Source organism: Lepidothrix coronata, unplaced genomic scaffold (assembly GCF_001604755.1).
Source record: "Lepidothrix coronata isolate B3197 unplaced genomic scaffold, Lepidothrix_coronata-1.0 Scaffold7, whole genome shotgun sequence".
Classification (NCBI taxonomy): domain Eukaryota; kingdom Metazoa; phylum Chordata; class Aves; order Passeriformes; family Pipridae; genus Lepidothrix; species Lepidothrix coronata.
In genome coordinates, this window is record NW_016690187.1 from 1,068,040 (window position 1) to 1,189,935 (window position 121,896).

The 121,896-nt window shown below is 37.7% G+C and overlaps 2 protein-coding genes and 1 long non-coding RNA gene across 7 annotated transcripts; 2 read left to right on the forward strand and 1 right to left on the reverse strand.

Moving 5' to 3' along the window:
* The first annotated feature begins 41,961 nt into the window (after positions 1-41,961).
* SLC39A10 (solute carrier family 39 member 10) lies at positions 41,962-96,214 on the forward strand. Of its 5 annotated transcripts, none has more exons than XM_017837465.1 (11): positions 51,143-51,257; positions 68,942-69,991; positions 71,079-71,280; positions 75,265-75,434; positions 76,466-76,684; positions 77,987-78,107; positions 80,054-80,422; positions 82,237-82,317; positions 84,801-84,991; positions 86,363-86,531; positions 89,719-90,860. In XM_017837465.1, the coding sequence occupies exons 2-10, from the start codon at positions 68,951-68,953 to the stop codon at positions 86,519-86,521; spliced, it is 2,553 nt and encodes an 850-aa protein (XP_017692954.1). In that variant the 5' UTR covers positions 51,143-51,257; positions 68,942-68,950; the 3' UTR covers positions 86,522-86,531; positions 89,719-90,860. The 5 variants fall into 5 exon arrangements, with proteins under 5 accessions (XP_017692931.1, XP_017692954.1, XP_017692944.1 ...); XM_017837455.1 differs by lacking the exon at positions 89,719-90,860 and adding an exon at positions 96,120-96,214 and having other exon boundaries at positions 51,144-51,257; XM_017837449.1 differs by lacking the exon at positions 89,719-90,860 and adding an exon at positions 87,429-88,417 and having other exon boundaries at positions 51,144-51,257.
* Positions 94,958-98,568, forward strand: LOC108508594 (baculoviral IAP repeat-containing protein 5.1-like). The gene is made up of 3 exons (XM_017837478.1): positions 94,958-96,229; positions 96,547-96,661; positions 98,084-98,568. The coding sequence occupies exons 1-3, from the start codon at positions 96,120-96,122 to the stop codon at positions 98,255-98,257; spliced, it is 399 nt and encodes a 132-aa protein (XP_017692967.1). The 5' UTR covers positions 94,958-96,119; the 3' UTR covers positions 98,258-98,568.
* Positions 98,569-108,239: 9,671 nt separating this feature from the next.
* On the reverse strand, positions 108,240-118,896 carry LOC108508598. The gene is made up of 6 exons (XR_001878435.1): positions 118,348-118,896; positions 115,962-116,200; positions 113,624-113,799; positions 112,214-112,314; positions 111,608-111,775; positions 108,240-108,308 (listed from the first exon to the last, which is right to left on the reverse strand). It is a non-coding gene; the product is annotated as an uncharacterized LOC108508598 (long non-coding RNA).
* Positions 118,897-121,896: the final 3,000 nt, after the last annotated feature.

Here is a 121,896-nt window from a genome sequence, read left to right on the forward strand (position 1 = left end):
GGTACATGGCTGCAAATCCCAAGCAGGCCCTCCCCCGCTCCATTTGGAGGAGGCACAGAACAGATGAGACCGAGGCTGTGTTTTCCTTGGCTGTGACAGATTTGCACACTATCCTAAACTTGCTGTGTTTGGTTGTTTTCCTTCTATCAAAAGAAAGATGTTACAAAACAGTTTAGAGTACAAATGAACCCATACTCCATATGTTGCTATTTGTATTTGTATATACTTAGGACACCCAGCAGACCTGGTTATGGAGCAGGTCCTTGCTGTTTTCAGTTACTATTCTGCTCATAAACATTTAAATGTGAACAACTAGGTATTGCCATGTCTGCACTTAAATTGCTCATTGTAATTTCACATCAGCTTCTATTCCATACCAATTTTCTATGCAACATATTACAGTACCTGCTCATGTATTTTGTGCAGACTGTGTAGGAAGAAGCTTAATCTAAAACATCTGCGGCAAGTCGAGATGATCACATAAACATTATTTCTTTCAGAGGTTCTGTCTATAAACTACACTGAAGTATGTTTCAACTGCATCAGCACAATCCTACTTTTGCATTTACCTTTTATCATCAAAATGGAGAACAGAAGGAAATAAAATACAAGAGGAAAAGTCAAATTACCAGGCACATAAACAGTGTGTTCAGATAGAAACTGACAAAGTTCTGAAAATTATGTCCCTAATCCGAAACCTGTTCAATAAACTGCATTAAATATCACTGCTGAGTATCTGTTTATGTGCCTAAATTCCCAGTAAGCCATATGGAAAATTACTTTCTAATGTGGAATCGCCAGAGCTTTTTTGATAGGAAAAACTCCACACACACGCTAAACTGTTCCAGAGTAAGTCAGTAGTCAGTGATTTGCAATTTTTAGAGCCTAATGGATACAATAGACACCTAAGGGATATCTCAACTTCAGCAGCAGCACTGTGCTTCATCACATTACCCTGCAATAGAAGCAGTGGCACACCACACAATCTCATAAAAGAGGGTATAAACTATCCTTGTAGTTGAGATTTAACCTTGGAGGTTGGTATCCACACCCAAGCAATTTCTCTTCAATCATGCCTTTCAGGCATTTTACAAAAAGATAGCAAATTTGCTTGTTATCAGATATGTTTCAGCTCTAAAGTTACTTAAATGCAGTCTTATCTGCATATAAAATAAAATACAGGAGCAGCTTGCCATCAACACACAAATAGCTTTTGTCAGCAAACATGCTAATTAACAAAATTCGTGTTCCAAGACTTTCCATGTTAGTTCCTTAACAAACTAAGCACAGTAGCTGTTTTCTCATTACATCATTTTGAATATGAGAATGAATGCAAGTCCCAACACATGTTTCAGACACTAGAGAGGGTAGATTATAAAGATTCACCTAATAGCTGAAAAATTTCACAAACAAAAGGATCATTTTTACACAATAAAATGCTCTGAACAGAATATCTGTTAAACACTTAATGCATGCCCCTTGGAAGCCAGTGGAGCATTTGGATCCCCTCTACCCTTGTAAGATCTTATCAATAAAAATCTAGTAAGTTTTCAGGATTTGTAGCCTCCCATTTGATCTTTTTAATTCAGAATGTTTTTCAGCATCCTCAGTGGAACATAAGCAGAAGAATCATATATCTGTACTTCTAAATGCACATTAGGATTTTTCTCTTTATTATGATCCACCAAACTGCAGTGGGATTGAACTAATAAAACATACTGCAACTGAACTATAATATTGTAAGTCAGAATATCAGAGACATTGGTGTAAAGGCAAACACGTCAAAACTTGAATGTCTGGTGACAAGCTTCTATAATTTTAACCAAAATAAATTAGTTTTGTGGGGGCATTTCAGAAGTAGGAAGAAAGCTACTCTGGCTTCTGCAGCTGAAATAGCAAATGGAGTAAGAGCAACATTTAGCAAACAGGAAGTAAACTTGAAGGAAAAAGGCTCATTTTCAAACCTCAAAACTTGGTTCTACGCCCCAAAGTAACCTGAGGACACAGTACTGTTACCTGCTCATGAATTCTCTTCTTTCAACTTTAAGAAGCCTGGGGGTTGAATAACAATAAAAATCCATGGAGGATGGGAACACCTTTTTTTTCCAGGTGGTTATGCAGGAATAAAAACACAGCCCTATGGTGCTGAGTTCAGTCTCAACTCACAGTGTAATCAACACTCCTGTGCTCGGTGCCCAGGCAGAGACTCACTGATGAGAAGAGGTTCCTACACACACAGGCACTGACACGTCAGGAAACTGTGGGTTTAATCACTGTGCCTTCGGTGGAGGGGGGAAAGAACTGTGAGAAAAAAAACTTGAGGCCAAAAACTGCCTAGAGCCTAAACACTGACAAGGACTTCACTTTCCTATTTAGGACAGAAAGGAAGGTAGGAAGTCCTATTATGTGGAGGGAAGGAACAAAGTCATTGGCTCGTTGGTGAAGACTATGAATTGAAAAGCACTAATTTAACACATAGATAGTAAGTGGAATGATGGCATCTCTTCAAATGAATTCATAAATTAAAAGGTATTCTACTTTTTTAAGGGAACATTTTTGTTGGTTATGAAGAAATTAAGAAAACTGGAAACCTCTGAGTAAGACATTATAATTGTATTCACAGATTATCACTGAACACTTGTGTTAAATGAGGAAAATAACATCTACAAAGGGTTTGAGCTTAAAATTAAAACTGCAGCAAGTCAGTCTAAAAGTCAGTTTAGTTCTTGGCAACTCTTCTAAGAACATATTGACTGATCTCTGCCCACATAAAAGAGGAGCCTATACTTAGTGCCTCCAATAAATTGAAGCTTTGGATATTCCAAGAAAGTGCAGAGAATATGGGGGAAATATAGGTTTTTATAAAAAATGCCAGGTATTTCCTTCTGTACAGTTACTGTGCTCAACACAGTGACAGCTGGATGAAATGCACTGTATATGGACTAGAAGTCAGACTAGATAAGCTCTTCTGAACTTAAAATGGAGACATAACTGCATTTTTGGGGACTCGGTAACACAGGCATCTGGACAAAACAAGTTCTGTGAGAGTATTCCTTTGCATTATAGTTGTGTATTTAATAACACTTCATACTTTTACTGTAAAATAGTATCTGTAAAACCTGTATCAAAGTCCCAGGTTTTCTCCCATCTGCTGCTTGAGTTTTTTGCTTCATGTTTCTCCTCCTTCATATTCTTGTCTCTAATTGTTTGTCCTTTTCCATTTTAATGTCCCCCGCTACTTACTTACTTTCAGTTTTTACTTGCATATGGCAATTCTTTTTCCTTCCTGTTTCTCTTCATCATCTTCATCACAAAATAGATACTGATAATGTGACATTTTGCTGCTCTGTCTGTATTACTAAACATATTTTACAGCTGGGAGACTGGCACAGGTAACAAACAATTTGCTGTTTTACTAGTGCACCTTTAACATACATATCACTGCTAGAAACAGGAAAGAGATCTTCTGCCTTACTGGACAAAGCCCTCACTTAAATAATGTTTTTCTTTTATTCTACAAAACTGAAAGAACCCTTATTACAATTATAAATATAACACAGACTGTCAGAGATAAACATACTGTTTCATCAGTGAGAAATCTTGAAGAACAGTTTTGGAAGACCTTTTTCTCATTCCCCATCTCTGCTTTCGACAGGCAGCCATGTTGGGTTGTATTACAAAATATGCTGAAGGTATTTATTAAAAAAGAAAAATCAAACAGCCGTTCCCCTATTTGTGAAGGCAAGAGGAGCAAATCAACCACTTTACAAAGCTGAACTATAATGCCCCTGGCCAACTTCATCATCTGCTTTGTAGTGAATTAAACAATTGTTTATACATGTGACATTATCACTACAGGATTAAATTCATATTTATTCATTGTACAGCAATTCAAATAGAAATACTGATTGAAAATATGAGGGCTCTAATCAAAACTATTTATAAACAATTGGTACTAAGGTAATTTTTCTCTATCAATAATTTACCAGTGGGGAAAAAGGAAACACTCTGAATTATTTATAACAACAAAATTAACTAGTTAATCAAATAATAATTAATTTGTTTCTTCTTCAACTGTTATTGCTGAGAGTTGAAGTGCATGGGTGTTAAGCAGGGTCTTGTTTCATGGCAGTCATAGATTTTATAGTGCATGAGAAACTGTCATGACTATAATTTAAACTTTCGTAGAATTTTTGCTGCACAGGGTCAGGATTTTTTTTAAGCCTCTTTGAAATCAAAAAGAGAGAGAGATTTTGTTTGTAAATGAGCATGTATTCATCTTTAAGCAAATAGGTGAGGCTACAACTTGTTCATTACCACAATTACTGACCTAGCCAGAATTAAATGAACTCTGTGTTTAAACTAATATTCAATTAGCAATGAATAAGAGTACTTAAACAACAATTTAAATATATCCATTTTGGTGGAATGAGTATTATAAAAGAGACACCTACTTCATATTAGAAGTAATTTCCTGCCTAACTCAGCATCTTAATATTATCTCCTGTGCTTATTTACTTTTCATATCATTACCACTGTGGCTTTGCCAGATCTTTTTTTTAATGATAACATCAGTTCCCCTCAGCCAAGACTCTTATTTGCCATAATTGTTTTTCATATTAGAACTTTTCAGAAATTAATGTCAACTTGGCATTTATATCTGAGGTGATCCTGAGAACTTTCTAGACATCCAGAAGAGACAGTGGTAAGCAGTTCCACTACTAAATGCAGGTTCCTAATTCAGCTGGCAATGCTGACCAACACTGAGCCAGCAAGTGTGTTCAGAGTACCTCTGAATTCAGAGGAGATAACAAGGTTCTGTTCACTATTGCCCTCGGTGTGTAGTTTAGGCATTCTTTCTCTCTGGTGAGACACTTTTTTGCTGCTTATTAGAGTTGATTCTCAATTTTATTTTTTTTATATCTATATGATTACTCTTTCAAAAAACTAAATTTCTTGTAAAAGGGCAAAGGACACTGCTGTTAGAATTAGGCAGTGCAGAGAAAAAATCAGGATTTTTCAGAATGGCATTCATAACATTTTTGCACTAAGAACTGACTTTCCAGATGAGAGATCAGGTTAAGACCAAATAAGGTCAGAAACAGTGACTTTATATTTTTACAATTGTTGCACTTAATACAGTCTTTTTTCATATTCTGAACAGTCAGAATTCAGTGATGAATCCAATTACTTTTTTTTAGAAGTTTAACTTATCACTTAGTTTGTGTAAGGTGGAAAAATTATCTCTTTATAGTTGGGATGGGACAGATGAGAGTAGCTGCAGATTTAGAAAGCTGATGATGAAAAGACATTGTAGTTAGGAAAGTAATCCTACCACCTTATCAGAGCCATGCCAGGTTCAGAATAGTCCTAAAGGTGAACTGGAACACTGTATTCATTGTCCTTATTTAGCCATCTCCTCTCCCGTCCCTTCCTAGATCTCCTCCACCTAGAAATATGCATGAACACTATAGTAAGTATCTGCTGGTTTGGGCTGGGATAGAGTTAACTTTCTTCACAGTAGCTAGTATGGGGCTGTGGTTTGGATTTTTGCTGCAAACAGTGCTGATAGCACAGGGATGTTTAATTACTGCTGAGCAGGGCTTACACAGAGTCAAGGACTTTTCTGCTCCTCACCCCACCCCACCAGCGAGGGGGCTGAGGGGCACAAGGGGCTGGGAGGGCACACAGCCAGGACACCTCACCCCAACTGACCACAGGAATATTCCACACTATATGGCATCATGATCAGCACATAAACCAGGGAGAAGAAGGAAGAAGTGGGGAATGTTTGGGGTGATGGTGTTTGTCTTCCCAAGTAACCACCACCCGTGATAGAGCCTTGCTTTCCTGCGGATGGCTGGACACCTGCCTGCCCATGGAAAGTAGTGCATGAATTCCTTGTTTTGCTTTGCTTGTGCATGCAGCTTTCCCTTTTAAACTGTCTTTATCTCAACTCACAAGTTTTCTCACTTTTACCATTCTGACCCCCTCCCTCATCCTGCCAGGGGAGGAAGGGGGTGGGAGGGGGCACATGGAGTTGAGTGAGCAGCTCTGTGGTGTTTGGATGCTGGCTGGCATTAAAGCATGACAGTATATCATCTGTTCTCCTCTGAATGAGGTGCCAGAGGGCAAGTTAAGCAACTGAACTAATATGAGCAATATTTAATTTTCCACAGCAATGCCTTGAACTCAGTAAAAAGTCAGAAAAATTCCATTTGTAACAATATGACTGAATAAAGAATTTGATTATTTTTTTTATCAAGTTGGGGGGAAATAGCACAAATGTGAAGTTCAAAATCAGTGTCTCACAACAACCTTTTCCCCACACTGTTTTCTTACAAAGTTACAAAAGCAATCTTTATACCCTGTTGGGTATAAAGCGGAGTCTGGGAACACTGAAGGCTTCTTGAATAAATGATAGGGAAGAAGGTTCTGCAAGTGTTTAGAAGCCCTCAGAAACAACACCTACTGAATCAAAATATTATTATCTTATAGTATTGATATTATGAGACAGCAACAGGCATATGCACTGATTCATTTTCAGGCCCAGGTCTTCCCTCAGCCCACATTGTGGCTGTATGCTCATGGTCAAATGCATCCTGTAGGCAAGTTGGACTACCTGCTGCTAAAAATCCACCCATTGCAGCATAGTTTGATGGGCATGCTGCTCATGGCATATTTCATATATTCTGTCTTATAACATCCACTGGCCAGAATCAGGAAAAGAAAATATCCCTCGCTACATGTGCTGCAGGACATCTGCAGTTCAGGTTGCTGTTGCGGCAATGTGTAGTTAAGGACCTGAAAAACATCTGCCCTATATCTAGTATCAAGGACATGCAGTCTCCTGTTTGGACACTGTAATCAACAAAAATGTTTTCTGGGTAGTTCTAAAAATAGGCATGTATGTGTGGGAATACTGAGACATTAAAACCACTCTTTTTAAAATTATCTGAGTAAGACCAATTCAATCAAAATCTAACACAGTCTGGGAAGACTTTTCCTATGATTGCAGATCATGTTTAGGTCTGCTGAATATGCTACAGAAATTGCATAACTGTATTTTAGGACTTCATCAGGTGGCTCAGATTTTCTCACAACTCAGTCATTGATTCTATAAAATTATTCACATACTTTAAACATCTTGATGAGAAGTCCAAATATTCTTAGGCTAATGTTCTTAGGCTTTCTATAAACATTGGTGGAGGGTGGGGGCTATTATAGGACGTGGTTCAGAGTAACTGCTAAATTAGGTTCAAAAGGAGCAGCATGAATATTCCCTCTTCCTTCATGACTCCCAAAATTGGAACTGAGATGGCACACTCCAAAACTTAGGAAGGACAGAGGTAGTCTTACGTTATCCCTGAATTGTCAGAGGTGCCCCAGGTACTAAAATGGCACCCAAAATACAGTAGCATAGGCCCAGAGCCATTTATATTATGCTTATGTTGCTTTTGCACAGGTGGAATCCTGACCTGGCCCCTCCAATCCTGAAATCTTTCTGAATTTTATGTCCAGGAGTTAGTGATCTGCAGAATCCTGAACATCTTCAGAGTGCCTGATGGCAGGAATACAGGAGCACAGTCTCACTGCAGAGAACCTGGTAGGGAGTTACCACAGGCTATAAATGATCCTCACTCCTTTGACAAACAAAAGTTAAGGTTCAACCAGCTCCTCCACAGAACAGTTCTGCTGTTCACAATTGTCGGAACAGGAAAAGGCTCCACTGGCAACACTTTATAACCTTTGAGAAGAGAAATCTCTATGGTAGCAGTCCTGCTAGTTCCTTCATGTAATAGACTCCTTGCTAGACTGCAGCAGAAATTTGGTGCTTGGAAAGGCAGGGCACGCGCTCTCGAGAACCCTTTGGGGTATGACAATGACAGTGCTTTTGTAAGTCTGTCTCATTTTATCCAGCATTAAGAAAGGTCTAATATATTTCATGGCACTGTGTGGCATAATTGCTTGCATCTTTTTTTCCTTTGACTCTTCCAAAGCGAAGGGTGTTATTTCCATACATCCTCACAGGCTATGCCTCATTAATGGTCATCCAGACCACAGCTGTATATTTATTTCCATGCATGATTTCACAGTGTCTCTTTGAAGTTTTTACTTTGAAAGTCATTCAGTCTTCTCTTGAAAATGTGAATAAGAGGCCAGCTGATTTGTCCCCAAAGATAATCAAATTCTGCAAGTCTCTGTGTTGTTTTTTTATACACTACTCCTACCTCTAAGGACAGAAGTACTTTTTAGGTTGAAGTGTTAAAGCAAGTCAAAGGCAGGGAGGTGAATCAACCATGCACTCAAATGAGGATGAGATAACTCAAATGCTTTCATACTGCAGGATAGCTATTTCATTATCTTTTGCTTGCAAAGGGAAGCAGCAGTTCTGATTAAACAGTACTTTATCTGTGCTCTTTGTAAGCATAACTCAGTGAAGATGACGGTATGATATGGCTGAGTTTTGAAGGCTTGTGCTTAAAAGACATATATCTTTAAGGCTGGTACCTTACGTGGATTCTCTCCTAATTAAGAACACCTGTAGAGGCCTGACCAGACCCTGTGGTTTGCAGCAAAACTGCCGAAGGGCTCTGAAAAGGCAGAAACTTTGTGTTGTCTTTTAACCTAAATTATAACAGGGTTCAAGCCTGTGCCAAGCAGAGTAAAACTATATAATTTATGAGCTATGAGGGCAGCTCTGGGCCCCTCTGAGGTGATTTTTATCAGTGCAGTAGCATAAACAGCTCTCCTTTACTTGAACATTGGGAACAGGGAGCAGTGGAAGGCCTGCTGTATAAAGGGGATCCAATCTGTGCTAGTACCTATGTAGCCCACGGATACTCAGGTAAGTGTGTTTGCACTCCTCTACTTCTTTGAGCAACGTCTGAGGAAGAGGTTACGCTGAGCTCTTCTGCAGTGTGCTAGAGACTGAGCATGGGCTGTGTGCTGCGGGGTTGGAGGAGCTGCACTTTGAAGCCAACGATTTGCTTTTTGCTGTTAAAAGTTTTAAGGTTGTTACAGAGGATCTACTTTGTTTGATTCATTGTCTGCCTTTGTTTTGGAAGGCTCAGTTGTGCCAAACCTCACCAGTGGTGTAACAGAACTACCCACAGTATTACAAACTCTAGTCAGCTCTGATGATGGGTTTGGGCCCTTGCTTTCCCCGTGTTTTAAAGTCATATTCCTATGCACAAGCAGGTGCTATTTAAGAACTGGTCCTTGAGTCAAATGGAAAACTATTAGATATAAGCAGAACATATAAAGAATTCTTCTTTTTTTTTTTTTTTGCTATGTACTAATAACACAGTTATATATAAACCATAAAGGATAGTTTGTAACAAACTCAAAATGTTCTGTATAGAGCAGAACTCAATCTATTTATTTTTTCTGTCAGGGTTAGAGAGGCTTTGGAAGACTTAAATAATAAGCTAGTACTGCAGCTACATGTTCTTTTCAGTAAATAGTAGGCAAGAAGTGAAAATAGCCTAAAAATATCAACTATCTGGAAACAGAACTAAGGCAAAGTCCAGCTGACCCGGCTCCAGGGACATCTGGCTTTTGTTTCTGTTTCAGGTGGTTAGGTTTTTGCGGTGTGGATGTTGGGAGGGGAACAGGGGGAGGCAGGGTTTCTGTTTGTTTGTTTGAAACTGTCATTTTGACTCTAATCTTTATAGGAAAACGGACGCCTTGAAAATCCTAGTGCTGTGCTTCCTTATTGCATATCTCCAGCAAGAATAAAATGTAAAATGACCTTAAAAGCCTTTGTTGGTATTGGTTCCTGATGATTACTATTAAAACAGCTACAATAGTTGGTGTCTCAATTTGAAAAAGAAAAAAAAAAAAAACCTCTTTGAAGTTGTGCTATTTTTTAATTTCTCTGTAATGTTAATTGCAGGCTGCTGCAGAGAGAGGGGTGGGGAGATAAATTTCAGGCTCAGCTTGCCAGTTGCAGCAGAAGGGGACTTGTTATTTAAAAGCTTTTTCTTGATGAGAAGCTGGAGCCCTGCCCTCATTGAGCACTGTCAGTTGGCATAGCTCTCTTGTGCTGCCCAGTTATGCCCCATAAGTCTGGGATAAGAAGCACTTCTTGCTAAATGATCAAGAGGGAGACTCTTAGAAACGTTTTACAACATTATGTAAGAACTGAGTCAGGCTGTAGGTTGTCCTTGGACTTGAAACAAGCAGGGTCACAGTTCCAGCCTGAACATGAGCTTGATGCTCTTCTATATTTTAAGCCATTATGGTCTGTGACTAACTCTGCAGTATAGATTGGCACAGCCTCAAAGGAAGGTATTTCCCTGCATCTGGGAAAAAAGTGGACATGGCCAATGGCCTTTTAAAGCATACTTCAAGAAAACAATACAACAGCTAGAGGCATCATGTGTAGGTTGTTTAATTTCTTCAGCATAATTATTCTTTTAATAGATGTGTGCAAGTACCATAATTCTCCTCTCAGAATTCCAGCAGAAGACTAAATGCTTGGCTAGTTCAGGCCTATGACTTCTATGGGATCTGTACTGTTGTTTGTTGCAAATTTAATGTAATGGCCTTGTTCTATAAACAAAAGATCAAAGTCAGATTTCTCCTGTAGGATCTGAGCATCAAGAAAAGTTAAAGTCACTTTTGATTAAAAACTTGCAATATATGAAATATTTTATGTAATGCTGATAGCATTGTTCATCGTGTGATTGAATAATAGCGTAACTTTATACAAACAATATCCTCAGAACATACCTTATATGAGTGTATAAAAAAACATATGGGGCTAGTTTGACTGGGTGATTGTGCAAGTTGTACCATCCACTGCAGCTCATTCTTGTTGTACTTTTCTGCTCATTGTGCATCTGTTTAGCACTGATAATATTTTTTATCTTCTGTTTGTCATTTCAAATGTTCATTTTGCTTTCTGAATCAATGGTAGTTTGAAAGTTTCCCTCTCCTCTGGTCCCCAAGACTAGCTCTGAGATGGATATTTTCCTGTATCTGAATGGAGGAAAAGAAAGTTGTGCCTTAGAGCAGTATAATGCTATATTACTAATAGAGCAGTACAGTGCTATATTAGGGACACCCTTTGTCCTTAAAATAACGTGTTTAAGTTATAAAAGCTGAGGTGGTTATCCTGTTTATCAGTGTGAACATGGCCAGAATGCTGACCAGATGAACCAGGCAGCGTTCTTATTGTATATTTAAAGTGTTTTGCTAGCTGAGGTGGATTTTTTTATAATACCTTACAGGATGATTCCCTAAAAGAGAAGAATGTCAAATCCAATTCTGTTTTTTCCCCATGCTATCCATGTTTTGCCACCTGACAGATAATAGGAGTTCGTGTAGAGGTTTTTTGTTGCTTTATATAGGTCTTCATTAAGCAAGCAAGTCTGCTCTTTTGTCTGACAGTTGTAGTGGTCCTGGTGCTGAGAAACACAGAGATCTCCCTTCTCAGCTTGTTTTCTGTTCTATCTGCATTTAAGACTCAGTGCTGCTCAGAGAATTGATTGGAGTCAACCATAACTAAGATCACTATCTACTGATCTCTACCAAAAAGTTCTGAAGATTTCACACTTTGACAAAGCCTCTTTAAAAGGCTTTGTGCTTGAAGACACATTACTGTGTGAAACAGTTCTTCTCATAGGACTGGACAGTGGAAGTCTGTCAAATTCCTTCTCTTCCTTCAAAAGCTTCTGTTGGATGTCCTCTGTCTTGACTTAGTGCAGGGGGCACTGTATGTACCTTGTTGCTGTGACTATTCTCCAGAACAAACAGAATTAGTAGCTCACCAAACTGAGCAAGAAAGCTCAGAAAGACTGTAGGAGATGTCATACCAGGTTATGTATTACAGAGAACATATATTCTGTAATGTGAATGGCCTGCAATTAAGTGAGAAGGTAATATCTGTCTCAGATAAGTGCAGTGTGTTGATGAGTACAGAGATAAGCCCCCTCTGAAACAAAGCCATGCATGGTAGCTGCTGAAAGACTGCTGATAGCAGACATCAGGAATGTATCTTCATACAAACAGGATCCCTGCAAGTGAAAGTAGTGCCATGACCTGAAAGGCCAAGAATTCATGCTGACAAAAGATGAACCTGTAAATCACCAGTTTGAACCAGTCTACAGTTTGAGGAGGCAGGGCAGCAGGCTTGGGAAATCTGAGCGTTGTGTGCTTTGCGCTACCTATGCTGTAAGGCCTTCGGGGGAGGGTATAACTTTCTGTGATGGTGGAAGATTACTCAGTAATAATCCCACAGGAAGCTTAGCAGTCAGTTCGAACACTGGTAAATTGTTGTCCAGCCACGCTCCAGTCAGTACTGGTGGCATAGCAGCCGGGAACAATACACTGGGAGTTTGGGTAGGTCCATGATGAAATGTCTGTTTTACTAGAAGAGAAGCACAGCAAAACTTAGAACCCTTATTTTCACTACCCTCACCTCCAGTCGCACTGTAGAGAGCACCTGGAGAAGGATGTTTGCTCATCCTGTTCTTCTTTTGGTGGACTTGGCAGTGTTCGGTTTGCCGTTGAACTCAATCTCAAATGCCTTCTATAAGATCTGTATGCTTCCTATAATGGTAGTGTTTCTAGCCTCAAAACCTGACAAAAGAGGGCAGGAAATATTTGGGGGTATGAAGGGAGGCAAACCTATTTTGCACAGGAATGGCATGTTCGAAGAACAAGCCTACAATGGATGTTGTTCAGGCATGGAATACACAGCACTGGGAGGCAAAGCTTCGTATAGCATCATATAGCTTTGGGTTTTCTTCAAAAGAAAACAATAGGTAGCTGTCTCCTGGGTAACAAGAGAGAGGAAAACGGTGCCACATGGACTAAAAAGAATCAAATCCAAATTGTGAACTTTGGCTGTGCACATTAAACTCTCACTAAGCCAGTAATAAAGTACAGCTTAGGTTGGCAATCTCATTTAGGGGACAGAGATTGCTGTACTCCTGTAATTAACTAAAAAAGGCAGCTGGTTGATTGCGCTGAAAGGTGTAGGAAAACTGAGATAAATTGTTTTCTCTGTAAGACTTCTGTCATACTCAAGATAAATATTTCAATTTTGAAAAGAATTCTGCAGATTCCTTCCCTCCTTTACTTAGGCACTTCTTGTATAATGTTGATACAATCCTTTCTCTTTATCAAAATAAAAGTCTAACCCTGCAAACTTGCTTTACTCACTTTCCCTGTCAGCTAAACCATAAAATTCCATGTGTGTGAAGTAGCTTGTGTATTTTACAGGATCAGAGCCATACCATGCTATAACTTTAATCTCTCAAACTCTTTGGTACTGCCATGCTCTGTCTTCCTTGGACACTTCATTGATGAACATTGCTTATTCACAGTAAGCTTCAGCACAGTTCAGCTGGAGCTGCTCTAGTTTTGATCCATTGTGCAAACAGAAATGTCAGTTTACTTTGCTAAATATTAGCTGTGATTTATGATTTCTTTTTAATCTGTGCTAATTCGGGGGCTAGTTGGCAGTAGTACATAGTTTGAAAAAGAGTATTAGTGACTCAAATATTGTTGCCAGGTTTCTGTGGTTTACTTTTGCCCATACCAAGCATTAAGCAATTAATCTCAAAGTCTTAGACAAAGCAAAACAAAACAACCTCTCAGATGTGGCTTACATTTGTTTGAGGAAAACTTTCATTGGAAATGAGGAATTTGAAAGAAAGAAGAACAGAATATTTATAAACAATAACTATATGACAAAATGCTTCTGTAAGTAGAGATTAAACCTAGCATTTGTAAGACTTTAACCTGTTTTCTGAGTATTGTCAAGCACAGGTAAACCATTTGATAAGTAAAACAAAAGATCTGGTACAAGTTGTCTACAGTCCTCACATGTATGCCTTTATAATATCTTCCTGAGAACTGCTTTTTTTTTCCTTTAAGACATTTTTCTCCATTGGAGAATGTTTGATAGACGTGCCTCAGGAAAAAAAGTTGTCTTTGAAATTGATGCCAGATATTGTAGACATGAATTAAATTGCCCAGAGCAAATGTGGAGTGAACAGTGGCTGTACAGCCTATGGCTCTCCACAATGAAAGTGACTGTTCCTTTAGTGGTATAGACAGCCACACAACATCTACAATGCTGGGAACATTTGATGAGCCATATCATTGTGCATGGCTAAAATACTGTATTGCCTGGGATTTTTTCATGCTACAAATGCAACAAACTCACTGGAAAACAAAAGAAAAAGATCACAATAATTTTTTTTCCCTAGCTCTGCACCATCTAAATATGTTGTATATTCTTAATTATGTAAGCCAGAACAAAACAGCTACAGAACTATGTCTAAAGTTTTGGATGACATAGGACAGTAACTATTTGCATACCTGGGCCAGGCATGAACTTTCCAGCACTGCTGCATGACTTGTGTAGCTTGTTTAAAATCAGGCTAAACCGTGGGACTCAGTAGATCCCAGGTTCACTAACAAACTGTGCACCATGCTAGCTCAGACACTGAGCTCACAAGTGTGCATGCAGGGTGAGGAACAAGTGAGAAGCTTTTCAAAATACTCCTGGAAAGCCTCTGGACTTCTCACCACCGGCTGGAGAGAGCAGCTGGGCTGGAGCCTGGCTGTGCATGAATGCCTGGCACATGGGGCACAGCACCTCTTGCCTGAGACACACAAACCAAGGATCAGGGATCATTCATGTGCAGCCAAGTTCCACCCTCAGCTGTGAATCCCTGCCCTGTGGCTGCAGGGTGTGCCAGCTGCCTGTGCCCCGCTCTGGCAGCGCAGCAGTCGCTTAGATCAGCTGTGACCACAGGTAGCCGGGCTGGAGCACATCAGCCTGTCTCCATGACAAGCAGCAGACACTGCAGGCTCTGCCTTTCAGCTGAAAATTGTTCTTCTTCAGCAGAAGTTCACAACAAGGGCAGCCACTTGGGAAGCAACCTCATCCCTCTTATGTTTGCTGATGAAATCAGTCTTTTCAGCCTGCTTTTTGGGTGCTCTTAGGCTTCCTCCCCTTCTTCGGTGAAATCCCCAAAATTTGCCTGAGACCATCCTGAAGGATGAAATGTGAGTGCTGCAAATCTTCATGAGCCAAATCACATCAAGTGAGTTTTTCTAATAGGTCAAGATTGCCAAATGCACAGATGGACTGGCCAATGACCACTGCAAAAGGCCAATGCTGGGCAGCCAGACAACAGCTCCAGAAAAGTATTTCTCTCTGCCTCATGTCAATACTTTGCTGAGAACCAGGATCAACTCTGTGTGTGTAGGTGACAACATAGAAAAAAAAATGGGCATTTAAACCACCAAATTACTTGAAGCAAACAAAGATTTTGATGATACAGGTTGATTTAAAAATATAACTGTGCCTCTAATGCAAGTACAAACCAGCTCTAATATTTCCTCTTCCCATCTGTCTCGGCACACATTCTGACTTCATGATGGATTGGAAGGGTTGCTGGTTTTGAGGGGCTGGAATTTTCTTTTGAGAAATGTGTGGGACTTTAAACAAAAAATATTTGAACAATACACTGTTGTTACTGGAAAGTTTCTTAATTGTGATAGTTCAGAAAAATCTTAGCAGTGTTATCAGAAACATAAAGGAATCCAGGTAAAATGGCTTTTGCAGAGAAGGTAGCGAAGGTATTTCTGTTTCCTGTCATGAGGCATGCTTTTATGTTCTTGTGTGGGGAAATCAAAGAGGCTGGGAGGAAAGAACCATTAGCCAAATACTTTTGGTATTTCTAAAGTGTGTCCAAAAGGAACATAATTTGCTACAACCTTTGCAAGGTTCATTAGAATGCAAAGATAAGGACCTAAAATAACCAATGTTTTTAGGATTAATTATATTGCCTCATTTTTCACAGCTTTGGAGATGTTGGACAGTTTCAACCAAATTTGACAGGAGAGCTTTTAAATATAGTGAAGTTCACCAAGGTATTATGAGAACTGTGGTATAAGCAAGGAAGAGAGTGACTATAGTTGTTCCTAGAGAAGTTGCCCATGGATATATTAGGTGTTGCCCAGGCTGATCCTGCTGAGATTTGAGACAAGCTGCAGGGTATTCCCCCAATAAGCACAGTGTAGCACAAGAAACATGGGGAAGTAGAGCAGGAGTAACTAAGGGTGTGGATCTGAGCATAAGAGTGTGGCTTGTCTTTCTAACAGGATTGTTCTATGCTGCTAACAAAGTAATTTTTAAACCAGCTTTTCATAACAGCTCACTAATGTATGCTGTCAGTGATGTAAGTGACACAATTAACAATTAACATTTTGGAACTTGTGAGGATTCTGGACTGTCACTAAGAGGAATTGTGAGCTGGAGACAAGTATTTTCTCCAGAAAGCAAGGAACATATTTGCTCTGCTGGAGAAAGAGCTGCTCTCTCCTCCTAACTGTTCCACTACTATTTAGCAAAGTGGAGATCCCTCTTTTCTCCTCCTGTATGAAGCAATGGACCCATCTTTCTCACAGTCTGTCTGCACCACCACTTTCTTCATTAACACATGTAACCCAAACAAAGCTCAGCTATGTGGTTCCCCAAAAACCCTTTCCCCTACCTTCATGTTACCTGTTATCATAATCTCATTCATTTGAAATGGTTGGTCTCTATAGTTACACCTTATCTTTATCCCCTCAGAGGTCTTATCTGTCCTACACTTGTAGGCCCATTTCCTGTTCTGGTGAGCCCTTGGAGTGCTTTCTGCTTTTCCATGTAACTGTTTACAAGCTGCTTTTGAGGGCCCAGCTGTCACTATAAGACTAAAGACTGAATCCAAAATCAACTAAATATAGCTGTTCCACAGGGAACCATCTTTACTGATAAGACCAACAAATTACAGGAAAAAATAGAGATGCAGAACATAAGTCCTCTACAGCCAAGAGCTGAACAATGGCTAAAACAAAAAAAGGTTCAATACAGCCAGGAAAAAAAAACAATGCAGCAAGCAAAGTAATGCTGTTCAGGCAGCCTTGCCTTGCCTCCTACCTAGGTAACTGGGACATAGTCTGGACTTTTGCTTGCTGCCCAAAAGGCATGATTATCAGGGGGTCTCTCAAGGAAGAAGGCCACAATGATGGTGGGTATCTGCTACAGGTGAGATAGGAAGGATAGCTGCTTCAAGAGTGGGGAGAAACTCAGATGTTTTCCAAAAGATGAGGCCATTCCTTTCTCTCAGCTCTGAGTCTCCGTGTACCCTCATGAGGAGGCATCACAGGGTCATGGGATGGAAGGAGGGGTCGAGGTAGACAAAAAATAGCAATTTCTATATGAATCGGGTTGTACAGGTAAGAACTATATGAACCCTTGAGAGCACTTGCAGTCACAATGATATAGATTGGCAGGGACCTCTGAAGATCATCTTGTCATCAGCACTGGAACCAATCAGCCATGTCTTTGTCTACACAGCTCCTTAAAATCTCCATGGGGTGAAGATTTTTCAGTCTCTTTGGATAACTTCTTCTAGTGCTGCACAACTACATTCCTTGTGAACATTCTGTTAATATCCAGTCCTAATCTCCCAATTTGCCCTTTGCCATATCATCTGCTACTACTGAGAGGGGTTTTTTTTCAAGGTGGAAAACTAGCTATTATTTTCCATATGGAAGGCAAAGAATGAACTTGTATGTGTACACTGTGGGTCACTAGGGAGTCAGCTAGAGTGAACAACATGCCACACCAAATTCACCACTAATAGTGCCCATAATGTTCACATGCCTAGGAATCCCATCACTTTCTTCCCTCACCTTAAGTCTTGACTTAAAATTGGGATCCTGTGATGAACTAAACCCTACAGCTTCACCTTGTTTAATGGGATTTGATGGGGGGCAGGAGGACAGTAGATGAAGAGGCAGCTTTATTTCTACAGCTGCCACTTTAAAGCAATATGGAAATGATAGCCCTACAATAACTTTGGTGACTTGTAGAAGGTCAACTATCAGAAAATGGACTGTAATAGAGGTGCTATGTAAGGACAACAAGCTACAAGAAGCTCTGAAGCCTACAGTTCAACTTGGGATAGCTAACATAGCTAACGAATGTTTAACTTAAAAAGCAGGCACTTGTTTGCATATTGCTGATATTAGGATAAGATTTAGAAGATAAAAATCTGTACAACCCATTATGCTGTTCTCCCTTTGTTAGCCTGCAGAGCTAGTAGGATGATGGGGTTGGAAGGTATTTACATTTTGCATTCATCTTAATGAGTGTAGTGTCACTCATCAACATCAGAAAAATAAGATTTTCCACAAAAAAAAAAAACAGGAGCAGGGGAGCTTGCAGACTCATTTCCTACACAATTTTGCGAGGGACCCAGCTAGTGAAAGACTTAGCTTATTTACAAGTAGCTGAGAGGGTCTTGCAGACCCTTCCTTGACTTTCATTTCATTCCTTTTCAAAATACTTTCTGGCCTTCTGTCTTAAAACTGAAAATCTTTTTCCTCCTCTTCCTGAATGTCATAGAATCATAGAATTATAGAATCATTAAGGTTGAAAAGGACCTTTAAGACCATCAAGTCTAACTATCACAGAAAAGCAATCTTTAGGAATTTAGGAAAGGTTGACAGGCTGCTCCTGCTTTCAGTGCTTGCCATGGTCCAATGTTAGCTCCAGTAGGAATGCCCAGCTTTGTCACTTTCTAGTTTGAATAGATCCAATAAGTGCCAGGAACACTAAGGAACCTGGGCACAATCAGCAAGTGTAAACCTACACCTCTGTCAGACACTGAGATGCTGGGACGGGAGGGTCCAAGTGGCATTTATCAAAAAGCTTCTATCAAAGGCTCATAACTTGGCCAAACTTGGATGGATTTTTTTTTTTTTTGCTCCTGAAACAGCACATGATCGCTCTTTGACGTGTGTTCCTCTCATTTCGTTTTTGTACATATAGTCTGCTGTTTGAGGCATAAAAAAGTAATGTTAACATAATTCTTGGTAAATTGCTACAACTGACAGAGCTTTACACACACACATTAAAAAAAAAAAATCCTAATTCAGCCATGCACTGGGCATGGAATATTTAAGCCCGAATAATAAAAAATTATATGCTAGAGAGAGGAGTGATGAGCAAGCATATTGATATGTGTTAATGTTACAAGCTTTGCCATTAACCATTTCAGATTATGCTTTATCTGTTGTGTTCACTTACCTGTTATGAGACTAGTCGAGTGAGAAAGTAAAATGAGATTTAGTTCTTGGAGGGTCTAAATTGTAACATTTGAAATGCAGAGTGCTATTGATGAGTGATTAGTACCTATTGGAAAACAGTATCAAACACTGCATCTATTTCTCTGTAATTCCACATCAAATATTATTAATCTTGTAAAATAGTAATAATAAGCTTTTCTTTTAAGTGTTAAGCTTGCTCTCAATTTTAGAGATGAAAGGTTCCTCCATTTTGTTACATCATCATTAATAAAATGGATGTAGGTCAGACTAGTTTTTCATTGGCAATTGCATAACTTTATAGAGTTGCTACTGATTGAAAATAAGCAATTATCTTTCAAGCCTCCTTTTTCTTTTTTTTTTTTCCCTTTTTAAATGAAGAACAAGGAAAAAGCAAGTCTTCAGCATATTCTTGGCTGGACCTGTAGAGATGACAAGATAAAAGTAGCAAAAACTCTTGCATTAGTAAAGGAAGCTATTAATCTACCAGGACACAGAGTTTATCAAATGAGTGTGCTGAATATAAAGGTGAAAGAAAGATGGAGTGCCAGATACTCTGAAATGTGGTGCTGCTATTGATCGGTGGTGTTGGAAATGCCTGAACCAAGTGGTGCAAAGGTAGTTGGAGATGAGGAGCACCTAGGCATTTGTAAGGTATAATGGGTTTGCGTTTTAGAAGTGATAGCATAGAGGCAAAGCCAGGAACTCAGCTGGAAGTAACATTTATATGGCTATATTTTTCTGTGTAGGTAAATCAATGCATTTTTTTCCTAACAAAATCTCCAAAGGGTATCCTACTGGTCTGCATGACTACACCATGCATAGTAACAATAAGTCCCAAGAGGGTCAATACCACTTTGTGCAGATTTCAAGCCTCCAGCTTTTTGTGTTTGCTTCAAGAACGTGGCTTCTTATACAGCCTGTCTAATCAAAGAGCTTGCAAAAACCCTTACAATTACTGTCTAGGAAGTAAACTTTCTGCAGAAACGGAAACAGGATGTAAACTAGCACAAGTTCTGCAGTACAAAATGTGCTGACGGTAAAGATTCCCTGTGGGACCGTACACAGCTCCAGGCTGGAGGGAAGCTTGATAGATGGAGCACTTAGTTTCCCTCCTCTTTCCAGTCTCTCTGTAGGAGGGCAAAGCTTTGAGTGGTTGTATACCATACCAGATGCAGTGGGGAGGGAGGATGTGGAAGAGATGTTTATTGTAAGAACTGAGTGAAGACACATATTAACTCCAGCAGTACGCTGTCTCATTCGTTGTGTTCAATTATTAACATCGCAACTGAGCCACAGATGTTCAGTTTAAAGTTGGTTTAAGGAAATTAGGGGCTGGAATTAAAAAGCTTCCAATTCACAAGTTTTAGGGAAATGAATAAAAGGATAGTGGAGAATGAAGACAAAATTGGGCCAGTACAAAAGAGAGTACAGAAATCTCAGCACACAAGCAACACTCCAGGAATCTCATGCAGAGCAGGAAATTACCTTAAAGCTCTTGGGGCTTTTTCTGCTCCAGTGAAGTAATGGAAATGGACATGGAAGAAGTATTTGACCTCCTTGACCTACAGGTGGCTTGAGCCTTGCTACTACTTCAGCTAGTGGTGACATGAAGCTCACAGAAGATGTAGTAACATAGTTATGGTTCAGAGAGAAAAGGCTTCTGTGGCAGAAAGATACTTAAGTTCTTAAGAGGCTGCAGCTGATGGTCAATTAAATGACAGAGAGCAAAACTCAAGACAGATAAAGGCGAGAGCACACTTTTAAGTGTCCTGATGGAGGTAAAAGCAGTGCTCTAGGTTGACATCCAAATGAGTAAACACATCAGTGAGAGAAATCTTATCAGCACACTGCTAAAGGAGTAAGTTTTAATCAAGGCCTGAAACAACTACAAAAAATGGAGCAGTCGGAAGTGAAGGGCTGTCATGTGTGAAATCTTGAATTGCTCCCTCATTTTCTGCTCTCGTCAGTCAGATTCTTCTTCTTCTGGTTTTGCTTGCCCTCTCTCCCCTTCCCAGTAAAATTCCTTAGTGGTCAGAAATGATTAGTCAGATTTCCTTAGTATCAGTTCTAACATGATCTGATCTTATAATCTTGCAGCTGAGAAGTGATAACATGGTGGTATATCAAACGTGGGGGGGGGTTGTCATTGTTTTGGGGGGATTTTTTTAAATATTCAGCTCTAGACAGTGCCCTGATCTGACCACTGACGTGTACAATTTGCTTTTGATTTAGTCTCATTTTAACTCAGTAGAACCAGCTTCTCTCCAATGATGTATTTTTACATCATTAGCATCTAGACAAGCCAGCTGAGATCAGCTCGCTGTTTTTCTAAATACTATGCTCTACACAAAGCTAGACTGTAAAACCTTAGCAATACGAAGATTAAAGATGATCAGCCCTTAAATAACAGTCTGTTGGGGAGTAGGCTGCAAGCTGAAAATCTGAAATAAGAGATAGCAAATCTTTGTTCACAAACTGGCTGAACTGTGGTTTCAGCACACAATAAAATTACAACCTTTTACAAATAACTGCCTGCCAAATGAGTCACAATAGTATCTACATGGATACTCTATATCTGTCCCCACAGTGAGGTAATGCAATTTAGTTGGAGTTTGCATGGAAAAAACCATACCACGTCTTTCGAAGCAATCTACTTCCACGTAGAAACACTGACAGTATCGAGGAAACTGAACAGACAACAAATCATTTTATTGCCTCTTCTATATAAAACTCAAATGAGAGCAGCAAGTCTTAGAGCATTAGAGAAATAAATTCTGGTGGTCTTTTTACTGAAACACAAGAAGACAAATGGGTGCTTGGGAAGCACCCCCAAGCACAGGCTCTGAAGCTTCTAGAGATACACTACAAATTTCAGGAATAGAGGATGTGTACAGGGAAAACTGAAAGTCATCTTTTAAGTTGAAAACTCTTAATAGGTGAAGTTCATGTCACTGCTTTTATCTCTAGTGAACAAGGAACCTACTATGTTACAAATTTGGGTGTTCATGTTAAAAATGGAGTGTTCAAGGTTCTGGGTAGTGAAAATCCCACATGCTTAGTTGCGGAAGAGATGAGTAGAAATTTGAGTCCATAGCCTTTGGAGACTTTCGTGTATGTTTACTTTATGCACATAAATAATCTTGTTTATTCCACTGGAGTACCTCCCATGTAAAGCTATGTAAGTCTTTGTGTGCCAGTAAAATGCCTTCTGCTGATCCTGCAGGGACTGTCTGCCTCCGTTTGTAGAGCAAAGCTGCTTGCAAGCCTGTATTACTGAGTTTAATCCTCTGTGTGTATGTGCATTGTTATGTGACAGTGTTGCATCCCTGTAAGCATTCCAAAGCATTAATCCATTTCTGAGAACACTTTATTGCTGACCTAACGGTAAGCACACAGAAATGTGGAGAAATAGACTGCTGATCTACAGGTTAAAAATTTTAATAAACAGGAATTTTCACAGTCAAGTGGTAATAAATATTGTGGGTGTTCAGTAACAGCAGATTGATCTTAGCCTGGTTTGAAACCTAACTGTAGTGTATTGTATAAGTATCATGAGCTATCATCAGCAGTAATTCTTGCTACAGTTGCACTGAAAAAGGTAAATAAACTTTAGTAATTGGGCCCTTACTTGAAATGTAAACATACACTTTAACAGATTTCTGGAACAGATTATATACATAAATGAACCTGGATCTTGTTACTTCTTTAGAGTATAAACTGAGGTCAACAAATGCTTCATGAAAAAAAAGAAATTCCCCAGAATTCCACTGTCAGCAGTTTAAAATGCATTTATTGCTAATCTTGAGAAAAGCGTGCAACCAACCTCAGTTGGAACTGGGGTTCTTGATTGTGTTGGCATTGTGATTGTTTTAAACTGAATTTCGGGCCCATCTCTCTGGTGTTGCCATACCATAAAAGGGCGATTATTATATTAAACTTACAAAGCATTCAGCATCCTCTAGATGTTGAAGAATTTTAGCAAGTGATGTGTTAGTTTATGACATCAGGATGAATAAGGTATGAGCTTGGAAATACATTTTAAAATGCCTTCTAGCTTTTCAATTCCAAAGGACTTAAAGCAAGGGAACAACAACAATCACATCCTGTATTGTCTTTTAATCATGTCTAGTGCCAGTAGCCATTACCATTCCTTCAGCCTTTCTTTCCATATTCCCAGCTGTGCTAATCATTAAATCAAACATACTGGCTCTATTTAGAACCTCTGTGGTTATAATTCAACTCTTAATAGAGATACTTAAACTTACCTTCATTCTTTAAATTCATCTCTCCACTGGAAATGGCTCTGGTAACCAGACCTTGCTTTTCCTTTTTGCTCTTTTCTCTTCTGGTGTTTATTACATATAAATAGGGGGGTTTGTTTGTTTTTTGAGTAGTGATGTTTTATGGATATGGGCTGAAAAGTAAAAGTAATTTTAGCGGTCAGGCAGAAAAATTTAATTCAAGGAACTGAATTTTCAAACTTAATTAGTGCTAGATTGTAAGGCTTGTTTGGGGTTTGTGTGGGGGTTTTTGTTATTGTTGTTGTAAGTACTAAAAAGCTCCATAATATTTGGTTCTTTTCTGTTTCACATATAATGTTTTATTGAGAAAACTTAAGAGATCCAATATCTTACAGAAGTATAATGCCCAGCTGTGTTTAGAATTGCTTGTTATCTGTACAGCAAAGTGGGAAACTCAAAGGGGCTAGTTTTTAAATTAACTACCTGAGCCATGTGATCTTGCAAGGCTTCCAAAGAATGAAAAGTATGTTTAATCTGGTAATGACTTGTTTGATCTCTTACTACCAAAGCAACATAATTAGTGTTGATTTCTGGAAAGTTTCTCTCTTAAATCCACTTAACTTTACTCTCAATAACATGAAAAAGTTCTCCCTCAAACTGCTACAGCAAAAAAATTTAAGGCTGAGATTTTTGACTCCAGTAAAGCCCAGGTGCCCAATGCCTACTGAAACTCCTGTGCTTTCCCATTTACACTAGCATACAGACCCATTTTAGTTCCTTGTACACCCTTCCTACAGTTGGCTGTTAAAGCATTTGCCATGAAGACTTTGTCTTCATTCTGGAGAAGTAGTGCTTAATCTCCAGCATTCCGTAGAAATATTGGTAATTAAGTTTTTCTTATTATGTTTTTCTTCATAAAAATAGTATATTAAGAGATTCCTTAGAGTAGCTCATTCCTGTTGGAAATAAGGAGCAATCATTTTTTCACATAGCTCTTTGTGAATAAGGATAGCAGCTGCAGCCAGACTGCATTGACCAGCACTAGGATGTGGTCCTGGACATCGTTGGCTTCTGTTCTACAACAGATCCTTCAGTGGCTCAGAAAACGTAGCAAAAATGGTGGGAAAAATCATTTTCCTACCTTTTTGATGGCATGAGATAAATTTACATTTCACTCCTTTCCTGTACACAGCTGCAAAATGATGAGGAGAGAAAGAGAGAGAGGGAGGGAGAGGATGAGAATCATCTTCATTATCCACACAGCTCTTCATCAGTAATTTACCCTGCTGTCACCTCTGTTCTCCCTTGCATCTGTTCTCCATTGATAGGATCATTACAATTTGTAATAAAGTTCAATAACTATTGATGTAGATAGTTGATGTAATACCTCTGCATCTTCAGTTCTGCAGCTTGATCCACCTCACAGGTGATTTCCCAAGTGGTAAATGGTGCCCCATCTTCAGCAGAGAGCTTGTCTTTAATTCATCATCTGGGGCTACTATTTTGAGTGGTAAAGTTTCCTGTATCAAAAGGAATCATGTGCATGTTTGTTTGTGGCTATCACTTGCCTGTTTTGCAAACACATCTTTATGCTATAATACATTAGCTTTTATGTCTAAACATTTGACAAAAAATTCACAGTTAACAGTGGTCATGAGCTGCAGAGCTCTGATCCATAGCTAATATTAGCATATCTCATAGCTGAAGAGTTACTTAGATTTTGTTTGGGTCCATCTCAAAAAAGCCCATGCTAATAGAAATTTTCCACCTTTCTTCTGCTGCCACTCCCCCAAAGCATTTACAATATTTGCTTACCTTGGGGCTTGGGAGGGAAGCAGTCTTTCCAGCCAAACTGCTGTGTTAGCCTTTAATCAGTTTTTGGGAGGAGCCAAAGTTAAAACTTTTTTCCTAGATTGATGACTTCCTGGCTTTCCTTCATTCTTTGTTTCTTGCTTATGATTCCAAATCTACGTTTTTGGACCCAATGAGCACCAAAGGTTCAGGGGACTTTGCAGGCCCATGCAGCAAGGACTGTTTCTTTTCAACTTAGGAGCTAAAGAGAACAGACAAGGCTAATCAGGAGCCCAGCTGTTGGACTAGATTGCTTTTATCATAATTTTCCTAGTTTGTAGTGGTGAAAGTCAAACATATAAACTGATCAATAGCTTTAAAAGCCTGATGGACTCTGTCTTTGAAACTTTTTCTAAAACTTTCCTTCCCAAAAGCACAGGATAACTTTGGAAACTTCAGGCTTGCCAGAGCTTCATCCAGTCTGCAGCAGAGCTAGTACTTGTTCCGTTTCTATCTTTTTCTCTTTTGGACATGCTAGAAGGAGATTGAGAGTCTAAAGAAGCTCCATCTCTGTAGAACTGTCAGCAAAAGTTTTGTGCTCTGACAAGGCCTTTCTACTACCTCTGAAACTGCATCTCTGTGACCAGGACACTGATTTAGCTCCAGCTGTCTTAGTAGCAGGACAGGCATGACCTTTCCATTGACAGACACTCAGGCTTACTATTAAGAAAGGACATAAAGATGACAGTCATAAACTTGGGGAAACAGCTTGGAGAGTAATAAAAGGTTACTGAGTGAATGGAAGAAAATGTTTTTTCCACTGGAAGATATTTTCACTCTTGCCAGGGAATTACCTATCTCCTCCCAGTCATTAACCAGAATATCCACAGCTAAAATCTGTTGCCTGCACCATCTTCTCTGTCCCCTATATCCAGTCACAACCAAATGCAATGAGTAGCAGCTACTACTGCCAGTCTTATGGAGCCACATTTGCCCATCTGCCCTGCCTTCAGTTTTAGTACTGGCCTCAGGGTCTTTGCTTTACCTTCCTGAATATATCACAGACAAGTCATCAAATCGTCACACTGCCTCATCTTACAGAGGAGGCTTTTCCTGATTTAGGATCATTGATTGCTTTGTCCTGAATGTTTCTTTCACAAACTGGTCCTTTTTTTCCCTGACTCAAAAGTTGTAAATGTTGTCAAGAACACATTTCTGCACAGAAGGACAAGATAAGGTAAAGTAGAGTGCCACTAAATATAGTGGCATAAACTTCTTATGAACATATGCAGTTTGCAGGAACCCCTTTTTAATTCAGCTGATTTAAAGAGCATGCAAACAAATATGTAATGCTCAAAATGTGTGTATATATGGGTGTCCATTTTAAGGATGGGAGAGAGCCTAGAAAATTCTTAAACTATACAAGCTTTTTAACTAGGCTTCACAAACAACTCTCCCTTTGGGCTTGGGCCCAGTGTAACCATGATCTCTTGGCATGAAACTGTATCTCTTATGGTTTAATTCTTCTGTGAATGACTAACACTTCACCAGAAACTTTATTTAAGCACAGAAGAATGGATGACCTTCAGACAAATCATTTTTCAGTACCTGAGAACCTGGCTAGGAGCAATACAGGAAGCATGTAGAGCTGAGCATTGTACCATGAACACCATCCCCTTCTTTTATCTTGTACTTCATGCCACCCTTAGGCCCTCTCTGATTGGTATTACTGCAGCAAAGTAGCTTATTCTTTGTGAGAACAAAGGGCTTCACAACCTGGTTGCAAATCAGATTACTTCTTGCAGCCTTTCAAAGGAGCTCACCAGGTGGTACTTTTTCTTGCCAAAAGGGAGGCTAAGCTCAGCTCTTGGGTTCCTGTTGACTTCCAGACTCACTTGGAACTGGACGCCCTCAGAGTTCTGAGTAAAGAAAAAAGATGCATCCTTGGTTACCAAATGGTTGTTACCTGCCATTACCCTTTAGCTGCTCATTAGTAAAGTAGGTAAATGGCTGTAATGCTTGGGGGGAATACCAAACAGGAAAACAAACATTTCCACATTTTATGTGAGCTGTTTCCCTGCTCACAAGAGCCTAAGCTCCAAATACTGTTAGCACGGACTTTTGATGTTCACATTGCTGTTTTACAAATAGGAGTGAAAGGAGTGAAATGGGCTTTATATTACTGTGGGGAAACACATCTGATCTGGAAAGGGTCGCAAATATATTGGCAGTAACACCTACACAATTCAGAAAACCCATTTCCTCCAAACTGCCAGTAACCTTTCATGCTGGCAGCCTTCTCTGTCAAAAAATTAACTATAACAGGGACAACCGCTGACTGTCAATCAGCTCAAACCAAAGAGCTGCTGGATGAGAGGAGGTGGGTATGGCATTCTCCTCTCCTTGAGAATCTGCTAAGCCCCACGTTTCAGTGTGGTGCTGCTGCTGGGCTTAAGAACTCTGCTTTGACTCCACTGTCTACAATGAATTACTCAGTAACCTTCCTTCAGTGCTAATTAGCCAAATTCATATGTGATGCTGCTGAGTGAAGCAGCACCAGGTATAGGCTCTGTGGAGATGACTTTGCCCTCAGAAAATAGTCCAGATTTTAATCACATTTTGTGAGTAAGTTAAGGCCACTGTGTTTCTTATTTAGGTGATAGACACGGGTCATTGTAAGTCACCTTGCTGAGAGACTGTTCTAACAGCTTGGGTTCTTACTGAACCTCAGTTCTTCTGCTGGTGGGCGTCCACTTGAAAAAGCAGGGAACGCTAATTTTGTGATCCTTCAACACCAGGTTACCTGGTTGTGAAACACAGTGGTATTGCAAAAGCTGCACTTGATAATAAATTTATTAACTATCAAATGCATACCCTGCAGCATGATGTTCTTTCCAATAAAACAGGCGGTAACAAAACCAGATTGCACTGGATAGGGAGTGTTTAACAGCCCAAATGGGATTTTGGCAGGATGAACATCACAAACAGCAACACGCCCCCTCTTTTTTTTTTCTTCTGCAAAAGACATTAAATTGTTAATGACCATATATAATCAGAGCTTTGATCTCAATTCCAAGAAAAGACACCTTAAGCCATTAGTTGAAATCTCTAAAGCAGGCACAGGCATTGGTTTAATAATGGCACAGGCTAAGTTTAATGATGCTGCCTGCTATTAGCTCTCCCATTTTGCTTAGCCTATGCCTACCTACTTAATGTACAAAATCTAGTAGGCTATTTGGTCTTTATTGATCACCAAAGACCCTTAGGGTTTTTAACTGCATTCTACAAAACAGATAACACTCTATTCTCTGAAAAAGGATGTCCTGTGGCAGTCCTAGCCATCACTCCCCTTGCTTCCTAAGCAAATCTGAAATGATTACGACAGTTTGTTTTCGTATTAACTTCCTTAATGAATAGCTCTGTTTCAGGGTGTGGAGTTCTTATCCTTTCAGTGACGTGTTATGTGTCAAATCCTAAATGTTCCAAATCTTACCTTCTTGAAAACAAATTAATTCTCTTGCTACTTCATATTTCGTGAGTGTGTGTAGAAACTGGAGATTCTCTGACAATCCTCCAGACAGCTAAGAAATGACCCCCAGGACTGTACTTTTGTGTGGGTTTTCATTAAACAGCTTGTGCAGAACTCCTGTGAGCTGGTAAATGCAAGGTGAGTTATGAGGGCAACAGAATGACAGCAAGGAAGAGGAAGATTCAGCAGAAGCAAGTTGAGGCATTGAAATTACTGTGATTACAGCAAAAGTTAAGTATTGTGTGTCTTCAAAATTCAGGCCTTAAGCAACAGCTTTGATTTTGCTGTAAAGGATTCCTTGCACAGTTCCTGCTTTTCTTCCTCAGCATTTTGAAATATATTTATATTTCAAATCTGGTTTGTGTTGTAATTCAGAAAAAGGGTTGTATTAAGGGACATCTAAAAAAGGATAAAATCAAACTCTGCTGATGTTTACTATGTAAGAGGCAACTTGGACATTTCTTTGCTATAATCCACCCTCATTAAATAGTGATGTTCTCCCAGATCACTTTGGCCATTTCAGGTGTATCTTGAACAAAAGAGGTGTCTATTTTTACTTCCCCTGCACTCACACCTGTTTCTTTCTTATCAGCACATATCTATTCATTGGTCCTATCTCATTCTTTTACATCCATCTGCATTAAATGCGTGTCACTCATTAACTCAGAATTTGTACATAAATTACAGTCTCCTGCATTTAAGAGTTTTATTATTTCTAGTTATTTCATCACCTAAAAAGAAAATTATTTTTCATTTATAGCAGATACCCGAATTATCTTAATAATCCCTTAACTATTTCTTAGTTTAACCAGTCAATTTTTGCAGTCAGATTGTGTTTGAAGTCCTGTGAGTTTGACAGAGTATTTGTACTCAGAATGTTCTTTCCAAATTTGAGGGACCTAGAAATCAGAAAACCTATGGTTTGTTTGGGGTTTTGGTTTTGTTTTGGTTGTTTTCATGCAAGAAATAAAAGGTTTATGACTCTTTTCTAAGAACTTTGAGAATTATTTGGATAGAAAACTCAGGAGTTTACAAGCCTGAGCTCTACCAGCCTTCCTCAGTAATAAGATCCCAGCATCTAGAAGGCAGTTCATATTTAAAGATGAATTTCTAGTGAGTTACTTTTTGTTTTCTGTCCTAGAAGTCTACTTGACAGAAAATCTTTGAGCAGTCCTGCTAACTGCTATGTATTCATAATGACTTTTTACTTCTCACAGTACTAAAATATTCTCTATGAAGGTATGTTCACATTGTTTTTTCAGATAATTTAAAAATCTTACCATACATAATATAATTTCTTGTAATAACATAAGATGTTCATGGCAAAATGTTATATTATACAGAGAATGCATTAGTGTAAAAATGAAAGGTAAACTTGGTCATCTAAATTAGGTCTTGATCATTGATGCTGATGTGTAATCTCTGCCCAGTAGAAATGTAATAAGCCTTCACAAACAGTTGCACAAGATTTGTAGCATTTTATCCAAGTAAGTAGGTAACAATCCCAGTTTAACAAATATTTAGCATTTAAAGTTTAATTTGTTTCAGTTACCCATACAAATAATTCTAATCTACCTGATCTATCAGTTGCCCTGGTTTGAATAATGTGCATATTTAGCACAGAAAAACATATGTCTAAACTTAGCTTGCAATGTTGTAGCAACTTATTAAGACAGGCAGATATTTGATATCTTAGATATGTACAGCTGATAACTGAAGTTCATCATACTAATTCTATTTAGTTAAATGTGCGGTTTTTCCAGCAGAAACACAAAGAATATTAGTATCGTGTCTGAACAAACTACCTGTAATTAGTTCCTGTCTAAACTGCTGTAAAAGCAAGAGGAAACAAGTTAACTCTCTTCATTTGTTGATAGTTGATTTCTATTGTCTAACGTGGGGGGGGGGAAGAAAATAGTTTACTACTACCATAATCTTATTTCTGTAGAGCAGAAATGATTTCACAATCACATAATCATATCCTTTGCTCACTTTGGTGCCTTTTGTTTGTAAATCATCTCAGGGGAATCCACTAAGCCACTACCGGCACTCAGAGAGGTGGGAATTTTACGTAGTTTTCATGACAAACTTTTTCCCAGTAGTGCCATGTTTTATGGTCAGTTCCTGGTAGCAGTGTCACGTAAACATCCTCCATGTGTTTTAAACCTCCTTCTCGTTAAAATGTTGCCCCAGCAGCCTTCTGTGGCACTGCTGTGGGTGACAGGCTTAGGGAATGCTTTACACTTATTAGAGTAAATCTCTAGTCTCTTTTCTCTCCCTGTGAAGACAGTGTCCAGTCATCTCCAGGATAGTAAGTATAATGGGATATTTAAGTTCTTTCTGGTCTCCTTGCTGAGCAGATAGTATGTTACCAGACAATGAAATGGTGAAATATAATAAACTTCTACAGAATTCTTAAGAAAGTTGCAGATGCAGAACAAGTATTTGAGTTTGCTCCAACCTCCTTAACTCTAAGGATGTAGGTGGAAAAGCAAGGATGAAATTTGGTTGCTTTATTAAACCAGGAGTTACAGCTTGTCTTGTCCCAAGGGCTGCTTTTGAAACATTAGGGAGAGAAAAGAGAGAAGTATTTATTCAGCTTGTGAACAGAAGCAATTAACCTGGAAGTATAGGCTTATACTTCCAGATTAAAATTTGTTGTGGGTATAAAATATTCTTCCAGGAAATTGGTTCACAAGTGGGAAACATGCTATCAGATGTAATAATGATATATCAGACCATTTCTTGTCTTAATTCAAAAGTGGTGTCAGTTTTGCAACTTCTTCACATAGCAGGGGGTTGGGTGTTAAAGCTCTAAATGGAGCTTTATGAGGTGGTGGGAAAGTCTATTGCACACTAAATGCACTCAGCCTCTTGATAAATAGCATGTGGCTGGCTAGCAGCATGTGTCATTTACTTTGTAAACAGGAAGCTTCATCAGTAAAGACCTGCTGGATAATCAGGAAATAAAAAGAATAGACATGTATGGAATAAGAGAAAAATGTAGATGTGTCAGGTGTGTTGAGCAGTAATGAATGATGGAAACATGCTGTTAGTGTGTTCAGCACCAGTCTTTAATGACACAGCATAAGTATTTTCCCATTGTTCATGTATAGATGTTAATGGTATATGCTCAGAAGCAGCTCAAAAAGGGACAACTAAATTACATCACCTTCCTTTTGAACAGTTCTTTAGAGTTGTTTTAGACAGATGAATAGTTTGTGAAAGTGGTAGAGTAGAATATAACATAGTTGTCCAAAATGGATTCACCAAACAAAAAGGATTATTGTAAATTTGTTACATTTTGATCATTCAAGGAATGTTATATAGTGTGCATAAAAGTGTTTACTTCTTTTAGATTAAGAAATGTGCTATATAATTGAAAATTTAATTTGCCAGTGATGGCTTATCAGTAGCTAAAGACAAGCAAGAGTTAGAGCTGCCACCTCTAGGGGTGGCAAGATCATAGTATCACCCAAAAACAATTTTTGGAGGGAAAGACATGAGGGAGCAGAAGGGATAGTCTTCCCAAACCCATTTTTACAAAATGGTGCAGGGTTTGATTTCAGATAAGGTCTGATCTTGCATAAACTCCAGATAAACTGAGTTATGCAATTAAATCAGACTGGCAGGTTGCATACGCACATGAAACATCAGGTTGCATGACAAACTGTGGGAAAAAAGCATCAGCCTCTGTCTTGAATTGCTTGAAAAGAAAAAGTGTTTTACATCACAGCAGGTAAAAACTTTATTTTAGAGTTCTGGAGCACTATTAGCATAATCTGTTTACTGTCTAGGCAGGTGATGATTGCTCCTGGACAGGCCTAAAGGAAATGGACATTTTGAAAGCATAAAGGAGTGCTCAGTGGCAAGGAGGGAGGAATTCTGAAGTTATTTGGGACTGAACAAATACTATGAAATCCTTCTTAGCTGGGTGGAGTGAGGAGAAAGCTCTGAATCTTAACCTTAAAATAAGGATTCCTAAAACCAGGCTCTCTGGATCCTTCAGGATACAAGCTGTGCAGAAGGAGCAAATCTCTGAACATCTGCATAACAGCATATTGGCTGGATAAAGGGGAAATAGAAGAAAGTCTTGTTTTTGCAATAAGTAGATTTTGTATGGCTCCCTCTCAATTCTCTCTTCTGTCTGTAAATGGTTTGTATGCAATTCAGTTATCTATTTTGCATAAACAATATTGCTACTTGTTCTTAAATAACCTGGATTTTAATTACTTAAAGACATGTAACTAATATCAAGGTATGCCACCCTTTACAGGCATGGTAAACTATAAACTGGGATGCTGGACTATTTTCATAATGTGCCCTCCCATTTCACTCCAATATCATTCTAAGACATCCAAAGAATAACCATGTGTACCTCCATTAAGGTGAATGGATTAGATTAGGATTGGCAGTGACAGCCAAAAAGCTCCTTGGCACACATTAAGACAGTGGGGCCTGTGCAACCAGTAATATTACTGAGCTTTGGCAGCTTCTGCTCTGTGTGTCAGCTGCTATGAGTGGTATATATGTCACAAGGTATAGGAACATGAGGTGTATTTTACAGACAGGGTACATGGACTTAAGCATTGAAACATTCACCACGTGTGTTCCTCTTGAGAGTCTAGTCCTAATTAATATAGAGGCTTTCAAAATTGTAATCACCTTGCATAAACTCTACCTGTGTAAATGTTTTTATGTATTTACTTCTATATGATGAATATTCAGGCTCCTAACCAAAACTACTAACTAATGTTGAAGTAATACTACCTACAATACCAAAGATTCCAATTAATCAACAATACCCTCTTTGGAAGTTATGTGTTTGGTAACCTTCAGGGAATTCAGAAGCAAAATCCTAATCAAAGAAGGTTTTAGGGTTTTTTTCTTTTCTTGAACTGGAACTGTACTAGCTCAAAATCAATCCTGATAAATTGGAAAGAGTGTCTTGCCAGTTCAAATTTCTTCTTAAGGTTTGAAGTACTGCTTAACCTTTCACTCTATCAAACTTGTACTTTAAAGGTCATTGCACTTGTTCAGGCAACAAAACATCCCCATGACTTTTTCACTAATCACTTTTGCTGTCTGTCAGTTCCCTTTTTCATTTCACCTCATATTTGCATTTTTAAAATCTATTCCTATTCATCGAATTTACACCCTCATGTTTTGGTATTTTTGGTGGGCTTTTTGGTTTGTTTGGTGGGTGGTGGTGTTGTTGCTGTTTGGGGATTTTTTGGATTGGTTGGTTGGGTTGTTTGGTTTTTTTTTTTTAATATTTCTGATTATCATCTTCTCCCCTGTCATTTTGTGTATTCCCATTATTATACTCTCTAACTCATTCTATTAAGCTTCCATTTAAACACTAATATCTCATTCCAGGTGCAGCTGTGTTAGAGTAATGCTGGCCACTAAATTATTTTAAAGTAAAGGCATGTGTTGTACTCCTTCTTTCTAAAGCAAATTAGCATTTACTGTCAAAGAGCCAGGGTGAAACTGGCTGTTAAAAATCCTGTATTGTGTTTCCAGTTGTGCATCTCTCCTGGTTTGTAACTTACTGAGATTTTCTTGTGCTTCTCATTTCAACCTCCAAGCCTAGGCATTGCAATGCTCGTCTTAATTCTTGCTAATGTATTTTAATTATTTGTATTCATTTACAAGTCTTGCTCCTCAAACCAGTGGAAATGATCCTGTTAATTAAGTGTGTCTAACTGAAACACTAGGTGTGCTTTTAGGTCCATAGAGGAAAACTACTAAAAGTCAAATATAGTAAATTTTCTGAATACTAGATATATTAAATGGCTTCTAGGTTTTACCCCTCCTTTCTCATCACTGGTTTTAAGTCAACTTTTCCTGCCTCTGCATAGGGTTGCAGTAGCACCAGAAATGACAGTGTGCTGTTTCTTTTTATTTTTCTTAATGTCATAATTTATAACACAGTTAATGTTAAATTGAAATGTCAAGTGACTGTTCATTGTCCAGAACAAGATCCTCTAGACACCATTGAAAAAGAGCTCTAGAAAAATATCCCTAAGATTTTATGCAGTTTGAAGGGCCTGTCTGCCCAAAGCTGCTCAAAGAGGAAGACTGGAATCACTGTATCTTCCTCTTTTTGCCTGGGGAGAAGTGGCCTGTACAGAAACTGTCACACTTCAGGGTTACTGTCTGTCAGTGCAGGATGTCTGTGAGGAAGGTAATGCAAGGGCACCCTTTGCAATGTCACACAGTAAATGTGACACATCCAGGGAACATCAGTCTTCCTGCATGTAAGCTGCAGTAGGACGCCTGCTCAATGGATGCCACAGATTTCCAGACAAAAGCCAGTTATGGGTGAAAACCCTCATGCTATTGCATGTATCTGCAATAAACACGAGTGAGAAGGAGCTCTGAAGCCTTTCACTGACAATGGGACCAAAGCTGCTCATTCTCTCTGTCCTAGTTAGGACAACTGAGACCAGTTCACCATGGTATGGGTGTAACCCAAAACTGTGTATTCTATAGCCTTCTGCCCATAGAGCCTGACTCCTCAGGCTATAAACTAGGTGTTAAGAGGCCTGTGAGATAAGAGGATGCTCTTGTCCTCAGACCCTTTGTGGAACTCCCCGCCCTGAGGGAAGTATTGAGCATTCCTACCTGAACTGGAGGATATATAATCTTGGAGTCTTGAAACATTTTTAACCACTTGTGGGATCCAGAGGAAGACTGCAGTTCATCACTCTCAACCTCAGCTGGACTGCAATCACCACTTTTGACCAGACTGCAACAGCTCTCCCACCAGCAGGTTTTTTCCCCTCTCCCTTTACTTTGGACTCAAGCGGGGGCCAAGGAACACCACTTTGTTCATGCCCCAGGGTACTGGGTTATACAAGATTCTATCTAGGACCTGAAAACTCCTGGAAAGCATAAAGGTATCATTGACTGGATCATCTCACGCCAGTAGATGTTCCCAGGGATGTCCATGTAGGTCATACTTGAATAGTAGGACTGCTAGAGAGCTTGCCAAAGCAATTCTTGGACTTTTTTCCAGAGGCATAACAGTGGGAGAAATTAGGATCTGGAATCTTAATCTGAATGGTGGGAAGAGGGACTTATGAATGACAAATAGAACTGCTTTCCAAGAGCTTTGGGGACATTACTATACAGTAAGAAAATTGCTGCAGTTGAAGCTGAAAAAGGATCTCTCATAACCTGTGTCACTTCAAAAATTGGTTAAACATGTCAAATGAGCTATTTTAATGTTCTCAGACACTTCCTTTCAGGCATTCTTCCAGCTCAGTAATGCCTTTTGAATTTTCCCTAAAATACTATTTAAACACATTGGGAATCCACCTTTGCAAAGGGAAAGGTGGGAGCAGAAATCTTTTTGACACTGCCAATTCCTTTAGGCACCTGACTCAAGTGGCACTTGTATGTTCCAGATTAGTTTTCATTTTCCATTTCAGGTCAAACCTTTTTTTCCTTCTATTAAAGCAGCGAACATATAATTATGTGCGTTTTCCACCTCTTTAATTTTGTCTGAAACTGATTCTTACCCTTTGATTTTAATTATTCTGAGAATCTTGAACTACATTTTCAAACCCTTTATGAAGCAGACCCATTATGCACATCTTAACTGTATTTTTCAAATTAAGGATTCCTGCTGTCCAGTCTTCAAATATATCTGAAATGCATCCTGAAATAGAGGTTTGTAGTTAACATACACCCACTCACACCTCCTGCCCCCACCAAGTCTTTTTATAGAGCAGTATCTCCAATCAGAAAGAACATAGATCCAGTTCAGATGTGGAGCAGCTGGTAGACTCTTACCCTTCAGTCTTCTCAGGAGAGAACTGAGGGCAAGGCAGTGCATCTGGTTAAGAGCATTAGTTGTTCACTTTGTGCCTTTCTTTTATTACAACTTTCAAATGTTTACCCTTAGCATAAACAAATGAGGCTCAAAAGAGCAATTAGATTAGCAGAATTTCAAAAACTCGTGGCTTTTTAAGACTGTATCTATCTTGTCTTGGCCAAGAAGAATCATTATAATTCCATCTGCATAAAGGATGCTTACCACCTCCTCAACAATTTGTTCACTGTTATCTCTATTGGTATGCATTCCCATATCCTTCTCCAAGTTCTTATCACTGGTTGCTAGCTCTGGAGGAAAACAGCAAGAAGCAGGACTAATGGGAGAGTTAAATTACCCCACTTTCACACACCACCTCCAATAAATCTGCACCTGAGTAAAAGTCTTCAGTAGTAAGAAGGAATGATATAAGATGAAAATTATAGCTCGAGAGGGGAAAATCTCTGACTGAGTCCTCAGATGAAGGACATTGCAGGTATTCCCTGCAATGATGTTCTCAGTCCATCTCCTCTTACTGTGCACCTAATGCTACTCAATGCATACAGCTCTGGCATAATTATTGGCTTAACCTTAAACTCTCTCATACAAAAGAAAGCACCTTGCCTCTGCATAGATGAGGTGTCAGCTCTCTACAGTGAAGCACTACTACCTACTCCTGATACTGCAAGGAGAAACCTCATGCAGATAGTGTAATTAAGCTGTCTAAAAATACATCCAGCATCATCTTGTCTTTAACAGAGAAAGACAGATCGCTGCTGGGATTAAAAACACAGCTTTACTACCTGGAAGGGTTTTTCTTGTTCTTGTGTTTCATTCTGTGTTTAAAAAATCACTGAAAAAACTCTAAGCTTAGAGTTGATTGTATGAATAAATGTTCTGAATAAGGAAATAGAAGAAAATACCATAATTAATTTTAGTTAATGTGAGGAATCCTAAAACAAACCAGTTGCTTACACAACAGATTTCACACTCTGGAAAGAACCTGGTAATTTATGCTCGACAATACAAAGTGTAATGCATGTATTTCCCAGACTTATGCCAGATAAATTATGAGGCTATCATTTATTTTCAGTTTATTGATCAATAATCTATCTGGTAAAACCCCAAACTTCTAATAAAAAAACCCTGATCATATGAGAAGTGTCAATCATCAGACAAAGTCTGTTAACAAGCTGAGTGCTGTGTACCTAATTAGGTTTGGATGAACTAACTGCTCTCTAAACGTGTCTTCCCAGGCTTCAGCTAGAAAACCATCCTCAGGGCACAGCTAGTTTTTTATTCCTGCTGTGTCACCTTAATCTAGCAAACTTCCACCTCTGACCTAATAAATATTTTATTTCCTTAATTACAGGATGCTTGCTTCATTCTTCTGCCAGACCACTTACACTGATTCCATCTCTGCATTACCCATTTTTAGATATGGCCATATTTGTGAAAAAAAAATATATTTATATGTGGCCATATGACATATCTATGAATATATCATATGAACATGAGCAAGAGAAGGCAAAGCAAAGAAGCAGACAGTACATAATTTCTTGAATAACTGTGCTGCATACTTTTTTGCAGCAACTTCTGGCAGTTGAAAGCAATCAAATGCCTCACTGCTTGCAATAAAATAAATTCAGAAATTTTCTGTGATAGCTCAAAGAAACTAAAAGCTAAAACAATTTTCTTGAAGGGAGTAAGAGGGAAGGGAACCTTTGTTCATGTGCAAAGATTTCTATGGGAAAGAAAGCAAGCCGTGGCTCTTAATGATAGTTGAGCATTACTGCTTCATTATAGATGTTGGATTTATCTTTTACATTTTTCTCTTTCCTCATTATCAAAAAATCCCTAGTGAAATTGAACCTCGAGAAACAAAACTAACTTTGAAGTTTATTCCAGAGTTTACTGAAGTGAGTATATTAATTTTAGTGGATTTTGTATCAGTTGTTTGGTATACTACATTTCTTATACAGACACATAATATTTGGGAATATATTTCTCTGCCTACTAGAGGGGCCTAAATGTTACTATCAAATAGAGAAACACTGTCATCTTGGTTCATATAGAATTCAGTGTGTATGAAGTATTACTTTAAAAAAGCAGATTTGTTATGTTGTTATGGTGGTTGTTATGGTGTCACGTGCCTGGCAGAAATTAAGGTGGGGGGTTTTTTTTGTTGTTTTGTGGGTTTTTTTTAATGTGTCCACAATGTACCTAAAGAAATAAAGTGTCTTTCAAAATGCCTGGCTTCTAGCATCTAGAACTTCTCTAGAAAAGTCAGAATCTGGAAAAGATCTAAATGCTTGGTAGTCTCAGAGCTGAAAACATTTATTATCCTCCCCCACCCCCTATCCCCCCATTCACACACACACATACCAGATTAATGTCATGCCACATTCTACCTTCCATAACAAATGTTCTTGTCCTAATTTGGTGTATGGTCACAACCGCATTTTTCAGTAATGACTTTGACATGCAAAGGACATGATTCAGCAAGACCCTAAAGCATGTGCCTCACTGGTAGCACATTTACATTCCTATTGATTTGAAAGGAGCTACTAAGCAACTGAGTGAGGTAAATACTTGCCTGTGTAAAGCCAGGAAAATGCTTTAAACTCTTGAATTAGAGCCTGATAAAGGGTAAGTACTGTGTTCCTTTATAAACTTGTTTTATCATCATTTTCAGGAAAGAAATTAAACCAAGTGGACTTCTTTTAGGTTCACAAGGTGACTACTGGAAATTACTGTTTCAGGGTAATAGAAACCTTTAGAAAACTTTTTTCCATCTTCTCTTGGAACTCTACCAGCCACAAGCACAATGGGGGGCGGAGGGAGGAAAGTCTTACATCCCATTGTCTCCACAGGACTCCCTGTTCCCTACTGAACACCAGTGTCAATTTTTCCGATGGCTTACAGATTTGTCAGAGGGTGAGCGTCCTGCCAAAGATAATGTATAGGTTTTGTGTATAGGTAAAAATGAAAATTGTGTCCATCATATTTCAGTAACAATTCTTTCCTTGTGGTTTGTGAATGCTTTGCTGTACTTAAGACTAAATTGTATTAAAACTTAGCTTCAAACATCTCAACAAAGTAGTTTAGCTGTAGATATTTCAAAATGCTGTACATCACTTTTTATATATTTTTATAAGGATCAGTGTTGAAATAAGTTCTCCAAAAAAGCTCTAGCTGTCACCTTTTTTTTCTTTTTTTTTTTTGTGGGAGATTTCTGGTGTCTGATTTTGCTCCTCCTCGAACACGACAAAGTGAAACTAAAGGAAAACATTTTCTGCCTCCTTCCTGAACTCATATTAACAATGCGCTTTTTTTCCAAAAACAGAAGAGAGTTCAGGACCATAAAAATATTATTGCTAAATTTTAATCCCCTGAAAATAAGGTCAGGCTAAAGCAAACAAATTCCATTGAGGAGAAGCTGTTTTCATTAGGTATTAACCTCAGTGATGCTGTGAATGCTTCAGTGTAAGTTCACTATGCAAATGTCAAATAGGAAAGTGCTCTCAAGCTATCTCCTCCTGCCTAGTATTGAAGGATAACTGGTTTAAAACCTAATGCTGGGAAAATTATTCCTCAGGAACAGAATGCATATGTATCATATAGCCTCTGTATCACCAGGGCATGGCTGGCTGAGAGAGACACTATGTAATGGCAGTCAGTGGCTGGAGACTTCGAGGGCCTGCAGTGAGAAGAGTGACTGGGCAGTGAAGAGAATAGTCAAATGTAAGTTTTACATTTGAGCCCTTATCAGCACCAGATTTTTCTTATTCATTTCTCTGTACTTGTCATTCCGCTATAATCCCACCTTGGGAAGTGCTGCCACAGAGGAACTGTCAGTTTAAGTACTAGTTTAAGTACTGTGTTTCCTGTCCTTCAAAAAAACCTTCAACCAGCTTTGCAATTGGCCCTGTTAAACCTCATGAACTTCACATGGACCCACCTCTCAAGCCCATCCAGGTCCCTCTGGGTTCCATCCCTCCCCTCCAATGTGTCACTTGCACCACAGAGCTCGGTGTTGTCAGCAAATTTGCTGTGAGTGCACCCGATCCCACTGTGCCTGTCGTCAGGATGTTAAACAGTGCCCATCCCAATACCCACCCCTGAGGAATGCCCTCTGTCACTGGTCTCCACTTGAACACGGAGCTGTTGACTCTGAGTGAAACCATCTACCTGTTCATTACCCACCAAGTGATCCATGCATCAAATCCATGTCCCTCCAGTTTAGAGACAAGGATGTCATGAGGGACAGTGTCAAATGCTTCGCACATCTCCAGGCAGGTAATGTCTGTCGCTCTTTCCTTATCTACCAGCACTGTAACCTCATTGTAGAAGACTACCAGATTTTTTAGGCATGATTTGCCCTTAGTGAAGCCATGTTGACTGTCATCACTCACCTCCTTACTTTCCATATGCTTTAGCATAGTTTTCAGGAGAATCTGCTCCATGATCTTGCCAGGCACCGAGGCAAGACTGACTGGCCTGTAGATTATGCTCTGTTGAGCGCTGTCAGAAAAGCACATGGAAATGCTGTCCCCAGAAGAAACAGAATTACTGGCCTGGTTTTCTACACCTGGAAACCAGAACACTTGCCTCTCTGGGGCCTCTGCCCAGGTGACACCGTAAATTTAACTCATGTTTGGAAAAAGAAGGTGGGTTGCTTTTGCAGATTCGTGAAAATATAAACTATTGCCTTATGAAGACTGAATCAGCTCTGAAAAGAGCCAAAGAGCTGAACATGAGCCATAACAAGACAGAGAGCTGTGGGATATGTAAGGAAGACAGAACTGTTATGGGTGCAATGAACAGGCAGAGATGTTCAGCCTAAATTCCGTCTGCCTCAAATTCTTGATGTCTTGTTATTTCCTCCTTACTCAGGTTTCTGTACAATTGCTGATCAGGTTATATAAGAATAAAGACTAACTCTGTCTTTTGCTGTCAGGAGACCATTGACTTTTCAAATGAATGCAGTTTCTGTGCTGTTTCGCAGTACAACAAAAGTGGCATTAAAAAAAAAATGGAAAGAGTTGCAGTAATATTGATCCACCTCACTCTACCCTGCAAAAATCGCTTTCCTCTGGGTTATGTTTTGGATTACAATTAAAACCATCAGCAGTAACCTCTGAAAAATTGTCTGCTGCTTGGCTGTTCACCGTAACTGGGGCTTGTACACTGCATACCTCTCAGTGCTCAACAGTCAAAAGTTCTGTGCAGCAATTTGGAGTGTCCTCCTGTGAAAACAGCGGCTCTGGTTTTAGAACTAGAGCACTACCATAATATTGTTTTTACCAGCTCAAGGTTCAATTTCAATACAATAATAAATAAAAAACCCCGTTCAAACAGTTCCTTAAAAATACAGTGGTTTAAAAAAGAAACTGCATAGATAGCAAGTCTTCCTGTTTAGGGAAGTGACTAAAGGCCATGCAGTCTCTCCCTTTTGTAAATGAGGAAGAGGAGAAAGAGAGAAATGACAAGAATCAGTCACTGCTGTCCTGAACGATGAAGTTGGCACTCAACATCCTGTAAGTGGCCTGATCTGATCTATAACGTGTGCATGCTGCTCTCAAGAAGTGGGTGCCTGCAGCACTTTCAGGTACATTAGGGCTGGCAGTTCATTTTCTGATTCACTGTTTTTAGAAGCTGCATAACCAAGTCTACTTTTGTCTAATTAGTGATAACTGTGATAATCTTAATATCTTCTGAGATAATGGGGCTAAAATTTGTATACTTCTTTCAGGGTAAGAAGAGCAGATTACCTTAAAAGCAAAGCCCCCTTGGAATAACAGCAATGAATTCTTGTCATTCTTATGTTATGAATCTGACACATCCTGTAATATAAATAATATTATCCCAGAATCATGCTGTCCAAACTAAGTACTTCCTGGTCATTTGAGATAACTCTAAGTAAAACTCTGTGAGCTGGTTCGGGATTGAGAATTTCTTAGAATCTGGCCTCTGCTTCACGTGGGAATTTGGCAATGAGCCAGCCCAACCCAGGTATACGGGAGCTGGAGAGCCCCAAGCGGTCTCTTTTAAAGTAACTGGCTTACCTAAAATATTCTTATTTCAAGCTTCCTTGCAAATCATTAGTAAGTATTGACTTTAGTTTTAGCTTCTGTTTATCTGTAAGAAGCAATGTCTTGAAGCTTCTGTGTACTATTTCCTTCTCTTCATTTTGTATATTGATTTACCAAAGGATATTATGTTGTGCTTCAGAGGCTTATTCTCAGAATTTTAGTAAACTGGAAATTTGACAATTATAGGCTTTCAAACTTCAGATTGCACTTGCAATTAATCCAATGGATTTCTCTCGTATATTTAATAATTAATAGAAAAGTAATTCTGAAAATGTAAATGAAATTAGTGTCTACCCAGCTACATTGACTTCTACTAAACTACCTGCAAAAAACAGAGAAGGTTATTCTCTGAAGTACATACTGTTCAAAGTGAGGCTATGATTTTATGAACTGTTTTAAGGTACTGGGTTTAGGTAACTACTTAAGTGGTCTGACAGCCAAATGCTACTGGGAGACTGCTTTCAGTGAGAATAACTACCCACTCACTTTCATATGTGTACAGGGTGAAGCACCTTATGGGTAATTGTTTTTCTTCTGAGAAATAACTAAGAAACCTCAGCAGGAGAGAAAAACTCTTTAGAAGTTGCACTCTCCACATGTTTAGAGTAAGCTACATGTTGGAAGCAGTTACGCGAGCAGATGTATTTGTTGAGAGATGGTACCATGATTAAATGAAAAAATAAATATCAGTTCACTCCCAAGACCTTTAATTTTGCCCCCATCTGTCCACAAGGTAGTAGTATTTGTTTTTTTTAAATTAATTTTCAGCCTTGAATTAGATCACTGCATGCCTGTGGTGCATTTTGGTATACATTCAATAATGTAAACCTGTTATAAAGAATGAACAGCATTTACTGTTCAACAGTTTATTTTAAATATTCTTGGGGTGCTTTGCTTTACCAAGAAAAGGTATGAACTCAAACTCACATGTTTTTCTGGGAGACGTCCACAATAATTTCATTAGCACTACCACAGAAGCTCATCTTAGTTTACCCTTTGTGTCTATGGGAATGAATTTTTAGTTGTCTTTATGGAGAGATAAGAGATAAAAGAAGGGAAGGTGATCTGAAAGGAGTGGAAAGACATAAACACCATGAGTGAAATCAAACATTTTCAAATTTAACTTTTTTTTTTTTCTTTTCAATTTCAGTGTTGACAAAACTGGCATTAAGTTTATCTCAGATTGGTTTTTTTTCCCTGAGTTTATCAGTCAATTTTCTTGGATGACATATCCATGGATGGACAGACTGGATGTCAGTACAACATTTCAGCAAAGTTAGTCCAACCCAACCACAGCAGAAATGGCTTTATTTTCTATCTGCTTGTTTATTGGCATTACTACCCTTGAGTTCTCTCAGAGCCCTCTCAGTGCTGTAATACATCACAAATAACATCACCTGATCTGTCAGCAAAGATATGTGACCACATCCCCTCTGTCACAAGCAGTGTCTTTCGTTCCATGCTTGAGAAAATGCTTTGAAATTTCTCTTCCTTTTCTAACCATAGTGGTTATTTATTCATCACCGTATTAGTCTATTTTTCTGCTGCTATAGGTTGCTCTCAGAGAAGTTATCACTGTTTTACAGCAAGAGGTATCAAATGAGGTTGCTAAGCCATGCAGATGAAAAACAGCCATGAAACAGGCCTCCCCATTTGTCTGCTCCCTTCCCAGTTTCTAGCTGTGTAACATCCACGTGGCCTCTCTCTCCATGTAATTTCACTGATATTCACCCCTGATTTTTACATTTCTTGTCATTTAGACCCCATTTAGGTGTCCCTGTGATTCATCTTTTTTGTGTATCAGTTAAAGTTTACTCTCTTCTTCATAGCTCTTACTATTTAAATTCGCATTCCTACTTGTGTCATTAAAACTTAATTACCATCCAACTGTGCAAAGCATTTTGGGGCAGCAACATGGAAAATAAACTGCAGTACCTTGTAGTACTGTAAATAAGTGTAGTTAAAGATTGGGAAACTGGGGTGTTTCCTAGCATCATTCACATTGCTGGTGTGTCCCTATTTTTCTGTACAAATCACTAAATACAGGTGTAAAAATTAAAAACATGTAAATTATGGGGAGAAATTACCCAACTTCAGTGCATGCCAGCATTTTAAAGCTGAGGTCATGTACTTTTAATGGTGTCTGAAGGCCAGTATCCTACTGCTCCCTCCAATTCCCATTTATGAATTATCAGGCATGGATGGATAAACACAGCTGAGCATAAGTTAACTCTTTCCCAAACTGTGGGCCAGTCATTGACAATTTTGATTTTGAGAGCCTGTCTGTTGATTTTAGATTTTGCTACTTGTACAGCTGATTTTCAGAAAAGCAAACAAAACACCCATTTCAGAATTTGCTTTATTTCTGCAAACAATACCTTTGTCTTCCCTGCCAGTGCATGTTCTTGTCACATGTCTTCTCTGGGAATCTCTTTGAGGTTTTGGATCTTTGATGAAGAAGGGATGAGGCTGTACAACATCCTTGTCCATTCATTCAAGCTCATGTTGGCTTCCCTTTCACTGCTGAAATTTCATAGATGAGTAATCCCTCCCAAGATAGCCAGTAGCTTAAGGATGTTTTGGCTTCCTGATTCTTCCTGCTGATAACAGAGGAATTGCAGGAGTTTAAAAATTTGTCATATCCACTTCTGTGTGTAACAGAGGCAAAATGGGGGAATTCACTCCAGCTGCCTGCTAAAATCCAGCTTTAGAAGAGCTATCCTTCTATTACTCAGCTAAGTTTAGGTCATATACAAAAAATGCCAATTCACCAACCTAGTGGTTAAAAATTGACAGGGACTGACAAACAAAAAAGATACTGACCTTTGTTTTCTTATTTTGAGCTGCTCATTGATTCTTTCAAATAATATCAGGGACAAGTCTCATTAAATTTTCCCATTCTGTTTGAGAAGAGGGTGTAAAACAAATTCCTCAGCATGTTAAGAGATTACACTAAAGTCAATATTTCCTCTTTGGTCAGGTGGGTCAGTTTTGGAATCAATCCAGTTTACTTTTATAACTGAAAGCCTTTAGAGGAATTTCTACCCCACCCAGCCAGCTAGCACAGCTTTGTTTGATGTTTTGAACCCTGCCTGGCTCCAGCAGATAATATCCATATTTATTGATACAGAGCTCTGGTGTGGCTTTGACCATAAGCTCTTTGTGGTCAGCAATCTCAGCCCAGTCATGTGCTGAAGGAAGCAGCTGACTGGCCTTTACCTCCCATTACATCCTTTAGTATGAAGGTGACATCTTTCTACAACCAGTGCGTACAGAAAAGATGCAAACAGGTGACTTCAACAGGCAGGAAGGAAGGGAGAAAAATAAACGAACCCAAGCTTGCAAGAGAGGAAGAAGGCTGTGGCACACTGTCCTTGCTTTCTAATATTTTCCACTTAGAATTTTATCCCAGTCCTGTGACCAGCAAATCCTGTCTGTCTCAGATCCAATGAAAGGCCTTGTGACTGCTTTAGAGAGTAGGACTAGAAATTCATGTTTAAAACAAATAACAACAAATCAAAGGGATATTCATTTAACAAAGCAAAGTTTGCCAGCAAGAGTTTTCCTGTGGATAAGCTATACTAGCGTTTGCCAGCTTTGCAAAATCAACCAAAGGTCTATGAGTCATATTGGCTTCTTTTCCATATTGCAGGAACACCTCCGTGTTTACCAAAGACTTCAGTTGCTGCTGCAGCATCACGCCCTTTTGTTTATGTCCTTTGATGTTTATGCAACTTTAAGTCTTGAGCCAATGACAAAGGTTTTATATTTTTTCATCAAAAATACCAGCCCATGTTTAAAAACAAAACAAAAAGCCTGGCCGTTCCCTTCAAAGAGGCCAACTCAAAAACTTCTGAAACAAAGACCTTTAAAACCTGTATCTTGTTTTGTCATGTTAAAAAAAAAATCAGGGGTTTCTGTCTAAAGTAACTTCCTGTATTTACACAAGTACCATAGTTAAAAGTATGCAGACAATATCATTGACATTGACATTTTTTCTTCAAAACCCACACATATGCTCATACATATTTATACACTATCCAAACAGAGGGGTATCTACATGTTGTTGTAATGAGAAGGATAACAGTAGTTTTTTTTAAAAAAAAAAGTTAGATGGATTTATTTCCCTTTTTGTCACATCTTATGAGTAAAGTAACTTTCAAACTGTACTTACTAGTTCATGCAAAACTGACCAGATCTACTTTGAATGATCATTGGAATTCGCACAGTTGAAACCAATTAGAGCTAAATAAAGAAATCTGCCAAGCAAAGGCTTAAACGAGAGCACCCAGTTTGGCAGGAAAAAATCATATATAGTCTCTACTAAAGGTACCATGTTTATACACAGCCTTGGAGTTATATAAACTTGGGCATTAAATTCATTGCAAAAAATCCAGGCAGTGAAATCCCCCAGAGAACATCACTGCCCATTTCCAAGCACAAGCTTTAATCACAGAATCACTACCTGCTTGTTTAAGTGCACTCTGATGCTTAAACATCTTCACTTATGTCCTTGCCATAAGCAAAGTCTCTGCTGCTTCAGCACCCAATCTCAGCCCTCTTATACAGCCTGGGAATGAGCACATTTCAGAGTGCCAAACAGCAAAAATAGAAGCAAATCCGTAAAACACAACTGACCACACTGATGGTTACAGTGTAAGTACATCAGTAAATTCAGAGCAGAAGAGATAGCTTCAGTTAAACAGGTTATATTTGAGATACAGATTAGGAAATTATGTATTAAGGAAAGAAATGCCTTCTATGTGATTCCCTGATATTTCACTTCAGCAGCTCTTGTTAGTGCACTTCTGAGCAAAGCTTTCTGCAGTAAAGCTCTTTCACTCCTAAGGAATTTCGTAAAATCCTTCTGGTTTGGCAAGTCTGCATTGACACTAGCTATGTCCTGTTAGCTGTTCTCTACCTCAAGGTTAATTCTGCCAAGGTTAACTCTTTAGCAAACTGATTAATACTTGTTGGTCATTGTCACACAAGAAATGGCGTTTCTGACTTTGTTTCAGGCTCTCAGAATTCCTGAAAGGCAGGCACAGAAGCTAGAAAAAATGTTTTAAAGAACAGGAAAGAAAATATACAATGTAACATGTGCCACAAACCCAGCTACGTTGGCGTTCACACTGCCTTAAATTCTGACTAAATCTTGGACAGATGGTTTAAAATAAAGAAGGAAGTTAATGTTTCAAGCCATTATCTTGGCTTTTTTCATAAGATATCAATATTTCAAAAGTAAGAAAATTAAGTTGGGTTCTTCAACCAAAAAAGCTGAATTTGGCAGAGGGGTAAAAACTTTATTTTGTCAACAAGTAGTGACATTTTTCTCCTACTTAAATAACAGAAGGTTTGTGTACAACTTCAACCACTAGCTTTCTAAATTAATTTCTCCCAATTAAAATATTTTTCAGTATTATTGCTCCTGACCTCCAAGGAATACTCACAAGACTTTCACTTCTGTTTACAGTCAGTGGCAGTATCAGGATATAAGAACTAAACCTGTGTGCAGAATTACTAATTCTATAGCTTTGGGTTCTGGTTGGTTGGTTGGTGGTTTTTTGTTGGTTTTTTTTTTTTTTTAATGGGGGGTTAATACTTTGTCTAAACAAAGTACTTTTCTGTATACATATATATGTTAACCTTTTGTCCCTCACATGCAGTTGGATTGTTATAAGGGAGGACAGGAAATTAGTGTGGGAGATCTCACAAATTCTCTCTAATCTCACCCTCTTTAAGCCTGCATCTCACAGTTAAATCTTGGCACCATACCCTGTCTCTTACTTTCTCATCTGCTGTGCTGACACAGCCAGCTGACTTCAGCTGGGCCTGCTGTCCAAATGCACCAGGACCTCAGGGCACTGGAAAGAGGTCACAGCATTGTACTGGAGCTGGAGTGTGCTGCTAGACAGGACCCCATTGTGAGACAAGCCCTGCTAGAAGATACAATCTGCTTTTGCAGCATTATATCCAAAGTCCTTCTGTATTACATATACATATAAAATAATTCCCTTCCTGCAGCCCAACGTACGAGCGTGCACTGTGCAGTGTTACTCAGCAAGGAAGTGAGCTGTGAGAGGAGAGGGGAAAAAAAAGACAGTTGTGTTCTAAAAGTATGGTAATATATCATTCTTTTTGAAGCTTGAAAAGGCAGTCTGGATTCGTTGCATACATTTGTATACTCTCAAGCTCTCAGCACTCTTGCAGTGGTGGCTTCCCCGCAGCACAGAAAGTTGTTCCACGGGCTTTACAGGGAAGCACACTTCTCAGCTGCATGCTTTTCATAGTAATGCCTGATCTAATAGTTTTTGGTTGGGTTTTTGAACCTGTGTTATAGAAAATCATATCTTCTTTTCTTCAAATATTGATGTGCAGGCAGCTCTTGTACCAAAACATCTGGTTAAAACTACTGAGAAGATAAATGAAAGATACAATGTACAACTATTGGGAAAATATTCTAGATACAAACAGGCTTTTCAGTGTATCAGCAGAAAGCCATGAGCCGACTAACTGGGAAGGTTATAACCAAGTCAAACTACAAATTAGACTTTCATTTGTTAGCAGGGAAGGATACTCAGATGTCTAATGACCAGTATCAGAGTGCTGGAAGGCCTCTTAATGGTCCCTTCTAGCTTAAAAATTAACAGACACAAGTTACAGTGTGTAACAGCTGGAACCCACTAACACAGAGATTTGTTTATTGGTTCACTTTGGTTGGGTCAGTCTCTGGAAAGTATCTGTGTAGCATCAGTACATCCACAACAAGGCAAAGCCGCCTTCAGAGCAGCTTCCTTACCCATCAAGTTTTCTAAACACAGTAAAACTAGTACAAAATCAAGCAAACCTTAAATTTTAAATGACCTTTCTGTATTAAACATAGTAATTTCTATTCATCCCTTGCAGTGCTTTTACTAGAGTTCTTAATTTCTTTTTCTTTTAATGAGGTTTTACGTTATTGGAATTTTACACAGAAAAGCTAACAAACCCCATATGCTCTATTTCATTACTGAGTACAATTCCCTCAATATACTCAGAAGGGGGAAGATACAAAACTTTGTATTTTAATTCTATTTTGCAGTCAATGGATTCATTTCTAGACTGAACAGCAATACAAATCAGTCATGTCTAGTGATCAATAGTGGATATTGTGTTGATGTCTAATGATCAATGTCAGAATCAGATCTGTATTTTTTTTGCTGTACCAAGAGACATTCTAAGAGATAAAGGACCTGCTTGGAGGAAGAAATCATTCAAATCAACATACAAATGATCTAGTGCAACAGTTTGGTAATCATAATCACTTTATTAGTCCCTAAAACTGGATATAAGCTACTGACTTTGGACTAGTAGTGTTTGAATTCTAGTCATGGATTCAATAGGACATATGGAAAAAAATGAAGGAAGGAATAGAAGTGTTTTTTCCCTCAAAATAAATACTAAAGAGAGAAAAAGTCATTGGAGATTTGAAATTAGAAATGGACAACCACGGGGTATGGCTTGGATTTAAGACAGGACTAGGATATGATTGGATAGGACTGGATTCTAGATCTGCCAGGCCTGACTTAAGGTAGTACTGGTGTGAATCATCCGGTTTAACAAGCAAACAGTTTTGGAAATAATTAGGTTAGTTCAATTCAGAATATAAGAGAAAAAATGTGTGCCTTCTTAACAAATAAGGGAGAAGTTGGTTTGCCTCTAGATTGAAGCCCACTATGGAAACACCAGTTATTTTTGGAAGAAAATGTGGCAAAAATCGTATGCAAATTTCTCAAGAGAGAAAAATGAAGCAGCCTAAAACTTACTTGAAACGTTCCTAGAACCGTGCCTCAGCCTTTTGACATGCTTCTTAAAAATAACCATTGCAAAACACGCTGCTCTATTTTAAAATATGATTTGTTGTGAAAGACTCCCACTATATTGTAGGTCTTACGTTATAAACCAAAATGTCCCCTGATCTAGTGAGGTGTTGGACCTAGTGAGGGGCGTTGATTTGTATAAGGCTGGGGGGGAGAGGGGTGTTTGGGGGGGTTGGTTTTTTTTTAGCTCTGTAGCTGTTCTATAGGAATGAAGTGTGTCGTGACGAGGGGCTCCACCTCGGAACGTGGACACGTTTATCGCCTTATCAGGTTTTCATTTCATGAGAAAGCCTGGCAGGATTTTCTGGAGTTAAATAAACGGGGGGTGATGCGATTCTCGCCCTCGGAAGGTACCTCGGTACGGAATGCCCCGCTCTTGCTGACGGACCCTCTCCCCAGGCGGCTGCAGAGGCGGCGGCCCAGGCCGGGCCCGCAGGCCCGGCTCCCCCCGAGGCCCGGCCCGCCCTCCCTCCGGCGGGGCCCGGCGGCGGCCCCGCTCCCCGAGGCCCGCAGGGCTGTGCCCGGGGCCGTCCCGGCCCGCGGCCATCGCTCGGCGTTCGCCGCCCGCCGCCGCAGCGAGGGGCGGGCAGGGCAGGGGCGCTACGCCACTTTCGTAGCGCCGGAGCAGGGGTAGGAAATGGCTCCGCCTCGGGCCGCGGGGCCGCGCGGGCAGGGCGAGCGTACGCGGGTCTGTGAATAGCGGCGGCGGAGCGGCGGGAGGAGGAGGAGGAGGAGGCGCCGCGGCGGTTTGGTACCGAGCGGAGAGGGAGATGCACACGGCACTCGAGTGAGGTAGCTATAAAACCCCATTTGTTTACATGCCCTCCCCCACAGCCGCCCGGCTCCGCGGAGCGGGTGGCGGCCGGCCCGGGCCGGCCGGGGCTGGGGGGGGCCGCGGGCGCGGGCGAGGAGCCAGCACGGGGGATCGATCGGCAGTAGCGGACACCACCTTCCCCGCGATGCGGAGCGGCGTGAGGGGCGACACGGCGGCGCGGCCGCCTCGTCACGTGGCGGCGGGGCCCGGGTGGGCGCGGGGGGCCGGCGGGGTGAGGGGGGCGGCGGGCGGGGGGGCCGCGCCCGGGCTCTCCCCCAGGCGGCGGAGCACGAGGCGCCGCCGCGGCCCTGGCGCGTCCCCCCCGCCCCCTTTCTCGCTCCTGCTCGTGCGGCGACCATGCGGCAGGTAAATCCTCCCCGCCCCCGCGCCCGGAACTGGGGGGCCCGGGTCGCGGCGGCGGGGCTGCGGCTGCCCTCGCTTTTCGGGCGGAGAGAGAAGGGGGTCGGCAGGGGTCGGGGGGCGCCGCGGGACGCCCGGCCCCGCCGCACGGAGCTCCTTAGAGCCCGCTCTCCCGCTTCGCGCCCGCTCCCTTCCTGCCGGGAGTGCGGCTCGGGAGCGTCCCGGCCCCGCCGAGCGCTCCCGGCGCGGCCACGTGGAGGCCCCGGGAGGGTGGGAGATGCCGGCCCTCCCTTCCCGCCTGGCTCAGGGGCCGCGGGGAATCGCGGGGTGTGCGAGGAGGGAGCTGCCCTGCGGGACCCGCGGAGGACACTCGTAGTACTTGGCAATATTTGGGGGCAATGGAGTGGTTGTGGATGATGAACGAGCCACGCGAGTAAACCTTGCTGGGCTCGGAGTTCCGAGTTCGCGTTAACAACTGGGGGAAAAGCACTCGGGCTGTAACCTGCACATACCCTAAGGGTGAGAGGTATAGGATTAGGAGGCTTTTGTCGCTGGCTGTAACGGGCACTAAAATGATGGGCGAAAATAATTGATTTCCTGTTCTCGACCATTACAGCTGCTTGCGCTGCATCCTTTGGAAACATACACCTAACGTTGCAACTTTGGAATAAAAATCACTCTTCAAAATCTTCACTTATCTTTGTCGTTTTTGGGGCCCTCTGTAGAAAGTGCTCATGCCTGCTAGCTCTTAAACTCTTGCCTCTGAGGAAGAGTTGCCAGAGTTAGAAATAACTCTGGTTTCTGACACTAAACACTGTATGTCTGTAAGTAGCAATCGTAATGAGGGTTTTCTTATTAAGATAGGATCTTGAAACACTGAGGGAACCTGTGATAACCTCAAGCCTGAGAAATGCACACTGGAAGGCCTGGTTAGTTTTCAGACAAGCAGAAGCAATTGTCAGCTAGTTAACGAATGTAATACCTGGTGTGTTCCAACTGGTATGTTCTTGTATCCCTTTGGGTAGTAGTAACTGATACAATGACATAAAAAAAGAAAACTATTTCTTTGCAAAACAAGTGTCAGATTTGGTTTCTAAAATTCGATTTTAACAGAATTATTTTCTTTATTTCAGAAGTTGCCTTCTTTAACTGCATGGGGGAAATAGGTATTTGGTGTGGACTAACGCTACTCAACTCCAAGAATTTGACCTATTAATGGTTACTATTTAGGCTAATACTCTGGTCTGATAATGTAAGAAAATAACATGAAAAAGCTCTGTGGTTTCCAAGAACATGACCAGTGCCTCAATAGACTTTACTAGCTAAATTTCTGTTCTATATTAATGGTTACAATAGAATTGGTGATACTCTCCTGCAGCACTTCTGTTTTAAACTGCTTTCAACTTAAACTTTTGAGAAAAAAAGTATGCAGCCATGGATTCTATTTCTAAAGGAGATTAGGCCCGTATGTGTGTCTGTATATCTGTAGACTGTGAATTAATCACGTATGTTTGATGAGATTAATAGTGGCAGTTCCATATGGGGATGTGTCTTAGTGTCCACGGAGGGTGGACCTAGAGGATCATACACAATTGTCTGGAATAGGCAACATGAGAAGAGATTCTGGCTTCACAAGAAAAATTCTCCGAAACAATGAGGTTTGTTTTAGTTAATACTTGTGTAGGTCTTTGTGGTTTCCAGATTGGCTTAAATAAAAACCAGGTACTAAGTTTGCCACATGTATCCAGTCAATCATAAAATGTGCAATTACAGCAAAGTTGTGGTTTAAAGCAGTGCAAATATGCTCACAGGCTTTGTCTTACAGCTTGTTTTTCCCATTGCAAGAAATAATCTAATGAAATTGGATCATCAGGGTGATTCAGGCATGTTCCAGAAAGTTTATGTGAAAAAGCACAGATTGTGGTGCTGACTGTTACCTACTACAGTGCTTAGAAATTGGTGGTCTCAAACTAAGATTTATGTGATGTGACAATATCCATCTTCTAGAGTTACATGCGAAAAGTCAGCAGGAGAAATACTGAGTGCCTGTGGTACTTGGGCCTTGTATGTTAATAAACCATTCCTTTTGAATGTTCAGGAGCACGCCTTGGTAAGATACTTTTCATGTAGTTTGACTTGCACAAGCAACATAAATGTATGCACATGAAAAAATTAATATATCCAACTTGGCATAGATGTCCTTTGTGGTCTCACTAAGTAAGTCAAGCAACTGTAATTTAGCTATTTCTATTCATAATACATTTTTGCAAAGCAATGGCTGATTCAAGTATGAAGAGACCTTTTAACTAGTGCCCAGTTCACATGAACTTCTAGCCTGGGTGTATACAGTCCCAAAGGAAGTATGTTTGGACTTGTTTGCCTTGGCTGTCCAGTTTTAATGTCGTTTGATCATGATTGTGCCTATTATAAAGACTGTTGTTCCTGTCTCTGTCACAGTTCTTACAGAAGTGGAAGTTTATTTTATTATATAAGCACTTAATCGGTGATAAGGTATATCAGTCTGGGTTTTGAAATATTTATGTTTTCTCATTAGGTGGAATTACTGAGTTAAAATTACATAAGCTAATTAAAAGATAAACTCCATGAAAGTTTTTCTGTTAAGTTACAATTCAGTCCTTCACTGTGGCAAAACTCAGTGAAAAGATCATGGCATCTGTACAAACTGTTGCACAGTATCAGGACGGACAGATGTAACTGCATGTGTCACCAGTGAAACTGATACCAGAACAAGAAAACCTCATTCCGTTTCCTTCACAGTGACTATGAACTGTCAGAACGTTTGCTGTTTCATGGTGTGTTATTTTATGGCATGGTTTCAGAATTGTCGAATTCATCTTGACTTTTCGTAACACGTTGAAAAACGCCAGTAGAAGTTTCAGAGAAGGAAAGCTTGGCAGGTATGCTTTTCACAGGATTGAGCTTTAGGTGCAGGGCAAGTTCTGTGAATACTGAGAATTTATGCCTTTTGGGAAGCAATTTCTGTTTTCCTAATAAGAAGAAAGTCAGTGTAACTTCCTATTTCTTCTGTGGGAGTCCAACTTAATTTTGAGAGCAATTATTTAAAACAATTTCATCATAGGAAAAGTATTCATCTTTGCAGGTGGGCTACTGAAGTTATCTTAAATGAGAACTAGTAATTTTGTCTTGCTGATAAAGGCCTGAAGTAACAGCACTTGATGCAGAAAGAATTTAGATTGTTCTTAGGTCATTCTTAAATTGCAACTGAGATATTTGAAATACACCTAATAAAGTCTGGTAAGGAAATGTGTACCAGTTGGGCTAAGCTGATAAAAAGAATTTTTTTCAAAGTTTCAAAAACTGATTGAAATGCTGGAAACCATGTCCTACCTACATTGCAACCTCCTAAAGGAAGGAAAGGTATGCCCTGCATCAGTCCACCTATTCATAATATTTTATATGCTATTGAATCAGTACCATTTCTCTCGGGTTTTTTGATGTAATAAAAATCTGAGGAGTAAAGTTTTTTCCAGTCACTTTTGTTTTGTTACCTCTTGTGATAATCCAGAGTCTGTACAGGTTTTAATACCCAGAAAGCTGGAAGGCAGCATGAAAGACTTGGAAGATGATTGTTTCCTCATGTCGGTTTCAAAAGCTTACGGGAAGAAGGGATGTCGGAATTATGCGTAGTGTGTTACACCCATACTGGGGGACACAGTTCATTTCACTGGAAATGTTCTCATCTTCTGGATATCACATTGTGCTGCCTCATCTTCTCTCCATTTCCCGGCTTTGTCCATTGCTGCAGAGAAGGAATGACTCAGCAGTTGTGGTTTTTCCTCTCAGCTGTCGATGACCCAGAAGCTTCATTCTGTGGCTGTCACCTTGGCTGTAGCTTCATGAAGTTTGCTAAAGAAACCTGCCCCTCCTTTTCTTCTGTGTTGACAGTCACGTTTCAGTATTAATCAATGTATCATATATATACAAAATGTGGAATATTGACTAGAGAGGAGTTAGAGCTCTATAGTTTCTGGACTGTTAAGAGGTACAGAAAATTGTATTCTGTAAGCATTAGTGCTGAGGTGATAAAGAGACCTGGTTTTGAAGTCACTGATATTAGGTAGATAAAACAATCCAGAATTGAGATAAAATCCGTGTAATACCGGAAGTTGATGTAAAACTATGATCATGTCTGAAAGCCATTAATCAATCCAAGTCCTGTGGTTACTTAGGTAAGATAAAATTCATATGTGAGATAAAATACTCTTCAGATTAAGAATGTATGAAAGAAGTTTTATTCAAGATTGGAGAATTTGCATAGCATAGTATATATACTCAACAGAGACTTTTGTGAGACAGTGTTTCTGCATGTAGGCTTTAAATGCTTTAGAAATAGTTTCCAATCACAGTTCCTAGTAAAGACCACTATAATAAAACACGAATTCCAGACAGGTGCTGTCATACAGCTTATATATAAACATAGATATCTCAAGATTACCTAACTTGCACCTTATTCATAGACTGATATTTAGTGTGATGATTATTAATGGGCAAATATAATAACCTTGAATTCTGAAAGATAACTAAATGATAAATTATTTACAGCTGGTGATTTGATAACTATAAATAGTTTCTCTTTTAACCAAGCTAACTGCTGATAATAACATGCAACCATACTGAGATTGATGTAACAAAGGAAAAATACATGTAATCTTCAAGGTAGTCTCTTTGAATAGACATTGTTCAATGTGATTCTTGATGTGGATTTTTTTTTTATTAATACTTATCTCTTTATTAATATTGATTTGCATTTTAAATAGAACTGAGTAGCACTGTATCCTAGGATGACTGGTTTTGGGTTTTTTTGTTATGGTAGCCATATGTCATTTGTTCAACTGAAAGCTGAGTTCAATTCACCTTGCAGAATAACTGATAATGCCACAACTGAGTGTTTCTGTAAGGGAGAGTAGTGAGTAGGGATGTATCTTGAGTCTTTGCCACTGTAGGCAGTGCTTCATTCATATTCATTCTTACACAGCAGTCCAGAAGAACTTCTTTACTGTCAAGTGGAATATTGTACTCTGTATTTCACCTGGTGGTTACATTACTTCTCAAGACTCTATGCAGTTTCTGTAATCTATTCCTGCCAAGGAAGACCTCTTTTTGTCAGGGTTTCACTGCCCTGATAAGTACTCTTGTTCCATGAAATGCAAACAGTATCATTTAGGCCATATATATTGACTAGTTCTTTTTGCAGAACATAGAAGCATTTTTTTGTGCTGACCTGAACATCAGTTTATAGGAGAGAGTATCTCAGCCTGAAGGTACAATTTTAAATCGTGCTAGCTTCAAGAAATGCTACTTCACTGTAGTCCAGATAATGTGATAGCCTTGCATTAGTGCATTTTGATGCTAAAAATAAAATATTTCCATTTATTTGATGTCTGATATGATGTGTAAACAGGACTGTTCGTCATTCCTGTTCTGAAATGTGTTTTGAGGCAATTGTCTAGCAGAGTCAATTAGCAGTGTCCACTTGCTCTCAGACCATGTATTCAGTAAACACACAGTAGTTGTAGCAGGATGTATATACAAAATTTATCTTTTCATTGTAGTATGCCCAGAGCTAATTATTTTTTCACAGAGTTACTGTCTTTGTACTCCAGATAAGAGTTTTGTAAAGTGTGTGCTCTAAATTTATGCATCTGAAATTCACAGAATAGTCTGAGTTGGAAGGTACCAGCAAGGATCATGGAGTCCAGCTCTTAAGCCCATGTGGAGAGCGAACTCACAACTTGCTGTTCTCAACACCGTGCTCTGACCAGCTGAGCTAATCTCTGACCAGCTCAGCCAATCTCAGGGTGTCTGCTCCTGCAGAGTGAGGTACAGAGTCAGAGAAGTTCATTTGTAGTGGCTCTAGGCAAAAATTCTTATGCTGGCTTTTGCTAACTGTACGTGTTCAGTAGTAGGGAGAGGTAGGTGAGGGGTTTATATGACTCTTAAAAGAACAGATTAAGATGAGAAGCTTTAATAAGAATGCAGCAACTATAGCACATTATTATTCCATTTCCTCTGTATCAAACTTTGTGGTTCAAATGAATTGCAGTTATGCTAGGTGATGTAAAATACTTTAACCATCTTTGAAGACCATACTTGGTCTTGTATTCCCTAAAAAAGGGCTATTTTGTCAGTGCTAAGTGTCTGCATTTGTCTAATGAAAGACTGTATTATGATACATTTAGGCTTTGGCACATAGGAACACCTCTCAGTTTGTCATATAGTTTAAACCAACAACCCCTTAAAAATGTATAGATTTAATATTTTAATTTGGGGGGGCTTTTGCTATGTTTTTTGTTTTGTTGATTGGACTATGGACAAATCAAAATAATGTTTTGGAATACGGCAACATGCTGCTGTTGTGTTCTTAAAGTAGTAATAAAATTGAAAAGGGCAAATTGTCACTTATTTGTGGAAAATTCTGAGAGTTTCTGCAAATAAATTAATTTACTGGAATTTTCTCTCTTATTGTAGCTTAATTGTTAACAATAAATTTAGAATGTGGACATGAGAGGCAAGGGATTAGTTGAATTTTATAAACAAAGTATTCTCAACGTGAAACATCTAGAGGAGTACATTGTTCTTCACATAAAAGGAATGTATTTTAACAATGAAAAAAACCACATTTTTTGCTGAATTGTTGTCCATACCTTATCAAATATGTCATGCAGTAGTTCCAAGCAGTGATTGAAAAACAGTGAAATACCAAAATGATAGCTCGTGTGCTCTGCAGTTTTTTATTCTGTACGTGCAGTTATGGTTTGCTTCAGTTTTACTTTTCTTGACAATAAGCAAAGCAAGATCCTTAACATTTCTGCCTTACATATTACCAGTAATATAGTTTTTAAACATTACATTTACATTATAAAAGTACATGTAGTGTAATCAGAAATGTATAAACCTAGCGTATCAAGTTGGAATTTTTTTTTTTTGTATTTTCACTTATTTGTTGTGCTTTCCTTTGAGGACACAGTTATGCTGGTCAAAGATTGGCTATATTGTTAGCCTTGTCAAATTTCTGGGAAAAAAAGGCATTTCAACCTTTATTATTCTGGGATCAGGTTATGAGGTTTCCCCCTATATTGAGAACATCTCTGATAAGGGGGGTGTGTATAATGTTCCTAGATGTGGATGACAAATGGCCGTTGAGGTATTGTCAGTATTTATTCAACTCCTTAACCTGGCAATGAAGTGTCCAGCTACATGATAGCATGTTATTCTAGTGATCTAGAAATAACAAAAGTGAGGCCTCTGGCTTTTTTTAGCAGCACACAAGTGTTTAGGTTTCTTCAGCTGTGATTAACTAGAATCAAAACTTTGTTCTCAGGATTAAACTCCCACACTTTTTAATGATATTTTAAACTGAGCTATTTTTTGTGTTAAAATAAGTTTGGAGGTGTAGATGGACTGTATTTGTCTTGATTCTTAACTGATGCTTCCAGTAGTTTTTAATTTTGCTGATGTGTATCACTTTAGTTTCTGTCAGTTTATCCTGATGGTTTAAACCATCTTCTACCACAGTTCTGTTCCGTAGTCTGTTAATTAGTTAAACACGTAATTTGAAATACAGTAGTTTTATTTGGCTTGATTTTATAGAAAAGATGTGCAACCCTGTTCGCATAATGCATTTCCTTTGGATAGTTGTAATATGATCTCAGTAAGTATTTTGTAATCTGGCCGTGATATGCTCAGCAGACTGGGAGGGTCTGAGGTACTCGTAATTACAGTAGCAAAAGGAGAGGGAAGGAGGGAGGATATTTTTAACAGAAAATGTTGACTCTGTGGAGTGTTAAAGCATTTGTTACAGAATCTCATGTTTACATTCTGTGATTCTCAAATATTTTTGAAGTTGAACCCATAAAGGTCACAACTAACTATTGACTCTTTGATTTTAGAGGCAGATGCCAGTTTTCATTTTGTTCCAGCTATGAGTGGCAAAGAGCATGAAACACCTTTCTCTGAGAAATTTGATAACCCATAATTTCAGTGGTAGGCTGCCAAACCATTTCTGTTCATCAAAAAGGAAACAACTACAAATATTTTACCATTGTGGAATGTTCCTCTTGCCTAGTAAGAATAGTCTTATTCTTTCAAATTACTGGATTTGTTTTGAGATACACTTACTGATCATTTGTATTAAATGTTAGAGACAGCAAGTAGTTTTTTTAATTTATTTTTTTTAAACTGTTTCTTGTACCATAATATGGCAGTAGAACCAATTTCAAATTTTAATTCTGGAAAAATCAGAAGTTGGTTCATTTGCTTATTAACTAAAATAGGCAGGTTTTACATAATTAGGAGGATCTATTGAAGTAGTAGGTTCCTGATGAAAAGTATTCTTTCTTTACAGAATTGGGTTATGGAAATTACAGAGTCTGGAGAACTAATAGGATCATGTAAAACGAAGAAAGCCCCATTAGCATCAATGATCAATGAAGATGAAAGATGTCAATGATCCAGGGAGTGACACAGGAAACGTTCATGACCCAGTGATCCCACTGAGAAAGGCGGTGACCACACTGATATTAAACCAAATCAACAGTTAGTCCAAAAAATCATTGTAATTAAAATTATAATGAAAGAAAGAAAATTACACTCAAAAAAAACTATATTTCAGGAGAGGCACTAGAAGAAGTATGTACCAAATTACAGGTACTGCAAAAGCCAGGAACTCATGTTGGATCAAATTATGATGCTACACACTGCAGTGTAGGTTGGATAGATCTCATTGCAGTGTAGTTTTAGAAACACTGCAAATGCAGCCCCACTTCCCATAGAATCTGTCCTTACCTGTCTGCATTGCTGTTGGAATGTACCTGCAATTGCAAGCTGATGCACACAGGGAATAATATGGCCAGTCTTCGCGAGCGAAGATTTGGGAAAGGTCATTAACCCTTCGAGCCTGCGCAGTGGATTTTTTAGGTGAGACCCAGCGTGCGCTGAACTGAGCCCGCCCTTTAATCCTGAGGTTCATCTGCCAGGGCCGAGCAAGTTTGGACAGTGGCAGTGAGTGTCTCAGGACATAGGTTTGTTTAGAGTGACCTTCTCTTAGATGGATGGCCTTATTATTATACACAGGGAAGTACATCTATATAATGACATTTTTAAGATTGCAATTTTAGCCTATCAGTATTTCTAATTTGGTTGACTAAGAAGCCATCTCTGCTTGCATTTTAGGTTAAGGCTCTAAGGATTGTGCTTCCTTTCCCTTCTTCTGTCTCTAATCGTACACTAGAGTAATCTTGGGTATTAATATATGTTCACTATTTCACCTTAAAGTTGTCCCATCAAAGTTGTCTTAATACCTTGTTAAGAAAGGTTAGTAGTGCACAGTAAGTGATTTTTGAAGCCAGTCAGTATTTGTATCACTTTGAGTGGTTGCTTCAGTCATCACACAGACCTGTTATGAGTAGCATGTAGATCTTTCAGAATAATCTTGGCTAAAATAAATGAGAGCTAGAAAATGTCATGACTTCTGTTGAGGTCTCACTAGGATTGTGGTGAACATGACACATATTGGTTCAGCTGGGCATTGTCTTGATGGATTTGCCTGTTGAAATGTGTAAAACTATTTTATGTCATGTGCCAGACAGTAAATGTTACTTCTGAATTTGCCAAGACATCTTCATGAACACTTTTGTCTCTCACAGTTAGTGAACAAAGACACATTTGGGAGCCCGCTAATTCAAGATGTGAATGGTTCCAGTAGCTGCCTATTGTCTTTGTAGTAGTTCTTCTGGTTTGTACTCTTGACTGAATAAATTTGTCAACAAAAATTTGAATGGCATGTTGACAGAAGGCCTTATAAAAGTCTCTGATGGTGGTTCATTAATTAAATCTATTAAAAAATGCAGATATGAGTCAATGGTATACGTTGTCAAGTAAAGAATTTGAAACCCTTTAATTCTAGAAATGGCCTTCATAGTCAGCCAGGCACTACTTTGGCATAGCACATGTAAGAGAAGCATTCGTTCGTTCCATATTTCAGTGGACTTTCATAATTGATAGGTTTTGTAAATTTATGTGTTTTTAAAGTGAGAGAAGTCATCGGCTTAATAGTAGACATGCATCATTCCTTTTTGGATTGTAACTGTGATAGAAGGGTTCTTATTATAATAGTACAGGTATTAAACACACATCAAAGACATGCCTTTTAACATACCACAAGTATTATATCATAATGCAAGGATGAAATAGTTATGGTGGTTTAAGTTATAGTAAGAATAAAATTACTGCAACTGGTTTTAACACTTTATTGGAAACATTGTTATATTCTGTTTTGAAGGGAAAGCTTTCAGTAGGAAGTATGTCCAGTGTTGCTTTTTCATTGTTATTTGAGTACATTTTGAGGTGGCCAGTTGTTTTATTTGTGCCAGATCAAAATATTCTGTTAGACTGAAGATCAGTAACTGGTGTCCCCACCTAAAGCAAGGTGGCTCTTTTTTGTGTGGACTGTGGTGTTTGTGCAGCTGCACAGTGAACCAGATAGGAAAAGTAATCTGTCTTGAAAATAATCTTCTTTTCTTTTTCTAGGCTGTTTTTCAGCAGAATCTAGTTGTACAGCTGCACAGCGAACAGATCAGCAAACAAATGTGCTGGTATACAAAAATGAGTTTTGTGGGAATGGGAATGAAGAGTGAAGCAGTGGGGGAGGGCAGAACTGCTGATTTAAGTGCAACACTGTCTTAAAATATTCTTTGAACATCAACCTTAGTTCTAACCAAAACATTTGCTTACTTTCAGTAGAAAGATTACATATTAAAATGCAGGTGTAACTGGATTGTCTTTCAAGTATTTCATCCTTACAAGCTCTGGTTGGTATCTTTTGATATGAGTTGAACAGTAGAATATTGGCACAAAACCAAGCTAGCTCTGTTATAGATTTTGTGCATTAAGAGCTGTTTTATGGAATGCATACAGTTTCTATATGAAAGACTGAAAATTAATTCTTGGTAAGAAGAACTAATACTTATAGAGCTTCCAACTATTGTGAAGTTTTTATATTCTTGTGAGCTCTGAGAAAGAGCCCATTCTCAGCAATTTCTTACAAATAGCTAACTGTCCCTTTGAAAAAGGCTGTCCATTTTTTTATCCATTCCAAATAAAATAAATGCCCCTATCTGAATAATTGACCTAGTAGATTGCTACTGTATTGGTTTAGGATCCTTTTCTAGTTTGCTTGGGACTTTGCATTTCAAATACTTCCCAGCTGAGATTTTTTTAAAGTTTTTGTGGTGTGTTCAGTTATGCATAAATGCTTTCTGTACTATTTAAGTCTTATCTGGTATTAACTTAGCAAATAGGGCTTGGATCAGTTAGTTAAAGGTCTGTTCTTACAAAGTGCCCCTCCTACTGGGCTGTAGGTTTTCAAATGAATGAGTTTTACTTAAATCCACAAACTTGTTTCACTGAAATTGAAGAGGGAAGAAAATACAGGAGATGGGTAAGAACTAAAGTTAGAAATGGTTAATTTTCACTTTTTGGATCTGTAGCATGTTTTCCCATTTGTATATGCAGAAGCTAATGGCAGTTTAAGACTGATAAAACACAAAGAGATTGTTATTTAATTATAATGTTGTTATGGCTTTCTTAAAATGTCTTTCAGTAACAACAATGTATTAATTTCATATTAATATTTTTAAAAATAATTTATCTTAAAAATGTGTGCTAGATTAATAGGACTTTGTATTCTAGTATTTGTTAAAAATGTGAAAGTTAGGAAATAAAGAGTAGGTTCTTTGGATTTTCAGACTCCAGGCTTTTTTTTGAACCAAATACAAGTTTGAGATGGGGCGGAGGGAAGGGGTGCTGCAGACATTTCTCCTGCATGTACGTTGGAGTGAATACCTGCAATATAGAAAGGCATTAAAATTTTCAAGAGTTGTAAGAAAAACTATCCTTATGCAGTCAAAAACTTTATTTCAAGAAATATTTCTCTTTTTAAAAAAATGGCATTTCTCACAGAGCTGTTACTCTGAGCAGCTCTTAGTAGAAATTAATTATGCAAGTGCTTAAATTCTCAGTGCTGAACAGAGAGAATGTCTTAGTTTGGTAAGAATATTGCTTTGTCTTTATTTTTAACACCTTTTGTCCTTCTGGGTTCTCTCTTACCTTAGCTGAAGCATGTGTTTGGTGTGGAACTTGTAGTTGCCCGTGAAATATTGCTAAGACACTTTACTTATTGTGGCATTCAAAATGAGTAATTTAGAGGAGTCAAAGATGTTTTTTAAAGATGGGCGGTACATTCTTCAGACAAAACAAGGAAAGAAAGTTGAACAACAAGGGAGAGAAATTGAAATAATTTGGGAAGGGGAGAAATCAGTGCATTTCTGTTACAAATATTTCAGGTTATTAAAATTGTTGGGAACAGACAAGAAAACAGGTTGGGGGAAGAAAGTTGGGCACTTAAAATGTTCTAGTTAGCATTGTACACTAACAAAAATGCTGTAGTACGTGGGTTGCCAGCACTAAATGATAGATGTGGCTTTCAATTGAGTTTGCATTTTGTATGACCACATAATTTGAATCCAAGTTTGTTTTAAGTAAAGCCTAACTCTTGAACTAGTTTTCTAGTTTCAGTGAAGGAGTTACTGATAGATAAACAAAAATTTCACCCAAAATCACGTTCGTATTCCATGTTCTAAGTCATAAATAAAATACAGTTGAAAGAGTAGGCACTGTGGGTAAGTTTCAGGAATCCAAGGGAAATTGAATCAAAAAGGCTTTTAAAAACCCCAAAACTAAACCTGACTGTTGTCAGAGGTCATCATGGCGAGGCTTCGCGAACGAAGATTTGGGAAGGCTCTATCCACATTTGCTACAGGTTGTCAGAGGTACCTTTAATTTAATAGATTAAATACCGTAGGCAGACAGTGGTTTAGCATAGAGTTATGGTAAGTTTTCCATGCAGAGAAGGTAACTCTTTGCTTATGTACTGCTCAGGTACTGTGACCTCAAGCCTCTGATATAAAAGTCTTGTGTATGGATGTGCAGTCATGCTGCATTTAGTGTGAGTGATCTGCTTGCCCTGATGAATGGGGAGGGGGTGCACTGGGCAGCACTGTGAGCCATTTCTGAAATGCCTGCTGGTAGGGCACACTGTTCATATTTTCCACACGTGCACATTGTTCTAACTTTGGAGCTTGTGTTAGGGTGGGGTTGTCCTGCTGCCTGAGGTGTCATGAAGGTCTCGTGTTGTTCTCGTGCGCAGCTCAGTGGAACGTGGCAGGTGCTGTTGTTTCCAGCCCTGCCCTTTACAGTGCTGTAGTTTCTTACCAACATCCAGGAGATATTTTCCCTCGTATCTCCCCTGTGTTGGGTGCCCGCCCATCAAAGAGCTGTGGAGGGAAGAAGGGGAGGCAGCAGGGAATCAAAGGAGTGAACAGAATTAGGCAAAGGCTGACAGCAGTAATGGGCAGAACCTTTTTAAACTTTGGTGTAACCTTGTCCTCAGGCTGCCCTTCCATATTCTCTTGAAGGGATTTGAGAGTCTTAATGTTCCTATGTTGAGATCAGCTATATGGAATTTTGTGCCACTGAAATGTATGGAATTTGGACTTCAGCTTTCCAGTATTTTACACGTACAAACACTGCCTGAGAGGTTAAACATGTCAGCTATTTATAATTACCTAGAGAATAATTAAGCTTATTTTAAAAGAAACAAATAAATAATCGACTCTTTATGGTTGTTCTTTTGGAGACTTTTTATTATGGGTACATGCATTTCTTAAGCATCTTTGTTCTCTAACAAGAATTGCAATAGAAGATACAAGATATTACATAATAGAAGACCTAACATATTATATAATAAACATCAAAAATATCGTGCTAGGGTTATTACTATTTTAATTGAAAATAGTGAGACAGGTATTTGAATTTGAAATTGGTCTGATAATGCTCAGCTCTTGTATTTCAGCAATGAATCATGATCATAGGTCATAAACTATTTTAGCCATTAGGGCATGGAGAAAAGGTACCATTCAAAGCTAAACACCACAATTAGGGATGCATGACTAAAGTTTCCAAGTAATGTATTAGTAGTATTGTATGAGACAGTCACATGAAAAAGATCATGAGGTTGTGAAAAGGATTACGATCATGCTTTAGTCATGAATTTCCTGATAGAGATATTTTAGTCTGGATCGTGCTTGTTTAAATGAGAGTAATTTGACTTTGCTTGTTCTGGTTATATTACCAGTATATAGCAAAGGGGGAGAAGCTGTCTTGCCTACAAAAAATAGTATCCTCTGAGTAACTGAATTCTACCTGACCTTGAAATGCTGTTTTCAGTACTGAGAAACTGAAGTAAAAAAGCTTCTTGAACGGTTTGCTGGAGCATTACAGTGAACAGCATGTACTTACCTGTTGCTGCCATCTCCTGTGCAAGCACATGGAAGTTCACCTTTCTCCCAGGGCATTCATTGGTCTTGCATGTGCCTTCACTGCTTATTCCAGATCCTGAACCTGCTCTTCATATTAAGTAACGTTCAACATTGTAAATCCTCAGTTGATGAAAATCAGCATATTCCCAAAGAAATGTGGAGCTGTCTTGATCTGTCAGCAGTCATATTCCTGATTACTGCCAGAATGTTTCTGCTTCCTGGCATGCTGTAAGTCATGGTCCAGATTCTCAGCCTGCATAAGAAAAAGCATATGTCCTTTATTTAAAGGTGTTTCCAGGCGATCATACAGTCTGAGGGCTGACCCAGTCCAGTGACTCTTGGATAAAGATTTGCAACCTGTTTCATTCTACTCCACCAGTACCAGCATTTACCTGTTTCCTCAGAGGAAAATGGAAAAAGCTTCTGGAAGATGTTTGAGAGACTTCTGATGGTTTTTTACTAATCCCAGTGATGTATTTATAACATTGGGGATGCCTTCAACAGACCCTGTGAGTGAAAAAGACTTTATGAAAATAATATCCCAGTAAATTTTGGGGGTTGAACTTCTCATGATAAACTACTTGAAAAGGTTTGTCACAGCCCTTAAATCAGTAACTGGAATGTAGGTAATTGAGCTGGAGACAAACTACAGTTATTCCAGACTGATGATTGAACAGTCGTTTATAAAAAGAAAACAGTAATGTACAATGATTAGCCATTGACCTATCTGAGGTCCCTAGAACCAGTTTTGATGCAGATGCCTCCATTTGACAGATATTCTTCTGGTCTTACATTTTTAAGTGGGACAGTATTGCAAAAGACAGTTCTGCCTTTTCTTAATTTCATAAGCATTTGAAACTCCAGTGAAAATTGAATTTTCATATTTTGTATTTGTAGAAGTTTACGGGAGAAAGATTTTTTTTTCCCCCCCAGTCTTCTGTGTTGATTCATTTATTTGCTATATAAAGTCATTAGAACATATCCCTTTCCTGCTTTTCTTGAGTGCTTTTCTCTTCCTACCTGTTGCAAGTATAGGAGCTTCCAACAGGTTTTCTGTATCTGTGTGTGTAATAATGTGGTTGCCAGTCATTATGCACAAAACAATAAGCTGGTATTTTAGGAAATTAAGATGGACTTTAAATATTTGTGGTTTGGTGCAAATCATTTTCCTGAACAATTTCATGAAGCACATTTTAGTTAGTGGGGGGCTTGGGAAGGACAACTGATTTTACTGTGTTTTGTCTGAAAGTCAGTGTCATTTTAGGGTGTGTTCACCAGGTCACTTTTGTCTTTATGAATGGAGGGTCAGTGACAGCTCTAGTCAAGATGCACATAAGAAACTAAAACTGCTGTCAGTGTTGAAAGACTAAGGCATGCTTGCCCTGTTTGCTGTTTTCTTACATCCTTGCATTTGCTGCAGTGTCTTGGTAGCATCAGAGTATACAGAAAACAGGGTGGATGGACCTTCTGTCCGTGTCCTTTCTCTCAACTCTGATTTCCTTATCAGCCATATTTTAATTTAAAAGCCCTACTTCTGTATTTATTTCCTTTGTCTATTTTAGTCAATCCCATTAAACTGTTCTTAATCATCCTGTGGCTGTTCAGATTGGTTTGGAAGCTCCGTGCTACTTTCTTTTTGTTGTCTGCTCCTTTGCTGATAGAAGGGCTGGATTATCTACTACTGTTATCTAGCAGAACTGTTGTGAATGTTACACATTTTATTTGGCTTGGTACCAAGAAGAACAAATTAAGTGTTTCTAAAAAACCCAGGTGATGTTTATATGATTATGTATTTTAAAAGAAAACATGCATTTTAAAAGTTGTTCTCTACCCAAAATAAGTCTCTAGAAAATAGAAGTTATAAAGTACAGTTCTTGGCTTATATTTAGTTTTCTAGTTTGATAACATTTTTACATACACTTGGATTTTTTTCTTAAGTTTAGTTTATAATACCTATTCTGATGTTATATATATATATTTGCTAGCAGATGTAAACAAGACAGCTGTCGTGTTTTGTAAAATAATGAATTGTTTTCAACTCTAAACACAAGATACACTATTGCAGTGTCTTCTTCATAATCTGATGTTGAATCTTAAGTTTCTTACATGTAATACTAAATTGAAAACTACATTTTCTAGGTGATATAGTTTCTAAAAATCAGTATTAATTCCTTTAAGCTAGATAGTGTCAGCATTAACAGTATTTTTTGAGTTGCATAAGGAGGTGTTTTCCATATAACCTTACTTTTAAATGAATGTCCACGTAGATTTTCAAGTGAGTGAGCCTATGTAAGTAAAAGTGCTAAAAATATGAACGTTTAGGCAATACACTGAAGTTGGTTAATGACATCTTATTTTTGAATTGGTAATGGCTGATTTCAAAGTAGGGAATTGTGCAGTGTGTGTGTTTAGTGGAGGTACTTCAGCAGCACAAAAGAGAACAAATGATGCATGGGATTTCAACTGTCTTGTCTACCTCTCACCCCTATGAACAAGAAAATGCAGTATTGTTATTCTAAAACAATTTTTATTCTTTTATAACTTGGGTTTTAAGAAGATTTTCTATATTATAGGTTATCATAAGCATAGATGCCTCTGAATATATACACAAAAGTGTTATGACTGACTGTAAATGCTGTAAATCTTGTAATCACCTCCTGCAAGTATTGTACGTTAAACAGCATCTCTAAAATACACAGAGTCTATCTGACTGTTAGATAAGAAAAGTACACTGATAAAAGTACTGCAATTGTTACTCATTTAATGCCAATATATAAAAAGTTTTGTGAACCATTCAATTGGCATAAATAAGTACCAGACTGATATGTAGTACAAGTGTTGAGATTGCTTTTATACCTAAGTGCTTCCCCTTGTGTTTCTTGTAGGAAACAGAGATGAAGGTACACATGCACACAAAATTTTGCATCATTTGTTTGCTGACATTTATCTTTCATCAGTGCAATCATTGCCATGGAGATGGACATAACAATGGTCCTAAAAAGGATCGTGGACACTACCATAATGACTATCAGATCTCAAATGAATCGTACTTCCAGAGTGGAGGAACAGAATCTATGCCGAGTAAATTTTCAACGTTGGAAGCTGAAAATGAACAAAAATACTACATTGAAAAGATTTTTGATCGTTACGGTGAAAATGGAAGATTATCTTTTTTTGGCCTGGAAAAACTGTTAATAAGCCTTGGTTTAGGAGAGGTAAAAGTAGTGATGATAAATCATGATGATATTGGCCATGATCATGTTTCTCACTTATATGCTTTAGAAGTACAAGAAGGAAAGCATTTTCACTCTCATAACCATCCTCACAGCCACTCAGATTCAGAAAACCAAACCGTGATTGGTATGTCTGCAAAGAGAAATCATAAATGTGACCCAGAGAGAGACACAGTAGTGCCATCAGTAAAAGATGATGGCAAACATATTCATGACCAAAGTCGCCGTCACCACCACCACCACTCTCGTCCACATCGCCATGACCATAATGGCACCCATCACTCTCGTAATGATTCAATCAGTCATCGTGAGCACGGGGAACAGAACCATGAACCTTCGACAGAGACAAACACAACTCAGGATCAACCAGAAAGAAAACAACGGAAACAGAAGAAGAAGCAAAAGAAGATCAGCGAGACTTCAGGAGATGCTACCTGGGATTATGCCCCAGATCATGATCCCAGTGATCAGTATGAGCACAATCGTGTTCATAAACATGATCATGTACATGATGCATCTCACTTGCACGTGCACCATCATGACCACAGCAGTGATCGTTCTAGTAGTCATGGACATCAAGATGCCAGTTTAGGTAATGACGATGGACACCGAAATACCAGCAAGCGAGAGGCACCTCGCAAGCAGATCAGTGTGAGAAAACGTGCCCTTGTTTCAATGCGTAGTCACAAGGATCGTGAAGAGGTGAGTATGAAATGGGGAGCTGGGAAGTTGAGTTCCGCTGTTGTTACATTTTGCTGTATGTAACGTAATATGTTACGAAATAATTGAAGGTGCATACCCACAAATAACAGAGAAGCACCTTTGTGACCGTGGTATAATACAAGTTGCAGAATGAAAATTCTAGAGGTTACTGCCACAATTTTGAGTTAACTTTATGAGTTTTCATTTCTGTCTGCCCGTCACCCATCTTTTCTCAGAGATCTATCTTCTTGCCTGTTTTTCTGTATGAAGTTGATCCTTAAAGGCTTTCTGAGATATGCTGCTTACAGGTGTGAGGTTTTTTCCCTTCCCAGTATTGATGAATACTGCAATGACACACAGAAGGAAGTTTTGGACTTCTTTCTGAATCTGAGATCATTAACATTTTTGAAAGTTGCACGGACAGTCTTTCCTAAAATAAATATCTGCATCTTTTCATAATGCTTCTAATGTGTTTGTCCTAAGAGATTATGAAGCAATTGTACATATAGCTTCTGTAGGACTGTGCTCAGTGTAAGATCATCTGTTTCTTCCTTCAGCATCCATTATATCTACTAGCACCATAAATAGCCCCTTACTACAGTGGCAGGACATTCTGATTACCATAGTTTTAAACTAGAAGTCAGGATAGGAAAGAATGGAGTGGGTGCTAAGTTTGAGGTTTTAAACTGAATTAAAAAGTGCAAGTCTAAACACAAAAGGTTGGTAGATAAACAGAAGTATTAGTAAACCTATTTTGGATTTACATTCTTCCACTCCTTACCTCCTTGCTCTTTCTTCATTGCCTTAACTGTGTAATGGTAAAGAATACGGAAACTCATTTTCATTAATATTTATCAAGTATTATATAGCTGTTGGGGGGTTGTAGTCCAGATATTTTTACTGTTTCTTTCCCCTCAAAAACCACTTAGGTCAGCTTAAAACATGTTTTAGTACTGGTGGAATGTTTTGGCCAAAGTTTCTGCTGTCTGTTTTGTGTTCTCAAATAATACGCTAAATTTTCCATAACTGTAGCTTTTAGTAAAATAGTTGCTTTTATATTTAATTTGTTTGTACAATTTGCTTGCAGTGCTTAAATGCTACCCAGCTGCTACGGTACTATGGTCTGGAAACCAGCTCTCTAATATCTCCTGAATTGTTCGTGTACATATGTCCTGCTTTGCTATACCAGATTGAGAGAAGGCTTTGTATTGTACATTATGATGAGTTTGAAGATATTATGAAAAGTAAAAATGCGTCAATTGACAATAAAGATAAAACAGGTGCATCAGGTAGGTGTGTAACATCTAAAGCTTTCTAAATCATTTTTCAATTTAAATATAAAACTTCAAAGTTTGACATGTCATACAGTTTATCACTGCTTGTAAAGGAATGGTTGAAATTTAACATGCTAGAAGAAATTTAAGACAACATCATCCTTTAAGTCAGGAGACATAGCATTCTGTTAGGTGATATAACAGGTTCTCCAAGGTAACCATGGATCAAGGAGGTATGTTTTTTTCACTATCATTTTCACTATTTTATATTTGCTTATTTTTATTTCTTTTTTTTTTTTTGGTTTTCTGTCATTGAGGCCTAATGTCTTACCGTTGGGCCTAGGCATTTTACCATAGTTCTAAGCTAAAAATATCTTTACTACTGTTAAAGCAATTACTTTAGGGGCAGAGTCATTGTTGTGATTTCATAACTGAAAGTACTTTTAAAATACATATTCAGTACTGCTGTCTTTTATAAATGATAATGGAATTGTGGTGTTTAGTTGCAGTGAAATATTAAAAATCTAAAAAATTTGCGTATAGTGTCTGTATTTTGAGAATAAAAGTATTGTAGTGGTGAATATTGATTAGTACATAGGTGCTTATTAGCATCACTAGAAATAAAGCTTGAAGTAACTACATTCTCATAGATGTTGGTAACTGTTGGAAAGTATGCATTGTTCTTTCTTAACAATTCTGGAGTCGTTAAAATGCTTAACTTCTTATGCATACATCTCCTACAGGGACACGTCTACTATCTTGTTAACTGTTCCAAGATTGCTGTAAACCAAGTATACTGTGTGTTTCATATGGCAGCACATTGTTTTGTGGGGTAGCCTCCTTGTAGTAAGAGTTGAACCCTGCCTTATCACCAAGAGCATTTCTAGAGCTGCCCTAAGCATTTTCTGCCAATTAAAATGTTGAAACCCTTTACCAAACTGTCATGTTGTTCATGCTTTGGACCGGTTTAATTAGAAAGTTTCTACAGTTGAGTGCTTCTTTTTAAAAGAACGCATTATATTTCTCTGTAATGAGAAAGGGAGTTGATGAATAACTCAGCTTGAAGACCTTTAACATTTTAAGAGACTTAATTTGCAAAATTAATGAAGCTTATCGTGAATATTTAACGTTTTATGTCATCTGATACTTTGACTATAAATAACATCTTTGCCAGTTAGTTGCTAAAATTTGGGTTTTAACATTGATTTAGCTGTGAACATAAACAGTAACCCCTAAAACAGGTCAGCTTGATTAGATAATGATAAATCATTCTTCATAACAATTTCCTGTATACTCTTGTATTAACTACAGCAAAATTTCAGTGATGTAATAATAATTTTTCCTTTTTAAGTAAGGAAGTGTATCACAAAATAACAGATCCTAACTGGAATGTGGGGACTGTCGGATGTGTAGGACTACTTTCAGTCATAGGGTAACTGAACCTGCAGGTTATAGGATTTTACTAAAATGAGAATGTGTGCTCACACGAGCTAATATAAACATTTTAGATAGAAGTATTTGCCAAAGTTAGGAGGATGCAGTCACTTTTAAACATAAGCTTTTGGTGATTTTCTTTAGTTTTAATTAGAGCTTTCAAAAAAACTTAACAGACCAGTGGTGCTTCTACTTACTGGTGAGGTTTCCCTTACCTCTGGTAGTGCATTTTCTAAAGCAAAGTAATTTAATTAACTGATGACCAAAAACTTATGAAGCTATGTTGGGTTTTCTTCCTGTAATTTACAGATAGTTTCTGTAACATCTTCTAAGAGAGGAATTTCAAGGGCTTATACATACAACTGAGCTTTCACAGTGTACCTGCTGGAAAAGGTGACATTGTCATCACTGAGGGCTCATAAGCAACTTAACCTAAAAGCAAAGACATATCCTACTATGAATCAAATCAGTAGAAGTGATACAAGTAAACAGTGAGCAGTTTTTTAAAAGGTGGAGATCACTTAGAGCTGATGAGTCGAAGTGTTTCAGATCAGATACAGCTTGTAATTCTGCCAGTGCAGATGCCAGTGTTCCCTGGAGGGGATCCGAGAGGTGCACAGATTCCGTATTCGAAACCTCGTGTGCCTCGTCTTAATCATGATGCCATGTTTAGGTACTGTATCATTCATAAGAGTATGTAAGCCCTTCAGAGGTGGGTTTGCCAAAATTATGCTGTGATATGTGAAACTTAAGCCAGTTTGCATAATCTCCTTTCCATTTTTCTCCATGTAAGGCTGTTGATCATCTAACCTGGCACTTAACATCATAATGTGTCCAGATGGAGTTCCAGTGTCCTGCCAAATGGCTGTGTGACTTTTTTTTGGGCTGCTTGTGCATGCATGCATGATTCAGCATTGAATGACAAGTCCATGTATGCTGTTTTTTTCAGCAGAGCCTATTAATCCAGAGCACATGGCTGAAGTGCTCTGGGTATGAATCAAGGCTGCGTAGTGGCAGTATTTTGGTCCTCAAGGTCCATCTTAGACCTGCTTTCGTATTCCCATTTTCCAACCTCTGTTTTTGAGTTCCTCATCTGATGGCAGACTTTGCCTTTTCTCCAACACTCTTTTTCCCTCTGTCTCAATGTGCATGTATGTCAGTGCACACTGCACACTGTCTAAAGCTTTTTCCAATTAGTTTCTCCTTATGGATGTGGTCTTGTACCCTTTCATTTGAACTGAACTGTTTCCTTTTGTGCAGCGTTGTGGAATGACAACTGCAGACTTTGTAAGAATGAATATCCCAAAATAAATTTTAAAACAGTGGATGTTGTAAGCTTTGGCATTGAACTAGACCAAGCCTGCAAAGTCCTGGCAAAGTCTTGTCAAATCAATTCTGTAGTGAGTTTGGTACAGATAAATTTCTTGAGATGCTTGACATTTTAATATTAGCAGCTACAACATATTCATTTCTCCTCTCTTCTCCTCTCATCCATACTGACCCCTTGCTCCCCCATTTTCCAGGATGTTTTCCTTAAATGAGTGGGCCTTGAGAGATGCAAGAGAAGTCAAGTCGTGCTCTGAAATGTGGAAACACTAGTGATTTTGAATTAGGAGTTGTTGACTTAGATTAAAGTTGGCAAACTGTGTAGACATTTTTGATTAAAAACGAAGCTAGGAAAACCCTAGAAAAACCTGAGGCCTTTAGGCTAAAACTTAAAATAAAGAAAATATTTTATTAGGGTGAGATGCTGAGTGCAAGAGCCATATCTCTTTGATTATGGAATCTGTTTCTTGAGTAATTCCTTCTTTTACATGTCATCTAGAAATTTGCACACCTTCCCTAATTAAGAGGATTATGTTGGGTGTACCACATCACATTATGACTTTTTTTTCTGATGACAACAGTAGAGGTTCTCAGATAAAATAAATGCTGCTTTTCATTGGTAGCGAGTTGCTTTCAGCTCTTCAAGCTCTTATTGTAGAATTAGATTTTAGAGTCAAAAGTTGAGTCTTACTTCTTATTAATAAAAATGTATGTTTCAAAGCACCAGGTAAAATAAGTAGTGCCAAACTAAACATGTGACTCCAAACAGAAGAGGGGATATATTTATTTCAGATAAATTTTGCATCAGAACCATGTTAAAAACAAATGTTAAATACATGTTAGTGTTTGTTAAGTTAACTTGACAAACTGAGCTTGATCTGAGCTTAAGTAGTGGAGGTGGTTCTGTTCCAATATGAAATCTTTTGCTTTTTGTGTTTCATTAAGGGCTACAAAACTAAGCCTGGAACTAACAATTAGGAAGAATTGCTGGGCTCTTTTTAGCTAACTGTCTTCTGATGTCTTTCACTATATCATACTGTACTATGAATAAGTCTGTGTATTTTTTTTGGTGTGGACTTCAGTACTGCTTTCATATTTTTCAGCACCTTTTGAATGAACAATCACACAGCTTAGGTTAAAGGAAAGTCACCTCTTTAAGAGATACTTGAAAGTCATTAATGAGTCTTGAAAGTTTTACAGGTGTTCTGATAACCTTTCTGTATTCATTTCTTCCCACAGCCTGGTTTTGTGGTATCATCTCTATCACCGTCATTAGCCTGCTTTCCTTGCTAGGGGTGATCCTGGTTCCCATCATTAACCAATGGTGCTTCAAATTTCTTCTAACTTTCTTGGTAGCTCTGGCAGTAGGAACAATGAGTGGAGATGCACTGCTCCATCTATTGCCACATGTAAGTATTGTTTCCTTACCTTTTATTCTTAATTGTAAATGAGTCTAGAATTTTCAAGGAATTGTTTGATAGTGTCAATACATAAATGTTCACTGATACAGATGTAAAATGACTTGGCTATGAGGGGCATATCCTGAAACACTGTTAAGAGACTTTCTGTTAACAAAAAGAAAGAAAATGTGTTTTTCCTTAAAAAAAAAAAAAAAAGGAAAAAAGAAAAAAGTAGTTGTGTATCCCTGGTTGAAATGCTGTCACTGTTTTAAACTGCTGTTACTATTTTAAAACACCTCATGAGCCCAATGAGATTATTTTAAAGTTAGCAGTATTGCTGTCTCGTGTCTACTGACAGTTGATTGTGTGTCAGTGCCACCTAAAAGTATTTTCTGGGGATTCACCTTCATGGTTACTAGCTTTTGGGGAGAAAGTAACCTCTAACTTACTGAATCAAGAAATTGCCCAGGTTCTGGGGAAAGTAAGCACTTTTTAATTCATGGTCATATACTGTAGTTCTTAAACGGGGAAATGTTTTCTAAACTTTTGTTACCTTAATTCTTTTAACAGAAAGATTAGTGTTTACATGTTTTCTCTGTATAAATTCTAATACACATTTTTGGTCTTTTTTTTTTTTAAGTTTGTATTTCAGATCAGAATTAAGTCTCTAATGGCCTATAATGGTTAAAAAAATTCATAAGGTTTGGTTACTATTGGAAGCATAGGAATGGTAATTCTGTGTGATATTTCTGAGAGTTAGTCTCATTTATCATCAGCATTGTGAGAAAACATGAAGCTAGATTATCTCCCACTGTCCCAAAAAATTTCCCAGGTGGATTTTTTTTTTTTTAATGATTAGGGTAATGAATAGTCTAATGAAAAATTTATATGGCAAAGTGTGTTAGTGTGGGTGAAAAAAAAAGGGGGGATTTTATGCTACTTCTCTGAAAGGTGACATATTTTTTTAGTCTGAACTCAGAACCATTTCAGTCTCCTGATTGCACCAGGTCGTGCTGTGTTATTATTTTCTCTCCTAATAGTCACATGGAGGCCACAACCACAGTCACCACCATGGCCAGGGTCATGTTCATGAACACAAGCGTTCCCATCGACATGCCCACGGACATGCAGTGCGGACTGAAGGCTTCCTAGAAGAAAATGATCCAGTGCTGAAAGGTCTTGTGGCACTTGGAGGCATTTATGTTTTGTTCATCATTGAACACTGTATAAGAATGTACAAACATTACAATAAACAAAAGGTACGTACTGAAACTGCATGCTGTTTAAAAACGTAGTACCTGAGGTTATCTTCTGAGAATTGAGTTGTTGTCTGTGTGATGAATTGTTATTCTGTGAACAAGTGCTGCTAATCTTTATTCTGTCCCATGTTATGTGAGAAAACTCTACTCTGTAGAGTGTAGAAATCTGGTGGGCGAAGTTGCAGCTTTCTGACCAGATACATTTGGAGGTAGATCTAAGTAAAGAGATTACATCTCTCCCTCAAAAATGCTGTGATTTTATTTTTTTTTTCCTCAAAATATGAAAAGCAGTGTGTAAGAAAGAAGATAGCAATTGTCAGACAATTTACAAGAAATTTAGCAGTATATTGTTAGCTAACAATGCTGGTGTAACAGAAGTATTCAATTTTTCTACATCAGAAAATGCAGACCTCCTGCTTTCTATAAATTGTCAGTCAAATTTTAACTTGTTTTTCTAAAAATTGTTGGACTATTAGTGCTAGAAGCATTCTGTATTCATGATGGTGGTACAAAAGGAGAGCAGGTACCCTGGGGAGTGTGAGTGTGCATGGAAATTCAATTTCAACTTTTGCCTTCCTCAGTCTACTTCGAGGAAAAAATTATTTTGGTGAAACTGAAACTATAACTGCTTCTCCCAAAAGGACTGTGAAAAATTTTAAAGTTCTCTGTTTTCACATCAGAGTTGCTGTCTTAGCTGGACAGGCAGCAAGACATTTTCTGTGTTGGAGGAGGCATTTCTTACATCTGATAAAGGGATAAAAAGTGTCCCATTGGACATATCTTCTTTGAGATTAATTAAATAATTAAATCCCCTAGGCTGCTTTGGCAAATCCATAAGCTTTGTTGTATGGGCTGCAGATAGAGAAAAGCTTGCTATTTTCTTAAAGGAAAATACAAGCAAGTTGCAGAAGTATAAAAAAGTTGAACAAATTAGAGGAGCTGTTTTTGCTGCATGCTTGCTTTCTTGAACAAAGTCAGCAAATATAATAGCTGCACACGTGTTTCTAGGCTGTGAGAGCAATCCTTGTCAGAGTATACTCTCTTACTAAAGTCAAATATCATCTGTGTGTGTTTGTGAGATTCTGTCATAGGTAGCTAATAATTTCCACTGGGATAGCTACTGTTGCTGAGCCTTACTTATTAAGCCTATGCTTAATTCAATATTCTGAAGTAACATACTTCTGTTAAACATGTTAAGAGAGAGTAACTTGGTCTCTTTAGAGGGGATTTTTGACAACATTTCACTTCTTATCTCCATCAGTGTCATTTTACAAACCAGATGTTACCTGTTTTCTGTTGCAGAGTAAGCAGAAATGGTGCAAAAAAAACCAGGCTGAAGAATCACCAATTGGAAGGAAACTTTCTGATCACAAATTAAATAATAGACCAGATGCTGACTGGCTTCAGCTGAAACCCCTTGCAGGTTGGCATTTATTTTCAGAATTTTCTCTGATTATGAGATTCGAAGTAGCAACATGTTACTTTGGTATGGTATTTAGCATGTAACGTCTTGTACTGTTTTGCTGCTATTATGCAAATCATTGTTAATAAGACTTAATAGGCTTTCCCTATTAAATCTTTTTTTATTTTGTTGTCGTTAGATCTGAGAGCACTCTGAACACTTCCTAATATGCCATAAAGATGGTTCTCAGACTTCTGAAGCAGTCAGGTTTTGGGTGGCTGTGGTTCTTCGGGAGTTTTTTTATTTATTTGTTTTCAGGGTGTTTTTTTGGTTCAGCTGTGCCTGAATAGCTCAACCCAGGCAAAAATTAGATCAAAAATGAACACCCACACAACCTGAATGCAGATATCTGTTTCACTTTGAAGATTCCAGCAGCTGAACCAATTATCGTTTGGCTGAGGAAGCTAAACAAAATCCGTTTCTTTCCTTAAATACAACTGAGTATCCTGAATATTCCTCAAGTATCCAAAACAACTTTCACATACTGTTCCTTTGTGACAGTCTGTGAATGCTCAGGCAGTGTGCACCCAGAAGGAATTGTGTATCCCCATAGGGGTGAGGGAAGGGCAAGGGCTTTGCTTCATAACCTTCCCGTTCTGTTGCCTGCATGGCTGCTGCATTAATTTGTTGATGAAGAGTCCATAGGCTGTATTTATACAAATTCAGTTTTGTTAATTTGATTGGTTTGTAGAAGGGAGAATTAGGACTGCAGCCTTCTCCAGTCAGTGGGATATGGGACATTGATATAGAACATAGAAAGACTTCAAACTGTATGGATAGTGGGAAATATATTTGAAATGTCCTCATTTCCTTTTAATGGGCAATCAGAGGAATTTTGCTTCTGAAAACATGGAGCATGTACTGGTTTTGTAACACACTTATTCTGAAAGTGTGCTCTGCTGCTCAGTACATCATTCGTACTGCAGGCACTGGAAGCCCATGCTGAATTTGAATTTTGAGCTGCAGTGCCACTTCCACTGACCTGAATGACCATTCCATTTCTTTTTAAACCACCTCTGCATGATGATTAAGACACTGTTTATCTAGAACTCTCTGCTGCTTAGGTACTCCGTGCCAGTTTTTTAATTCCACTTATGATTTGCTTATTTTTGACTCTGAAATATTTTTTTTAATTATTGTGAACTAATTGTCCAGAACTGCCTTTTTTTTTTTTTCCCCCTCACAACTGCTTTTCTTTCCTGGAGCATAGATTGCCCTCTTTGTTTATTTATTAATATTTTGGAAATATTAGTAAGCTTAAAATTCATTTTATAAGCCTTCTGCATTGTTTTCACTTTGTATTACTTTGTAAAAATGGCTTTGATTGCTAGCAGGGTAATGAGCTACTCTGAAGAAGCTCACTGTGTGAGCACACAAGTGTGACACAAGGATTCATGCAATACAGTAGATCTGTAACTAGTGTCTGTGTCGGTGGCAGGTCATGGTATACTGCAGTGAAGGCTGAGCTGTGACCTGTAGGGGCATGTGTAGGCAGTAGCCAGTTAAGGTTTCCTGAGCCATTCAGATTCCATCTGCAGCAGATAAGACATTATTATCATCCTGGCAACTCTCCTTTGCCAATGTTGAACCATAAACTTTGTCAGTAGCAAAATTGCGGATACAAGCCTAGGCTGGGTTAAAACTGGCTTTGAGTGCTATGGACTCAGTGATGTTGCCTTGTAGTGGAGACTTTCATATGCTGTACATGCAAATTAGTGAAAAAAAGTATCAATGAGAGATTTATTTTTTGGCTGAATATTGACAATGAAGTTACTAGACTGGGATGTGTTAAAATACTTTTTTTGCTTTCACAGAGCAGTTAATTCTTAGTTCGGTGATGCAGCAGTTGCTGGTGAGGTGTTAAATACAAATTAACACAGTGTCTCTCCCAACTGGCTTCAATGCAGGAGCAGATGACTCGGTTTTGTCTGAAGATCGACTGAATGAAACTGAACTAACTGATCTGGATGGCCAGTTGGAATCCCCTCCCAAAAACTTCTTGTCTGTGGAAGAGGACAACAACATGCGCCATTCTCACAACGACGTCTCACATGCTGCTCAAGAGCATGATCTTCATGACTCAGAGTATGACAGCCATGGAGAAGATAAAATGATAGCTAGAAAACACAGTCACCACTGGCATCACAAACATTCCCATCATTCCCATGGCCACTGTCATTCTGGAAAAGACCTGAAAGATACTGGGATAGCTAATATTGCTTGGATGGTAATTATGGGAGATGGCATTCACAACTTTAGTGATGGCTTAGCAATCGGTAAGCAAAAGCACTGAGTATTTCTCAACAGTTTCTCCTTACCTTTAGTAACTCTGGTAATACTTTACTTATCAGTGATCATAGGTAAGGCTTCCAGTTAGCAGCCATGGTTACTGGCATTGCTTAATCTCCTTCAGGGCAGAAAGTAAAAGGCTGTCAATTGTAATAGTTACTACTTTGTTAATATTTTGTTCTATTTCCACCGAAATTACTGTATTGGCACAGTGACAATCTCTGCCAAGTAAAGATAGGTGCAGACAAACCTCTTTGTGATTTATGGAGCACAGTAATGCACATTTGTTGTTTGGATCTTAGTGTTTGCCTTTGAATTATAAGTAAATTCAGTCTTATTTACAATTATATTTATTTATAATAACACTACTACTGTTTCTATTATTGTTAATACATAGAATTATACAGTACTTGTAAGTAAAAATACACTATGAGACAGGTTACAGAAATAATTTTTAAAAAATAATTTAATTTTTATTTAAGCAAAGTTTGGGTTTGGCTTATGGTCAGTATAGATTTATTTCTAGCCAAGTGCAGAACACATTGAATTACCAAAGAGATTTTATTACATTTATGAAATCAACTTTGATTCACATAATGCTCTAAATGTGATTTGAACCGTAAAATGCACTTAATTTCAGTATATGTCATACAAGTCAAAATGACAGTGAGAGTACTGAAGTGCATACTTTTAATTTTTTAGTTAAGTAGCTGCTAAGAATACACAGGATTCTGAACTACTAGTAGGAGGAACACACGCATTTTGAAGGATGGGGGATAAGCTCCTTACTAGGGTCTGTAGTTAACAGTGGAATCTACTACTATTTCTCCACTTTCTCAAAACAATTTCTAAAGAAACTAAATTCTTTAAAAAATAACTTTTTGCTTCATTTTCATATTAAACAGGTAAGACATTTAGACAATGGTTTCTAAGGCCAAAAGGATTACTATGACTACTGTTGAGAACTTCACTGTGTTGAAACTCCATTTCTAAATATTCCTGTGTCAAGTCCAAACAGCTGATTCTTTGGTAAAATGTAGATTTTAGAAAAGCATGTTCATATTTTTAGTGTATCAAGTTATGACTAATCCAGAGGAAAGTTAAATTTCCCCTCTGTCTTCAGGTTGTGTCTTCTCTTTCTACTTTATGTTGCCTGTTTTGACTGCTCACTGCAGGCTCTTTTTGTGCTTTTCTCTGCTACAGTACAGAAATTTAGTACCAGTTTTCTCATCTCAGAATTATTTAAGGTATGAACTTAAAGTTAATTGAATTAAATTAGCTTATGCAAAAGTTACTGAAAGACATTTATGGCATTGTTTTTATCTTTATTATTTTCCAGGTCTGGCTTATTAATATTGCTGATATGTGCTCTACATATAAGCAGAAAGGAACTAGAGAGGTTATGGGTTAAATATTAGTTTGGATTTCCAAGCTGGAAAGGAGAGGTTTAGACTCTTGCTCATGTGCATTCCTAACTGTCCTCATGTACTTGAGAGTTCCTAAAAATGTAAAAGTGGTGCTATTTATTAGCTTGTTGCCTTAATGTGTCCGTTTTGGTCAGTTGTGATCTCCTCTCCCAGGATTTGTCTTTCAGATACACTGAGTAATAAAGCATGCAGTGGTAATGCACATCCAAGATACTTCCAGTACTTCCCATTTATATATGGACAGGGCCTAGACATACTGAAAAATATAAGAGTATGCCTCCTAACAGAAGGTTGTCATCCCTGGAAAGTCTGTTGATTTTCTGACTTGAAAATAGTGAAATATCATTTTAATTTTTTTCTTTTTTTTTTTCTAGGAGCAGCTTTTAGTGCTGGACTGACAGGAGGAATTAGTACATCTATAGCAGTATTTTGTCATGAGCTTCCCCATGAATTAGGTAACTAAGTCGAGAAACTCTGTGTTCAGTCTCTTCATCTGTACAAAATATTTGTCTGAAAGCTGTTGTGATACTCACAGTGATAAGCATAATGCAATGCAGACACTGCAGGGGTGACCAGAACTTCAGAGTGGAAGGGAGCAATGTTGCTTCACAGTACATAATGATGTATTATATTGATTATATTGAATATAATGATTATATTGGCAGGTGTCTACTTACAGCAGCTCTGTGAAGCTTTTTTGAACACATTTAAAAAAACATTCTTAGGAGCACACATTTGACATTTTGGTGTTACACCTCTGCATTTTATAGAGAATTTCACACTACTCTGTGTGGCCTTGTCTTACACAAAGTTAAGTTATATAAGTAAACACAAGCTTACCTATTACGAAATTGTACTAGATTGAACTGTGCATATACTTACAGCTTGCTTACTTGGTGAACGGCTAGCTCTGAATGGTCAAAAGTGAGGTAAAACAAGTACTTCAAAAACCCTTGGAGGTGATGAGTGAAAACATTTTATATAGGCAGCTACTGAGCTATAGGTAAGTAGTGGGCACAGATGGGAAATAATAGAACAGATGTTCATGGTCTGACACCAGTGGTACAATCATCAGTTAAGTGAAGCTGCTGCAGTATATAAAGGATAGCAATATATAGTAGTGTGCTTATAACTTGATAGCGTAATGTGATTAAATTAACCCTGTGTAAAAGGTGAGTAGTTCACTGTACATATCTTTTTATTTTTTTATTTTGATATGTTTTGATTCTAGACTAAGCAATTTATTTCTAGCATATGTGACATGAGAATATTTTGTTAATTACCGTCATGACTGTATATCATCTTACACTTCTGATATTCACAAGAATTCAGTATAAGTGGAGTAAAATGATTAAACCTGATTACAAGACAGAAATCTAGATTTTTGTGGAATATCTACCTCTATCACCAATTTTAGCAGAGCTGTCCTGAATTCAAAATAAAACAAGTTAACCTGGCATGTCTTAAACCAGAAAAGTGATTCAGCATGATGTAAAGCCATTCTTTCTCAATGACTTCATCTGAATGACTACATCTCTTCCTTTCTCTGTGCTCAAATTCAAATTCATTGTTACCTTCTGTGGGGACTAATGATGCCTTGTTATCCTCTTCCTGAATTTTCAGGATGAGGTGTATATAGCTAAGAGGAATTTTCACAGGTATTGATAAAAAGTAAGCCTCTGGTTTTATGTGCCATGAAGAACTTCTGGGAAGTAAATGACTTGGACACAGGACTGGAAGGGATATTAAGCAGGTTTGCAGATGACGCAACAGTGGGAGGAGCTGTTGACTCCCTCTAAGGCAGGGAGGCCCTGCAGGGAAACCTTGACAAGTTAGAGGACTGGGCAATCACCAACCACAGGAAGTTCAACAAGGGAAGGTGCTGGATTCTGCACCTGGGGTGGGGCAACCCTGAATATGTGTACAGACTAGGGAATGAGATGCTGGAAAGCAGTGCTGTGGAAAGGGACCTGGGGGTCCTAGTCAATGGCAAGTTGGATATGAGTCAGCAGTGCCCTGGCAGCCAGAAGGGCCAACCATGTCCGGGGGGCTTAAGGCAAAGCATCGCCAGCCGGGCGAGGGAGGGGATTGTCCCGCTCTGCTCTGCACTGGGGCAGCCTCACCTTGAATATTGTGGCAGTTTTGGTCACCACAGTATAAGAAAGATATTCAGCTATTAGAGAGTATCCAGAGGAGGGTGATGAAGATGGTGAAGGGCCTTGAGGGAGGAGTGTCTGAGGTCACTTGGTCTGTTCATCCTGGAGGAGACTGAGGGGAGACATCATTACAGTTTACCACTTCCTCGTGAGGGGAAGAGGAGGGGCAGGCACTTATCTCTGTGGTGAACAGTGACAGGACCCCAGGGAATGGCCTGAAGTTGTGTCAGGGAAGGTTTAGGTTGGATATTAGAAAAAGGTTCTTCTCCCAGAGGGTGGTTGGACAGTGGAACAGGCTCCCCAGGGAAGTGGTCACCAAGCCTGAAGAGTTCAAGAAGCATTTGGATGATACTCTCAGGCACATGGTGTGAGTCTTGGGGATGGTCTTGTGCAGGGCCAGAACTTGCACTCGATGACCCTTGTGGGTCCTTCCAGCTTGGCTTATTCTGTGATTCTGTGTATTCTCTGTGGGAGGACCAGATCTAGACTCCTCAATTCACCCTTCATGATTAGTCACTATTACCTTTCTGACAATCAGCATGATGAATAGGTGCCTTTAAATCATATTTTAATCAAGGGATTGCTGCACATAAATACAGTTCTTACAAGAGTTGTCATTTTCTGTTGCTCAGCCTGACTTTGACCCTCTGTAGCAGCATTTTTACTTTGACAGTTCCTTGGATTGGTGAGGTAGTAAGTGTAAGCTAATTTGTTTACTTGCTCTCCTGAGAAGAGTTTTACATCTCCTGATGCCAAACCCCTGTGTTCTGTCCCTGTCGCAGGTGACTTTGCTGTGCTCCTCAAAGCAGGTATGACAGTAAAGCAGGCCATTGTGTACAACCTGCTGTCAGCCATGATGGCGTACATCGGGATGCTGATCGGCACGGCCGTGGGGCAGTACGCCAACAACATCACCCTCTGGATCTTCGCCGTCACCGCTGGCATGTTCCTCTATGTGGCCTTGGTGGACATGGTAAGGTTGGGATGGCGCTGTGCCATTTTTGCATTCCGTGCATAAAACATAGGACTGCTGTGGCTGAGCCACTATGTGCTGGAGTTCAGCCTAGTGTTCAGGGTTGTTCTTCTCTAAAATTTAATCTTGGTATATTCTGGGAAGTTCAGTACGAAACTTTAGCATGACCAGCTGGTAATACACAGTTCTTGTGGTGATTAGCTTTTAAAGAAATTATCTTGTGGGAAAGTGCTACTGCTTCAGGAACTTATAGGTATGTTACCTTTAGTGTGTGTACACCATAGGTCCAGATCCTTCGGGCAGATTGTATATTTATTGTCATGTAATTGTCAATTGATATGTATATGTAATGTGTCATTTTTTACATCAGTTTGGGTTCTTTTGTATATATTTAAATATTCAGTGAGTCAAATTAATTGTCAGGTTATGTGTCTTTTAGAAATACAGTAATACAAGACCAGAAGGGTGTAACATATTTGGGTTTTTAGCAGCTTTGATATCATTGTCTCTTCAGAATTCAGGTACTCAGAATAACAAAAACTACTCTAGCCTATCTAATGAAGAGCAATAAATTGACTTGTGCTGTGTACTACCTGAAGTTTACATTTTCTTCTGTAGTATCTTTTTGCATACTGTGTCTTGAAGGAATTCCTTTGTTTTCACCTCCTGCTTTCATGAATTAATTTCTTTGTAAACATGCTATTTCTCTTCTGTATGTGTCGTAAAACACTTTGTAATATTTATTTTTACATCTTCCAAGTCCACTATTATTTGTTGCTTTTGTCAGTACTCTTTGACTTTTCTTCATAGATGAGGAACAAAAGGACTAGCCAGAACTTTCATAATTTCTTATAGTTTCACATAGAATTTCTCTTTAATTGCCTGGAGCTATTATTCCCATATTTTAAAGGGATGTGTATGTGAATATGTGTAAGTATCTAACATGACAAATGAATGGCTAAGTTAATCAGCAAAGTCATTATAAAGGGTATATTTATAGCAATGTAATTACTGTAGAAATAGGCAAAGCTTTTTATTATGTTTACTTGAGCATGACAATTTTAATTGAGTAGAAGTACTCAAGAGAGCAGAACTGCTGGGCTGGTCCTTATCTTGAGGAACTTAATGTTCAATTAGATGTGTGATCCAGTAAAAGCTTAAGAAAAAAAAAGTCCAAAAGAAAAGTGTTTTATGATATGATCATGTTTTTATTGACTGTAGTGGTTAGATAGACTTTAAGCTATGCCTTACTGTGTTGTTTTGTAACTGAACCCTGGAGTATTGAGTCTTGACAATACCATCTTGTAAATTTGTCCATGTATAAATGGAATAGAGGTGAAAAAACTTTCTAAATTGTTTTTTTCCTTTTAGCTTCCAGAAATGCTTCATGGAGATGGAGATAATGAAGAGCATGGCTACTGTCCTGTGGGGCAGTTCGTTCTTCAGAATCTAGGCCTGCTTCTTGGATTTGCCATCATGCTGGTGATTGCCCTCTATGAAGACAAAATTGTGCTTGACATCCAGTTTTGACCTAATTCTGGTAATCACTGTGGTTACAATAATGTTGCTGTATGGCTTTGAGTCTGCACTGTTTCACTGTATGCACGTTGCTCGGAGGAAACGCGGTGGCTTGCACTACTTACACAAGTACAGGACATTCATTTCTGCCTAGATTAACTAATGCTTTTTTTCTAATTCAGATCAGATCAGGTCACCCAATGCAACTTCTACACTCGAGTGATCAACACTTAGGAAACACAAAATATGAGAAATAAAGGCCAAGTTCAGTGTACTATAGAGGGAGCACTGCTTGCTTAAGAAAGAAAAAGTACAGTGAATGATCTTCTTATTTGGGAAAATACCATTTCATTGGTCCACTTGGACAGAACCAAGATATTACAGTTAAAACTCAAACCTCTGCAAGGAACCCGAGCAAGCTTTTAGTGCCATATAAGTCCTGAGTAGTGCATATATGTATCTATATATGTATAGATCTGTGTAGATATATACAGATATGCATACATATATATGTGTGTGTGCGTGTATGTATATATATATTAATTCTGCGCTGATTTTTCTGCATAGTGGTGACTTGAAATATTAAATCTTACAGCAGGACATGACTGGAAACCACTATGCCAGTTTAATTTTTTAAAAAGAAACCCAAAGCCTAAACACTGTTTAAATTCTTACAAGACATGTTAAGCTCACTCCATCATTTCAATCCTCCTGTGTAAGAAGGCAGGCTGTTGCCGTGTACTCTGCAAAGTGTGACTTCTGTCGAGGGTCAGTTTGATGATGTTTTTCCCAACTAAGATTTATTTGATGTTTGTTCCTTGATATTAGTAGGAAAATGCAAAATGCAGTAGAATTAGTGTTAGCTTGGGGAAATCCCTGACGTTGGAGTTATTGAGCTATTTCTGGTTTTTTCTTACAGACGCTAAACATGTATTGTGTGCCACTTGCAGCATAAACTACTGAAGAATTGTGGCTGTGAATTTGTGCAAACTCTTTTAACAAAGAATCCATACAGGAATTTCTCCATTTTTTAAAAACAATTATTTTGAACTGTTTTCTTCTCTTCATGTTAAAACAATCCAAAGTTCAAGATGCTAGTTGCTGAACCTGGGCACAAAGGTTAAATTATGCTCTGTGTATGTTGTAATGGTAGGTTATTTACAATACTGTAATAGCAGATCAAATGTGTTTCTACAATGCCTTGTTATCAGACATTGCAACACCAGCCATTTCTGGCAGTAGAGTATGTAAGAAGATTTCTACTTCCAGTATAAAGGGGTTCATTTCTAAGATATTTTTTTACAATTTTGGTATTTAAATTAGATTATTAAAAAGCAGATGTGGTAGAACAATGGTATGTGTCATTCGGAAGAATAGACTGAAACTTTGGGCCTTAACTTGCTGGGACCAGCTGTCCTGGATCAGATTGTGCTGATATGCGTATATTGCCAGACATGAGTTAGTTCTTCTTGTACCCATCTCCTTAAAAAAAAATTGTGAGTTTGTGAGGAGTGCAAGTTGATTCTGTAGTACCAATCCTAAGCATGGTAGTAGCTTTTTTTAAAACATGCAGTTCGTCTATTTTATGTGTATGCCAGGTAAAAGCTGTATTTTGACTATGTGCCGTAAGTTTTGGTTCGGTCTGCTTGGTGCCAGTGTAGCTGCTAAGAACACTGATCCTAACGCCTTTAATGAGAGCCAGTTGGTATCTTCATTCCATTTCAAGTTAATGTGTTTCCTGTGGCCCTTTACTTCTGAAACTTTATTGGTCAGGTCAGCTTTTACTGAGAGCAGCTCATGTATTTTAAAGTAATCGGTCGGTCGCCAGTATTTCTTCCTAATTCAGTATCAGGAAACAGTATTAAGGGTCCATTTCAAAGAAGGGTGCAGTTTCTTCAGTGAAGAAGCCAAAAGCCCAGAGTTCAGGCAGGCAGCCATTTCATGTTCTGAACTCAGGTTTTATTTTTTGCTCTTTAAACATGTTTACTGTTGGACCCTAATTAGCAAACACACTGTTGTTAGCTTCAGATTCCTGAATTTCTGCAGTGTAAAGCTCCTGGGTGACATTTTAGCATAGTGTTCATGTTTGGTCACTGAGTACCGTTTTCAAAGAGACTTAACTCACTGGATACCTTCTGAGGATCTAAGTTTAAACAATCTGTGTTTCTTATGTATTAAACTGACTTAGTTTTTCTTTTCTGTTAATTCTGTCAAGTATAAGGGGGTCATTATGCAGCTGAACTGATGTTTTGTCAAATCATTTTTTAAAGCTTATTTCTCTTAATTCTTTTCAAATGAAGATTTCTGTATTTCAGGTAGTATATTTACTTTTTTATTAGTTGTAATATGGTTATAGCTTAATACACTGCCTCTGTAGGAAAATAGTTAACTTCCTTCCAAGACCATCTTCAGACAAGGGAAAAACGTGGTCATTGAAGGTAGGTACTGTATTTTTCATGGAATATAGGTTGTTTACTTTTATTTTCTAATATTTATTGCAAATGTAACAGAGCAGTGTAACAGCTGTGACTTCTTCTATGTGTTTCCGCCAGTATTGAATTCCAAAAGATTCTAATGTACACTTCTGTTACAGACAATCTGAATTCCACTACATTTCTACTTGGCTTCAACATTCCATTTTGCTTGAATCCAGAGTCTCATTTAACTTGTATTTGTTGGAGGGCATAAATGTTACTTGTATATTACAATGCTGTCACTGTGTGACATCCCATAAGAATTTTGATGTAAATCACATTGCACTCAATCCTCTGTGATTATGCTTAGAAAATGTTGTAGTTGCTAGATGCAGTGTGATTTTTTTTTTATTATTTTTTTTATTTTTCTTTTCTCTCCCCATTAACAACTGAGTCTATGGTTTAAAATGTGATTATGGTCCAATAAGATAACTTGCTGAGCTATTGGTCTTTTTGTTATAACTAGATCATTTTTTAAGATTTTATAAAGCTGGAAATGATCAAATGCTGTTTTGTTCATTGTCAACAGTGTTGTGTTCATTTTATGTATGTTCCTTATACGTAAGGAGCCTTCAGAAAATAAAAGCTATTCAAGGAGCAGATATTTTTGTTGGCTTTTATAAGGTTTTGTTGTGTATTCTGTATTTTAGTATGCTGTTTCAAATCTCGTGAAAGGCACAAATGCAACACTGTAAAAAAACTCATTTTGATTTCTCTTTTTACATGGCATTTCGGGACTGACATGCACTCCTTATAAGTGATCTGGAAAATGCCCCTACCTCCCGAAACTACAATAGGTTTATGAGTTAAGCTGACATAATAATGCCGCACCTGCCTGACCCGGTGTTCTTGTGGTTTGTCTGAAGGGAGAGTCATGACAACCACAAGGTTGGTGGAATGGCCTGTAGTTGACAGGATCCCTCTTCTCTCGCTGGTCTTGTACACTGAGGCCAGGTAACTTGGTCACTGTGGGATGGCTTCAGCCATGTCTGCAGCAAAGAACAAAGTAGTCCTTTTCATCTCAGACAGCCTTGGATTGGCCAAAGTATTTTTACATTGTTGGCAGGGTTTTTTATTTGCTTTTTAACAGATAGCTCTGAAAACTTCTTTCTTGTTTCCTCTTTCTTAGCAGATTGCTTCCACTCCCAAGATACACAACACCAAACTTCCCATTATTATTATTATTATTATTATTATTATTATCAGAGGATTCTCAGCTCCTCTCAGACACTAATTTCTATTTCAACAACTTGTTTAGCGCACTTACAGAGCCAATCCCAGTCATCAGTGATGCTGCCACCATAATTGCATTCTCCAGTCATATAGTGAAGAACATCAGCTGGCACCTCTTAAAAAAAAGCCGGTGATCTGAGCAGCAGCTGAGCAATTCTCTGGGCAGCATATCCCTATCACTGTAATTTACTTGGAAGTCAACCAGAATTCTCACTGGAAAGTTTAAAAGCTGTTAATTCATGCTTGAACCATTTGATCTGCAGATCTTCAAATAATCATCCATCAGGTCATTGCTGCTTTTGAAGAATAATAGCACCAAAAATTTCTGTAGTAATGCAGCTAGAACTCCCCTGAGTACAAGTTTATGGAAAAATCTTCCAAAATTTTCTCTCCTTGTTTGGCATATTCCTAAAATAAATGTGTGCTGTCACAGGCCATAGCTATGCTCATAGTTTTTTGGGTTTTTTTTTTTTAGAAAATAAAGTCAAACATGCTTAAAGTCTTGAGGTTGGGAGAAACTGGACTCCTCTTAGGTACATAAAAGGAAAAAATTGTGACTGATAACAGATAAATTATTTACAGAAAATCAAGGCAAGAGTGGGTGATACACTGAGAACTGAGATGAAGAAAACCAGTCAGAAAAGGTACCAAGAAATGTTTACTACATACAAGTTATTATCTTTAAGAGAAGAAAAAAAAAAAAGCCTCCCTCACTGGTAGGAAGTATATTTGCTCCTAAGCTCTGGTCATAGGACATCCCCCTAAGAACCCTCCGCCTCCCCACCCTCTCCTTCAGGAAGGAAACACACAATTCCATGAAGCTGCTTGAATCACTTGCCCATTAGCCACATTATTGCTTGAATTTGCCTATTGACCACTGATAACCAAAATAACTCCAGGCTGACAGTTGGCTGAGAATAACACACCCCTGCCCCCTTCCTACCCCATCCCTAACTTTAACAGATTTTGGCTGCTTAGGAAGCTGGAGCATGAAGAAGTGCCATGTATTGCTAGCAGATTCCAGAGGGGCTTTTATGAAATACACCTAACTCTGCAAACAGGGAAGGAAATGCCTTCTGCCAAACTTCCACAAATAGATCAAGGTTCTCTTTAATCTGAAACAGTCGGGAATCTGGTATTCTCCCTGTCATTGAATAAATCACAGAGAGCCATTAAGTGTCTTAGTGTGATGTTTTACACTTCGCAGTAACATCGCCAAGAACGGAATCCACAGTTCCTGCCTGGAGACAGGTTACAATTCCAATGAATAAGGCAACTGTGGGAAACAAATGCTGCTCTGTTTTGCGTGGCAGAACTTCTGAACTGTAATTTGAAAGTTTCCCAGATCTGTTATGTACCAGTCATGGTACTCTAACCAGAAAATGAATGTGGTGAGCACTAGTGCAAGTAGACCTTGGCTTCCAGTTCACTGTCCCCACTAAGCTATGGCTGTGGCAGCAACCCAGCCTGCATTGGTACATTCACACATAGTCCTACAAAATGCAAGGGCTGGTGACCCTTGTGAGCAGTTGCTGTACCTTGTACTGGTCAAGGAAGGTGTGCAGCTGCTGTGCAGGTCAGTCACATAGGAGCTGTATGGAATGTTCCAACCCAACGGCCCAAAATTCCACCTTTCTTGTACCAGAGCATGGAAAAAGCAGAGGCCTCACAGCAATGTCTTGAACGCAACCTTAAAACCAAGTGAAATACTGTTAATAACTCATGGCTGGTTAAACTATTCTTTTTTTCTTGTGTCCTGCACAGTGGTGCTGTGTTTGAGTCACTCAAAGCCCAGCGTCTCCTGCTCTGGTCACTGACTGACTGTTTGTGAGTCAGGGGTAACTTCTTGACACACAAAGGCCTTCAGCATGGTCATTAAACTGTCATGAGCACCAGTTCTAAATATTCTCTTAAACTCTCAAAGTGATTTTATTTTTAAAGCTATATATTCATTATATATAATCAGTATACATGACATGCAGCTATGTGTACGAGACCATGCACCTATGCAATTTTTTTTACACCACTGTATTATAAAACATTGCTCAAACAGTATTTATGCTTTTTTTTTTTTTTCTCCTTATCAAGGTAGATTTATGGCCTTTACACAAAAACATTGTGTAGGAACTTTTGGTTTGGTTTGGTTTTCAACTGAGACAGTTTAGCAAAATATAGATCTCAGTTAGATGATCTACATTAATTATAGAAAAATAATGTAAAATCATGTAAAATATGCTTGCAAACAAACATCTAGTTCTAAAAAGAGTGGCGAAGATTTTCCCAGTCTTAATTTTTTTTCTTAACTAGAGAGCTGTCTTATTGATACCATACCACAAATTTCAATTGAAGAAGTAGAAGATGAGCAATAAAATAAAAATTAAATTTACTGCGCTATTGCCAGTTATCAAAACTAGTTGCCTTTCAGTGGAAAGCACCTATTTAATTTGTGAGTTTATTTTTCCCCCAGATCGTATGTACACAGTCATCAGGGTCTGCTTTAACTGAATCACAGAGTTGTAACATTACTAACAGGCTTTCTGCAGCTGTTGGAAAAGTCAGGATTAGGTATTGAATATATGATATTTAATGTATGGTATAGTTTAAAATACAGTTTAAATCTTTTTTTTCGTGCCATTCCACTTCGCTAAAACCTCTTATCTGTCTTCCATTGAAATACTCCAACTACACATCCATTTAATCTGGAACTATAAGATTCTGACAGTTTAAAAATACTCCTGAAAACAATATGATCTTGCTCTTGAAGGATGTAGAAAATCTACTATAAAATGCAAGATACCTTTGCAGTTTGGTGGCCAGAGACTTGAAGTATGTCTTTCATTCTCAACAGCAGAGAATGATAGTTCCTGACAGAATAATAGTCTGGAAATGCAAGAAATACATCTTACCCAAAAACAGCAACTTTCTAGTATTCTAACAGTACTCTTGTTACATAAGAACTGTTGGGGATTTTTTTTGTTGTTGTTGTTTTAAATGCCATAATAATAACAGTCAAAGTGAAAAAAATCCATACTTCAATTCTGCAATTCTGATGTGTAAATGTCACCCAAGATTCTAAGGTCCTATGATGTTTTTAATTAAGTATTATATTACAATTAATGCATATTAGAAAAAAATAGCATTTTCAGATAAGATTACTTACAATAAACATTTAAACCATTACAGTTGTTTTTTTTTGCATTTTAAATTTAAGATTACACAAACAAATTAGTTAAATAGATCATGACTTCACAAGATCATAAAATGTGCCAAAAATATTTAACCTACCATTTTCTTTAAGCAATAGACAAATTATTCATTCCTGAAAAAAAGTCCTCTACATTATTTAGTGCCTTTTGTTAAAGAGAATCAGAAGATCAATTTTAATGTGGTTTTGGGCAGTTAAAAACAGGTTTTTGAGCTTATTTTGGCATTTCAACTTTTAATTAAATAAAGTTCCTTGCTTCACACAAACATACACATATGTACACATATACACACACAAACATCAACTATGTTAAAAAAGTCTGGAGATATTAAAATACTTGATCATCAGCAAACTACAGAAGGGCTGTCATGGAGTCAGCACCAGGAGAAAGTGTAAATATCAGTGGTTGCACAGCCCAGGCTTTGGATTCTTCTACCATTTGTATCATCTAAAAGAAAAAGGAAAAATAGAATTAAAATGCCCTACTTAGGGTAACACATACTACTCTAAACATCTGAATATCAATTTCAAGGACAGTATCCCTGCATATAAAATTAGATACAAGTACAGTCCCAGAGGAATCAATGATTTAGCATGTGTAAATCTAGGCAAAAAAGATACTCTAATAAAGCTGAAATTAAAAGTTCTATGCAAATGTTCCTTAATCTCATTTCTGTCACCACATCTGGACAGACTGACATGCTGGGTTATTTTCTGCACTTACTCCATCTGTATTATGGAGAGGATTTAAATTTTTCAAGTCTCATAATGCAACACCTTTCAAATGTGTTATGATCGTGGCTTAGAAAGCTACTGCATACAGCAGACTTGAACACACTGGTATTTAAAATTCCCGCTGAAGCTAACTGGGCTCTGTACCAAAATAAGAGACAATTTATAAAGTGACAGATTAATACTTTCATCCTGTAAACCCTTACAGATGTAATTCTTCAAAATATTATCACTGATTCTATCTCTGGACATACTCTAAAATATTTTAAAATAGAATAGAATACGTAGAATATTATAAAATAACCACCTCCTTTTTAAAGAAATGCAATAGTATTTGCAAAGAGAATCCTAAGATTTAATATCTGAAAATGAAGTCTAAGAAACACTAAAGGATTCAACCCCTCTGTCACATTCTGTGTACTTGGTCACTATATATTTTTTTCCCTGAAAGCACCTGTGATAATCACAGATTTTATAATTGAAATGTTAAAAACTTCATGTTAAAAATTCTAGCTACAAATACAGCAACTTAGCATATAAAATTTTAAAATATATTATCCTCGTTGTGACCAGAGGGGGGAAAAGTTCCAGTAGCTTCATTTCTCTTGACTGTCCTGCTCATAAACTCACCTGTGTTTTTGCTTTCTTTAAAAACTTACCCTGCTTTACAGGTGCAATGTGTCACCAATTAGTATAATGCCTTAAATTTGAGAGCAGGAGAGAGGCTCTGGGCTCTGTTAACTGTGGGCTTTATAGATGGAGATGCTCTTGAAAGAGCTTAGTTCAGCTTCCAAGCTCTTGACTGATTTTAAGGAGATGTATGAGTATGAGAACCGTTTAAAAACCTTCACAAAGTGGCCTTTCCAAGAGAACTGCAAGTGCACTCCGGAGAATGTAAGTCTGAAAAATGGTTATTTTTCCCATGCCTTATTTTTTATATACTGTACCTAAATGTGGAGTCACTGTTAAGTATGTTCATGCTCAAGAAGAGCTCATTAAACTTGATGAAGATGAAAAGTTAAATACTCCAACTTTGCTCTGTTTGCTCCTCAGAAATACTGTAGTAGGATGACTAGCTTTTCTGTGTTCAGTCTACTAGTCTAGCTGCAGAACTTAATATAGTTACTTTTTTTTGTTCTTGTCACTGAAAAGTTGATTTCTAGTATTATGTAGTCTTTCTGATTGCAAATTTCTATTCATGGCAAAGCAGCCTACATTAGACTGGAAAAGTACACATCCAGCAGGAAGGATGAGATAGCACAATGATGGCTACTTAAAATTCAAAAATGGAAAATATATAAACTTTAGAAAACTTAATGTTTCTGTCCCCGCAGGCTTTGACTTGAGCATTAAAAAAAAAAAAAAAATTAAAAAAATCTACCTGACTTCTAATTAGGCATGCCCATGAAACCTTCAAGCTGGATCTCAGATGAGTCATACTTCAGGAGTTATCTGAGAAGGTTTGGATAACTGAAATAAACTTAATTTTTAGTGTTCTGATCCGACATGATTCTAAAGTGACAGGAAAACATAGAAATCCAAGATGTAGCATTTTACCCACATAATTTATATATAAAGGTTCTCTATGTCCAAAACATTTTTTTCTCTGAAAATATTCTCTAAAGTCCTGACTATGGCAGATCTCACACACTGCTACAGAAATACCTGTGTATCATGGCATTTACTGGTTGTTATCCGGTACAACAAAGCTATTCCAGTTGCCTGCAGATACCACAGCTATGCAGAAATCTTTTCACTACTTGTAGCCTATTCCTTGTTCCCTTACTAATTGCTTATTTACCTGCTTGCGGTCCTCACACTTAAAATTTCTTTTTCAGCCTGATCTGTGCTGATAGACATTGTGAGGAAAGGTGTTGTTTGCAAGCTCTTCAGAATTAAGTCTGCTTGTGTAAACACGAGCAAATGTGTGGGATAAGGCTGTAAACTTCTAAACTGTCCCTTGCAGATGGCAAAGGCGGGATTCATCCACTGTCCAAATGTAAATGAACCAGATGTGGCAAAATGTTTCTTTTGCTTGTTAGAACTGGAAGGCTGGGAGCAAAATGATGATCCATGGTAAGCACAGATGCAACAAAATTCTTGAAATATTTCTCCAAACTTCTTTGACAACATTCCCTTAGTCATTATAAAGTTACCAATTTCCTCTCTGACGGTCCACAAAACTGAAGTTTTTCTTACCTAATAACCTTGAAATAGTTCAAATAGCTTTTGTCTGAGATCCACTAGATCTATTTCTTGTGTTTTCTGTATGATACTTGTTCTGCTGATAGACAGTGGAAGTACTGAAGAGACCTGTCACTTCAGATCTTCATCTCTTGAAACGTACCTTTTACGGGTTTAATATATGTTCTTATTCTGGGTTTATTTTGCAGGGAGGAACACACCAAACATCACACCTGTGACTTTTTATCTCTTCCTAAGAACTTTGAAGACCTTACAATGGAGGAGTACTACATGCTGGAGATGACACGGCTGAGAACATTCATTGTAAGTGTTAACCAAATAATCTTCATATAAGATTCAAAGCGAGAATGTAAACAAGAACCTCTAAGATTTCCAGGCATCAGCCAGGAGTGATGGTATAAGGTTAGAACATGATTTATACTGAAGTAATGATTTACATGCATTATTGGCTAAGAAGTCTGCACCCAGACGCTTCTCAGTGTAGTCTATTGTCTGGCTTTTGAATGCAAACCTGTTTCCTTTAGAGAAAACCAGCAACTTATTACAGCAGAAAAAAATATATTGGGTACAATAACCAATCCAGGAAGCTCAGCAATGAGAGGCTCTATCATCTTCAGGAGGGATGAACAACACATGTGAAAAGACAAAATTTGACCAGATCATTGCTTCACATGTCCAGTTTTACATATAAATCAGCCTAATTAATCTTTCAAACTTTAAAGCCCATCTCAAATGTTTTACAGTTCACCAGTTTTACTCCTTCTCCATCCTGGGGTTTCATGCCACAGTGCTGGCATGTAAAAAAGCACACAAAACTGAGCTGCTCTGTTAATCAAGATCAGCTGATCTTTAATATATGAGCCCTACTCCCATGGATACTAAGAATCAAGTGACCCAAGCTCCCTGATAAGTTGCAGTAAAGGTTCTGCATCTTACTTGTTGGTGGGTTTGCACAAATAAGGTCTTTGCTTTGCTAATAATATTCTGTATTAAATACATACCTGGTGAACATCAAAATTAAGTATTTAAGGTCCCTATGCAACTGATTAAAATACATAAGAATAGGATCACATGGTGCAGTGGGAGAAGTCTGATAGCTTAAAAGGTGTATTAAGAGACACTGATGTTATCCAACCTGAACTGTGAATGATTTAGAGCAGTGTTTCAAGGTACACTGAAAATACCTTGAAATAATGTTACTTTATTTCTAAGTAGAGTATATAGAAAACTTGAAGCAGCAGCTTCAAGTGGGAACACTTTGTGCCCAAGAATCCTGTCACCAATAGCTTGGAGGGCAATCCACTAGGCCTGTTTGCCCTCTTGAAGCACTGATGTCCTGACATGTCCTGAGGAGTGAGATCATGCCTCTTCACACAGAAGATCAAAGTTAAGTCTCCCTCCCTGATGTGATGTAAAATGTGGCTAAACAGTAGGGTCACCTTTTACTTTAAAAGAAAAAGGTGTACTATACATAGCCAGAAGTGGTCACTGAACTGACCCTTACTGGCAAGGCTGGTGGAGGAGTTTCTGAATCAAATGGGGGGGTGCATATGACACACTTGCCAAACTGCTCTGCACCATTCCAACAGCCACAGACAAAAGCAGACTTCTAAGCTAGAATTTGTGGCAGATCAGTGGGGTTTTGAGGATCTAAGATTTGAATCTAGTTGAACTGGACAGTTAAATTTCTCAGTTGAAAAGTCTCAATTTTTGCTTTGCTTTAAGTGCAAAATTGGCAGACGGATAATAAACTCTTTTGAAGAAGAAGTTGCCACAACTAGGAAGCATCTTGTGGATTACTTTGTCTCCAAGCATCAGTACACACCACCACTGCCACTGCCTCTCAGTGATGATCCATCCACTCAGCACTCAGAAGGCTCACACTGCCAGTCAAAATAAGACCAGGAGAAGTGAAGTGTCAAGTCCGATTCTAAAAGTTTCTCTTCTTTATGTGGTACAGTCATATCTTTATCTGAGTATGAATATAAAGGAGGAAATGTATGTAGAGAATAGGGTCTCTGGAACAGAGTTCAAAGCTGTTTATACTAACTCCTGTCTTTCATATTATGCTTTGTTGTTATGCTTAAGTGTGGACTAATAGTAGTCCCACTAACCTGTGAATATCTGAAAAATGTCTAAGCAAATACTTCTATTATTGTGGTTTTTAGCAGACTGATTTTTTTTTTTTGAATAAAGATTCAGAACTCTGAGTACCTTTTGTGGTATCTGTTAAAGGCTTATACCAAGACATACTCAAATCAGAACAGTTCTGCTTCACAACACTTCCCATAGAACCAAGTGGATCCCTCTGCTTTAAGTACCTACTTAAAGCACTCCTGCTTACTGTTAAATTATCTTTCAAGATCAGACAAAGTTGTCACAGATGGTGACATCCAGCAGAAAGAGCAGGTGTACTGAATAAGGGAAGACACAAGGTTTGTAAGACAGTCACAAGGAAGAGCTCTGGGGATTTTGGTGTGTACATTGAAACTTAACAAAAGCTAAAGGCCTACTATTCTGTTTTGAAAAGTTTTTCTTGTTATAATTTCAAACTCACTGGGGTTTTTTTGATATCTTATTAATTCCTGTTTTCCTTTATGAGAGGCTATTGTAGAATGGTTGTAGACCACACAGTTGAAATACATACATGCAAATACTTTTGATTTTTAAGATGGACAGACCTTTTTCAATAAGGTGAAAGTTTCATATATAGTTTGTCATGTCTTAGGTGATGAACAATAAGCATCCTTTGGAACTCCCCCAACTTGTCTTGCCACTCTGTAGGAAAATCCTAAATGCTGGGGATCTTAAAAACGTATTTCAAAGTTCTTTAAAGCATTTGTGAATTACCTGTAGTGAGAGTAAATTATCTTTTGACTTGACACATCATTCCATGAAGTGTTTTTAGTTACAGCAATGAGGCTGGCATGCTTAAATCTTTTTTTAAAAAAAAATAACTTTAATTATAGGTTTACCTAAGAAACTTCTCTTAGAGAGTAATTTTTAAGTCTTCAAACAATAATAACTCAAAGTTCTGCTCTAAGAAGTGAAGAAATGTTGTGGGGGAAACCTGAATATGCATTTACCTTCCTCTTTCTGTTAGAACTGTAATCTAGTGTCAGTCTTTAATTATGATGTTAACCATATAATCAATGAAAATCACATCACAGTATTACATGGTAACTACAAGTTGAGTTGCAGCTGAATGCAGAAAATGACGGCAGGAAATCAAGAATGAGAAAATTAAAGTCCAACAATGCACCAGAGAACTTGGTTTGTAAATGGCCTGTGAACAATCCAGCTGTTACATTGTTATTGCAATCATCAGATTGGGAACAGCAGTTGTTGTGTAGCATTATTAGCCTGCAGTACAGTCCCACCTAGGTATACCTTTCTGGAAACTGGTACTGCAGCTCTGCTGGTGAGCTTCTTGGGCTTGCCTATAGAGAGCTGGGCACAGAGCTATGCAGACAGACTACATTCTGAGTAACTTTGATTTAACAAGTCATGAAGGAACTCATGTTCTGCCTAGCATCCTCCTTCCCCAATTTCTAGGCATTTAGTTGCAGGTTCAAATCCAAAATGCTGCATTCTTTTTATTTTAATATATGGGGGTAAATAGGTACCTCAGACTTAGATCTGTAACAGCTGTTGAAGAGTTTAGCTAAAAATTTGCAAGCTTTATAGAAAACAGGGTGAATTAGGAAACCCTGAGGAGTGAAGGTTGCACTGAAGACTCCCTTGAGTTGTGCCACTGTGCCAAAAACTGTGCACTTCTCCGTGAGAAGAGATGGAGCAGTAGCTTTGGGATTAAGTCAGCCAGGCTGAGGAGAACTGAGTTGCAGTCCCTTCTTTGAGATATGCAGTACAACTTTAAATAAAACAACAGAATCCTCAAAGTAGGGAGTTGAAGTCAGGACTCCCCTCCTTTTTGAAGTAACTGTCTTACAAGAAGAGAAGGATATGTCTTCCTTTGAAAAACATTCATATTCATTATATGGCTGATAATGATAAAGTGGCTCAAGTAACACTGATTTTTGTGCCCTCTCTCAGACATGCAACCAGCCATGAAACTGCCCTTTATTTAAATTTGTGCATCACTCACAAGACAGGAAAATGAGCTGGTTGCTGGAGAGAAACTATACCAGTACAAAAAAAAATAATTCAACTGTGAAAAAAGCATCTTCCCTGAGACCTGTTAACTAGCATGTCTTAAAATCCTAGTATATCCATGTATAAATGGTAGTATTAAAGCTAGATATGTAGTGAAAATGCTTTCACATAGCAAAAGGCATAGCAAATCTTCTAAATCAGGAAGGTCTAGTAACTGTTCTTAGCTTCAGTGTTACTGTTTATTAGACTCATGATTACATGATTCTATAGATCTTATTGAATGGCACTTAAATGAAGGACTTTCTAGTAACTTTTGTCTGTGTGAATGCACACATCTCAATTCCTTACTTCTGAAAGTCAGCACCTATCACTTATTTTAGGCATTGCTTAAAAAAAGCTATAATCCCAAGATGCATAATAAACTAGTTCCCTCCCTCAAGCTCTTTCAAATGCCATCATTCTTCTGTTCATTTTCCAAGAGACTATTTCCCAAAAAACTAAAGCCCTCAGCTTGCTGTATCTTTTTTGTAAATGCCCAAAGAAAGCTTTATCTTGGCTATTTGCCCATTTCCTGCAATCTGGTCAAGTAAGCAGCTACAACTGCTTAGTGCCTTTAATGTGTCTCATTGTAGACTTATATTTCCAACCAAAAATCCATTCTATTCTCTCTGCATACTTTAAACCCAATTTTTTAAACAGAAAAATTTCTAAAGCCTTGATATTTACAATGAATAAAACACACAATATTTTTTTAAAGGGTGTAAGAAGTCCTGGGTCATTTGGCTGAATACTGGTGATAAATTTTCATCATTTAAGTTAACAGTAATAAAAGTGGTTGAATGAATTAGCAAAAGTAGACAGTATTATCTGAACATGCAAAGTGGTTATGGTCAGATATGGTACAAGTAGGAAAGAAGAATAACCTTTTCAGTTATTTGTTCAGGAGGTATGTGCATGATGAACACTTTGCATGTCGAGAAAGCTGAAGGGGGGAATGTTATAAAAATTAAAAAAGCAATTAACAGTAAGATTAGATACGAAGAAAGTGCCCAAATGAAGAGTAAAATTAATTCAAACATCTTAGATATTAAGGAAATAGCAATGAAGTTTGATAAAGCAAGTCATCGATGACTGTATCAGGTCAGTGTGAGAATAGGGAGTCACAGGTCTCCTGAATCCCATTCTAATTTCTCTACATGGCAAAACCTGGTTTTTCTACTCTTATCCAGGAAAGTAGCACGCTACATAATAAAATACAAAGGCATCCTCAAAGCATGGTAAACAAATGTATAGACTGACAAAGCACAGTGGTTGCTTGAAGTTCAGCAGATTTCACTATCACCTTAGCACTCCAGGTTTTGTTGCCTTTTTTCCATCCAAATCCAATCCAAGCCATGACTTGCTACTCAGAATCCACAAACTAGCAATGATCTACTACTACACACCATTCATGTATGTAAGAACATGCCATGTGAAAGGACAGCACTTTCTTTTCGCAGAATCAATATTTTCAGTGAGTTAATCAGCTCATGAATGCAAGCAAACAGGACTGTTAACATACCGAGCTGTCAGATACCAACTTCCATCCATCCTTCAGTCGTGTAAAATCCTTACGAATATTTGTGGAGCCTGGAAAATCTTCTAGTTGACAAATTTCATCCCATGATTTTGGAGGAAGCAAGGTACATGGATTAGGAAACAGATTGTCCAAACCTATGCCTCAAGTCAACAGAAATTTCCACTCATTCTTATTAAAGCAAAGTTGAAAATACTGCTCTCAGGACTAAATAAATAAAATCTAATGGGTTTAGTACGTTATATAGTAAATCAAAACATTTATCTGAATTCTTGCATTAGTTCAGAAAGCTTCTAAACAACTACTAAAAGCTTATTTCTAAAGTATTCTGTGTCTGTTTTTTAGTTAAACACGAATTTAAGGAATCAAAAAACCTAATACACGAGCCAATTTAAAGAGTCATCTGCGTTCCTGACTTGGGAAATGAACAGTTTTAACCAATGAGATTTTTAGGCCAATTCTTGAAATCTAAAAATCTTGAAGGAAAAAAACTGGATGTATTTCAGGGAACCAAGCATTTTTCAACGTGTTCCTATAATGCATGTCTAAATATGAAAAAGAAATATCAGCTTATTAAATGTCTCATTCTTCTCTATAAGTTTCTTTATTGGCTTGAATTTTTTAATCAGGTCCCTGGGAACAGGAGAACGGTGTCCCACGATTATTACTGTCAACTCTTGAAAGAAATGTATTCTCCAATATAAAAATTCCAAAAGTTTCTAAAATTTTAAATCTTTCCATATTACACCAAAAGGAATAACTGCAAGCAACTGTAAGTACTGTTTTGGTTTAAATGGTGTTTATGGAAAAAACTGTTTAGAAAAATTGTTATCATCTAGCTCAGTTTTGCCATACCTGTTAGTTATGTATTTATTTTATTCTACAGAATCTTTTTCTATGCTTATAATTGCTTATTAAAATTAAAATAAAACAGAAAAAAATTAGGCATAAGTAGTATAGTTATATATAAAGTAATTTTTCTATTCTTATCCTGCATGTTCCTATTATTGACAGTTTGTATATTTCATTTGATATATGTCATATCAAACTGCAAATTATTTTTAATTACTGACCAATCTTACATATTTCAGGAGATTCACTGTTAGACAAAAAGAGAAGAGCAGCTTGTCCTTCTCAAAGAGGGAACGACTGACATTGACATAAAGCAAGTAGACAAAATGATCCTTGAGAATCTTCAGCCTACAGGTGTCAGAAAAAAAACAACCTTCCATTAATATCACTATAAAGAGTGTGCACTCTGGAGACCTATTACAAATCATTTAGATCTCCTTTTTTCTAATAAACTCTCTGGTCAGTTACCCCAAAGCAATCATTAAATGCATGTACCATTTTGTGAGCAAAATAATGTAAAATAAGCCATTTAAGTGCAGTTACATCTCAGTAGTACATGACTTTCAGAGGAAGTGAGGGTTCCCTCTTGAGAGGGACAGAAAAGAGCAGCAATTTTAAAATTCGTTATGAATACCAGGGCCAAAATCAAGAGTCCATCTCCAAAGGTTACCTGAAATATGTTTCCCACTCTACGGAGTATTTTCCTTAATACACTATAATACAAATATATTCAAAGCAAGAGGCCATCTATTTTTTTATAAACATTTAAATTTGAATACCTTGAATACCTCAGTAAAAATAAGGAACAGTGTAAGAATTTGCACAACTACTTCAAATACTTTTTTCAAGGTAGGAACAAGGATGTGGAGAAGTGTTATGCCTTTTACCCAGTTACCAAGGTCACCAATCCCTTTGCAGAGAGCTACTCAGAGGACTATTCCTGTATTTCAGGCATGGTGATAATTCTGAAACCTAAATGTGATTTATAATAGCTAAAAAGGGGAAAGCTTTTCACAGAAGATCGAGAACAAGAGCACGTTATGTTGTTTGAACTGTGTCTCCTTCTCAGTCTTGTGTTCAATCTATTTTTTTCTTCCATTCAGCTAACAAGAAACAGATCATTTTTAATATATAAATACTCCTGGTTTTTTATTAGCATTAAGTCCTTTCAAAGTTACTAGTTCCTCATCTGTTAAATGGATATACATACTATTTATGCACGAAATACTGACACGAAAATGACTGTGGGACAAAATGTAAACTTTTTTCAAGTTACAGAAGTAACATGGTTTCCATGAGACAAGAATGATTAAAAGAAAAAAATCTCAGCACAAAGCCTGTTGTAAAACAAGTCTGACTAGTGAAGATAGCCCAAGACAAACAGTCTTATGTGAATCATTAATTCACAGAGAATTTTCTGTGAGGCTGTGTGGACAAAATTATCAAAATGGGCTTACACCAATCATTCCCTGGGAATGCATATTGTTCAGCTGGGATTGAGGTCCTGTATGTTCATATTTCTGCTGACAGAAAGGGTCTGAATCAAAATGAGATGATTTTATTTATTGCTTACTTTAATTTAGGCACATAGGCATACAGGGGTTTTTTGAGATATAAAATAGTAAGATTTAAAGTCAAAGAGCTAAGTTTATAAAACACAGATTGCCCTGTTGGTAAAAGCTACCTCAAAGGTACATTCAAATATGATACCACAATATTAAGATCTGACTTAAATGATTACTAGCAGTATCTTTAATTTAACAGTTATGCTAAACTTGGATTGCCCAGACCTTGCACCTGACCCTACCTATGCTACAGATAAAAAAGCTTATGTAGATTTTGCATTTGAGGTGATTATTATGTTAAGTCTGGTAAATATTGTCATAATAAAAGGTGACTAAATAGCATCAGGAGATCCAGACTGGGAAAGATGATAAAATTAATTAATTAATTAAATTCCTGACTGTATGAAAGAATGACAGTATTTCAAGGTGGAGGATTTGATATAAGAAATGTCAACACTTTTAAGATGATACTGGTTATCCAGCAGTGAAAAAAAAAGTGTTGGCAAGGAATGAGGAATGAACAAATGCCAGAAACTCTTCCCTGGTTTTAGCCAAGGAACCATTTTAAAATTAAAACATTGTTTTAGCATTGTTAACATCGTTTTAACAAGTTGCACATTTATTTTCAAAATTCTCACCTTAACAGATGTTTCAGGAAGAGAATGTGGATTTCCCAGCTTAGTTGTAATATAAAGTGGAATTCAGGAGCACACTCAATAGTGGATTCTCCAAGGCGAAGGCTTCCTGACTACTTAAATGTCTGAGTAAAAGTGGCTTTAGGATAGGATCAAGTTCTTCTCCAATATTTTCCAGTAGCACTTCAAAATAACATAAGAATTAGTAGGACTTTCTTGGCTTTTATATTACTTATTGATTGTTCTTTACAAAACATATGAATAATGTGTATTTACAGTGTGCAAACAATAAAAATATTAACTAAGCAATATCTAGAGATAAGGAGAGTATTCAGGTGATTGAAAAATTAATCAAAGAAATGTACTTTTAATTTCTTTCTGTAATATGATATAAATTTGCAAGAAAGCAGCTAAAATGCTATCACTGTTACTGCTGCCAATGGCTTAGAACAGTAGTTTAGGGCTACCATTTCTAAAAAGCAAAATAACAGCAAACTAAATGCCACAGAAATCATTTTGGGTGACTAAGTCTGCTTCAGTTTTCACTGTAAGCATATGAGAATGTCAAAATCAAGAAGGAAATAATGGAAAATAAACAATCCATCTCTACTTGAAGTCCAGTTAGCCTTTGAAAAATAGGTTGAATGTGTTTCATTACTTTATTTCTCTTTGAGGTACTAAGAGTACTTGCAATAAAGACGCTACAGAGAACATGACAAGCAGTATTGGTCACAGCCTAGTAATCTGGTATTTGTACTCTTGAAAAGAAAAAACAACATTACTTTCTAGAAATAATATTATTCCAAACAAAACAAAGAAATGGCAATTCTCATAAAGCAATAAAAAGATATATATTAAACTGAGTATTATATTGTGCTAAGAAGTATCTTATAACCTGAGGTGAGGGCTTCAATTACTATAGTACTCTTTTCATTCAAAAGAAGGGGGAAAAAATCTGTTTTCCTTAACTATAACATTTGATACTCACCAGTTTCATTTTTTAGCTAATTGTGCCCCCTCCAGGTCCTTCTGTAATTTACACTTTGAGTCATTAACCCTCCAGGGTTGCCAAACTGAATCAGTTTTCCAGTGTTGTAATAAACTGAGGGTCACTGAGTTTGATTATAAGCAAACTATTGGCTTTTTCCATATCCTTTATTCATTTATTCTAAGGATCTATCATCAGAGGGCATTTTCTTGCATTGCTGAAGGGAAAAATACAAACTTTCAAAATTGAAATGTAAGCTCTTCAAATGTTTACCTCAAAGTACTTCTTAAGGCAATTTATTCCTTTTTGTCATTACAACAAAAGTGTGTCAGTGTGAAATCATAGTAACCACATATTCATGTGCCCATTCCCATAATCCTTGATGAATTTAAGAGGAGGTAGATGAATCCTTAAGTTCTTTGTTTACCAAAACCAATCTTCCTCCTTCTAAGACTGTACTTAGAATAAGAGTTACTTCCTAGAGAGTTTAGTCACATTTAATTTTATAACTTTCAAAATAATAATATCACTCTTAAGCTTTGAAACTTTGAACAGCTTTAATACAGTCATAGTGTAGCATTAGTGAGCATTTTCAAGTGAAAACAAATGGAATTTTCCACTAATGAAAATGGATATTGTGGAAGAAAGAGGGCACAGATTTAGGAGAGGAAGTTTTGGAAGAGAAATGCACCATGAGTGGCAGTAGCCTGAAATTATACACAGGATACTACAGAGGTTCCTTCTCCATTATGGATCAGAACCTGTACGTGGGAGTGACCTTTCACCACCTGAAGGAGGATGGCTTTCTTCTCCCTTGTAGAATGATTTAGGAAAACAGGTCGTCTGAAAGGGATCCTGTCCATCTTACCCACTATGGAAGAAAGCTTTCATGGGTAAAATGCATGGAGAGATTCAGGAAATACATTTGTAATCTACCAGGACAGCATGATATCAAAGCAGAAATGAAGAAAGTTAAAGTGGGGGCTTTGTAAAGTTACAAGTATTTTGAATAATTTGATACACACGGATAAGGGAAACTGTGGTAACACAGTAGTTCTAGAGAAGCAAACAGGGCATTTGAAACCTGAGTGTCTGTCACATGAGGCAGTAGCATCAGCAGTACTAGAAAGAAAATCTCACAGTAGGTAACAGTGTTCACCAGTGGATCAAAAGTGTACTGAAAGAATTGCTGGATTTCTAGGTGGTTCAGTCACTTATGAGGACCCAAAGGGAGACCCAAGGGATATATGGCCAGGTGATTTTAAGCATAGATGATACAAGGCAATGCAGCAATTGCAAACTGTAAACTGAACATATTAAACTTACGTGTTAAGCAGAGTCTAAACCAGACTATATTTATGTAGTTTTTCATAATAATTTTGCTTGTTCTTATTTTAAAACAGGAATTTAACATTTGAAAAGACCTCAGCTAAAACCTGCAGTATTTCTTTCCCCAATTACTTCAAAGTGTCAGTCACGTATTATTTTCAGCATATTCCACTTCAGACATACTGTGTAAGAGACACAAAATACTTAAGATTGAATAATTATAGTTCTCTAATAACAGCCAAATGCACACAGCTTTCATCTCTATAAAATCCTTCTTCATTGATGGCATTGCAGTCCCTATGTATGTTTGCAAATTATCCTTGGATTGCTCACTAATTCTGCTTTTTAGAAAATTTGTTGTTACAAAAAGCTTGAGTTGCATTCTGTATGGTTCCTATGGTCCTAATATCTAGCCTTAAACTCATAACTACAGGCATAATATGCATCATCAATTTGAGGTAGATTCTATCTCACCTTTCAAAATTAAGAGCTTTCATTATTTAATTTTAAAATGCTAATCATCCTTCCATTAGTTCAAAAAGAATTTTGATCAAAGCTTTATAAAAGTTAAATGGTAGGACGTACTGTAGAAGTGTTGAATTCATTAACACTTGTTGACTGTTTAGCCAGAGTGATTGAATTGTTAATACAGTAATTACTTTTAAAAAGTTACATATACAATCATAATCCCAGCATATATCCTCTAACTTCAATAAGCCATTTTGCTTCCTGAAGTACAGTCAATGCTAATTTTGAATGTCAGATGAACATACAGTGAGGTTCTTTAGCTAGGGCCTTATTTTTGTCTTACCTGTTTAATTTTGCACTTTGTCACCTATCCGGTTGCCAGAGCTGAAGTGTTATCCACGCATCTCTACTTCCAAATGTGAACCTGTAATATACAATTTTGGTTATGTGTGAAACCTACCATTCACTCTACAATAAAAGAGGTATTCAGTCACAGCGCTATCCAACGTCAGACTCCTCAAACAGTGAGGAGAATTTTCCTGTAAACAGTAGTGAAAATTAAAGATTTCTATTGGTAAGTTTGTGCAGTAGCATACTGTAGCATATGCAGTAGCATACTGTAAAATGATTCGTAAATGGTAGGTACATCTTATCATAGACTTGATGCCCATTAACCTAGTTATGGAAAACAATTATAAGAATACAGTATGCAAGAAATAGAATGAACAGATGTGAAGGACATGGGTAGCCATCACAAGAGGGGAAGCAGTTAAAGCAACACTGTTCCACAGTCAGTTCTGCCTCAGCTGTGCTAAGAACAGAAGCTACAAGTCAGTAGCAGTACATTGGCAAGCACGCTGGACAGAACTGAGAGGTTCTTTGTTCACTGTCATAACAAACACAAGTCTGAAAATCTTAACTGCTTCTGCATGGCCACAAAGCTTAGCATTTTAAAACTAAATAATGACAGGACTTGATTTTGAAATGTGAGAGAGAATCTTCCTCAAGCCTCCAGGTTGGTATCCAACAAAGCTGTTGATGCCATCCGTGTCTCAGTCATCAGTAGGTGTATTAAGGTAAGGCTAATTGCAGCTGAGCTGTGGGTATTTCTAGATGATAGAACATTAAGATGGTCAGTTCCCATGCTGTACACTGTCAGACAAATCACTGATGTTTGCACTGATTGTGACATGGATATATACCAACACATTTCTGAAATCAGAGGTTATTGCAGGAAAGGCCTACCTCACTTTTTCCTGTTGATGCAGTTTACAAGTATATAGAATACAATGCAAGAAAGAGGAAAAAACTGGCAAGAGCATATGGTTGGGATCATCCTCTGTAAGAAAGGAGACTAGAAATTCTCTCCATTCTAGCTTTTAGCACCTCCCTTAAGCCTTACTCATACACATGGGTATTTTGTTGTTGTTTTGTTACTGTGCCCTAGTAAATGATGATTCAGCTAATCAGTGTACAAACCAACACTTCCAAAATGTCAGGGCTTTGCACACTTAATATGTTAGAAGCCAGAATGTTTAAATCTCATACGAGGTGGCAACATAAACTGGAAAACTATTTAAAGAGAAGTAATCAAGACATTATCTGTAGATACTTCATGGTAGCAGCTGATGTCAGCGTATTTCTTTAAAAACCTTTAGATTTGAAAGGAGAATTATTTCCATATCTACTGATTGCACATCAAGAATAGCATTAAGAATTCTATTCCTGAAGCATTTTAAGATGTCTTAACCTGAATCCAGGATGCAGCACGTTTGTTAAAACAAAACAAAACCAAAAAGCAAAAAAAAAATAAAAAATGGGGGAGTGGGGGGGGCAGGGGACAGGGGAAAGTATCATTTTAGGAATCCATAGGAGTTAGAAAGGAGGGAGTGAATTCACAGATAAAAAAACTTTACATTAAAAATTTAAAAGTATTATTAGTATTCCTTATAGATTTAAACATTACAGTAATTTAATAATGTTGGTCATTAAACTGGATATATAGTAGAAAACTGTCTATAAAAAAATTACTTATTGGGGGTTCGTTTTCTTGTTTGTTTTTACTTATGAGACAATGATGCCATTATCAATAGAAACATGTCAGAAGGTAGTCCAGCAGTATTCCAAGCTCTGATTCTCCCAGGTTATTTGTTCAGGAAAAACCATCAGAACAAGGAATGTCTTTTGTTTTACACAGCAATACTCACTCTCTATTTTGCATCTAAATAAGAAGAAAACAAATATTAAATGAAGTTCTGTCTATTCACAAAACTTTCAAACTAATTAAAATGTATTTTTCAACCCATTTCCCATAACAGTTGCTATATACAAGATCACAATCTTCAAATGAAAAGAAACTCGTTCTTCTGTATTAAATCTCTAAACATGCCTTTGTATATGATTTCCATATTTGAAATATAAGTTTATTTATTCAGAGCCTTGGCATGATTTTATTTATCCTTTCAGCAGGTGTCTTCTATGCTATGAAATCAGTGTAGGACAAATGCATATGTTCTACTGGAAAAAAATAGCTTCATTATTTAACCCTCCGGACACACATAATTTGCACTTGTCAGGACTTGACTAAATTTAACAATTTAACAAACATTTCAGTGCTCTTTATCATCTAACTCACTACAGTTGTGTAGACTATAGGTTTTCTATGATGCGTAATAATAATGAAGACACACACCTTGAAATATGTAAATCAAGAAGCATATTTCACTAGGAAGTATGCTTCCAAAGAAGGAAAATTTATGGAAATAGCATATTGATATGAAAGGCACAATCTTGTATGAAAGCTATGTACAAGGTCAGAGAAATATGCTGTAGTATTCTAAAATAAAATTTAGCTGTCAAAGCCTTACAGCAAAAAAAAAAAAAAAAACTGAGACAAAAATGCAACATTAAAGGAAACATCAAAGGTCTAGAGACATCGACAGAGGGGGTGAATGAAGGATTCATCAGTTTGCATAAACAAAGTTGATGTTCCAAAAGCCATTGTAACTTTCTTCTCTTAGGAAAACTGCAGGGGAAAAGAAAAATATAGCAGCAGATGAAACGAAGAACTGCACGGAAGTGTTTATGCTATCCAACAATTTCTGGTGGAGATATCTACGTAGTATGTGCATGCCCAATCACGAGAGTAAGGAAAAGCAACCAGGAATCCATACCTACTGTTGCACGGAGAAAGAAACTACACAGTCAGAGAGAATGAAAGTGCACTAAACTTTTCAGGTGAAACCACTATGCATCCATTTTTTGTGAAGAGTCATGTGGATGTCTCTGCCCTTTGTGAATATCATTTGCATCTGTAGCTACGCTTGGCCTGAATACAGTTCAGCTCCCCTTAAGATGTTTCACCAGAAGTATTCCTGCCTACCCAGGCACAATGTTATACGCAATTCAGGCTGTGACCATAAAAGAGAACACTGAAAATTTTTTACTTTGGAATTCTATTTGGAACTGCAGACTATTTATCTGCCCTATAAATAATCTTGCCATAAACTCTCAGTCTGTAAAGTTTCAAAATAATAACATCCCAACATGGATATTTTTAAGAAAATAATTGTTTGAAAGAAGAGTACAAAATAAAGAAAAATGGCCAAAGTAAATACACTGAAGGAAAAGGGGAAATAAGGATAATATCTAAATTCTATGTTCAAATGACAGACATTAACTTTTTTTCTCTCTTAATTTCTAGCAATTTTTGATAACCTGTACCTGATTTTCAAAATAAATGGACATCAATTTCTTCAGCTGCACTCAGTGGCAGGTTTTGGTGTTCAAAAACACTCGAAGTCAGGGTAATTTTGGCATCCAAAATTTCCAACATATCAAACCATCTGCCATGTAAAAATCTTCTTGTGTTCTGAATTTCTGTTTATTTCACTGAGAGTTACAGGCACAAATCATAGAATCATAGAAAGGCTTGGGTTAGAAGGGACCTTAAAGATCACCTGGTTCCAATCCCTCTGCCATGGGCAGGGACACCTTCCACCAGACCAGGTTGCTCAGAGCCACATCCAGCCTGGCCTTGAACACTTACAGGGATGGGGCAATAACAGCATCTACTGTTATTGAGCTTCTGCTGTTATTGAACTACTGTTGCTTTAAGGAAGAAAAGTTCCACTTATGAATTCTATGCAAGCATAAGTTAAAAATATAAAATTTATATTAGAAGAAAAATTAATTAAATTTCAATTTTTTTTTAAAAAGAGGGACAAAATCACTGCACGTATCACTTGTCTGTAGCTGGATGTAAAAGCTCCTAGGTAAGGTTCAATTCCTGATGAAATAAGTGTATGTCCAGTCAAATTGATGTACTACCTTCCCAGCTCCAAAGCAGTCTCATGCCAGTGAATTTTCTCATCCCCAAGGCCACCAATCAATTGTTCTGTTCATTGTAGTTTTTTGCTGTATAAGTCAACCTCAGAATGGAAAAAAACTCTGATTATATACATGATCACTTTAGACACGTTTTACAAATAATAAAAGCATTCAAAGCTTATTTTCCTGTGTTTTTCTTAAGTAATTTCATCAAATAAAAAGAAAACACATTTTATTACAATGGAAACATTTAAAGAACAAAAACTATTATCAGGACCAGCACAGCAAAGTCTATTCAGTTACAGTGTCATCCAAATAAAGGAAGAAAACTGTACAATAATTAAAGGAAATAAAAACATGCAATTCAAAATAGCTCTGTATACAATACAGAAAATATTAACAGCCAAGGAAATTATCTACATGTTATAAGATAAACAAAAACACTTGGAAAAAAAAACCAAAAACATTGTCTCATAAAAGTAGTTACATTCTTTTCTGCAAAAAAAATCCTTGTGAACCCATAACTGGCATTTATGTCGTCAGTTTTTAAACAAGCCATCTTTCCAGTTAGGTTTATAATCTAACAAAAAAAAATATTTTAACAGGAATTTAATCCATCTCTGTTAGAATTCTTTACTCTCTGGTACAGACACATTTCAGACGTGGGATAGGAGGAAAATGATGACAACTTTTGCTGCGGTTACAATCCTCTCTTCTCGTAACCACAGCAGCCAATTTACACCACAGTAACAAACTGCCTGTGTAGTTTATCCCTCCCCTCTACTTCCAAACTATATCAGAATGCAGAAGAAACACACAAAGAGCTGACTAACTACAGACAAGGCTTAAGACTCCATTTCAAATTCCAGTTCTATTTATTTAAAGAAAGCTGATGTACTGCAAATCTTAAAAAAAAAAAAAAAAAAAAGAATAAAATCTTCTTCCAAATGTTGCAAATTTTTGCACACATAAGCAGCTAATTACCAGTCAGGAACAGGGCTTACCAAAAACAGTCTCAAAATTGCATTAGCACAGAAGGCATAAATAAACTTTAAAAACTTTTAATGTGCTAACTTGCAGGTTAATAGATGAATCCAAACATTTAGTAAAATCATTGAAAATTTATCTCCTCACAAGAAAGCAGATATGAGTGAGGATGTAGGAGAGGGATATCAGTTGGTAAATTAATAAGATATACATTTTCTATTACTCTAAAGCATTTATTTTTCATGCTTTGCCCACTTATAAGCTTAGGACCATTACACCAAAATAAAACGATGGTTATCTAAAAGTAGGACTTGTTCCACATATTGGCAGTTAAAAGGGAAAATACTATTTGACAGAGAAACAAATTTTAAATAACTTTTCTGGGTATCAGTAGAACAATAGTTCACCTTTTGTATCATATACCTGATTTCCAAGTCAGCCTTCTCTTTTCTTCTTGGATTCTCATGTCTGGTGGAGTACAGCAACTTATCTTGAACCTTCCTCAGGTCTGCTTCTTTCTTTCTCAGACCAATAGCAATCTTTAATTTTCCTTCATCTTGATTCAACTTCAGCTTTTTGGATGCAACATTTTTGTCACTCTATATAAAGTCAAAGAATAAATTAAACATCTGAAAGGTAGATCCTTCACTCCACGGTTATTATTTTAGAAAAAAAAAACACCAAAGAAAGATGAAGGGAAACCTCAGCAACTCAGTAGCTCATGCAATATTCCATTTCATAATTTGTTATCTGAAGACAATTGGGTTTTACCTTATCACTTGTTTCTGTGTTGATATTGACTGATTTATGCAGTCTTTACAATTTTTTACTGTAATAGCAAGTAATGATTCAAAGCAAAGAAGGGTTATGCTTCCACACTGTGTCCAGGTTGATCATAGTTTATAATCCATTATGGATTTGTGCCATAAGAAACACACAGATAATAATATATATAACGTAACACTTACAGACACTGTACACACACATTCAGCCGACTATGTACACAAAATAAAAGAAAAAATTAGCAGCTTTTTACATCCAAGGATCTATTTTCCACTTTTGAGGATTTCATGCTTTTGTACAGATATTTGTGTGAGGAGACTATTGGAAGTAACATGCAACTGAAAACAGATTGTTCATCTTTCCAAAAACAAGCATGAAAATAAGCTGGAATGTCCCTATGCCCAGTTGAAGCAGAATTTGACAAGTATTAGCCTCATCATTCATGAATCCCCTCTCATGTTGGTGTGAGTTGCAGATCTCCTTTAAAGTCCACCGTTTAAAATAATTTTCTAACAGTTGGTACTTGTAATGTTAACAGTTGTTCTCAAATTGAGAAGTCTAGCAAGTATGCATTTACTAATCTTTTAGCTGAGTAACAAAATGTCCTCTCAAACGAAGGCATTCACTGCCTGCCATGATTTAACTTTCAAATGGCACGCTGACCTTAGTCGCCCAGTGCTGATTTACTGCTGAGTGTGAGCTCCAGATGTTTCAAATTAGGAAACACCATAAAAAGTAAGCACACTTTTTCAGTGCATCAAATACAATGCATAACAAAAAGTACCTTTGGGCTCGATATGACTACCAGAAGCTTCCAAAGACATTTAAATCATGTCCCAATTTTGTGCAACACTCCGAAAAGAAATTAACTTCATTTGCTAACTGAACAGATTGTTGCTTCCATGCCTTCTTAGAAAAATTCAGAACTGAGAATCAGCCTCTGCACCTTAACATCAGGTATCTTTTATGAATTAGTCTTTGTTACTGCTTGTTTGCACAAGTACACCACTAGTAAGAAGTAATTTCATCTCTCTTTTGGTGTTAAATTACACTTATAGAGTGATCCCTTTAATCAAATGTATTTTAACTATTTTTTAATACATACTTATTTGTCATAAAACTCCATGGCTATGACCCATTTGAAAAAAAATCCACACCCACCCTCAACACCATTTCCCAAGTTCTAAGAGGCCCAGTGCTGTTAGAAACAACTGCATGGCAGACTCATGATTGCTCTGAGGCACTTGTTTCAATACAACACAAATTAAAAAAAAAAAAAATTACAAATTAATAGATACTAAAGTATCAAACAAAAAGACCAGTTTTTAAACTGTTAACTAAAAAAAAGATCCTACTAACCATATTGCTGAGTAAAACTGTCTTGTCTAGCTATTTAGAAAGTTAATGGACTTTCTAAAATATAAACAGAAGCAATAGTGACCAATAGCTGTAGTTATGGTCTAACTGATTACTCTGGCAATGTATGAGCCCTACATATAATTATTTTTTTTTAAATTTCATGTGCAATGTCTTTTGTATTATGGGAAATCTTGTCCTGATAACTGTAAAATATTGTATCCTACCACTATCCAGTAAAAACATTGTTATTTTTCCAATAAATATAATGCATAAATAAAATACTATTGACAGTAAATCAGATTAAAATCTCTAACTGAAAATTGTCATCCTTATAACATTCTTAATCCTGCAGAATCACGAAGCCAAAATACAGTCTTTGAGTGAACAAATTCTGTCTGTAACACTCCCTGCAAATTCAGCAAATGTACTGAGACTCAGCAGTGATGAAAAAAAGTAATTTTAATTAAAAACTGTTTATGTCTGGCTACCAGCCATTCTAGTTAGCAATCCATGAAATGGTTGTTACAGGTATTCTCTTATCAGCAGAAATTCTCACAGTAGTGTAACCATTCTCTGCGTGAGCAAGGAAGCAGAAATTGAAAAACTGAACAGAAATTACCTTCTAATAGGATTGAGAGGTATCACTTAACTCCCAGTAGCACCTAAGCTGACTTAACCACTCAAAGTCACTCTCATCTTTGACTTTTTTGCTTACTGGAGATGCAAGAACATTCCTAGCATGAACATCAAGCACAACAAGTGCTCCTGCAGTCACTCCATTCTGCTTAGACAGCTTTCCTCGCACCAAGGTGGCAACATCCTCAACCTATTATTCTGTTCCAGAAAATCCTCCAGTGCCTGCAAAAATTTTTAAAAGTTAAGAAGTTGAATGTCTGATCTAAGGCATGATTATTTTTCTTATACTTCTTTTTATATTACTTTTATTTCTCTGTATTAAAAAGTTCCATCTCAGTATAATAGTAGTACAATGTCCTTCATTCACCGGTAGCTCAGTAGGGTTTTGTGTTTGGGATGCTTTTTTCCTACTTTTCCAAAGCCATATGTAAAACATCAATGACACATATCTGCAAACAAAGCAACGTAGACTACTTTATTCCTGCAACACAGGAAATAGTCCTTATCTTTTTTCATCATTTCATATTAAGAAAAGGAAAATATCACATTGTGTTTCAAGGGTCTACTTATATGTGTGCAATATATTTGCAATATATGGTTAAGGGTCACTGTCACAGTAGAGAATCAGCTTTATGTCCCACAACAGTTAGAAACAATAACACACCTACAATTCAAAAAGTTAACAGGAAAATGCATTTTTCTATAATTTCTCAGTTTATTGACTTTTGGTTATAGTCTATGTTCAGTTAGCCTAGTTATTTCTTTTACACAATAATTAATAGTTCCTTTCATGCTAATAAGTTGCTGGTAAACAGGAAAGGCCCAATTAAGGAAAGCACTTGTATCAGGACAGTCCTTAAACGTGATGAAGTACCCTACTGAATTGAAATCAAAAAGTGTGAATGAACCTTGGTAATACATTCACACCAAAGCACGTTTCTGTGGAGAAATAGCTTCCATTTGAATGGAGAAAAACTTATCTAGACCTGCTTTAGATTTTTCTCCCTGCTAGCCTGCTGTTCCTCTCCAAACACAGTGGCACTGGTAACTCTTAATAGATTATTAAATGCTTTTGAGATCTCTTATCTCAACTAGTTACTTTTCAAATATTAAATTTGAATAATCATCTGCTTAGTAGGAATTCTTTTTATTTAGGAGAATAAAGCAGTAAACAGAGAGTTCAAAAGCAGCAAAATGAAACTTGCACCTTTGATTTATGTACAACAGCTATTTGTTGGAAGCAATTAACTGAGAAATGGTTGAAAGGCAGCATGTGTGTGTATGCATGTGAATGTATATGTGAACATATTAACAAGTGGTTTAACAGAAAATACTGAAGTTCTTTAGGCAGGATGCAGTACTTTTGGCCTCTGACGTGATCACTGACTGTCTATCATGTGTCTTTGATTTACAACATAGGAATGGAAAAGAGAAAGAACATCAAAGGCTGGAAGACAGAGTTCTTCTCCCTGCCAGATTTGTGACAGATTGTCAGGAGATTCAAGCACCTCTCCACTGCTTCACTACATACAAGCTGCTTTGCACTGCAGAATGAAGATTCTCTGCCTGAAGCCAGATGAGCAGTATTCCCATTACAACAGAATTTGAGCTACAGGAAGGACAGGTTTTCCTACCTGCTCATGTACAGAAAAGGCTTGATACAGACCAGCACAAGAGCTTTTATCTAGACTCAGAATTCTCTAACAAACATTCCCAAAAGCAAATTAATTTAACCCTTGCTAACTTCCTCTTTTAGTCACTAACTACAGGCTTGTTAAGCTGAGTATGGCTTTGATTTTTTTTCAAAAATCTAAAATCTGTAAGATTAAAATTTCTGTCTCCCTTCCTGAAGGCCTTTCACCGGTTGAGGATAAATAGTACAGTAAGCACAAGCCTTATTTCTTTTCCCAGGAAATGGAGGGTTTCATTTATTACTGAAAAAAGAAAATAATTTCAAATCTTTAGACATGTTGCAAGGTTTACTCCTTGTATTAGCAGATATTGTCCTCTTCTTCCTTTAATTCCCTCTTCCCAGACACTTGGAAGCTTTTTTTCCTTGCATGTCAGAATGCAGTTGCTCAAAAAAGCCACTATTAACAGGAGTCATTGCTTCAATTTGAGAATAAACATAAAATGTTACACAACCTTAAATATTGCTCCATATATGGATTAAAGATTAGAATAGATTTAACTTTGTGTTTGTGGTATAGCTCAGCTGTATATGAACACGGAGAATCCAAAAATACAATACTGTAGAAGTTCTCTCGACTGATATAACAACTATTCACTCAAAAAAGTTATTCTCAAAGCTCTGATTTACTACTACATTGTATCAATTTGACATAAATTTAAATTGAAAATATTTTTACCCTTGACCATTTCTAATAGCCATCTGTACTTGTGTTGTCCAGAAAGTTTGGGATAGACAAAAAAAATATTTGTCCAGGCCACTCTCTTACACTACCAACACATGCAGTTTTTGAATAAGCATCAAGTGCATCCCCAGTGATCTAGACAGAAAAAAGAACACTATAACTACATGTGAAAACAGGCAATATTCAGCTTTAGAGTTAATCTAGATTAGATTGCTGAGAATAAAAAATAAATTTGTGTCTAGATTCAGCCTCAAGTTCAACTCTATAATAGCAACATCGCAAGGAATGTGTCAACAAAGCCCAAAATGACTTAACATGAACACAGTGATCACACCAAATTTCTGAGAACTGATTTCACAACACATTCTACAATGATTTTGGCCATCAGGTACTTTGAATTGTCTAGTTCCATCCACAATTAAAATCGAAAACAAGTACAAATACAATTTAGTTAGACCGAAAGGTTTTTTTGTCTATTCCCCTATTTTCCCAAAGTGAAACCTTTTTTCATTTATTCATTCCAGAAAAATCCCAGAGCTTTTAAGTTTGCACATCATCTTATTTAAACTTATACCTAACTTCGAGTGTATTTTCTAATAACAGCATGATTAATCTGGTTCTAGCACCATTCAAGAACAATCTCAATCGAATCAAAATTTGCACATGAAAAAGTAGCAACAAATGACACTAGCACTTAAAAAATTACATAACTTTTAAAGACTGAATTAATTTTTTAAATGTTCATGATGGATACAAAGAATAAAAAGCGATTCCAGTATATGTTAATATTTACTGAAGAAATCCACACTGAATGACATTAGCCTAGAAATTAAGAGATTAGGACTTGTTACCTTGCAAACAGATATCAACATCACCGTCTCAAATTCAACCAGCCAGCTTGACCTCTACCTTCAGATGTTGAAATGTCCTTATAAGTTCCACAGTCTCCCCTTCGCTGCTTTTAAGATACGTAATATCTAATACATCATTAAATTCTACTCTTGCAATTCTTCAAAACACTTGTTCAAGGGAGAAAAAAAACTAGTATTAAACAGCTTCAGACAATTTTTTTCTTGCCAATACTACCAAAGAATATCTAATTTAAAAAGAAATTCAGAACAATTTACTTGAAAGATCATTTTAAGTTAGATAAAGTTTATCCCTAACAATAATTCTTGTGTACTACTCCCTACAAGATACTTACCACTGTATTTATCAAAGATCTCTTTAAAGATGTAAAATTTTATTTATAATCTCTGTAACATATAAACTAGTGAGGATACACATGAATTCTTTCTTTAGCTGGTAATCCAACTACAGGATATAAAATGCTTTTATTTATACCTTCCCAGCAAGCTATAGCAAACATTAAGGAATTTGAGTAAAGCAACCAAGCACAACCTTAACACAATACATTGTAAGGAAACAAAAAAGTCACCTTTAAGAATTTGTTCCTCACAAGATCTCATCCCGTTCATTGCACTGTGTGAATATTTCTCTGTGACTGAGCTAGCATTTTGCTTTTCATTTTTGTTCTTATTTTTGCACTGCCTTCACTGCACACTATCAAGGCTGTGTATTGGGACTCAAACCCCAGTTCCTCTGCTTATAGCAAAGGTTATATTATTTAACAGGATCATTTCAGCAGGAATCCTCATAGAGTTAATTCCACACAGTATAAGAAGGACTTATATTAAGTTATATTATTTGCAGTTTAATCCTGAATGAGGTTGGGGAGTAGAAGTCCCAGCAAGAGTTAAAACACAGCAAAAAACTTCTGAATTGTTTAATTAGGACTGCCCCTAAAAGGAAGGTAGGTAGGCAGGTTTGTATGAAATTTTTCAAAACATGAACTATTATTTCTGAAAGTAATTTCAAAACAAGGTTAATTCATCAAACAGCACAGCTCCCATCATTCTGTTGGAGCAACATCAATTTTCACTAGCTATTCAGCCAGGTTATTCAATTAAGCAACATAAACAATTAAAACATTTTGATAGATTTTTAAAAGAGTACTTTTATGACAACAATGTAGTCAGACATTTTAACTGGTAATCATCTATCAATTCAATGCAAAAATTATCCTTTCCTACATATATAATATATATAGGAGATATAAGTATTAAGGTGGCAAAGTTGTACATAGGCAACGCTGACATTTCAGTACTAACACTAACTAGTAATGTGATCTAAATAAAGGTATTCTTAGGATCAGAGAATACCTTTAAATACTAAATACATTTAAAGAATTTTGCCAGCAACACATAAAAAGTTCTACTTGTTTTGAGAAAATAAGAAATTGTATTTTTATTTCTTTTTACAACAGCACCTGAATAACACCTGTCAAGACACATTGTTGGATAAACACTGGGTTTCTTACATATATATGCACTGTACAGATGACAAAATATATATTAAGATGTATTGTGCTTTCCAAATTCTTTCTAGTGCTTTCCAAATTAACTTCTCAAACTAAATTAATGTAAATGCTTAGAAAATCTACTGCAGAAGACAAAAGTTATCTCAAATAATACAAAATTTCAAAATATCTAAAGGTTACCAAGCTAAGAACCTTTAAAGAAATACAGTTGTCTGAACATCAGGTTCTGGCATTTAATATGCCTTATGACCAATCATTAAATTTTTTAATCTTGCTCACCAAGTATGGGGTTTGGGGAGCAAACTCACATATTGAAAAGTAGGAAATTGTGCAGATTTAGAATGAGGAAATCAGACCAAACAAATGCTTCTACTCAGTTCCAGTATGGGCTTGCATTTGGCTGTGACTGAATTTATTCTAGTTCACTTCCATGCCAGTACACTAACTACGAACTGACTGAAACCCACCCATGTTGCAATACATAACGTTCTATAGTGACAAAGTCCTGGCAAGGGAAATGAGGAATGATTAATACCAATCCCCTGCTCTATTTCCCAAAGTCTAGAAACACAGGTTCTGCCATAGCATCTCCTCTACCACCTAAATCAGAATGCACTTCCCCAGAATTGGAACGGGACCAGAATGGCCATGGCTGAGGTGGAAACAGAGGTAACCAGAACTGTCAGTCAGCCCTGAGGTCCCCTCTGCTCTGCCTGGTCAGTCTGCACCTGTCAGCACACAGCTAGGGACACGTATCCAGGATCAAAACAAAAGGCACGGGTATATCCAATATAAGAAACTCCAAAGAGATTTGTGGGGAGAATTTCAGCCTAATCAATCTACTGAGGGCTCGCAAGAACTGCTGACTATTTCCCCTAGGAAGAGTTTTGTCAGAACCATTATGAATCTAGAATGACCCGCTCAGGGAAAGTCCCTGACAGGGTGTGCAGAACAACACAGTCTCTGATGTCACAAAGGTGTCGGGGCACCACAGTATAGGGAGACACAGGCCAGATCTCTGTGTAAAGCCCAGAGGTGCAAAAGGTACAAACTCCTCACAGGGTGCCAATGCAGATTGGCAGATGACTGCTTCTCATCTTCAGTTTGGAGATAACATTTTGAAATTATTTGCAATGTGCATTCAGTTTTGTTTTAATCCCCTG

Excerpts from the sequence above, each read along its gene's own strand:
- SLC39A10 (XM_017837442.1), top strand. The coding sequence starts at position 68,951 with ATGAAGGTACACATGCACACAAAATTTTGCATCATTTGTTTGCTGACA. Across the intron at positions 69,992-71,078 it reads GTCACAAGGATCGTGAAGAG|TGCTTAAATGCTACCCAGCT; the intron begins GTGAGTATGAAA and ends ATTTGCTTGCAG. Across the intron at positions 80,423-82,236 it reads TAGTGATGGCTTAGCAATCG|GAGCAGCTTTTAGTGCTGGA; the intron begins GTAAGCAAAAGC and ends TTTTTTTTCTAG.
- LOC108508594 (XM_017837478.1), top strand. The coding sequence starts at position 96,120 with ATGGCAAAGGCGGGATTCATCCACTGTCCAAATGTAAATGAACCAGAT. Across the intron at positions 96,230-96,546 it reads GAGCAAAATGATGATCCATG|GGAGGAACACACCAAACATC; the intron begins GTAAGCACAGAT and ends TTTATTTTGCAG. Across the intron at positions 96,662-98,083 it reads CACGGCTGAGAACATTCATT|TGCAAAATTGGCAGACGGAT; the intron begins GTAAGTGTTAAC and ends CTTTGCTTTAAG.